This window comes from Halichoerus grypus, chromosome 14 (assembly GCF_964656455.1).
Source record: "Halichoerus grypus chromosome 14, mHalGry1.hap1.1, whole genome shotgun sequence".
In the NCBI taxonomy this organism is placed as follows: domain Eukaryota; kingdom Metazoa; phylum Chordata; class Mammalia; order Carnivora; family Phocidae; genus Halichoerus; species Halichoerus grypus.
The window spans coordinates 2037474-2142504 of NC_135725.1; the positions used below are offsets into that span (position 1 = coordinate 2037474).

General features: G+C 46.2%; 1 long non-coding RNA gene and 1 pseudogene across 4 annotated transcripts; both read right to left on the reverse strand.

Moving 5' to 3' along the window:
- Nucleotides 1–5260: 5260 nt before the first annotated feature.
- LOC118530389 (protein transport protein Sec61 subunit gamma pseudogene) lies at nt 5261–5468 on the reverse strand (annotated as a pseudogene).
- A 30741-nt stretch (nt 5469–36209) lies between these two features.
- LOC118519977 (uncharacterized) lies at nt 36210–103176 on the reverse strand. Of its 4 annotated transcripts, none has more exons than XR_013443678.1 (6): nt 102905–103176; nt 92320–92412; nt 72575–72711; nt 44837–45019; nt 37491–37602; nt 36210–36306 (listed from the first exon to the last, which is right to left on the reverse strand). It is a non-coding gene; the product is annotated as an uncharacterized LOC118519977 (long non-coding RNA). The 4 variants fall into 4 exon arrangements; XR_013443679.1 differs by lacking the exons at nt 36210–36306; nt 37491–37602; nt 44837–45019 and adding exons at nt 68695–72177; nt 93557–93673; nt 95930–96016; XR_004909459.2 differs by lacking the exons at nt 36210–36306; nt 37491–37602; nt 44837–45019 and adding exons at nt 68695–72177; nt 95930–96016.
- Between the last annotated feature and the right edge of the window lie 1855 nt (nt 103177–105031).

Genomic DNA, 105031 nt, shown 5'->3' on the forward strand with positions numbered 1-105031 from the left:
TTGAAAATGAAAAGGAAAAAATGCTTTAAAAAAAAAAAGTAGTTCACAGGAGCCAACCAAAAGAGCTCCCAAAGGCCACCGCTGTAACTGTTCGACCAACGAATTAAATAATGTGATATTGGATTATAGCCCCAAGTATAAAGTAAATGTCCATGGGTCCATAGTAATATAAATAAATGATTGAATAAATAAACAGATGGAGGATAATGGAAAGTACCTTACGCAGGAGAAAATAATTTAGGTAGATACTCTGATCTCGGAGGTATGGCATGACTCCCCACTCCTTAGTGTGGGTGGTACATTTTGTCTTCCTGGCAAAGAGGACAGTATGGAAAGGGAGTAAAAGGACTATGCAGGGGAGACACCTGACAGGAGACACTCTCAGCCAGGAGATCAAGGTCAACATCACTAGTGATAAGTTGTGCTGATGGTACGTATCACTGATAGGTGGAGAGAACAGAACTTTACCTCTGTGGTCTCTGCCCACCAACCCCCGCAACCCCATAACTTCCATGTAACCAAGAGAAAAACATCAGGAAAATCCCAACTAGGGGGTAAGCTACAAAAATACTTGACTAATACTCCTCGAAACTATCAAGGTCATCAAAAGCAAGGAAAGTCTGAGAAACTGTCACAGCTGAGAAGAGCCTAAGGATATGTAACAACTAAAAGTGACTTGGTATCTTGGATGGAAACCTGGAAGAGAAAAAACACAGTAAGTTAAAACTAAGGAAATCTGAATAAAATATGGACTTTAGCAATAACAGTGTATCAATATTGTTTATTAATTGTGATAGATGTACCATATTAATATAAAATGTTAATAGGAGAAACTGGGCTTTAGGCATATGCAAACTATGTATTATCTTTGCAGTTTTTTGGTAAATCTAAAACTATTCTGGGGCGCCTGGGTGGCTCAGTCGTTAAGCGTTTGCCTTCAGCTCAGGTCATGATCCCAGGGTCCTGGGATCGAGCCCCACATCGGGCTCCCCGGTCCGTGGGAAGCCTGCTTCTCCCCCTCCCACTCTCCCTGCTTGTGTTCCCTCTCTCGCTGTGTCTCTCTCTGTCAAATAAACAAAATCTTTTAAAAATAAAATAAAATAAAATAAAACTATTCTAAAATTTTCAAGTTTCCTTTAAAAAATAGATATATATATAAAACACTAATCCAAGACAGCCAGAGTGGTTATATTAAAATAAGGCAAAGTCAACTTCAGAACAAAGAAAGCTACCAGTGTCAAAGAGAAACATTATAATGATTAAAAAGTGTCAATTCATTGAGATATAATCTAAAATGTGTATGCACCAAGCAATAAAATTGACAGAACTGAAAAGAGAAATAGACGTATCTTCAATTATAGTTTGGGACTTTTACACTTTTCTATCACAGTAATTGATAGAACCACCAGACAGAAAATCAGCAGACATAGAAGAACTGAGCAAAACTATCAACCAAGTACCCCCAAGAGTGTGTAGACGTAGACAAGCTGATTATAAGGTTTATATGGGAAGGCAAAGAAACTAGAATAGCTATTTTTAAAGTTTATTTATTTGTTTTTAAGCAATATCTACACCCGTGTGGGGCTTGAGCTCACAACCCAGAGATCAAGAGTCACATGCCCTTCTGACTGAGCCAGCAGGTGCCCCAGAATAGCTTTTTTCAAAAGTGTTGAAAAGGAAGAATAAAGTTGGAGGGAGGAACCACCCTTCTCAATTGTAAGGAGTTGTATATAGCCACAGTAATCAAGACAGTGTGGTAATGGCAGGCAAAGCCATACATAAATCGATGGAACAGAATAGAGAGTCCAGGGATAGAGCTAAAAAGTATGGCCAAATTTTTTGTTTTGTTTTGCTTTCTAAATTGAAATATAATTCACATACCATAAAATTCCCCCCATTAAATTGTACTCTTAGGTGATGTTTGATATATTCACAAGATTTTTAAATATTCACAAGATTGCAACCATCACCAACCACTATCTAAACCAGAATATATTTTCATCACCCTCCAAAAAGACCCCCTCCCCATTAGCAGTCATTCCCCCTTCCCCTCTTCTCCCAACCCTGGACAACCACTAATCCACTTTCTAGCTCTATGAATTTGCCTAGTCTGGACATTTCTTATAATCATATGATATGTGACATTTTGTGTCTGACTTCCTTCACTTAGCATGTTTTCAAGGTTCATCCATGTTGTAACATGTATCAGTATCTCATTCCTTTTTTATGAATAAATCATATCCATCATATGGGCATACCTCATTTTGTTTATCCATTCCTTAGGTGATGGACATTTAGGTTGGCTCTGCTTTTTGGCTCTGTTAAATAGTGCTGCTATGAACATTTGTGTACAAGTTTTTGTGTGAAATTATGTTTTCGGTTCTCTTGGGTATACATGTAGGGGTAGAATTGCCTGGCCATATGGTAACTATGTTTAACTCTTTGAGTCACTGCCACGTGGCTATCCAAAGTGGCTGCACCTGTTTACATTCCCACCAGAGGTGTATGAGAGTTCTTATTTCCCACATCCTTGCCAACACGTTGACCATCTTTTTTATTTCAGTCACCCTAGTAAGCATAAAGTGGTTTGATTTATATTTCCCTAATAACTAATACTGTTGAGCATATATTTATGTGCTTATAGGCCATTTGTATATTTTCTCTGGAGAAATGTCTGTTCAAGTCCTTTCCCCATTATCTATTGGGATATTTGTCTTTATATTGTTGACTTGAAAGAGTTCTTTATGTGTTCTGGATGCTACATTCTTATTAAATATATGATTTGCAAATATTTTCTATTCTGGGAGTTATCTTTTTAACTTTCTTGATAGTATTCTTTGAAGCACAAATTTCATCTTTTTCACTTTCTTGATAGTGTTCTTTGAAGCACAAATTTCATTTCAAATTTCAAGCATAAATGAAAAAAAGACATGATGCTTTTGCTATAGGCATCATATTTAAGAAACCATTGACTAATCCAAGACCACAAAGACTTACATTTTCTTCTAAGTGTTTCATAGAGTTAGCTCTTACATTTAGGTCTTTGACCCATTTCGAGTTCATCTTTTGATGTGGTTTGAGACAGAGGTCCAACTTCATTATTTTGAATGTGGATATACAGTTGTCTTAGCAGTATCTGTTGAAAGGACCATTTCTTTCTTTTTGCATTGTCTTGGAACCTTTGTCAAAAATCAGTTGACCATAATATATAGGGTTTTTTTCTTGACTATCAATTCTATTCCACTAGTTTTTCTATCCTTATGCCAGTATCACCCAGTCTTGATTACTGCAACTTTGCCATAAATTTTGAAATCAGGAATGTGAATCTTTTAATTTTGTCCTTATTTTTCAGGATTGTTTTGGCTATTCTGGGTCCCTTGCATTTTCATATGAATTTTAGGATCAGCTCATTAATTTCTATAAAAATGTGAACTAGATTTTGTAGGGATTGTAGTGTATCTGTACATAATTTGTGGAGTTTTGCCATCTTAAAGATATTAAGTCTTCTAATCCATGAAGATAGGATGCCTTTCTACTTACTTAAATCTTCTTTAATTCCTTCAATGATGTTTTGTAGTTGTCAGTGTAACATTGCTGAACTCTTTTATTAGCTTTTACCATTTTCATGTGATCCCTTGGTGTTTTCTGTATACAAAATCATGTCCTCGATAAATGGAGAGAGTTTTACATCTGTCTTTTAATCTAGATGCCTTTTATTTCTTCTTATTTTCTAATTGCCCTGGCTAGAACCTCCAGTAAAATGCTAAGTAGAAATGGAGAAATCAGACATGGTTGTCCTGTTCCTGATATTAGGGAGAAAACTTTCAGTCTTCTACCATTAAGCATGATATTAATTGTGGGATTTCCATAGATGCCTTTATTAGGTTGAAGAAGTTCCCTTCTATTCTTATTTTGTTGGATATTTTTATCCTGTAAGGGTTTTGGATTTGTCAAATGTGGTGTGTTTTTTTTTTTCTGTGTCTATTGAGGTTAGCATGTGGTAAACAGACACAGAAAAAAATTCCACATGCTAACCTCAATATTCTTTATTAATATGGTATATTACATTGCTTGATTTTCTTATTTTGAACCCACTTTGCATTCCTTGGATAAATCTCACTTAGTCATATGTATAATCCCTTTTTAGAAAAGCATCCTTGGGCGCCTGGGTGGCTCAGTTGGTTAAGCAACTGCCTTCGGCTCGGGTCATGATCCCGGAGTCCCGGGATCGAGTCCCACATCGGGCTCCCTGCTTGGCGGGGAGTCTGCTTCTCCCTCTAACCCTACCCCCTCTTGCGCTCTCTCTCTCACTCTCTCTCTCTCTCAAATAAATAAATAAATAAAAATCTTTAAAAAAAAAAAATGTTTAAAAAAAAAAAAGAAAAGCATCCTTTATTTTTTAGAGCAGTTTTATATTGACAATGAAATTGAGGAGAAAATACAAAGTTCCCATATATTCCCTGTCCTTACAAACACACAGCTTCCTTCACCATCAACATCCTGCTCCAGAGTGGTACATTTATTAGAATCAATGAACCAACACTAATACTTCATTATTATTCAAAGTCCATAGTCTACAACTAACAACTACTTTTGGTGTTGTACATTCTATGGATTTTGACAAATGCATAATAACATGTACCCACCATTACACTATTATATAGAATAGTTTCATTGCCCTAGAAATCCCCCATGCTTATCCTATTCATACCCTTTCCACTAACCCCTGGCAGCCACCAAACTTTTTACTGTCTCCATAGTTTGAGCTTTTCCAGGATGCCATGGAGTTGGAATTGCACAGTATGTAGCCTTTTTAGATTGGCTTCTTTCACTTAGTATTATGCATTTAAGTTTCCTTTATGTCTTTTCATGGTTTGATAGCTCATTTATTTTTATTTTGAAATTGTTTTAATATACAAAACATCTTAGGGAAAAAAATGAAAGAAAAACACAAAAATTACAGGAAAATTTTTACTCCATGAGCTCAAATCCTCACTTGTTTGCCAATCCCCAAGATGAAAAACTCTTCTAAAAAAGTATTCAGGGGTTCCTGGGTGGCACAGTTGGTTGAGCGAACGACTCTTGGTTTTGGCTTAGACCCTGATCTCAGGATCTTGAGATCAAGCCCCACATTGGGCTCTGAGCTCAGTGAGGAGTCAGCTTGAATTTCTCTCTCTCTCCCTCTGCCCCTCCCTGCGCTTGCTCTCTCTCTCTCCCCCTCAAAAATGAATAAATAAATCTTAAAAAAATTAAAAGGTATTCAGTCACCAACAATGATGCTATTACTAGTGATATGGATCAATTTCACAAAACAGGCCAGTGAATCCCATTATAGCAAATCCTATTGCTGTTGCCATGGCAATCTTCTGGAATTCTTTTCTATCAGGTTTAGTGCATCTTTTAGCCAGCCAAACTGAGTCCTTCACAAACTGCTGACTTGGCTCAACGAACTGCATTACCTAATCCATGATGCCGGCCCACCGACACCTCAGATGCCCAGGACATGTAGCACAAAAGTGGACTAGCTCATTTCTTTTTAGCACTTAGTAATATTCCATTGTTTGGATGTACTAAGGCTTATTTATCCAATCACCTACTGAAGGATATCTTGGTTGCTTCCAAGTTCTGGCAATTATGGAATAAAGCTGCTATAAACATCCATCTACAGGTAGTTGTGTAGACATAAGCTTTCCACTCCTTTGGGTAGATACCAAAACAGGAGCACACTTGCTGAATTGAATGGTAAGAATATATTTAGTTTTGTAAGAAACTTCCAAACTTTTTTCCAAAGTGGCTCCACCATTTTTGCCTCCTCATGAGCAATAAATGAGCTTTTTTTCCTTGCTCTACATCATCACCAGCATTTGATGTTGTCAGTGTTTTCGATTTTTACCATTCTAATTGATGTGTAGTGGTATCTTATTGTTGCTTTGATTTGCAGTTCTTAATGACATATGACATGGAGCATCTTTTCACATGCTTATTGACCATTTATATATCTTATTTGTTGAATTATTTATTCTAATCATTTGCCCATTTTGGATCACAGTCCTTTATCAGATACGTCTTTTGCAAATATTTTCTCCTAGTATGTGACCTGTCTTCTCATTCTTCTGGTACTAGCTTCATTATGCTAGAATTTTTCAGGTAATTTTAAAAAATCCATATTCATAAAGGATATTGGTTTGTAGTTTTCTTGTGATATCTTTATTTAGTTTTGGTATCAGGGTACTACAGGCATCATAGAACATGCTGGAAAGTGTTCCCCCCTCTTCTATCTTTTGAAAGAGTTTGTAAGGATTAATGTTACTTCTTTAAACATTTGGTAGAATGAACCAGTGAAACTATCTGTTCCTGGGTTGTCTTTGTGGAAAGCTTTATGATTATTAATTACTTGCCATAGGTCTGTTCAAAATTTCTGTTTCTTATTGAGTCAGTTTTAAGAGTCCATGTGTTCTCACGAATTTGTCCATTTCATCTGGGTTATCTAATTTGTTGGTATACAATACTCCTCCCCTCCCCACCCCCAGAAATGAAAATGAAAACACAATGGCCCCAAATCTTTGGGATACAGCACAACCTGTTCTAAGAGGGAATTTTATAGCAATACAGGCCTACCCCAAGAAGCAAGAAAAATCTCAAATAAACAACCTACCTTACACCTAAAGGAGCTAGAAACAGAACAAACAAAACCCAAAACCAGCAGAAGGAAGGAAATGATAAAGATTAGAGCAGACAGAAAGATATAAAAACTAAATATATATATATATGTATATACATATATATATATATATATATGAACCAATGAGTTGGCTCATTGAAAAAAATGAACCAAATTGGTAAACCTTTAGCCAGATTCATCAAAAAAAAAAAAGAGTAAGAGAGAACTCAAAGTCAGAAATGAAAAAGGAGAAATAATAACCAACACCACAGTAATACAAACAACTGTACGAGAATATTATGAAAAACTATATGCCAACAAATTGGACAACCTAGAAGAAATGGATAAATTCCTACAAAGATATAACCTATCAAAACTGAAGCAGGAAGAAATAGAAAGTTTGAACAGACTGATTACCAGCAATGAAATTGAATCAGTAATTTAAAAACTTCCAATAAACGAAAGTCCAGGACCAGATGGCTTCACAGGCAAATTCTACCAAACATTTAAAGAAGAGTTAATCCCCATTCTTCTCAAATTATTCCCAAACATAGAAGAGGAGGGAAGGCTTCCAAATTCATTCTATGATGCCAGTATTACCCTGATACTATAACTAGATACAGACAGCACTAAAAAACGCCCAGAATACAGGCCAATACTTCTGATGAACATCGATGCAAAAATCCTCAACAAAATATTAGCAAACAGAATTCAACAATATATTTAAAAAATCATTCACCAAGATCAAGAGGGCTTTATTCCTGGGAGGCAAAGGTGGTTCAATATTTGCAAATCAATCAATAGACACACATGCACACACACAATAGACTATTACTCATCCATAAAAAAGAATGGAATCTTGCCAATTGCAACAACATAGATGGATCTAGAGGGTATAATCACAAGTGAAATATGTCAGAGAAAGACAAATACCATATGATTTCACTCATATGTGGAATTTAAGAAACAAAACAAATTAAAGAAAAAAAGGACAAACAAAAAAACAGACTTCTAACTATAGAGAACAAACTGATAGTTACCAGAGGGGAGGCTAGAACCTGAACAAAACCCCACAGGGCCAGGAAAACATGGGGTGATGGTTTCTCAAAAAATTAAACAGAATTACTATGTGATCCAGTAATAATCCCATTTCTTGGTATACACCCAAAAAGAATTGAAAGTGGGAGCTCAAACAGATTATGTGCACACCCATGTTCATAGTGGCCTTATTCATGAGAGCCAGGAGGTGGAAGCAGCCCAAGCGTCCATGGATGGTGAATGGATAAACAAAATATATATTGGTATATATGGTAGTATATAAATCCAATGGAATACAATTCAGCCTTAAAAATAAGGAAATTTTGACTCATGCTACAACATGGATGGACCTTGATGACATGCTTACCGCGATACTATGAATGTCAAGAGTTTCGCTCAGCTGCTCCGTGGTGTTGCTGCCTCTGTGTGTGACCAGGCAGCCTAGGGGCCTTGAACTGACCCTGACCCCTCCCTGGAGCACATACCCTAGGTGGCCCTCAGAGTCACAAGCAGACATAGGCTCTGGATATGACTCCTCAGTAGCCCTTCTGAGCAAGTGTTCCCCCACCAACCCCCACTCCTCAGGACCCTCCCTGTGTGCATCCCTTAGATAAGACCCCAAGAGGTTACCCAAGCCCCACTGTTTTCGAAGTGACCAGTCTGGCCTTAGTGGTGGAACCCAAAGCACTGCACCCAAGGACCCTAATAAAGGCATGAGCCCCAGGCCCTGCCTTTCTGCCTGCATCCTGCCTTGACCTCCGCATGTGACCCCTGGAGACGTGTACTTACCCAGAGGACCTGTGAATAATAAGCATCTCTATTTCAATTACCTTGTGGTGCTTGTTGTTGTTGTTGTAAACCAGACTCACCATATGGCACCCTGGGCTCTACTTAACAAATGCTAATTTAACAAAGTCACAACAATTATCTTCCTAAACAGGATGGGTTGAGTTGCTTGCAACTGACCTCAGGAAATGCCTTTTAGCTGCTAATGCTTCTCCCAGGGGATAATCTGAAAGGGGCCCACCATCTGCTGGCATTCAGTTACTGCTGTGGGCTATAGAATACTGCCTGTGCTGAGTACTTCCTGCCTGTGCAGAGTACTTACTCTGCAGTGTGTGTGGCCTATGCAGTGTGCTCCCACTCTTCTCTTCCCAAATTGCAAGCTCAGAGGAAGGCAGGCAGAGTCCCCTTGGACTCTTGGAACTTTGCTTGTTGTTGCTCATGGAGGTGCCATGGACATGTCTTCCACCCAGGAACACCCCATGGGAGTTAAGTCCTCCTGAGGTGTTATACTTCTAAGATGGGACCCAGCTGCTGGCCGTGAAGTGAATTGGCTAAGATTTTTGCAAGTTTGCAAGGTCCATTGCAGTAGTTAATGGTAGAGTGTCAATCCTGCCCACGTGTGGGCTACCAGATAAGGGTGGCAGGCATGCCCTTAGGACAAAGAGGCTCCCCTTCTGTGACTACTGTGTTTATGAGCAGTACCAGGACTCCACGCCCATCCTCACTGGGGAAGGCATGGCTCCTTGCAAAGGCAAGTGTGGCCATGGCCTGTGGTCCCTCTGTCACTACACACCTTCTGGCTGTCCCGCCTCGAGATTTGCATTTCCCTGATGAGGGATGTTGAGCATCTTTTCATGTGTCTGTTGGCCATCTGTAGTCTTCTTTGGAGAAATGTCTGTTTATGTCTTCCACCCATTTTTAAATTGGATTATTTGGTTTCTGGGTGTTGAGTTTTATAAGTTCTTTATATATTTTGGATATTAACCCTTTATCAGATATGTCATTTGCGAATATCTTCTCCTATTCAGTAGGCTGTCTTTTAGGTTTGTTGATTGTTTCCTTCCCCATGCAGAAGCTTTTTATCTTGATGTCGTCCCAATAGTTCATTTTTGTCTTTATTTTCCTTGCCTCAAGAGACACATCTAGGAAAAATGTTACTATGGCGAATGTCAGAGACATTACTGCCTGTGTTCTCCTCTAGGATTTTTATGGTTTCCTGTCTAACATTTAGGTCTTTAATCCATTTTGAATTTATTTATTTATTATTTATTTTTGTCACTGCATTATTTTGAATTTATCTTTGTGTATGGTGTAAGAAAGTGGTCCAATTTATTTCTTTTGCATGTGGCTGTCCAGTTTTCCCAACACAATTTGTTGAAGAGACTGTTTCTTTCCATTGCATATTTTTGCCTCCTTTGTTGTAAATTAATTGGCTATATAATCACAAGTTTATATCTGGGCTCTCTATTCTGTTCCATTGATCTATGTGTCTATTTTTGTGCTAGTACCATACTGTTTGGTTACTATAGCTTTGTAATATATCTTGAAATGTGGAATGGTTATACCCCCAGTTTTGTTCCTCTTTTTCAAGATTACTTGGCTATTCGGGGTTTTTTTGTGGTTCCATACAAATTTTAGGATGGTTTGTTCTCATTCTGTGAAAAATGCTTTGATATTTTGACAGGGATTGCATTGAATCTGTAGATTGTTTTGGGTACTATGGACATTTTAACAATATTTGTTCTCCCCATCCATGAGCATGGAATGTCTTTCCATTTGTGTCATCTTCAATTTCCTTCATCAGTGTTTTTATAGTTTTCAGAGTACAGGTCTTTCACCTCTTTGGTTAAGTTTATTCCTAGGTATGTTATTTTTTTTGGTGTAATTGTAATTGGGATTGTTTTCTTAATTTCTCTTTCTGCTACTTCATTATTGGTGTATAGAAATGCAACAGATGGGCGCCTGGGTGGCTCAGTTGGTTAAGTGACTGCCTTCGGCTCAGGTCATGATCCTGGAGTCCCTGGATCGAGTCCCGCATTGGGCTCCCTGCTCAGCAGGGAGTCTGCTTCTCTCTCTGACCCTCCCCCCTCTCATGTACTCGCTCTCTCTCATTCTCTCTCTCTCAAATAAATAAATAAAATCTTTAAAAACAAAAAACAAAAAACAAAAAAAAAAAAGAAATGCAACAGATTTCTGTATATTGATTTTTGTAGCCTGCCACTTTAATGAATTCATTTTTCAGTTCTGATAGGTTTTTTGTGGAGTCTTTAGGGTTCTATATATAGTATCACGTTATCTGCAAATAGTGAAAGTTTTACTTCTTCCTTGCCAATTTGGATATCTTTTATTTTTTTCTTGTTTGATTGTTGTGGCTATGATTTCCAGTACTGTGTTGAATAAAAGTGGTTAGAATAGACATCCCTGTCTTGTTCCTGACATAGAGGTAAAGTTCTCAGTTTTTTCCCATTTAGGATGTTAGCTGCGGATTTTTCATATATGGCTTTTTATTAAGTTGAGGTATGTTCTCTCTAAGCCTACTTTGTTAAGGGTTTTTATCATAAACAGATGTTGTACTTTGTCAAATTCTTTTTCTGCATCTATTGAAATGATCATATGGCTCTTATCCTTTCTCTTATTGATGTGATGTATCACATTGGTTTGTTTGTGAATATTGAACTATCCTTACAGCCCAGGAATAAATCTCACTTGATCATGGTGAATGGTTTTTAAATGTATTATTGGATTCAGTTTGCTAATATTTCATTGAGGATTTTTGCATCAGAGATATTGGCCCATAGTCCTGTTTTTTTTGTAGTGCCTTTATCTGGTTTTGGTATCAGGGTAATGCTGGCCTCATAGAATGAATTTGGAAGTTTTCCTTCCTCTTCTATTTTTTGGAATAGCTTGAGAAGAATGGGGATTAACTCTTCTTTAAATGTTTGGTAGAATTTACCTGTGAAGTCATCTGGTCCTTGACTTTTGTTTGCTGGGAGTTCTTTGATTACTGATTGAATTTCACTGCTGATAATCAGTCTGTTCAAATTTTCTATTTCTCCCTGCTTCAGTTTTGGTAGGTTACATCTTTGTAGGAATTTATCCATTTCTTCTAGGTTGTCTCATTTGTTGGCATGTAATTTTTCATAATATTCTCTTACAATTGTTTGTATTTCTTTGATGTTGGTTATTTCTCTTTCATTTCTGATTGTGTTTATTTGAGTCCTCTCTCTCTCTCTCTTTTTAACAAGCCTGGCTAAAGGTTCATCAATTTTGTTGATCTTTTCAAAGAACCAGCTCCTGGTTTCATTGATCTGTTCTATTGCTTTTTGTTGTTGTTGTTTATTAGTTTCTATATCATTTACTTCTGCTCTATATTATTTCCCTTCTTCTGCTGGCTTTAGACTTTGTTGTTCTTTTTCTAGCTCCTTTAGGTGTAAGGTAGATTATTTGAGATATTTCTTGCTTTTTGAGGTAGGCCCGTATTACTATAATCTTCCCTCTTAGAACAGGTTTTGCTGCATCCCAAAGATTTTGGACCATTTTGTTTTCATTTTCATTTGTCTCCAAGTATTTTTTTATTTCCTCTTTGATTTCTTGGTTGACCCATTCAATGTTTAGCAGCATGTTATTTAACGTCCATGTATGTGTGATCTTTCCAAATTTTTTCTTCTGGTTGATTTCTAGTTTCAAAGTGTTATGGTCAGAAAAGATCCGTGGTATGATTTTAATCTTTCTGAATTTCTTTTCATTTTCTGTTTTCATTTTCATTTCTTATTTCTTTTTTGACTTCAATCTCTTTGGATTTTTTGAGACTTGTTTTGTGGCCTAAGATGCAATCTATTCTGAAGAATGTTCCATGTGCACTTGAAAAGAATGTGTATTCTGATGTTTTGGGATGGAATGTTCTAAATATATGTTAAATCCATCTGGTCCAGTGTGTCATTCAAAGCCACCATTTCCTTGTTGATATTCTGTCTAGAGGATCTGTCCATTGATGTAAGGGGGTGTCAAAGTCCCCTAGTATTATTGTATTATTATCAATGTGTTCCTTTATGTTTATTATTAACTGTTTTACATATTTGAGTGCTCCCGTGTCGGGTGCATAAATATTTACAATTATTATATCTTCTTGTTGGATTGTACCCTTTATGACTATACAATGCCCTTTGTCTCTTTCTATAGTCTTTGTTTTTATTTATTTATTTTTAAAGATTTTATTTATTTATTTGACAGAGCAAGAGAGCACAAGCAGGGGGAGCAGTAGAGGGAGAGGGAGAAGAAGACTCCCTGCTGAGCAGGGAGCCCAACATGGGGCTCAATCCCAGGACCCTGGGATCATGACCTGAGCTGAAGGCAGACACTTAACTGAGCCACCCAGGCCCCCCTATAGTCTTTGTTTTAAAGTCTATTTTGTCCCATATTAGTAATGGTATCCTGGCTTTCTTTTGATATCCATTTGCATTATAAATGTTTCTCCATCCCTTCACTTTCAATCTTCATGTGTCTTTAGGTCTGAAATGAGTCCCTTGTAGGCAGCATGTAGATGGGTCTTGGTTTTTTATCCACTCTGTCACCCTATGTCTTTTCACTGGGGTGTGTAGTCCATTTACATTCAAAATAATTATTGATAGTTATGTATTTATTGCCATTTTGTTACTTGTTTTGTGGTTGTTTCTGAAGTTTTTCTCTCATCCTGTCTTCTCTTTATCTCTTAAAGGTTTGATGGTTTTATTTAGTGATATACTTGGATTCTTTCTTTTTTATTTTTTTCATATCTATTAGTGGTTTCTGATTTGTGGTCACCATTCAGTTTGTATATAACATCTTCTGCATACAGCAGTCTATATTAAGTTGATAGCTGTTTAATCGTGAACCCATTCTTTACTCTTCTCATTACATTTTAGCTATACGGTGTCATATTTTACATCCTTTTATTTTGTGGATCCCCTGACTGATTTTTACAGATATACTTATTTTTCATACTCTCATTTATGGTCTGTTCATTCCCCTCAAAGAGTCCCCTTTAATATTTCTTGCAGGGCTGGTTTAGTGGTCATGAACTCCTTTAGTTTTTGTCTGGGAAACTCTTTATTTCTCCTTCTACTCTGAATGATAGCCTTGCTGGATAGAGTATTCTTGGCTGCAGTTTTTTCCCTTTCAGCACCTTCAATATACCATGCTGTTTTCTTCTTGCCTGCAAAATTTCTGCTGAAAAATCCATTCATAGTCTTTTGTGGTTTCCTTTATTTGTAACTGTCTTCTTTTCTCTTGCTGCTTTAAAATTTTTTTCTTTATTGCCCTTTTTTGCCATTTTAATTACTATGTGTCTTAGTATAGACCTCCTTGGGTTGAATGTTGGGGAGATTTCTGTGCCTCCTAGATCTGTATTTCTGTTTCCTTCCCCAGATTAGGGAAGTTTTCAGCTAGTATTTCTTCAGATAGATTTTCTGTCCCCTTTTCTCTCTCTTCTTTTGAGATCCCTATAATGTGAATGTTATTACGCTTAAAGGTGTCTCTGAGTTCCCTAAAACTATTCTCAATTTGCATAATTTTCTTTCCTCTTCTTTGCTCAGCTTGGTTACTTTCTATTACTCTCTCTTCCAGGTCATTAATTCATTCCTCTGTTTCCTTTAGCCTGCTATTTATTCCATCAAGTTTATTTTTCATTTCACTTATTGTGTTCTTCATCTCTGATTGGTTCTTTTTAATCTCTATGTTAAAAGTCTCACTGATGTCCTCCAATCTTTTCTCAGGTCCAGTGAGTATCTTTATGATCATTACTTTAAATTGTCTATCAGGCATATTACTTTTCTCTGATTCACTTAGGTCTCTTGCTGTGGTTTGGTTCTGTTCTTTCATTTGGGACATAATTCTCTGTCTCCTCATTTTGTCAACTCTCTGTGTCTGTCTGTGTGTTAGGAAAGTCAGCTATGTCTCTTGCTCTTGACAGTAATGGCCATATGAAGAAGAGGTCCTGTAGTGCCCTGGAGTGTAGTGTCCATTCCCCAGGGCGTGGCACTTTAGGGAGTGTCTCCTATGTGTGTTGCATGTGCTCTGCTCTTAAGTCCTGGCTGCTTTTCCCATCAGTCCAGTTGTCTGCAGAGGCTCTCTTTGCCTGTTGTGGGCAGTGTTTGGTCCCCAGCAAGTAGGGCTCATTTTAACAAGGTGTGCAGCTGTCTGCTTGCAAAAGAGACCTGCTATTGCTCAAACTGAGGGCCAGCAAAATGTGCAGGTCAGATGTTAGTGGGGTTTGCTCTGGTCTTCTGCGGGAGGAGCCCGCAATGCTGGGACTGAGGAAAATGTGACTGGGAAGGGCAAATCCACCCAAGTGCAGGTGAGGATGAGGGTGGAAGATAGGGCTTGGTGTAAGCAAGTTAGTTAGTGAATGTTGGTGCTGGTTCCCGCAGGTGGCCGTGTGTTTATGCTGGGGGGCAGGGGAGGGAAAGGATGCCTGCCAGCTCCCTTCTAGCTAGGGGGAGGTCTCCCTATGATCCCTGTCTCTCTGGGCTCCACTCTGAAGATGAGTAAATCACTCTGCCTCCCATCTGCCCCCAGTGTTTTTCAAACTGCTGGCTCTGTGCTGTATCTGCATGGGCTCTTTGTTTTGCTTCTTTAAGGGTGGGTACTCCACTTCCTAATGTCCTCCAGGCTCTCCCAGACTGAGGCCACTGATTTTTAAAATTCTAGACTTTAAATCCTGCTGGTTGTAAGAACTTGCTTTCAAAGCCACATATTATGGGGATTCATCCTCCCCATTCATGGGCTTCCCTGTGTGAACGTTTGTTTTTCAACCTTCTCCACACTACCAGTTATTTACACTGACGTGAGTGTTATCTAGTTGTATCCACTGGAGGAAGCCAGCTTAAGGTCCTCCTACTCCACAGTCTTCCTAGCCTTCTATCACTTCTTTGAACATAGCATTCCAGACGACCTGGATTTCATCTTTAGTCCTGAAGAGGCCCCAGTCAACCCATCCTCTAGAGAATTCTTCTTACAGGGAGTAGCCCCCCCCCTAAATTACAGGGCAGCACTCCTGCACTTTTGGGGTACTTCCCATACTGTTAAGGAAGCCCTATGGAAATAGACACCAGAGGCCCACCACGAGGGAGATGCTCACTCGGACTCAGATTTTGCAGTACTCTAGTGGCCCACCACCCAAAGGCCAGCCCTCAGGTGCAGGTCCCCCATCCCACCTCCCAGAGCACCCTTCCCACCTGCAGGCCCTGAACTACATACCTCCCCCACTGGAGGCAATGCCCAGGACGATTCTAAACAGCAAGGGGCTTTATACCACAGCTCTGCCAATTGTGGGTCCCCAGTGAGCTCATAGCTGTGCAGCCCTGGTGGAAGATCCTCTCTCTTGACAAATGATCAACTCACAACAGAGCTCAATCTCAATGGCTGAGAGGCCTTCAGAGGGTCCTGAAGTCTACTCTTCTCCCCACCCCCCCCCAATCTTCTCTGACCTGGGAGCCTGGGAGCCCCCAGAGCCCTACCCTAAGGACTCAGCAGCTAGAAGCTTGTCCCACTTCCTGGGAACAACGACCCATTTGTGATTCTGGTGGTCCATTGGACAAAGGTAATAACCATATTCTTGGCTCTTATAGTCACAGGAGCCTGAGTCATGGTAATTCCAGGTAACTCTTCTAAATTCCCCAAGGGAGCCTCCGACAGCCTACCAGAGGGACTACAAGTCAAGCTGGATGTGTCTGTGGTGCCATATTTCCAAAATAGCTGCCAGTGCTGGTGGCCCCCTGGCTCTCTCTTCCTGTTACAGGTATAACACATTGCTGGGGAACGTCATCAAAAAGATGTGACTGCTGGTTGACCTGTGAGTTGGACCTGGGCACTTGGAGGCTCCTCACCCCCTCCCATCCTTGGAATGTGGGTTCCGCTTGGCTTTCCCACTCCTAGAGGCTGCTCCAAAGATGTAGCCTTGAGATGGTGATGTGGTGTGGAGAACACCTGTGCCATATATGTGACTGAACTCAGTGAGGGCCTCTTTATAAACTTTTAAGATATGGCAGACAGGTGCAGGGATCCATTCATCTTGCTGCTGCTCAAGATAAGCATCGTACGTAAGTTCCCTTTGCTTATTAAAACAGCCCCCTCCCAACCTGTAGTGGCCTGCCTCTTTCTACAGTCTCTCTCTCTGCCCTCTGATTACAAGGCCAGTTTCAGATTTCACCAGGGAAGCTCCAAGAAGGTTTGATTCAACACATGCCTACATTCCTGGTGTTTCTCATGGGAACTGCCAAATGGGAACCTGTGCAGCTGCTTCTCCAGTGTGAATAGGAAATGTTCCATAATATTGGCTGAAGCAAGGTACACAAGGCCTTTGGCCCATCATTACAGAGATGCTTGACCCTGGGGTCAGTAGCCCACCACCTCACCCTTGTAGTAGACCCATCTGGCCGGTGTTAAACTGGCCACCAAGGAGTGGAGACTACCAGCTGACTCTGGAAATGTAAATGCACAGGTTCCTGCCATTCAGGCTCCCATTTCCAGTAAGACAGAGATGATAGATGACATCAAAAAAGCTCAGGGCCCCTACTTTGCAGCTGGAGATCTAACCAATGTGTTTTACTCTATTCCCGTCAGTAAAGACTCACAACATCAATTTGCTTTCACTTTCAGACACCCGGGGCACCTTTACTCCGCTGCCGACAGGCTACCTACACAGCACTGTGTCTCATATAACCTATGCAGATGAGATCTAAATCCACTCACACTAACCTGCTGTGGCCGTTAGCATCACTTAGAGGACACTCTATGAGGGATCCTGAGATGCTGTCCGGGAAGACTTACACCTAACAGAACAACATTTACAGCAGAGAGGATGAGCCACTGCTCCAAATAAGATCCAAGGACCAGCTGCTCTGTCCAGTTTCTTGTCACACTGTGGTCAGCTGAGGGCCATGAGACTCCTCTCCCTGCAAACCTCAACTCCTCACAGTTGGCCCTCCCACTACACTACAGCAGGTGAACCCATGTTAGGTCTCTTCACCTTTTGTTTTGTTTTTTTTTTTAAAGATTTTATTTATTTATTTGAGAGAGAGAGTGAGAGAGAGAGAGAGCACAAGAGGGAGGAGTGGGAGAGGGAGAAGCAGACTCCCTGCTGAGCAGGTAGCCCGATGCAGGACTCGATCCCTGGACTCCAGGATCATGACCTGAGCCGAAGGCAGTCGCTTAACCAACTGAGCCACCCAGGCGCCCTCTCTTCACCTTTTGGAGGCTTAGCCCTACTTATGCCATTACTTGCAAATCGGCTTCCTTCCTTGGGGAGAACATCTGCAAACTGCCTTACAGCTGGCGCTGTCCTTTGTCCCTCTGGGCCCAGACTTCCAAGTTCAAGCACTGGCCACAACCAATTATGCCTCAGGGAATCTCCGGACTAAGCACGGCGCTACCTGGCTGCCCATGGGGTTCTTGACCAAACCTGCCCCAGACCACAGCCTGGTACATGCCACTCAAGTGCCAAATACTGGCAGCCTCCCAGGCTCTTTTAGAGACAGAGGCATTAATAGGTTCCTAGCCCATACTTTTTGGCACACAAGTTCCCATCCTGCCTTGGCCACCTCCCAGTGTACCAGACACAGCCTCAACACAACTCTTCCTCTAGAGATGGCGCACCTCTTCACAGAGTGGGCCCATGACACTGGGTCACAGGGCATGACAGCACTCACTGACTGGGCACACAGGCATGGCAGCCCCTCACCCCGGCTCTAGGCAAGGTGGTGGTACCTAATTGTCTCTTACTGGTACATGACTGGCTCCCAGGAGAGGACATGTGCCCCAGGGTGACAGACCCTATTTGTGAGCAGCCCTCTGCTGGAGATCATAGGCACACAGCCACTATCTGGGCACCTTCGCTGGATTCCTGCTGGCCACTCCTCCACAAACACTGCTGCCAATGTGCAACCTCCTTCACCAGGTCTGTGCTCATTCCCTTTGGCACACCAGACATCACAGATGGAGAGCAAGGTGTGCATCTCCTCCCAGGCTGTTCAGTCGTGAGTTCTAGAACATGGCATCTTGTGGAGTTTCCACCTTGCTCACTGGTCCCAGGTGGCCTGGCTTACAGGTGGCACAACGGTCTACTCAAAGACGTGCTCCTCAAGCTTTTAAACAAATAAGGTCCCCCAAATGGACAGAAACTTTGCCCTAAGCTCTAGTCTTGCTCATGTCCCAGCTCTTGGGACTCCAAAACTGCCATGCCAACTACCGGTTTCCCCCGAGGACTTCCTGTGAGTGCCGCAGGAAACCTCACCCCCAACACCAGGGAGGACATTATTCACATCTGTCACCAGATGATGTCACTGGAGGATGCTCCCCTCACCATTGCAATTTTTTTATTTTTTGGCTTTGATTTTGACTTTTTTGAACTGGTGATCTGGTTGAGGGCAGATTTTTTTTTTTTTTAAGATTTTATTTATTTATTTGACAGAGAGAGACACAGCGAGAGAGGGAACACAAGCAGGGGGAGTGGGAGAGGGAGAAGCAGGCTTCCTGCTGAGCAGGGAGCCCGATGTGGGGCTCGATCCCAGGACCCTGAGATCAGGACCTGAGCCGAAGGCAGACGCTTAAATACTGAGCCACCCAGGTGACGCGTGGGCAGATTGTATAATATGACCCTCTTATAATAGAAAGCCAAGGGGGAAACCCCACGAAATTGCTTGAAGGTCATGATTATATAGGTTTAATTGGTCCAGGTGGTGATGCCCAGGACCAGTTGCAAAGCTAAGGCCAATGGTGTTGCCTCACGTTTGTGTTATAATAGCTGGTCAATTTAAACAAATTCATCAAAACTTTTGCAGGAGATTGAAATTATAGCTCCAGGACCTAGTGGATCTCAGAGAGAGGAAAAGAGGTCTTCTGCCTAGCAGATGCCAGTCCCACTGGGAAATGGAATCAACGAAGGAGCCCGGCAATTTAGTGGTTGCTGTCGGCAGACGTGGGCCCAGCCCCCAGCCCACCACAGACGGAGGGGTGAATGGACTCAGGCTCCAAAGCAGTCACACTGTGCTTCTGGTCAGTATCCAGACTACTGGTCCCGAAGAGGCCCTCCCAGCTGGTCAAGTGTAAATGCTGTCCTTGTGGAGACTCTCTTATCTGCACAGCGTGGATGGCAGGGCTGCCAGCGGGTCCCTGGGGCCTAACCCGTCCTGGCAGATGTGCTGGGGCAGAAGCAGCCGGCTGCACAATGGTAGCACGGGTGGCTGAGCACCAGCTGCCGTAGGCCTGAAGGATGCTCCCCTGGTAGAAGGGCTTCGGCCACGGTGCCGCCCAGCATGGCTTCTGACCCAGAGCTCACCTCCCTCATATAATGGAGCCATGGAGGCTCGTCCTTATACCCTGCCTCCAATTATACCCCAGGCAGAATGTCCTTCCGCTGTGACCAAGTCAGCCCGTCTGGCTGGCAGCTGTGTGCTCTGATGATCTGCCATAGTTTAATGGGGCAGTCTTGGGATCCTGAAGCTGCCATCCACAAATGCCCTACAATTAGTCCATCAGTGTGTCCGGAATCTGTATGCACCATGGATAGAGTCTCCACAAAACTCGGTCATGGACACCTCGTGCTCCTTTGCAAGACGCACTCCCAACAGCCAGGTGGAACTCCCTGAGGTCCACTCACCTAGCCACAGAGCCCACACCACAGTGCCACCCTGACCTTAGCCCCTGGCAGGGAGACCAGGATTTAACACCAGCCAGCCACACCAGCCCTTCATGGGTCTCCTCCTGGGTGGGCCACCCACCGGGCTGGCCTCCACTACCCCAAGTACACCATTGCCTTGGACAACGTACCCCCAGCCTGAAAGAATGATGCGGACAACGTGCAGGAACCTCTTGGACATTGGGACTTTCCCTCCCAGGTGGCCTCTGCATGGGGGGACAGTGACTGTGGAGGCCGAGCTGTGCACGTGCCTCTTGCCGACCACCCTGACAACTGTACAGAGTACTATTTTTCTGGAGTAGCTAACTGCCTCGCACACCCTGCCCCTATCAAATGCTTGCAAAACTGGGCGTAAGTCCCCTGCCCACCGCCTCACACCACCAGGCAGTTTTCCACCTTTATGGCAGCCAAACAATGGATTCTAAACCACACCAACCACCAGAGGCATTTCTTGGGTCACCCCAGCTTGACCCGCCAGGACCCCATGGGGTAGGGCCCTTGCTGCCATCCTCACTGCCCCTACAACACGGCACATCCGTCACCCGCTCCCTTGTTCCCACCACGGCCTCCAGCTCTACCCCCTGGCTACTCACTGCCCCCAGGGGTCACGCCTCATGCAGACGCTATTGTGGATCTGACTCCCAGGCCAGGAGCAAGTCCACCAGAACTTGCCCACCCAGAAGCCATCGGCGGAAATGGCCCCTGCCATGGCAAATTGTGACCTTTACTGTTCCAGCCACTCTTTGCCCCCTGGGCGTCTCTCCACCGCAGCCAGCTGGTGCACTTACCAAAAGGACCGTCCTTATTCCCATCCTGTTGGGACTGGTCACCTCCACTTGCCCGGCAGGAATGGGATGCTAACAGCTTAGCCCAAAATCAAATATTAAAAAGCCACACAGCAATTCTCAGTTGCTCTCATCAACCGCATGCAGACACAGCACCACGCTCCGAGTCTGAATCAGCAGCAGCAGGGCCACTCACTAGATGGGTGGTGATGGGGAGTCCATGGCACTAGGTTCCTGAGGCAGAGGGGGCAGGGCCTGCTCATTACAGGGCACCTTTCCCTTCACTCATAACAACTCAGACAGTCCAAGTCAACCTCCAGAAGAGGCCTCAAGATATGGGGTCATGCAGCACATAACTGAAATACCCAACGATCTCCATCTCCCCGAGGTCTCAGGGCTCCCAACAGGCACCTGGGGGCAGCAGCAAGAACAGGACTGCAAACGGCAGCGAGCCTATTCATCCCAAGCTTTGTCATGATGGCCTTGGTTAAATGTGCATTTGGTGGCTTCAGAAATATGTCCTTTAACAGATTCGCTCCTCAAGCAATCACTACTGCTGATGGCCGGGCGACCCACCTCGACATCCGTGTTCTGAGTGAGAGCTCTTCCAGGTTCTGTAAAAAGGCAACATTGAGGGGCGCCTGGGTGGCACAGTCGGTTAAGCATCTGACTCTTGGCTTTGGCTCAGGTCATGATCTTAGGGTCATTGAGATGGAGCGCTGGGTGGGCTCTGTGCTCAGCAGGGAGTCTGCTTAAGTTTCTCCCTCCCTCCCCTCTGCCCCGCCCCCTCCCCCACACCCCCAAACACCTGGGCATGCTTTCTCTCTCTCTAAAAAAAAAAAAGAAAGAAAAAAGGCAACATTGAGAGTTGGCAGGTGGATCGCTTGCCCAAGCGGGAAGTGGGAACAACACAGAGCCCAGTGGGCTCCAAGCCTTACCCAGGACTTTGTAAAGATGCTTTAGGGCTTGGCTATAACTCAGCAACATATTCTGCTCTGAAAGTTCTCATTCTCTATCAGCTGAAGTTCCTACACAGGCAGTCCTTCTTTTCTGACAGTTTCACGCACCTCCTTCCTGACTATGGCTGCTGGGTCAACTAGACCCCTTCTGCCCTTGGGACGCTCAGCCTGTGCTTGGGCATCTTCCTCAGAGGCCAGGCCACCCTGGGTGCGGTGCTCCTGCCGGGCTGAGGCAGCGCGCCGTTCCCTCACCACTCACCGCCAGAGTCTTGTCAGCACTCATCCATCCCTGATGGATCCATCCCTGGAAGGACGTCCACTGGACCCCAAAATATTGGACAGGAACGTACATGTCCATGGGAGGAGGCAGGATGAGCCAACACAGAGTGAGTCTGGCCAACTGAAGTCCATCCACACGGCCGGTATGTCCTGCTGGGAAGTATGCATGAGGAGGAACCACCCGCGGCCCAACAGTTCAGCACGCTTAGGTTTTTGTAAAATAAATCCGATGTTATGTGTAGAAATGCAAGGAAACTGTGGCAAAACAATGTAAGCAGTTACCCCTGGGGTTGCCATTGGAGGGACAGGCATTAGGGGCCATGGATGTGGGGGAAGAGATGTTTTACTTTAATTTTATACCATTTTTAAAACTGTATGGGATTATTGCTGGTTTTGATTTTGTTTGTTCAGTGTATTTTCCTAATGGAACTAAGGACACAAACTTAAGATGTGGAGGAAGGGATTGTGCCCCTGTGTGTTGTGTGTCCTTACCCAGACCCTGGTTTTCAAGGCGTGTCCCCACATGGCGGAGCCTGCCGATCCACAGGGACCACGACCAGCGCCCCCGTGTCCAGGGTGGTGCAGGGCGCAGGCCCGCACCCAGAGTCTCAAGTTCAGGTTCTGTTGGGAGTAGTCCCCTTGGGGAAGTGATTTCCCATCCCCCAGCCTTCACCCCCAGCCCCAGCCCCAGCCCCAGCCCCAGGGTAAGTTATGGTAATTTTCTGACTCATGGTTATAACCTCTTAAGAAAAGAAACTTGGAGAAAAGGCACAGCGAAGTTGGGACTAGTGCAACCGTCCTGCCTGGAGCCATGAAACACTTGGGTGGTGCTGCAAAGTGGGCCTGGGCCAGTCTGTTTGCATTTCAAAGGCTTTTAGAGGTGATCTGTTGTAGTCACTGCGTTTCACTGATGCAAAAACTGAGGCTCCGAAAGCCAAGTGTCTCACCAAGGCCATACTCTGTCCTTAGGCAAGGCCGCTGGCTGGACAAAGACTGGGTGAGAGCCAACCCCCACCCCACCTAGGGAACAGTCCACAATCTCCAAAATGCATCTCCCTCTGGGAGCTACCTGTGCACCTGGGCAGCAATCAACTCTCCAGATGTTCTGGGTCTTCTGTCTCTTCTGCAGAGGTGGAGGGCGGGCAGAGGCCAAGACCTGTCAGCCGTCTCCACGGTGACTGGGGAAAAAGAGGAGGACATAAACATTTGCCCATGATTGTAGGAGGCTTGGCGTCCCTCCATGCGTCGCCAGGGAAATGTAGGAAGCCACTGTCCTGGGGCCTGAGCTGGCTCCCCTGCTTGGCTGCCCAGCGGTGAGGTCTGCTGGCAGCCTGAGGGCTCACCATTTGGGACTCCCATCTGGGGCAAAAGCAAACAGGTGACACTGATTTTACAATATGTCAAGAATGTCATCGTTTCGACCATGTAATGACTAGAAACATCACTGAGCTGCTTCACATCTGTTTTTTGTGTTGAGTGTTCGAAAGGCAGCGTGTGTAGGCACTCTCAGACTTGCCACGTGTGGGCGCCCAACGGCACGTGTGGCTCACGCACTGCGTCAGACAGAAATCCTCACGGCCTGTGTCAGGGGAGGAAACAGGCAGCAGGTCATGTCAAGACCGCTAGAATCCAGGGCTGTGTCTGCTGAGGGGCCTGGGCCTGACCTCTGCTCTGGCAGGAACAGAGATGAGAGTGGAGGTGAGGACCACCTAACTCACGGGCAGGGCTTGGCCAGGGCTCAGCCCCAAGCAGAGGTCCACGAGGGTCCTGGAGCTCTGGGCGCATCCCTCCCCGGGATGGCGCCCTCAGTCTCTGTTTTGATCCATTCTTTCCTACAACAATGCTTGAGTTTCTCCCCTCCCAAAACAAGCTTCCCCAGCACCCATATCCCCCCCTTCTCAGAGCTTCTCCTCCCGTGCAAACCTGCTGGGTCGTGTATACTGGCCCTCCTGGGCCTCCTGTTTCCCTCTCTCTCCACTTGTCCCTGCAAGGGCAGTGGGTCTCCTCAAACCCCAGAGCTCTTCAGTGGGACTCAGGGGCAAGAAAAAGAAGGGAGAGCTTTCAAGGATGGAAGCGTCGGTCGTGGCCGTTGGGGGACATGTGGGGTGCTGTGGGGCCTTGTATTGTCCTTGTAGGGTTGTTGTGGGGTTGTGAGGCCTGGGGGATCATTGTGGGGTGGTGCGTGGTGGTTTCAGGGTGGCATGGGGCAGTGTGGAGCTGGGGGTGGGGGGACTGAGCTAGCTTGTAGCCGGTGTATCTGTCCCCTAGGAGAGGAGTGGGGGGACTTGAGTATCCATCAGGCGGCTCCTTTGGCCCCAGGCAGGCTCTCTGATGCTGAATATGCTCAGGAAGAGACTCTGCACATGTCCTTCAAGGACATACAGCTTTGGGGACCATTTCTGACCAGAACTGGTGCCTTTTAGGAGTGGAAGCACTCTGGATTTGTGGATTTGTGGCCTGCTTCCCCCTTTACAGCAGGGGGCAGGCCGGCAGACGGGCCTGCAGAGCAGGAACCAGGTTTCCTGGGACTGTCCGGGAGATTGTCAGGACGGTTCATGTGGTACTTCGAGTGGTTCTAGGCAGCTCCCAAGGACGGTCCCACTCTGCTTCTCAGCCCCTCTATCTTTTCAAGGCTGCTCCTTTGGATATTTAAATCATTCCGTTCAGCACGGACTTTGGTGAAAATTTCTTTCTCCTTCTTTTTCTGAGTCAACCTCATGAGGCTGTCCCAAAACATTTCACTTGCAAATCAATTCAGCCAGAAACGAAACAAAGCAAAACTCTACATAGTTTGAAAGGGAGCATTTGATGCTCATTAAAATGTGGTTGTAATTAATGTCCTGCCCTGCTAATCGGCAAAGTGAGATAAGCCCGCAGACGTGCAGGTTTGCACTTGGGCCTCTGCTCTTCGCTGCCTCTCCTGGAACCTGCAGCTCGGGGCCCTGCTCAACCCGCTGTCCTATTCACAGGGGTTTTACACGCTACTGAAAACCCTGGGACTTGATCAATCCACCCAGATTCCAGAAAAGGGGGCTCAGATATTTGCATAAGCCTCGGCGCACCATGATCTGTATGCCAGGTGGGCATAGGGCAGCTGCTTTATGGAAAGCTCATTTTGTGGTCAAAATTTGCCCGTTATAATTCAGAGGGCACAGACGAGCAAGCAGCAGTGGAGGGTTCCATAGTAACTGAGGAAGGAGTGAGACTCGCAGCCCACGTCGGCTGCTGCACAGCACACACGGGCAGCAGGGGTGCATTTGGGGTGCAGAGGAGGTGCTCCTGTCCACTCTTTCCACTTAATTCGTTGGTGGCTGAGCCCTGCAGAATGGCACTCACGGGCGACGTGCGTGGTTGGCATGGGCTACACCTGGCAGCCTGTCTTAAGCCGCGATGTCGGCGCGCTCATCGGGTGGGCAGCCCTGCAGGGCCCCGGCAGCGGCCGAGAAGAGCCCACACTGAAGTGGAGCAGGGAGGGTGGTTCCGCACCACTCTAGGAAGCATCCTTTCCCGAGAAGATGGTATTAAGGGAGGTGGGTCTTGCGAAGTGCTAAAAAGGGGCTTGACTGGGTGGGTCCCTCTGCCTTTCTATAAGACTCTGGGCGGGGGAGAGGGACGCAGTTCCCAGCGGTCCCTCCTGGGCGCCTACGGTGTCGGCTTGGTCATGTCTTCAGACGGTGAGTCCTTCAGGGGGGCCCTGGAGGGTTGGCGGGCGAGTGGGGTCCAGCAGGTCTCAGCCATGTGGCTTGAGGGTTTGTGTTCACGGTGACATCTGTACTGAGACCCGGAAAGGGGGAGACGAACACCCCAAACAAGCCTCTGGAAGGCCGCCTGGAGGCGCTCAGGTGGTAGAAGGATGAAGGCGGTACAGTGCTCTTTCGACTCAGAAGTGTGCATGAGCTGCTTTGGCGGGATGCTTGGTGCTGCGGGGGTTCTGAGCAGGACGTCGCCTGGGCCTGGATTGTGCCCGCTTTTCTCCACCGGGTGAATTCCGTTTGGGCCTGACTCTTGTCAGTGGTGAGCCCCGCTCTGATGGACTCAGGGTGGGGGGGGAGGAGAGGTTAAAATTGAGGGCTGGGGGCTCCCCTGGGTCACACGGGAAAATGCTGATGTTCAGAAATTCCCTGATGCTTGGATTTCTCACATAAAACTTCCTTATCTTTTGGTTTTTGGCATCTTTTCCTACGTGTGTATTGTGGGTGCAAGCAGAGGCAGGGGACCCGGGTATGCTCATCTGATACCTGACAGGAATGTGAGATGTCCCTACAGGTCCCAGAGCAGCTGCTGGGGAGCTGTGTGGGGTGGCCGGCTGTGGCAGGACGGGCCTCTGGAGCCCCTGGCGTGGGAGCCGCAGGGGCTCACAAGTGGCTTCTGCCGAGGGCACCGGGCCAGGGGCAGCATCTCAGGAGAGACTGGGAGAATTTTTCAGAGGGGCCTGAGTCCTATGCCTGGAAGCAGATGCCTTGTCCTTGGGACGCTGCAGGCTGCTCACTGACCTGGACACGGGTGGGGCCAGACTAACGCCTCCTCTTTCCCTGCGGATCTGTCCCAGTGCCCCAAGGAGGTCGCAGACGCAGAAGGACCAAGTTCAGCAAAAGCCAGTACAAGGTGCTCATCGAGGCCTTTGAGAGGGACTCGTACCCTGATATTATCGCCAGAGAAGACCTGGCCAGACGAACCCAGATTCCTGAGCCCAGAATCCAGGTGACTATAGAGCTGCCCTCCCTCATGGGAGGGCAAGGTGGGGCCAGAGCCTGTTTTAACTCGGATTTAACCACCCGCTTTGCGTTAATCCTCTCAATACCCTGTGAGATGGGCGTTAATTATCCCCGTTCACTGGGCTGGGCAAATACAGATCGTGGTTTGGATCTGGCTGGGTTGTATCTGCCAAATATTTACCATGTTAGCAATTCGGACAAAATTTCAAATACACACTAATTCTTTTAAAAATAACCATAACAAACCCATTACACATTAACTGAAACTATTCATCAAGACAAGCAAATGTATTCTCACAGCCAGAAAATCTACTCTGAGAGAGGATGAGAGAGAGAAGGTGGGAAAAGCAGGGGTGCGGTCGCGCTCTGCGGGGGACTGCCCTCTGTGCTGCGGGCTTGGCGGCCTCTGGGGAATGGGGAGTGAATGTGGCAGAGGCAGATTACATCTGGGTTTTAACTTCACAGGGATCCCAAAAGGGTGTCAGGGATCCTGGGGTTCCAGGATCGTTGGATCCTCTGGGTCTCAGCATTTGGGACACTGGGTCCCACCTCCAGGAAGGCTGCTGTGATGAGCGTGGGTGCAGCCTGGGTTTGAGAGTGGAGCCCTGACAAAGGTTGTTTGGAAAGCCCCCCAGGTGATTCTGCTGTGTAGCCAGGATTGAAATGTCTGTCCCGGACTGGTGCTTTTCAATACGAGACCATCAGGGTCTCATCCCAAACTGTCTCAGGATGTCTGGGAGTGGCCCCCGGTGTGCAGAAGCATTTAAACCGCCAGGTGACTCCAGCATGCCGACCCCCGCCCCCTGCCTGCTCGTGGCCTGTCACCTCCGGAGAGCCTGCTGTCCACGGAGTCTGGGTTCAAGCTGGTCCTGGGAGTTCTGAAATCTCCCCAGGTGGTTCTTGGGGGCAGCCGAGTCAGAGTCACCCCACCGGGCTCCCGGGGCCCCCCACTTCTTACCTAGCCTCTTTGCGAGGTGCTTGATGAGGGTGGTGGCCCGGATCAGAGGCTACTGCCTGGGAATGAACATCCCTTGAGGGTTTGCTAATGTAAAAAAAAAATCTGCAGGATAATTAAACAAACCATAGCCCAGAGGGGAGATGGTTACCAGAAACACCCTACATGGGCTGATAAGCCCAGGTGGTGAGGGCCCTGAGGCTTCCTATTTTTAGAAATGTAACCTGAACCAAATTTTTCTAAATGAATTCCCATATCTGTCCTAGAAGCCCCCCTGCTGTTCCAAACCCTACAAAGAGAACCAGGACACAGAAAAGCTTAGTGAAAGGCCTAAGCCTGTGACATTTGATTTAGAGGCCTCTAAATGGTTTGATGTAGAGACCTTTTATCAGCCGGCCTGGAACCTCACTCACAGACGGGCAGGCAGCCCTTCAGGACTCGAGCACATTCCCAAGGGCTTGCCAGTCATGGTCTCCTCGAAGCCCAAACAACCCCACGTGCCAGGTGCGACCTGATGACCTTTCACAGATAGGAGAATTGGCCACAGAAGTTCAGTACTTGGGGTGGGGTGGGTGGGTTCTGGGTTCGAGCTCAAGAAGCTCCTGGAGCCAGGAAGAAAACCCTGACGTTGGTTCAGGCTGCCTTCCCCAGCTGCCAGTGTGAGTCCTTGGGGCCGAGAGTGTGGGCTGAAGGTCTGATGAGCATTTGCAGAGGCTCGGGGAGGAAGGCTAGCTTGGCTCTCACAGGCAGGACCAGCACCTGGGCCTAGCCCGGGGCCCAGGTGTGTGCGGGGAGGATACAGGGTTGGAGTTCTGGGAACGGCCCGCCTTTATCTTGCAGTTTGTCTGGATTTTTTTTTTTTTCCTAAGCAGAGAAAATGCTGGGAGTAGTTTGCCTCTTTGTGTCCCATTGTTCTGTGGGATCGTCAGGCCTTGCTTGGTGCCTGGGCCTATGTAAGGAGGTCACTGTTATGTTCTGGAAGAGCGAAGGGAGGCCTGGCTGAGCTCCACTGGGAGCCCATGGCGGGGGGGTGCCCCTGCAGGCCCTGGAACCACCTCTCAAGCTACACGGGGCGGGGGGCGGGGGGGGGGGAGATGCATGTGGACAGGGCGATTTTTGGCAGAAAGGGCTTTAATCAGAGAGGTGTCTGACTTATTCCCTGTTTGGTGGAAAAGAGACCACCCAGGCGGCTGGAGGGATGTGGCAGCGTGCAGGCCCATCACTGGGTTCAACGGAGCCTTGAAGGCAGGCGGGAAGCGGGGGGCTGCAGGTCCAGGCGCGCTCCGAGGGAGGCTGTGGGCACCAGGATGCCAGGGTGGTCGGCCAGAGGCGGCATCTTGTGTACTGGTCCGGGGAGCAGATTTGGCTGCTGGCTCTGAGCTGAGAGCAGGTGACGGGGTCCCGACTACCGAAGCTGCAGAGGCTGGGGGTCAGGGGGTCAGGGCTCCATGGCCGTAGGTGCTCTGGCCCATCTGTTTGCATGTTCAGCCCCTAACTGTTTTCCAGTACATTTAAAAAACATTTCATTATTTTGAATACCTGTTTAACGAATAATGAACGTACGTGTGAAAAAGAGGGCAAAGGTCCTCAGAGCTTTAAAAAATTCTATCTGAAGGTATTGGTTACCATCTCTTTGTGCAGAGAACATTTAGGATCAACTCTCTCAGCGACGTTCAAGTATATGAGACAGAATTATTAGCTATAGTCACCATGCTCTCCCTGAGAACGTGTGAATCTTGAGACTGGAAGTGTGTACCTTCAGCCCAGCACCCCGCATGTCCCCTACCTGTGGGGGAAGCCTACTTTGAAAAGTTATCAGATAATAGAGGATCAGCTGCGGTTGGCAGATAGAGAAGGTGCAGGAGCCAGAGTGCCAGTGTGGCCCGCTGGACTGGGGAGACCCCCGGGGCCCTGAGGCCTCCACCCAGCTGTCCCCGGGACGTCACCGGAGGCTCTGGGCTTGTCCCAAGAAAGAATGCAAGGCCGCACCAGACGCAGAGGCTGAGTGGTGCAAAAAGGAAAGTATGTATTAGAGCCAGCGCGGGTGAGCTCAAGGAGAGCCGCGCACTCGGTTTGGGTCTCTGTCTTTCATTGACAGTTGTTCACTAGGGAGTGGAATCTTTATTACGTGGGGAGGGGATTTTGGGGGGAGCAGGTTTTCGCGTCTTTTCTCCCTTACTGGGACGTGGTCTCCGGCCTTTGTCTGGGGCCGGTCTGGTTTGATCCAGCTTCCTGTGCCTGCCAGGATAGGTCCCTAACTCTCACCGGCTGAAGGGCTGTGACTCCCCCTTTGCTGACCTCTAGCCATCGTGTTAAAGCCGAGTAACTGCCTACTCTAACGTAACGGGAGAGCGCGGTGTTTCACCGCGAGTGTATGACAGTGTGTGCACACACACCCACGAACACGTGGGTACAAGGTGGGTGCTTCGGGGACATTTGCTGGGAAGGCAGGCTGGGCCAGGCCGTGAATGGTTTGGATCAGCCGAGCCAAGGATTTTGCTTTTATTCTAAACTCGAGAAGTTTTCATTTGATAACGGCTTAACCTCAGCTACTTGGTGATAATTATCGGACTGGGCTTCATTCGAAAGTGTCTCTTCTCTCTCTCTCCCCTTCTCGTGCCATCCTTGCCCCTCTAGGTCTGGTTTCAGAACCGGAGAGCCCGAATCCCAAAGCGCACCCAGAGGAGGCCAGGCGTGGAGGCAGACGCCCAGGTTCCAGGGCCCGTTCAGCATGGCAGCTGCGCCCCAGACTGCCCGTGTCAGCGAAACTTCATGGGGGCCCCGAGCCATGCTGGCCACTTCTCCGGGGAGTCAGGGGGTGCTTCTGCTCCAGCCCTTCCCTCCGGGCATGCTGATGTCCTGAACGCGAATGTGGCCTTGCCTGACCTGGAGACTCCAGTCAGCGCACTGGGCAAACCTTCCGGAGATTTCTATTACTCTCCCTTGACCTTCAGCTCTGAAGCTCCGTGTCCACTTCCACCTCCTCTACAGCCCCTCTTCCAGAAGGAAGCTGGCCGCAGTGGAGCTGAGCAGGGGGACCTAGGACAGCTCCTGTCCTACGGGGACTGCGCCCTGCCGGGGTGGGAGCAGCCTCCTCCCTCTGAACAGCTGTGGTGGGGCTGGCAGCCAGAGACAGCACCGCGGCAGCTGCTACCCCAGTGCCTGGGGGCCTGGGAGCAGCCACCGCTGCCCCCCCCACCCCAGGAGCCCTGGCCGCAGCCCTCACCAGCAGAGGAACTTGCGGGTATTGGGAGCAGTTTCCCCACCTCCCTTGGAGACAGGATGCTGGCGGGGGGCCCCGGAGTCCCGGAGCACCCCAGCCCTCGCCCCCACAGCTGTGGGGCAGCCCGTGAAGATTCTCCCAGAGCAAAACGTTGAAATGACTTAAGCAAGCTCGAGTGGATAGGAGAGAGAGTAAATCAGCTATGGTTCCTCTGTACACTTAAAACTACGCAAAATTAAAAAGGAGTGCAAAGGTTTGTGTCCTTTGCCACGGAGAGGCGCCCCAGACTGGCTCTCAGGGGGCGGGGTCTGTCATCAAGTGCAGAGGAATAGGCAGGTGGAGGACCCAAGGGGATTTCCTTACATGGGAGAAAAAGGGATTTTTTAAAAACCCATCTGCCCTGCCTTCTATTAATTGGTAAACGTGGAGCACTTACAATGTCCTATAAACTCTTAGAAGGGGCTTGGGGTCAGGGTGGGGGCTGCCTTGTAGACGTGCATCTGACAATAAAGCATGAGGACTCAGACTCTGGCTATTTCTACGCACCTGGAACAGATCGTCGCTCTTCTCTGTGTGCTCGGTGCTGCTTCCTTCCGCCTGGCCTTCACGGGTGGGGTCCCTCACCTGTTCTCCCCGCCTCTCCCCATGTCCAGCCAAGTGTGGCTTCTTTCTGGAGGCTGCAGACTGTGTGACACGAAAGGGATGGGTGTGAGTGGAGGGAGAAGCTGGGAGGGATTACACGCACCCTTCTCTCCAGTCCAGAGTGGAGCTGAGGCCCTCCCAACACCCACCTGTACCGAGAAGCAGGGGAGAGGGAGGGAGTGTGGGGAGTGAGCCAGAGCACATGATCACCACTGGCGGTGGTCTCTCAAGGTTGGGGAAATCACAAAGACCCCTCTCAGTCACAGGGAATCACTCCTTTGAGGTCACAGAGAAGTAAACATTAGCTTTACCCACCTTCCAGGCAGGGGCCAGGTGCAAGTCAGAGATGGACACTGGAGACCCATTGCCCTGCGGTCCTCGGGAATGCCAGGAGCCGAGCGCCTGCTGATGGTCACACACTTTACTTTCCGGGCTGCCTTGCCATTCTGGGAAATGAGAGGAAGGTGGACACATTCACAAACTGCCAGGACTTTCGTGAATGATGGTGCAGCGGTCTCTTGGTCACCAGGTCCACCTGCTTGTCCCCCTCTGTTGGCACCGTCCGTCTCGATCGAAGTCCACTCAGGTGTGTGGATCAGGACACGTCTTGCTAGCTACAGTCCCAGGGCTCCCCACCCACATTCTCCTGTCCCAGGTGACAGTGCCGCTGAAGGGGTGTGCAGGTAGGGCCCCAGGCTGCCAGGTGCGAAGCGGTCCTTGTCAGGGACCTGCCCCGTGTATCTGTTTATGAAGGCTGTTGTGGATTTCCCAGGGCCGGGGCCAGAAGCGACAGGAGCAGAGCTGCGTGGCAGGGGACCTGGCGGCTGTCCTGTTAAGATGCAACAGGGTGAGGGCTTGGCTGACTGCCGACCTGAGGGTGGGGTTCTCTCTGATTCCCCTTCTTTGTGTCTCTAAACACCTTACAAGGTGTGAGTCCACATTGGAAAGGATCAATAACTATCAGTGGCCCTTACTATGTGCCAGGTCAAGGTAGGGACTAGAGAGTGAGTGAGAGAGAGAAGATACCCGCCAACCATTTATTAAGCACCCAGGGTAATGCCGGGCCCAGGATCCGCCTGCGCTGAGACACTCAGTGAGCGATGTTCTTTCTCTGAAGTGAGACCCTGGCATCTCCAAGTTTCCTGTCGCTGCAAAGAATCCAAAGGAGCTGTCTCTTTCTCTGTCTTCTATCAGCAAGAAATTTGTCTTCACAGGATTTAGAGGACTGGTATTTGGTAGGAAATGCTCTGGGATATACAACGGGGAGCCAAGTTCACCGAGGTCCCAGGTCTTCTCGGGTCAGTGGCCGGCCTCCCTGTCCCCAGCTGCATGTGCCCATCCACCAGGCAGCTGACCAGAGAAAGTCTGAGGAGCAGGGGGAAGAGCCCGAGGTGGGATCGGGGTTCAGGTCCGCCCCCAACTCTTTCTAGGTGTAGGGTCTGGACAGTATTTCTTCTCTTACAACCTAGTTTCCTTAATTACAGGGCAGCACTGGAGTGCTCATTTGGGCTAAGACAACGGTTCAAGCATAAACCTAAACACATAAGAGAAAAGAGGTGGCTCTGCTATTAGTTGGGGAGAGAGAGTTACTGCCGACAAAACTCACCAGGCAAATGACAAACGGGGCAAAATGAGCTTTTATAATAGCAGAGAAACTAATAAATTAAGATAATGATGAATAGCACCTCTCAGGGACGCCTGGGTGGCTCAGTCAGTTAAACGTCTGCCTTCAACTGGGGTCATGATCTCAGGGTCCTGGGATCGAGCCCGGCATCAGGCTCCTGCTCAGCATAGAGTCTGTTTCTCCCCCTCCTTCTGCCCCTCCCCCGTTCATGCGCGTCTGGCAAATAAAATCTTAAAAAAAAAAAAAAAAAAGAATAACACCTCCCAAAATGAAAGTACAATGAAATGGGCAATAAACATTTTAAAAGTCATCATTCTAAAATTTAAAAAGCAAGGCAACTTAAAATAGTGCCATGCCATTTTTTTACCTATTATGTTGGATTGAAAATGAAAATATTCATCACACAGTGCAATATTTAAGGATATGCATAAGAGCTTTGTTTATAATAGTAAAAACTGGGAGAAATTTGCCAAATTTAAGGAATGTAGAATGGCTATAGGGATCTTCTAGAACATGAACTATTATGCACTCATTTCAAACAATGTCCTAAATGAATATTTAACGACACATAGTCTTGTTTCCAGCATCTGGGTGAGAACCATTCAGCTAATTAAATCTCTACCTTACAGGAAAGAAGCAGATAATTAGCCAGAGTCAACCTCCTTCCTTGTCCTTTTTATTAAATCTCTCCAGCTAATTATAAATGCCTTTGAAGGCACACCAGCACCGTTCAGATGAATCACTTGAAACTTCTGAAATGCTCCTGGTCCTGGTCCAGGTCTGGCCCATATTGGGGGTGGTCAAGCAGGAGTGGAGACCCAGGAGTAGAACCTGTCCATCCGAGCTCCGAGTGCCTGGGGCAGAGAGGGGCAAAGACATTTGCTAAGAAATGCTCTCTTTGGGTTCAGCGGGCCGAACATCAAGACCAAGGGAGTGTTCCCCGTTCAGGCCCTGCAAACGTGTCACAGTCCCCCGAACGCATTTCACTTCTGGGGGTCTCCCTTATCTGCGGCCTCACAGCAGTGAGCACTGCCTGGCAGTCCCTCTTCCTCTGCGTCGGACTTCAGGCTTGACCTCACAAGCCATGAGATGACCTGAACTGAAACCAAGAGTCAATGCTCAACCAACTGAGCCATCCACGCACCCCGATCAGTTATTACTCTCAATTTTTCCAGCTTCCATAGTTGATTTCTGTCTTCTGGTTTCCTATTGAGGACACATTTTATTTCTGAAAGATGGCAAGCGCAGTATCTCTGATCTCACGTGCTTCTCTTACAATGATTTTGACCCTGCGGTGGCTGAGCGTGTGTGGATGGACTGATGGGTCCAGCGTTCAGTCGACTGTAACACTGAGACGATGTTTGACTTTCGGTGACTCACTGGCCTGTGCTTTAGTTTCCTCACCTGAAACCCGAGGATAATGGTAAGGTTCTGTGGCACATCCCCCACCACGCACCTGGAGCGGTGCCCGCTGCACGGTAAGCACGCTGCGTTCACTGTCGGATGATGATTAAAGAACCTGTTGTCACTATTTTTGCCTCCTTCCTGACCCCTGTATGGTCAGAGTACAGGATCTTACCTCTCCTTGGTGAACACTCGTGCCGGAGGTTGGCTGCTGGGTTGTATTTATCCCTTGGTTCTCCCTTAAAGAACCAATTTTAGACTTTTTGGGGGCCCCTTTAGGTACATTTTGTTTCCTTTCTAATCCATTTCTGCTATTATTTTTATTATATTTTGCTTTCTGTTTTTTTTTTGGGAAGAATACATTCTTTTGTTGGATATTTACACCCATGTGGTGCTTTTAGTTTTTAGTTTGTGGCTCTAGCATACAATGGGATTCAGCATTAGTATTTCCCAACTTCTATCATGATTTCTTCTTTAATCCATGAGTTACTCAGAATTGTTGACTGATTAGTTTCTAAGCCTGTGGGCATTGTTTTCTTAATGCTATCTTCTTTTATTACTGTTTTCTCTTTTAATTGAGTTATGGTCAGAGAGTGTAGTCTAGATGGATACCAGTTCTTTGAAATTTGTTGAAACTAGCTGTATGGTCCAGGATATGGCCAGTGTCTGGGAAATAATGTGCATTTTCTTTTTTTTTTTTTTTTTTTTTAAAGATTTTATTTATTTGAGAGAGAGAATGAGACAGAGAGAGCATGAGAGGGTCAGAGGGGGAAGCAGACTCCCCGCCGAGCAGGGAGCCCGATGTGGGACTCGATCCCAGGACTCCAGGATCATGACCTGAGCTGAAGGCAGTCGCCTAACCAACTGAGCCACCCAGGCGCCCAATAATGTGCATTTTCTAACTTAAGGATGCAATGTTCTATATATGTGTATACAGAGATATTTACCAGTTTCTGTTATTTAATTGGTAAATCACTGACAAACATCTTACTATGATCACAGATTTTTTAAGTTTCTCCTTGGATTTCTATGAGTTTCTGCTTTATATTTTTTGAGATTTTATGTACTATTGTGCACATACCTTCTAAAATTGTTTTATTTTCCTGGTAATTTGGACTTTTACCTGTTCCCAATATTTTTGGCCTTAGAATCGCTATCGTGGCTGATTAAGAATGGTGGGGCCAGCTTTGTTGGGTGTGCTTGCCCACCCCTTCACTTTTTCTTCTCTCTGTGTGCTGCAGGCATTTCTCTAAACAACATACAACTCCACTTTGTGTCTTCAGGCCACCTAGTGACATATTTAGATTTGTTTCTGCTGTTGTATTTTGTGCTTCCGGCTGACTCTAACGTTCCCCCTCCTTCCCTTTTTCTGCCTTCCTTTCTATTGTCCAACTTTTCCTCAAAATTCCATCCTCCCTCCCCATGAATTCGGAAGTTACATACACAGAGAGTCCTTACTTTTCACAAACCTTAAAAGAGGATTCAGACGACAGAAGCTTTTCTGCAGGCTCTACTTTGTTCCAGTATGTGGATCATCTGCTCTTCTGCTCCTCTTCTCAGACCTCTTCACAGGAAGGCAATGTTCATCTGTTAAAACTTTTGCCCTTAAAGGGACATAAAATCTCCAAAGAAATATTGCAGGTTGTTCAAACTCAGGTTCCATACTTAGGGCCCCTGATCTCAGAACCAGGACTAGATTTGGATCCAGGGAGACTTCAAGGCATCCCGAACATCCCTAAACCTAAAACTAAGCACCAATGACGAGGTTTTCTTGGACTAGCTGACTACTGTCGAAATTGGATCCCAAACTCTCTCTTACGGCTCAACCTCTATATGCTTTACTGAAAATCAACAAACCTGACCCTATTATTTGGAAAGATCAGGATGACAGAGCTTTTGGGACTTTAAGGAAAGCCTAATAAGGCCCCTGCCTTTGGACATCTCAACTATCAACTTCCCTTTCTCCTCTTTGTCTGTGAGAGGGAAGGGAATGCCCTCGGAGCGCTCACCCCACCGGGGACCATCATCAGCCAGTAGGGCATTACAGCCAACAACCAGACCCTGAATATGGCTCAGGTATATCCCCCTTGCCTCACAGCCATTCCTGCCCCTGCCCTCTTAGTTAAGGCCCCTGCAGAAACAGTCACGGGCTCCCCTCTAACCATCCTCGTATTTTGGCCAAAGGGAAAACCGCAGACATTTATACAGATGGCTGGTGCATCTTCCAGGAGCTCATGACTTTGGAATATTACGGAACAGCGAGGTTTACCTCCGACGAAGATAAAATGAAAATGGCTCCTGCGTTCAACATTCATTACATGTCACACTGCTGTGGCTGCTCAGGCCATGACCAAGTTTCCTGGGTATTCCAGATGCGGCTCCCTGGAGGCCAAAGGAAATCACCTCACTGACATTTCTGCCCCAAATGCTGCTCTCAAGGAGGCCAATAGCCAGACCTCTGTCAGGTCCAAAGGGATGTTCTCCCAAATGATATTTGGAAAAATTGACCAGAGACCCCAAAAATTGGCCCCTGAAAAGGAAAAACAGTATTGGAAATCTAATAATTGTTGGTTTGACAAAAAGAGAGAACTCTGGTTTGGACCAAATAACAATCTGCCCACCGAAGTTCCAGAATTCCCAGTCCTTACCACTGTACTTGCTTTAAACCATTAGTCTCCTGACAGAGTGACAGCATTCACGAACCAATACTGGTGGGGGAAAGGTAACAGGGCCACAGAAAGTGCTTACCTTGCTTGTCCCACCTGTTCAAAGCATAGTCCGGGGAAAACTGCACGGCTCCCAGACTCTGGACTGCCCGCAGGGCCACTCCAGTTTGGCAAATGGATCTCCTGCAGCTTCCCTATCTCGGGGATAGAAACACATTTTAGTCGTGGTCTGTATGTTTGTCATTGGACCGAAGCTTTCCCTTGTAGACAGGCCACTGCTTCTTCTGTGGCTAAAATTCTGTGAGAAAGAGAATCCCTACCTGGGGACCCCTCTCCAACTTCACAGCGATCGGGGAACCCGTTTCACCGGTCAGGTGCTTCGACAAATCTGCACTGTTGGGCGGGTGTTAACAACACTTGCACGGTGCACACCATCCTCAGTCCTCAGAGTTAGTCACGCTCGCCGACGGCATCACGACGTCTCAATTGGCAACATCTGTGGAGATTGTTTGCACACCTTGGCCGAAAGCACTGCTGTGGATCCTTCTAAATCTCAGATCCACTCTCTTTGGAACTCCTCAACTCTCACCCCCCCCCAGAGAGTCCCAGGACATCTGGCCCGTGTGGCCCCTGCCTCCTCTGACCCACAGCTGAAAAAGGGAGATCCAGTTCGGTGGTCTCAAGGCCTAGCTGCTTCTATTAAAAATAACCATGGTTTGGCGGAGCGATCTTTCCACAGTGCGCTCCCAGGGGGACAATGACCTGCATCACCCCTTGCAACCTGGAGATTTCGTCTATTGGAAAATATGCCTCCAGAAGGACTCTCTTCAACCTCGCTGGAAAGTGCCGCCGAACTCCAGGGAATACGCTCTCAGATTCACGTAAGACATGCAAAGAAAGCACCAAACCCTGATGGGCCCTGCACGCCATCTGGTGACCCCAAAGTACAGATTTCCCAGAACTGAAGCAGACTGACATCTGACCATACAGCTTTCCCGCGATGTCCCCGCTCTTTGCACTTTTTTCCCCTATTTGTGTTGGTCTCTGTCTTTAATGTTACAGCCTTCTTTCAAATACTTGGTGAACCTCAATCATTCATTCAAGTTTAAGACTGAGGCAGTGAACATGTGACTGGAAGCCTGGGTAGGGGCTGGTGTGTGTGGGCTTCTGTGCTTCGGGTGCAGATGGACGCACACTGCCCATGTCTAAGTATTCTTCCTCTTCTGCTGGTCATTTTCCTGGAAAGTCTTCTGTGTCTCTGACCTTCAAAGCAAGTTTCAGTAGCGATATGGGAGGAACGTGAGAGATGCAGCACATGTGGGCTGGGGGGACACCCGCCTGGGGACAGGTAAGGGCCTGCTGTCAGTCACGTGGTGCAGCTGCAGGGGAGCAAAACTGCCACCCCAAAATGTGCCTCTCCGGCATGTGGGTGTTCTGGGCTGCTTATTTTTAAGAAACAGAAGGCCTGGGAAGAAATTTGGCCTCCCCTCTGCGTAAAGAATGTAGGTAGAGAACCTGCTCTGGGAGGCAGCTGTGGCCATCGGTACCCCAGTGGAGCATGAACTGGCTGTGCTGGACAGGGAGGCACCCCGCGAGGTCTGCTTGTTAAAGTTCCTCCGTGTCTCATGGTGTCTAAGTCAAACAGTATCAAACATTTACTCCTTTCATCTTCCTGTGAATTGTCTTCCTTCCCCTTGAAGGACCTAACACCAGTTATTGCTAGGTCCCTTAAATGGGAAAAGACACATAAATGGGGAATAGGAAATCATCTAATGGAGAGCTTTCACTTGAAGATCTAATTTGAATTAATTCACATTTGAAGAGAAAGAAAATTATTAAGATTCTCTTGCTTTCCTACACTCAGTCTGGCATCTGTTAGCTCATGACAGAAACACATACATGTCAGTTGAAGAAAGTAATTGTACTTCTTTTTCTCCATTTCCCAAGCAGAATGCAAATGCTCTGTAAGATACTATGAAAACAGAGCTGTGGGGCAGGAGGACACACACTCCGGGATCTCTTTTTTTTTTTTTTTAAAGATTTTATTTATTTATTTATTTGAGAGAGAGAATGAGAGACAGAGAGCACAAGAGGGAAGAGGGTCAGAGGGAGAAGCAGACCCCCCGCTGAGCAGGGAGCCCGATGTGGGACTCGATCCCGGGACTCCAGGATCATGACCTGAGCCGAAGGCAGTCGCTTAACCAACTGAGCCACCCAGGTGCCCCGGGATCTCTTAATGCATGGCCACCGTCCCCAAATCCTGGAGGTAACCAGCGCCACTGGGCACTTTTCATGCAGCATCCTTCAAGGACATCCAATGTTCCCCAACCTGGTGTCTCCCTCTTCACAGCTAGCTGTCTAGACCATCTCCTTCTGGAAACGGATTCTGAGTGAGAATTGCCTGCAGGGGCTTCTCAGGGAGTTCTCACGGGAGCCACACGTGGGAGGGAAGCTGGACCGGCTGGAGGAGAAGGCAGTTGCTATAGAGGCTTCATCTGGTCCCTTGGAGAGGTCTGAGGCTGGCGTGGTGCCCCAGAACCGCCCCTTTGCACCCCACATCTGACAGTCATCAGAGTCAGGCTGCCTCCAGGGAAGGGACAGAAGTTGGCAGAGGGCAGTTCCTGCGGAGGGCTCTGCTCCGCTCTGAGCCATCGGCAGACAGCACACCTGGCAGCTGGGGGAGAAGAAGCCGGTCCTGTGGGGTGGGGATGGGGCGCTGGCCGTGCACCTGCGATGGGCCAGCCCTCAGAGACCTGCAAACACCCGACTCTCCCAGGAGGCTGGTGCTGTTCTGTGTTGATGGTTCACGGTCACATTTACAATCTCATATCCTTTATCTATTTACTATGCAATTAAACCTAAGTGCTGGGACTGTCTCCATCGGCTGTTCCACCTGGGCTCGTGTGTCCACGTCGGTGGAAGCCTCACCGCCCCACAAGGACACCCCACCATCAGCCGTTCTGGAGAGCATGTTGCGAGCCACTCCGGGCTTACTACCGCCTGTGGCACCTCGCTCTGTGACCTGAGGAAGCGGGTCCTTCTCTCTTGCCCGAACCCTGACTTCGCTTGTACACACCTTCGGAATTGAGAGGCGCAAATGGACAGACGGACTTGCAGAAACCACTTGTTTGAAGCTGGTGCCCTCCGCCCCTGCCAACAAACTGCGTGCATCAGTTTATGCAGATACTTTGGCCTCACTATACATGAGGACAGAATAATGGACTCTCATTTAAAGCCACTATTTCATTTGTTGAGGACTGTTTGTGAGTGCATGTATTAGTCTGCTCGGGCTGTGTGGCAAAGGACCACAGACACAAAGGGCCACGTCTGGAAGCCTGAGACCCGGGTGTGGGCAGGCCTGTTTTCTCCTGAGGCCTCTCTCCTGGGCTTACAGATGGCCGCCTCCTCCCCGAGTCCCTCTGTGTGCATCTGTGTCCTCATCTCTTCTTATTAGGACACCAGTCACGCTGGATTAGGGTCCCCTTGTGACCTCATGTCAGCCCACACCAGTGTGGCACCCATTGTATTTCTCAGTGTAGGACCCACACTCCAAAGATTTGCTTTCAGACCTGTGTTCAGAATGTTTTTTTCCCTTAAAAAGACTAGCATAGTGTCCCTTATGGGTAGTGTGGATGTTGTGACTATCGTTATATGTATTCATTGTGCCTAAAGTTCAATTTTTGGCCCATGTTTCGCACACCAAGAGTCATCAGAATCACCCAGAGGGCTGTGTTAAAACAGATCACTGGGTTCCACCCCCAGAGTGTCTGACCCGGGGGGTCTCGTGGGGCCTGAGGTTTTGCATTTCTGACAAGTCCCCCAAGCCCCCCGGGGGTGCTCACCCACCTAGTCCAGACATGGCCCACCAGGTGGCACCGTGGGAGCGCCCCGGGACAGGGCATCACACCCTGCTGGTGCTCTGGGGGGAGGAGGGAGTGATAGGCACCTGGGCACTAGGGACCCTCCCCACAGCCTGTGGATCTCCTCACCCCTTGGGAGGACCTTTACCCTAAATTGTTGTGACCCAGCTTAGCTGTGGCATTTCAGATCTCAAAAGTAACAAAATTTTAGGGACACCTGGGTGGCTCAGTCGTTAAGCATCTGCCTTCAGCTCAGGTCATGATCCCAGGGTCCTGGGATCAAGCCCCGCATCGGGCTCCCTGCTCGGCGGGAAGCCTGCTTCTCCCTCTCCTACTCCCCCTGCTTGTGTTCCCTCTCTCGCTGTGTCTCTCTCTGTCAAATAAATAAATAAAATCTTAAAAAAAAAAAGGTAATACAATTTTAAATGACACAGACTGGTAACGAATAAAGCAGGGAGGAACTGTAAGTCTTTTTTCATATAGGACTTTTTGCGCCAGTGCAATCAGCAGACGCAAAATAGAGCTGAGAAGGACAACGGGTCTTCCTTCTGCTTTGACTTTTTTTGTTCTTACATTTTGTTTGTCAGAGTCAATAGGATCCACTTACCAGTGAAATTAATTTCCTAACCATCTGCTACCCTTCAACCTAACTCACGATGCAACATGAACTATTCCTGTTTAAACTGTGCTTGCCACTGACAGCAAGATAATCGTAAGGGTTTGTACGACTCAGATGGCTGATCAGAGAAAGTGATTAGTGTTTGGGGCGAAGGGAAGCTAGTTAAATATGCAACTAATTATGTGTATATAAGAGAAAAGTAATGTCGTGAAATTATAATTTTGAGTGGTACAAGTCAGTGTGATGATTGAAAGGAGAAGTCATGAATAAATAAAATTTTTTTATAGAAAAAAATAATCTCACTTTATTAATAGATGTGTTTCTCAGTGTATTAAATAAAATATTTATTAAGTATACGGGGATTCCAAGATCAGAAAGTTTGTGCTCAACCTGGTTACGTGCAAACCCTGTGGCTTTGTGTCCAAGGATCTGAAATGTTCAGGGCAAGCTATATAATTACACTGTGAATTAGGTCTATGATTTCTAGCAGTTTTCCAAGGGATGTGAGAAAGCAATTAACAAGAATGCACTGTTGTGGAGGGAAAAAACCCAAGCTGTATTAGAGGGAATAAAGGACATGCAAGAAATGTCAAGTTATTTTAGCACAAGCAGATTTCTGAACACTTGATTAACGGAGTGTGTCTGTCAGAAATCTTTTTTCTTTTTCTATATGTTTCATTGTAGTTCAAATTAGCAAAGAATATTGCCTTTTATCAAGGCCAAGATTTGCATGTTGCAAAGAAGAAGAAAAATAATGAAGAAGCAGATCATCTTTCAAGATGACTCTTGGCGCACTTAGAGCCTGAAGAAGCAGGAGGTAAGTTAGCGTGCGCACACTAAGTGCCCCGGGGCCCGGCCCTCAGCTCCGACGTGTGCATGTTTGCGGTCTCTGTTCGGGGGGCACAGAGGGATTGAAGGATAAGACGGTAAAATCTGCTGGGAGGAACAACGTGAGATCCTTAATCACAGGTTAATTCAAAGTGAATTTTAAATGGAATCCTACATTTTAATCATCACATCTGGGGTGTATGCATTGTCCATTCTTCTTTCTCAGAGAGGAATACCTGTGCTCATATGGTATGTCAGTCAGCTCGGCGGTCACAGCAAACACTAAGGCTGCAAGTCCGAGATCAGCGTGTCAGCACGGTTGGTTCTTTCTGAGGCCTCTCTCCTGGCCGGTAGACCCCGTCTTCCCCCTGTGTCCTCTCGTGGTCATCCCTCTGGGCGTGTCTGCGTCCTCATCTTTGTTTATAAGGACACAAGTCAGGCTGGATCAGAGGCCACCCTAATAACCTCATTTCACTTTCAAATGTAGAGGTCCTCTGCACGTGCACAGTCCCATTCTGAGGCCCTGGCTGTTAGAACACTACCATACGAATTTGGGGGCCCAGAGGGCAGAGTGTTACGGCAGCCACGGCAGTCGAAAACACACGGCTTCCGGACCCAAGTAACCTGGAGAAGCCTTTGTCAGGAATGAGTCTGGGGCTCAGCAATTGTACCAGGAGTGTCTGCCTCCGAAGGGGACAGATTCCACCGGTTACTAAGCACTCGTGTGGGGTGCCTTGGCTAATGAGGGTAATGGGAGTCTGGTGGGAGACGTTCTACTTCCAACGAACAAGATGTTGATAAATGTAACATGCTTAGCAAGAACTCGGTCACCTATGTTGACGGAGCACTAATGCCTCTCGTTGAAAAGCAGAAGGCATCCGGAGAGTGCTCTCGCACATGGCGCACGCAGAACTGTGTCTAACTGGCTACCACTCCATCGAGCCCCCCGCCTGCCTCATGCTTCCCGACTGAGCATTTCAGACAGAGCAGGCATGGACGGCCCAGGGCCCACATGAGAAAACGAGCATCGCTCCTTAGTTCACGGGAGCACATGATGCTTCTGCCTGACAGTGGAGGCCTGTGCGCCCCCCAGGGAGGCAGGACATGAAGTGGCAGAGGACGCACAGCTGATGTCCCCAGAGCATCCCTCCTGTGAGCAGGCCTCCAGAGAGATGCAGAACGGTCATCACACCAGGAGGGCTTTGGGGGCGGCGATTCTGGACCCCAAAGTGTATCCCCGGACCAGCAGCATCAGCATCACCAGGGAGTGGGTTGGAAATGCAGATTCTTGGACCCCACCCAGATCCACCAAACCCAGAAACCAGTGTTTGAACAGGCTCTCTAGGTAAGGTTGCCAGACAGAGTAAATACAATACAGGACACATAGTTTAATTTGAATTTTAGAGAAAGAGTGAATCATATTTTAGTATAAGTATGCTCCCATTTTTTGCATGGGACATACTTATACTAAAAATGATTCACTGTTTCTCTGACATTCACATTTGACTAGCATTCTGCCTTTTGTCTGGCAGCTCTCATTCCACAAGATTCTGGCGCATGTCAAAGTTTGGGAACCGCTGGCATAGAGGTTTGTCTAGGTCAGAAGCCCTGTTCTGGCTCTTTCCATGATGAACCCCAACCTTTTTTCATTAGATTTCCCTTCACTTTTATCTCTCTCTGCTCCTTTTATAACCAGTGACTCTGTGTTCTACACACTTCCTTTCATGAATCTGATGCTAGCTTATCCAAGCCACACAGACACCCAGAATGTGGCCGTATTTTGTATCTACCTCAAGGGATTCGGGGAGAAGGATGGTGATTCCGGCAGCAGTGCCAAGCTGAACTGCCCTCAGCTTCTCCTCATCTCTGTCCTTATGCTCCCTTAAAGGTTGCATTAAAATTTGTTCTGACATTTGCATTGTTACCCGAAAGCATCACCGTTTGCTCCCACTGAGGCAGACTTGAGAGCGGCCTTCCCCAGGCCCCCAGGTTCTCCAAAAAGATCAGGAACATCGGACACATAACCCTCTCCCAGATCACTCTTGTCAAAATGCACCAGACAGTCCATGAAACAGCACATTTATGGATTATGGGAATGGCTGCCAAGCATTATACACTCACCCCCTTTATGTCAAAGTGACATTCATCATCACAGAGGGACGAAGCTCTCTGACGAGCCGACGTGAATCTTGGTCCGAGAGCGCACGGGCGGACACCAGGGGCTGCGCTGATCTGTCCTGACCTCCATGTGGGAGTGGGGTCAGAAGGTTTGGGAACGGGGCTGCAATGCGTATTTGTGGAGTTCTGAAAGGCAGAGACATCCCAGTTACTGACCATAAAAGCCTTGTTTTCAAGATGGGTAGGTGATTCGGACAGCTGAAGGCAAGTCTGGATGCCATTTGTCGCCCTGTGTACCTGTCCCCCCTCCCTTCTTGTCTCTCTGTCCTCTCCCTCATTTCCTCTGACTTTTTGCATCAGTGGCTCCTTAGTTCTGTCAGGGATTATTTTAAAATGTCCCCCAAATAAGAATTGCATGGGCCTGCTACATATTTGTTCATGGCTCGTGGCTCACTGGAAAGGGGTTAGATCGTGCACATTCGGACCAGCACACAGCTCATTCCAGTTCACGGGTGCATTCGTAGGACCTTCAAAAGGCTCGTCCTTGTGCGTCAGGCTCATGCCTGCACATGTACACACATCAAACAGGTTACAGCCAGGAAACGCAAAGGAAAACAGAACTCCACTCTTAAAAACTGTTGTAGAATGAGCTCTTGCTTTGATTCCGGGTTGGATGCTGAGCTGTATGGAGCTATGGATGGTTTAAAGGCAAATCCTTTCATACGAAGAGCACAGCTGATGGTGTGCCCTACTGTTTATGAGAGACAGTAACTACCAACCAGGGCTGGTTGAATTAGTGATCGGGGTGTTCATCAGCTGAAAGCCTATGATGGTCATATAATATTTGGCAAACGTGTTAGAGAAAGGGAGGTAAATATGCTCTGCTCTTGGTGGTGGCACATCCGATTACAGACAGAAAATCGTGGCGCCTAGTGTTGAGGGAAGCTTTTTAACATTGGGTTTTCTTTTCCTTGAGCAGAATCTGGCCAAGGATTCAGTATAACAAGAAAACTGAATTTTATGCTTAAGAAGAGGGCATGCTGCAGTCAAGATATAGATTGTTCACATGGTTCTATCAGGTTTGAACTGGGACAGTGACATGTGGTCTGGACAGCTCAGGCTGGTGACTACGTGTGTGACCTTAACATTGATTGGGATTGGGGCACCTGGGTGGCTCAGTGGGTTAAGCATCTGCCTTCGGCTCAGGTCATGATCTCAGGGTCCTGGGATCGAGTCCCGAATTGGGCTCCCTGCTGAGCGGGGAGCCTGCTTCTCCCTCTTCTCCCCACTCTTGCTCTCTCTTTCTCTTAAATAAATAAATAAAATCTTTAAAAACAAAACAAAACAAAACAGTGATTGGGATTGCATTCATAAAAGATCATTCCAGGAGCAACTGAGATTTCAGCCCTGTTGCCAAATAGGGGGAGATGTCGCTATCATTGGACACTTGATGGTGCTCGCTCTGGGAAACGACTTCACTTGGGTTTACGAAGACCACTTCTTACAAGGCCAACACAATTGCTGTGTGCTGATTTCCGCCTTGGGATTCAGCATTTAGACGAACACACGGCAACCCCAATGTGGTTACAGATGTTGGGTCAGTGGCCCGCCCGAGCAAGGCTCAAGTCCAGGTGCTGCTGGAGGCGGGAGAGCAGGCAGCGGGTGAAGTTGACAAAAGAGGACAGAGAGCAGGGAAGGCGCTGATAGGGCTTGACAGCAGAGAGTAGCTCCAGTGGTTTACAAGGTTTTCATGTCATAATTATTAATGTATTAATGACTGATTAGAAGAGCTTCAATTATTCATGAGATAGCCCCTAATTCCAGTTCCCATGATCCCTGGCTCAAGTTCCCCAAAACAGTAATGTAGGAATTAGCTTCCAAATATTATGCTTTAAAATCATTACATCAGAGTGGATGCGGTTAGAAGAGCAGCACACATGTCGCCCACCATCCGCTCGGCAGGTGCTCTGTGCCCACACTGGGGGCTGCGCTGTGAACGCCCACCCAGGCCCCAGGCTGACGGAACCCTCCCTGCTCCTGCCCGGAGCTCACGCGTGCCGAGACCCGGGCCGCAGAAATCCCAAGAAGGACATCAGCAAAGCCCTCTGTGTGGACCACTGTCTTCAGATGAGGTGACCATGGAAAGCCGTATTAGTCAGGCTTCTCCAGAGAAAAAGAACCAACACTGTGTGTGTGTGGACACAAAACGAGAGAGAGGGTAGAAAGCAGGGAGAGCGTGAGTGGGAGAGATTTATTTGAGGAATTGGCTCACACAATTGTGGAGGCTGGTCTAAAACCTGCAGGGTGGGCCGGTGGGCTGAAGACCCAGGGAAGACTTAATGTTGCAGTTATGAGTCTGAAGGCTGTCTGGAGGCAGATCTCCCTCTTCCTTGGGGGAACTTTAGTCTTTTCTCAAGACCTAAAACTGATCGGACGAGGCCCACCCACATTACAGAGGATCATCTACATTAACGTCTGCTAATTTGAACTTTAACCTCATTTACCAAATATCTTCACAGAAACACCCGGAATAATGCTTAGCCAAAAATGGGGAACCACGGCCCAGCCAAGTCCACACAAGAAGTTAACCAGTGCACTGATGGAGAGTGAATAATGAAGTGTGGCCCAGCCACGGTAGCACACTCAGGGAGGGCTGGGAGGGCAGGAGGCCATGCAGGGCTGTGGGCCCCGCAGCGTTGGAGGAGAGAGGTGTGACGGAAGCTGGGACCATCAGGCAGGCACCTGGGGAACAAGGCCGGGCGGGGGGTGGGTGGGGGGGTGGGGTGTGAGGTCGTTCTGACCACGGGTGGGAAGCTGCTGAAGGAAGAGCAGGAGGTGTGAAGGGCCAGGGCTACTCCTGAGGTCTTCCAGGTCCGTGCGCTGTGTTCGCCTTGCTGAAGAGTGAAGGCCCGGACCTAGCCTCCAGGGGCAGAGTGCTGTCAAATGCGTAGGAGCCTCCTTACCCTTTCACTCCCGAAGGATGTGTTAGCCATGGCTAATTCCCTAATCACTACTTCTGAACATGTTTGTGTTACACGAACAGGCCTATTTTCCATCCTAGATGGCATTGCATCACGTTGTTCCATACCAGTGTGGAGACCCTAACAAAGGCAAGTTTCTGTCCAGAACACAACTGGAGCGCACTTCTAGCGTCTGGGAGGTCAGCCCCTCCTTCATACGACAATTGATGCAAATCTTTCCAGGAACTTCTACTGTGTTTTCTATAGAGCCAACTTGTAAGCGGTCACAATTCAGTGCTTGGAACAGCGCGAAACGGCTGACGTCTGGCTACCACAAAAAGCACGCAGCTTAGCAATGGGAGCCCAAAGCCAAAGGTTTACTGGGAGTGCCCTCAAGGATTCTAAAGTGGTCCTTTCAGGGTCCTTGAGAGAGAAGCCTCCGGAAGGGGGGTGAGCGTGAGAACCAGGCCTACCTGCTGGTGTGTACACATGGTCTGCAGTCTCTCGGCCTCTCTCACCAGGAATCCAGCGGGGTTTCTAAGAGGCTTCTATTTCTAGCTCCTTTGACAAAGTGCATCTCCAAGCAGCTGGATTAGGGAAGTACTTGAGAGAACAAAAGCACACAGTTCAGCAAGTGGATGAGAGCTGCTGCAGGCTCTTGGGCGCACTCCCGACCTTGAGCCTGCTCCTGGAGCTTCGCTGCTGGGGGAGGGGCGGGGCGGGGGACCTGCTGGGGCCTCTCCCTGGGGGGTTGCCAAGGGGCTGGGGCCACCTGCTGGGCACCGAGGGGACCAGACACAGGGCAAGAATGGCCTCTTCTCTGCTTCCGGAAAGGCCCGCCCAACGCCCTGACAGGCAACCTCCAAACAGCAAAAACAAGAGGACACCAACCTGTTGCTTCCCCGCGGTTCTGGTGGCATTCCCGTGCCCCTCCCCCACGCCCCCTCACTGTGGCTGGAGCCCCAGGTGAGGCCTTCCCTCTGCTGAGTCTGGCTGACGGGGGAGAGAAGGATGAGGCATCACAGGCCAAGATTAGGTCCCATCACACCCATGCCCTCCACGGTTTCCATGAAAGGCCGAGGATCACTGCTCAGGGCTATGCTTAAAATTCAGGAGAGGTTTGGGTTTTTTTCCCTCTATGAGCAGGCATTTTCTAGCAGAAGTTAGCTGTGTTGAGTGGGAAATTGAGGAACATGTTAGAATTTTCCTGTTTTAGGACATAGGAAGAAAGCTAAATGAACAGGAAAAGCCAGAGAAGTGGGCCCACATCCTGTGCGTAGGGTCATCTCATTGTGGACCTGATGGAAACAAATAATTTGCATTTCCTTAGAGATTTACTTTCTACAGAAATTCGGTTTGGGGAGCAAACTGAGTCCACGTGCCTCAGGACGTGGCTGCACCTGCTTGTGTCTGAGGACAGAAATGGGGGGACGCGGGAAGCCAGGAGGCAGGGCCCTGATGCGCGGGGCTCCCGAGCGTGTCGCCGCACACCCACTGCCTGTGTGGGGCCTGCGCTGCCTGCCTTCTTGGCCTGAGTGTGTGCAGGCCGGTGAGGAGCAGAACACAGGCCCGAGGAGCCCATGTGAGCAGAGGTGCGAGCACCGCCAAAGCCGAAACGGCCCTGGAGAAGGTGAAACAGGTAGGGATGCCTCTATGCAGAGCTACCGCAATGGGGTGGGGGGAGGCCAGAACTCAATCTGGCCCCAGCTCCTCTGAGAAAAAGGACGGGGTTCTTCAAGCGCTGGCTGACAGCGACCCAAGACTGCCTGTGTTTGCAAACTGGCTTTGCCCAAAGGGAAAGTAGACTTCCCCCGTCTTTGTGACGGCCGGTAGCTGTCCAGCTTGGAGACTGGGCCCCCACCCTCACACAGTGACTGGGAGATTACATGCCACCCTCCGTGGCACTACATTTCGGAGAGATGGCTCCCAGATCGTCGAGAAAGACATTCCTGTGTTGTTGGCAAGAGGCTTTAAAAAAGATTTATATACATCTCAAAGGGGCAGAAAAAGAATTGAAATGATCAGTTGTATGAAGAAAATGCTTGTGTTAGTCTGGGTTGTCCAGAGAAACAGAACCAATAGAATTTATAGAGAGAGATTTATTGGAGGAGCTGACTCACCCAGTTACGGAGGCTGACCGATATCAAGATTTGCACTCGGCAAGCCGGAGACCAGGAGAGCCCCAGGAAAGGCATGAGCCCCAGGTCATGCTGCTCTCTGCCTGCACCAGCCTTGACCTCCCCGTGGGGCCTCTCAAGGCAAGTGCCTCCTCCAGGTTCTGTGAGTAATAAACTTCTCTCTTTCAATTTCTCTGTAGTCTGTTTTGGAACCACACTCACTGTCCAGCACCGAGGGCTCCAGGTAACAGATGTTAATTTAACATGCATGACCTCTGTCCTGGGCATGGATACATTGTCTCCCCTGTGTCCTCACATGGTCATCCCTCTATGTGTGCCTGTGTTCTGATCCCTCTGCTTGTAGGGACACCAGTCGCACTGAATTAGGGCCCAGCCCGAGACTTCACTGTAACTCAGCCACCTCTGTAAAGAGTCCATCTCCAAGCACAGTCACACTCTGAGGTCCTAGAGCCAGGGCTTCAACATAAGGACTTGGGGGGGCAAAACTCAACCCATCGTACCCAGTCCTCAAGGGCACCAGGAACTCAATGCATTGGGGCTCCATATCACCTCATGTAGCTCTCATAGTCAGACAATGTAGGTGGTATTCGTATCTTAAAATAAAGGAACTGATAAGAAATGGGCAGAAGACATGAAGAGACAGTTTTCCAAAGAAGACATACAAATGGCCAACAGACACATGAAAAGGTGCTCAACATCACTCATCATCGGGGAAATGCAAATCAAAATTACCATGAGAGATCTAGTCAGAATGGCTAAAATCAACAACCCAAGAAAGCAGATGTTGGTGAGGATGTGGAAAAAGGGAAGCCCTCTTGCACTGTTGGTGGGAATGCAAACTGGTACAGCCACTCTGGAAAACAGTATGGAGGTTCCTCAAAAAGTTAAAAATAGGGGCGCCTGGGGGGCTCAGTCATAAAGCATCTGCCTTCGGCTCAGGTCATGATCCCAAGGTCCTGGGATCGAGCCCCGCATCAGGCTCCCTGCTCCATGGGGAGCCTGCTTCTCCCTCTCCCACTCCCCCTGCTTGTGTTCTCTCTCTCGCTGTGTCTCTGTCAAATAAATAAATAAAATCTTAAAAAAAAAAAAGTTACGGGCGCTTGGGTGGCTCAGTTGTTAAGCGTCTGCCTTCGGCTCAGGTCATGATCCCAGGGTCCTGGGATCGAGTCCCATATCGGGCTCCCTGCTCGGCGGGAAGCCTGCCTCTCCCTCTCCCACTCCCCCTGCTTGTGTTCCTGCTCTTGCTATCTCTCTCTCTGTCAAATAAATAAATAAAATCTTAAAAAAAAAAAAAAAAGTTAAAAATAGAGGTACCCTGTGATCCAGCAATTGCACTACTAGATATTTATCCAAAAGATACAAACATAGTGATTCAAAGAGGCACAAGCACTCCAATGTTTATAGCAGCAATGTCCAATAGCAAATTATGGAAAGAGCCCAGATATCCATTGACAGATGAATGGATAAAGAAGATATGAGATGAGGGTGCCTGGGTGGCTCAGATGGTTAAGTGTCTGCCTTCGGCTCAGGTCATGATCTCCAGGTCTTGGGATCGAGCCCTGCATCGGGCTCCCTGCTCCGTGGGGAGCCTGCTTCTCCCTCTCCCTCTGCTGGATTAAATAAAAATCTTTAAAAAAAAAAAAAAAAGAAAGAAAAGAAGATGTGAGATGTGTACACACACACACACACACACACACACACACACACACACACAATGGAATATTACTCAGCCATCAAAAAGAATGAAAGCTTGCCATTTGCAATGACATGGTTGGAACTAGAGGGTATTATGCTAAATGAAATGAGTCAGTCAGAGAAAGACAATTATCATAGGATCTCACTCATATGTGGGATTTAAGAAACAACACAGATAAACATAGGGGAAGAGAGGAAAAAATAAAATACGATTACAAAAAGAGAAAGAAGCAAACCATAAGAGACTCTTAACAACAGAGAACAAACTGAGAGTTGATGGGCTACCAGGTGTCTTTTGAAAAATGTCTCTTTCTACCTCAGGCGGCCAGTTGTTTTCTGAGATTCGCAAAACAGAATCCTGACTCCCACTTCCTGTAGCTGCAACAATGCACGTTTTTCTGTCTTCAGAGTGATCATTTGGAAATGAATTTCTCTTATGAAGGAAATTTATCCGACGTACAGAAACTCCTGAAATTGGCTCGTTCCATTTTCTTCTATTAAATTCCAGAAAACAAATTTGACAATTTTACTTAAAAATTGCATACATATTATAATCCCATGTTCGTGATTTTTTTCCTCTTCTTCTGTCTACATTTAGGCGTGCATAGGAAGTTATTCTCTGGGCGCTGCCTTGTGTTGCTTTGAGCTGATTAGTCAGGATGATATTTACATTCTTGGGGTCTTTTCTGTATCACTTTTTTTTAAAAAATAAGAATTACTTATTGTCTGAAAAACAATGTTTTAAAAAGCATACTCTCAAAAATGTGACAATTTGAAAAAAAGTGGATTACGAAGCTGCACGTCATGACATTGTGCAATGTTCCCTAGTGATTTTTGAGAATTGAGATTATAAGTGATTTTGTCATAGTTTTTTGTTATGCTAAGTATTTAAAATTAATATGGATCACTCCTCTGTATTAGTCAGGGTTCTCCACAGAAACAGGGTTGATAGGATATACAAGAGAGATTTATTACAAGGGATTGGCTCACATGACTGGAGGCTGGGAAGTCCCCTGACCCGCAGTGGGCACGCTGGAGACCGGGAGCTGGTGGTGTGGGTTCTGTCTGAGTCCACACCTGAAGGCAGCAGAAGGCCATGCTCAGCTCAGAGACAGTCAGGCAGAGGGAAGGCTCTCTTCCTTGGCTTTGTGCTCTCCTCAGGCCTCCATGGACTGGATGAGGCTCACCCACAGCGGGGAGGCGGTCTGCCTTACTCAGTCTATCGATTTAAATGTTTAACTCATGCAGAAAACACCCACAGTCATGTTTAACCAAGTATCCAGACACCCCAGTGGAGCTGACACATAAAATTAACCATCACACTCCTTATAATGAAAAAATAAATGATTAAGGCCATTGAAGGAAGAGACACAGGGTGATCTCTCAAAAGGAGCATCCAGGAAAATTGAGTGGCTGCTTACTGGCACAGTTCTACACGGGGCACCAGCCTGAGGAACCCCAACATGAGAACCTGATGTTGGTACCTTCTCCAGGACATTGGTAAATACTCTGGATGACCTCACTCCTTTGTGCTGCACGGAGGGTATTTGGTATCAGGGGTGAGAGCTCTGGGCCCCAGGAGTCACTGTTTCCATTACCATAGCTCTGCTCAGGGAGGGTCCTGTGAACCCGGTACTCCGCCAGTAGCTCTCTCCTCCTCACCACCCCTGCAAGGAGGGTGTTATTCCTCTTTACAGATGGGGAAGGTGAAGGGCAGAGAGGCCATGTAACCCATCTAACACCATGCAGCAAGCAAAGGAGAGGAGGGATTTGAACCCAAGAGGAAAATATGGATTGGCTGTGCGTTAGCTGAGTGCTTGCTTCCGGGTCTGGAATTCCATTCCTCTGCTTCTCATAGATGCTGGGCAAGAAGAAGCAGAATTATTTTTTTTTTTAATTGTGGCATATTTATTGCACCCACACATACATATACAATCACAATGCATTTATATATACTCGAATGGGCTTGAAATATTAATTCCCAGCTAATTAACATGAAATTGATAAAGAAGGCCCAGAAATTTGAGTTTAAGGTGTGACCAGGGGTGGAATGAATTACACAATCTGGGACCACTGTCTTACAGAAGGGCTGTCTCTGTTCCATAAGAGATTTCCAGGGTATCTGTTATTCCAGGGCACCGTGGCTGTCTTTGGCACAATTCACATTTTTGCACATTTCCTAGAAACAAATCAACTATTAGTTTTGTATCACTAGTTTCTTTCATACGGGGACCTTTGGGGATTCCCCATACTTAGAATTAAATTAAAACAATCTATCCTATCTCACCAGATGTTTTGCCATCATGTCTGGTCTCAGTAATATTTCGAGGACAACAGACATTTGGGCTGAGTGGGACGCATTTTAAACAGTGCAGCAACATGGGCTCTCATTTGCCCTGAGACTAGATATCTGTTATTCAGCCAATATGTTTTCAGGTTCCTAGACAAATGGAAAATTCAATATTTTTTCTTGAACACATCCTAACTCCTGGCCTTCACCTTATTTCTGGCTACACTGAGAAGGTCGTAAGCGCGTCTGTATGTGTAGCTGGCCCTACAAACATCTGGGGTTTAGTGGCCGTGCTGTATTTCCTATGACAACTTACTTCCTGGAAAGAGCCCACTGTCTTTCTGCTGGAAAAATCTGCTTGTGACAAATTGTTTATGACAAAGTTTCAAATTTTGGTGCTGAGGATGAATGGTTTTGAGATTCAAGTCTTTTTTCTTCCAAACAATTACTTCTGCTGGGACTTCAAAGTCCATTTTGAAACTATAGGCTAAGAAACAATGCTGCATCTCTGCAGGGCGGCCTCTGCTCTTCCAGGGCAGGAATCGAGGATGGAACAAATGGAAACAAATACATACTGGCCAATGTCACATGAGACAGCCACTTTGGCCGAAAGCGGTAATACACTGATTGATAAATCCTTGAAAGACTTTTGCCAATTTCAGTGGTATTCTCTTCTTAATTTCAGAAATATCCAAGGACTCAAGGTAACAGAAATGAGATGATTCAGTGCCCCAAAGGAAGGCCCTTATGGATATTGCGTTTTATTGGCTACACTTGGATATGACTTGATTAGTGACCATTTTAAAAGTCACATTTAAAAGTTTTAAATGTAATTTTTTTAAAGATTTTATTTATTTGTCAGAGAGAGAGAGAGAACAAGCGCACAAGCAGGGGGAGTGGCAGGCAGAGGGAGAAGCTCCCCACTGTGAGCAAGGAGCCCGACATGGGACTTGATTCCAGGACCCTGGGATCATGACCTAAGCCGAAGGCAGACGCTTAACCAACTGAGCCACCCAGGGGGCCCTTTAAATGTAATTTCTTTAAGACCTTTAGCAGCAGATTCAGCAATATAAAAGTCATAGAAATTTAGAGAGATACTTGAAATATAATAGGGTAATATAACCTGGATCAACTAGTTTGCTAAATGTAAACCATTCCATGTAATGAAATCTTAATATTTCTTTTAAAAATGAAAGAAAGAATGTTTCATGTCACTGGTCACTATAAATATATGAGGGGATTCTTTGGAATTTTTTATCGAGGCTAGTTTTCCTTTTGATGTTATGAATCTCTTAAAACATCAAACATATACATGGACACACGTGGGCAGTAAGAATATGATACATCATTTTCAACATCTTTTCTGCCACAAAAATACCACCTGTGGGAAATGTCCTAAAGGCAGGAATTTAACCATTACTGTTTTGAGTTTCCATGGTTGTTACTTCCAAAATTCCAAATTATAAATAAGTAATATACTTAACGAGTTTCTCCATTTTTCAACCTTGATTTGTTTTGTGATGACTTTCCATGAGGAAAAATGAAGGTTTGGCTAAGTTGTATTCCTCTTGATGCTGTGGATACATTATTATAGCCAGCTCTCCTGTGGGTTCACGATTTAGCTTTAAATGGTATGCTTGAACGTGAATTTCTTGTTGGGTCAACTTTAGACGGGAATAATTGCTGAGACAGGTAGGTCTCCAAACTCTGCCCTTCCATCTATCTTTTTCCCCACTTTATGCATCCCACATTCTTCCAGCTAGATACGCATTTATTTTTTCAATGACAGATTTTTTTTTTCATTTTTAACAGTTGGTACGGTTTATATACCATAACACTCTCCCACTGTCAGACTACAACTCATTGATGTTTATAAGTCTAGAGTTGTGTGAGCTCCCCCAGTTCAGTTTCAGGACATTCCCAACGCCCAGTGTGCACTTATTTTATATCATCAAAGTAAATGTCATTGAGTCTGGTCCCCTGGTCATATATGAATTTTCTGGGTTTCATCTAGAAATCAGGTCAATACACAGCATATAGACATGATTATGACAGTGTGAGAACAGACCCAGTGGAGACTCATAACTATTCACTTAATTCACTCAACAATAAATCATAACTGAGAGTCTCCCTGTGTCAGGTGCTGTTTTAAACACCAGCGACGAGATGGTGAGCAAAGTGCACCTGGCGCCTTTCTTCACAGAGCTGGAACTCAGGTGAGGCTATTGACATCATAAAGTACCGACCCAAATACATGCATACTCATTAGCTTCTGCCAGTGAATGGTGGCTTCAAACCACAACCACCTGACTTTTGCACATCTGATTACTGAGTCATCTGGGCTGGCCGTCCAGTCTGGCCAGCTTGGTTGGTCCCTGTAACTGTGGTCAGTTAAGAGGGTAGTGTGGAAGCTGGATGATGCAGGATGGCATCATGTCACACAGGGTCCCCTCCACTATATTCTGTTGGTCAAAGCAGCCAGAAGCCTGCCCAGATAGAAAGTGGGGGACACAGACCACACCACTGAATGGGAGGGCCCCCATGTAAGAAGCCTACCTGACCTGAAGCAGCCATGCTGGGAGGAAGCTCAAGCCTCAAAGAGAAGCCACGTGCAAGAGCTCAGGCCTGGGTGAGCCCAGCCTTTGGGTCATCCCAGGCCAGGTGCTGGATGAGTGAAGAAAGAAGCCCCTGCTGTTTTGGTCCTTTTAGCTGGGGTTCCAGACTCTGTGGGACAGATAAGCCACCCTCTTGGGGCTCTGTCTAAATTCCTAACTGTAGAATCCAAAGGGCATAATAAAGTGGATGTTGTTTTGTAATACTAATTTTTGCAGCAATCCATACCTGGGACAAGGGGAAAGATGGCGCAGGTATTGGGGTAACTCACAGAGAAGATGGTGTATGTTTGCGATGTTGTCTCTTTCCGTTAAAATTGTTTCCATGGAATGTCAAGAATGAAAGTGAGAAACCAGGAGCTCGTTCTGTGTTTTGCATTTGCATGGCACATGATTAGAGCATTATCCGAAGCCGTGAACGGAGTGACTCCACCAGCTAGTGATGAGTAGAAATGGTGGCCATGGAGCAGCTATGGGTGGGACCATCCCAGAGTGGTGGTGGTCTGAGGCCACTGGGCCCAGTCTGCCTTGGGGAGGATATTCATACTGGTTTCTAGATCAGAAAGCTCTGAGCTCAGGACAAAGAAAAGAGTCCTTTACAGAAAACTGTAGAACTTGATGGGGTTTTTTTTGGGAATATTTACCCTTCATTTGTCTTTCCAAATGAGTAAAGAAAAATTCTAAAGACTATTCACCGGATTTAGTTTTGTTCTTTGGAAATCCAGTGATGAGTTTCTAGGGGAATGAAAGGTACATGCCTGAAAGGGCTTTTCTCTTGTTAAAAAGTGTGATTAGAGGATTACCCAGGATGCTCTGTCTGTGCTTTCCCTGTGGCTTTCATTACAGCCATTCTTTCCTCAGCAGGCTCCATGATTATACAAATGTCTTAGCCTTTCAAGTGTTCCATTATTCATTTGTTACTCACTGGGAGCACCTACGGCCTGTTCAGCTACGGAGCCAGCTTGCTCAGTGAGCTGGCTGTGCATTCATTTTTGACTTGGGTTTTTTGTGTTTCTGGGAAAGATGAAGTGGAAGATCGTATTTATGCGGTGGTTCTCCTTGCTTGCAGACCGGGGTCTTATTCTTTATCGCCCACATGTGTGAACCCACAGGCTGTTCAATCCTTGATTCCCTGGTTGCACTTCCTTGCAAACTGTAGGCACCGTTACCGAAGCAATCTCGCCTACTTGAAATATCTCATTTACAGGTCATTGCTTTGTGGGCAATGGTCTCCCATCCTCTGAATCTCATTGCCCCCGGCACCATCTACTTCTATTTAGTCATTCCGTCATATGCAGTTCAGCAAAACCATCTCAGCATTCCCGTTTCCAATCATAAATGTTGCTTAGATAGAACTAAAAAAGATTATACAGAACTATTGGCTGTGTGCCCTCAGTGATATGGGTAAGGGGGAATGATTCAGTGACATGAAACAGATAAAAGAGACTCTTTTGACAAACAGCAGCTAATAACAACTTTCAAATGGAGAATTAATCATTTGGGCCACTTAACTGCCATTTAGAAGAGTTCAGAAATTCGAACGCCTATGAGGGTAAGGGGACAGTATACTTGTGTGTGTGGGTGGGCTGGGGTGTATAAGACATCTACAGTTACACCACGTCTTATTAAACTTTCATCTAGAGAAAACTGTACATTGACATGTAGTTGTAGGAAATAATACAGAGACATCTTGAGCACCTATCACCCAATTTCCCCGGAGGCTAATGTCTTCCAAAACTACAGGACGATGTCACAACCAGGACATTGACACTGACACAGTCAAGACACAGAACTTCCATCACCATAAGACCCCCTCAGGTGACCCCTGTCCTCCCCATGCCATCCCTAACCTGGGCAATCATTCCTCTTCACTAGTCTGTTCTCCATCTCCATAATTTTGACATTTCAAGAATGATATATAAATAGAATTGTATGGTATTGTTAAAAAGAGAAAACAGGGGTGCCTGGCTGGCTCAAGTCAGTAGAGCAGGTGACTCTTGATCTCGGGATCATGAGTTCGAGCCCCATAGAGATCGGGCATGGAGATTACTTAAAAAAAAAAGAGAGAGGGGGTGCCTGGGTGGCTCAGTTGGTTAAGCGACTGCCTTTGGCTCAGGTCATGATCCCGGAGTCCCTGGATCGAGTCCCACATCTGGCTCCCTGCTCAGCGGGGAGTCTGCTTCTCCCTCTGACCCTCTCTCCTTTCATGCTCTCACTCTCTCTCTCTAATAAATAAATAAAATCTTAAAAAAAAAATAAAAATAAAAATAAAAAAGAGAGAGAAAGAGAAAACAGGCCCAAAATGGAGTCACTTGAGATAAGTTCATGTCACCAAACCAAGACTTAGTATCTAACCTAATTACGGTTTCAGCCTCTCCCAGGAGTGTAATCTTAACCAGTCAGTCTGGGATTACGTGGTCAGCACTAGTGAGGTCATCTGCCTGTGGGACCCTCGGCCTTCCCCCAAAGGAAGGTGGCCTTGCCTAAAACAATCCACTCTTTGCTAGTAACTTCTTTGTCTTGCTCCCTTCTGCCTGTAAAAGTCTTCTGTTTTGTACCATGTGTGAAATGGGTCTCCTTCCTATCTGCTAGATGGGATGCTGCCCAATTCATGAATCATTGAATAAAGCCAATAAGATCTTTAAAATTTACTCAGGTGAATTGCTTTTTAACAGTAACCTTTTGGAATTGGATTTTTTCACTCAGTAGAACTCCCTTGTAATCTGTTGCATAAATAAATAGTCAGTTCTTTTGCTTGCTGAGTAGAATTCCATGATATGGAGATACCAGAGTCTGTGTGACCATTCACCCACAGAAGGACATCTGGGGTTTTTATAGTTTTCGGCTATTACGAATAAAGCTGCTCTGAACGTTTGCATGTAGGTTTTTGTGTGAACATAAGCCTCCATTTCTGTGGGATTAATGTCCAAGTTTTCCTTGCTTGGTCATACAGTGATTGTGTGTTTAGTTCTGTAAAAACTACCACACTGTTTTCCAGAGTGACTACACAAACTCACATTCCCTCCAGTGTGTCGGAATGATTCTGTTTCTCTGCATCTTCACAGGCATTTGGTGTTGTCGATATTTTTTATTTCAGCCATTCCGTTAGGTCTGTAGTGATATCCCACATGGTTTTAATTTGCACTTCCCTCATGGCTAATGGCCTTAGGCATCTTCTCATGGGCTTATTGGCCGTCTTGTTTTCATCTTCAGGACATGATTGCTCATGTTCTAATCACACCATATTTTAAAACACAGAACAGAGGAGTGCAGCAGGTCCTGGTTGGCAGAGAGCCTGCCACACAGATGATCGTCTCAGAGACTAAAAGCCATGCGGCTTCTCCCGTTTAAGAATTTCACGATGTCCCAGTGCACTCGCTTTAATAATTGCTGACACACACCCCAAGAGAAAAGTTGTTTTTGTTTGCCAACAGCAGGTGGACTCTGAAACCTAGGGTCAGGATCCCTCGTAGCCAAGAAACAGAAGAAGTATCTGCCCTGACCAAGGTGTCCCCGTGTCCTCCTTGCTATAAATGGACAAGGAGGCAGCTGGGAGCTGGAGGTGCAGAGGGATGTGGCGGGGAGGGCAGCACCTAGAACCCCAGGTTCCTTCCCTTCCTCCTTGGTACTGAAAAGTTCACTTCGATCCACAGTGGTTGCTAAAGCAAGATTTCCCTGCTTTGGGCCCCAAATCTGTATTTTCAGCAAGCATCCAGGTCATTCTTAATCCTCTCCTAAATTTGGGAAACAGCTCCTTCTATTGTTCCTCTGTCACAGGGTGGATTCCCAGGGAGATGGGTGACCTGGCCTCCAGCAAGGGTGTGACTTAGTGCCATTTAGTGCTCGCGGGCCGGGGTCCTCTGTGTCTGGTTAGTGGCAGCCAGCAGCAGGTCCGTCAGCACTGCCTCTGAGCATGTTCTGTTGAACTACTGATGAGCATTCACAGCACAGGGGACGTATGTGTATTCTTAGCTGTGCTTAGCCTATTTGTCTCACAGAATCTCACTTTCTGCTTCTTACTTCCTTACCAGCTTACACACATTTTATGAGCACAAATTCTTTGTGGGGAGGAATATAACAGGCTTTGTTAATACTAGGAATTGCAAGTTACCTAAGAAAGCAATTCTAAATTTTTTTTTTTAAAGATTTTATTTATTTATCTGACAGAGAGAGAGACAGCGAGAGAGGGAACACAAGCAGGGGGAGTGGGAGAGGGAGAAGCAGGCTCCCACTGAGGGGGCAGCCCGATGCAGGGCTCGATCCCAGGACCCCGGGATCATGACCTGAGCTGAAGGCAGATGCTCAACGACTGAGCCACCCAGGCGCCCCAAGAAAGCAATTCTAAAATAATTCTTGCGAGATATTCCCAAATATCCTAATCAGAAATACTTCAGTTCCCTACATTAGGAAAAGATTCTCCAAAGAAAGATAAACAGTTTCCTAAAGTCCTAACTGGCCAAAAGTGCCGATAAAACACGCTTCACCTAGATTAATGCTACACTGTTGTCCATTTCAATCAGCTTTAATCCTGTCCACTCAGCAAAAATTTCATTAAAATTGTCAATGTCAATTACATGTCAAAATAATAATATTTTGGTATATTGAGTTAAATAGAATATGGTATTAAGATTAAGCCCACCTGTTTCTTTGTAGTTTCATACTGTGGTAACTAGAAAATCTAGAATTGCAAATGTGATTTGCTCCCCTTCCCCTGGATGTGGGGTGGCCCCTCCTCACACAGCTCTCTGCCAGAGGTCACCTCCCCCTGACCCCGGGGCCCTCCTACCGGGCGGGATATTTCTGTTCACAGCTCTGCTCTTACCCGACTTCATGTTTGTCATTTTTTATCTCTTCTCAAGTGAAAATGCGGGGAAGGCAGGGACTGAGAGTAGGGTGTGGCCCCATGACACGCCCCACGAACAACTCTATCAGAGAAAACTCAGTTGCTGACCCAATGCTGTATTTTGTCAACAGTTACTTAAACAGAGATTAGTTTTTTTTTTTTTTAAAGATTTTATTTATTTATTTGAGAGAGAGAGAACGAGAGACAGAGAGCATGAGAGGGAGGAGGGTCAGAGGGAGAAGCAGACTCCCTGCCGAGCAGGGAGCCCGATGTGGGACTCGATCCCGGGACTCCAGGACCATGACCTGAGCCGAAGGCAGTCGCTTAACCAACTGAGCCACCCAGGCGCCCCCAGAGATTAGTTTTGAAATGCACATTTTTTCCTTCCTTTTTTCAAATCTCAGATGGTTTCACAGGCCCTTGAAGGCTTGTAGCTCTGACCCAAGGCCCTCGGGGCTAAAGATACATTTACATTTTAATGATCATTTTGCTGCTTGGGTTCTTTGTGACTTATGGATATAAGCAACCTGACCAATGGTCAAGGATGGAAATCAGGTCTATATTTTAAAACTATATATATATTTTTAAAGATTTATTTACTTGACAGAGAGGGACACAGCGAGAGAGGGAACACAAGCAGGGGGAGTGGGAGAGGGAGAAGCAGGCTCTCCTTTGAGCAGGGAGCCCGATGCGGGGCTCGATCCCAGGACCCTGGGATCATGACCTGAGCCGAAGGCAGACGCTTAACAACTGAGCCACCCAGGTGCCCTAAAACTATATTTTTAAACCCGAAAGGTAGCAGTGGGTGAGAACTTGGGGGTTTCTCTGCACCTTGGTGCACTGTGTGCCAAGAGGAACACTCCCAGCCTGGTGATGCCAATGTTCTCTTAAACGCTATGGATTCAAAGTTTTACTATGTCACATTGATTCTTTGGTTTGTTGGATGTAGCAAACATTCTAAAAGGCAAAAAACTAACCCCCCCTGCCAAAAAAATCCAAGAAACAAATGAATAGCAGTGTAATAGAAACCTGAGTCAGTAATTCCAACTCAGCCCTCTGGGATGGCGCTCACCTGGCACCCACCAGGGGCTACATCCCACACGTGGCACATGTCTCTAACACAATCGTTAGCTTCTCGTATCTTGAGGACACCCATTATAATGTCCACATCTGCTACTAGCTGTTGTCACTCTGGACCTCACCCCACTCCCAAGAAAACATTGCTTAGCGATCGGCCAAGTGGACAATCCCAACAGCGTTAATGTGATGTGAGTTGAAACCTGTCCATTCTAAAAACTTTGTTCCAGGTTTATTAAGCTATAATTGACATACAGCACAGTGACTTGACTTACAGATATTGTGAAATGGTCACCACCATCACTTTAGTGAGCATCCATCATCTCAAACAGATCCGCAGGAGATCTCATCCCTTCGAAGCTGTCTACTGTAACTACCTCCCTGTGCATCATGTGGTCGCGGCGGCTATGGTCTGTGCGCACCTCACACCCTACTTCCTGTCTTCTCACTGGGAGCTGGGACCTTTTGACCACTTTCCTCCAATCCCTTTCCCCTCTCCATCCCTGCCTCTGGGAACCATAAATCTGATCTCTTTTTCTATGACATTGGGTTTTTTTTTAATTCCACATACAAATGAGATCATGCAGTATTTGTCTCTCTCTGACTGATTTATTTCACTTGGCATCATGCCCTCCAGGTCCATCCATGTTGTGGTAAATCTCAGGATTCCTTTATGTATGTACACACCACACCTTCTGTGTCCGTTCCTCTATCGACGGGCATGGGTGTTGCTTCCCTATTCTCACTACGGTAAATAACGCTGCAGGGAACACGGGGGTGCAGGTGTCTCCTCCACATAGCATTTTCCAAACCTTTCCACTGTAATCGGGGTTTTGACGCTCCTGTGCAGTGTTGCTCTTCCATGCACACTGTGGATATGAGCCACCCTCTAAATCCCGGAGCACGTCTAAGAACTGCGAGGCCTTGCAGGCTGCAAAACTCAAATCCACCTTGGGAAGGTCCCCCTACCTTTTACTTCACAACTACCCATTTTGTGTGGTTCTGATTTCTCTCTCTTTTCCAAATATCTTTGATAAACTTATGCATGTCTTCATAGCCGGCCATCCACAATATTATGATAACAGGCAAGGGGTGACCTAAAGAAGAAAAGAATACTTTGTTCTGTCACAGGGCAGCACACCGTCCTTGGAGGGCCAGATGGCAAACATGTGCGGTGTGCAAGCCTCTGTCCCTGCTCCTCAGTCTGCCACGGGAACAAGAAAGCAGCCACAGGCCATGTGTAAATGGGAGAGTGTGGCTGTGTTCCAATAAAACTTTATTTTGGACATGTGTTACAGACACAATCTGAATTTCATTTAACTTTCACATGTCACTAAATAGTGGTCTTCTTTTCTCCCCCCAACCATTTAAAAATGTAAAAACTATTCTTAGTTCGCAGGCTGCCCAAAAGGGGGTTGTGGGCCGTAATTTGCTGCCTCCTGCTATAAACTGTCAATGACTATGGCCAATAATTATCACGAATAGTTTTGGTGCTGTTAACAGTTACCAAGCACTCACAGTAACTAAAAGACTTTTAAAAAGGGCTTCTGGGCACCTGGGTGGCTTAGTTGGTTGGGCCTCAGACTCTTGATTTTGATTTTGGCTCAGGTCATGATCTTGGGGTCGTGGGATCAAGCCTCATGTCAGGTTCCCTGCTCAGTGGGAGGGGGCCTCAACTCAGAAAATTTCCTCTCAAAAGCCAGACAAATGGAAAAATGGAAATTGGGTTTAAAAACCTATTTCCGCCTGTTCCAATTCTATCCGTCTGCTGCCTGCTTCCCTGTTTTGCTTCCACCAGCAGCCCTGGATCCGGCACCTCACTGTGAACGCCCAGAACGATCGGACACCCTTCCCTCTTCTGTGTCCCCACACTGCGCTGAGCTCACTCTTTCTCTGCACCAGCCCAGCTAGACCCCCTGAGCCCACCTTCCCCCCACAGGTGGCTGCTGCTGGCCTAACGAAGCATCTGTGCAGGACCCCCGATTTAATCCCGAACCCTGTGGGCTGCGTGTCCATCTCCTCTTCTTTCTCTTACTGTCAGGTGTCCAGGTAACTGATGTGTAGCCGATAAAAGGTGATTCTGAATCCTCCTGCACCTCTATTCCTACGTCTGTGAAACGGGGGTAACTGAGGGGTTAGCTGGGAAACCCTCACAGGCACCCTGAGGAAGGGTGAGGGGCGTTAGCCCCTTCTCTCAACTCTGCTCCCTGCTTCCAGCCTGAATCTTGAGGGTACAAGATGTGACTCATCTCAAACAATAAAAAGCAAATAGTTACTCTTTTCTTTTCTCAGATGTCATGGCTCCAGTTCCCAAGCTGTGGCTGCTCTCCGCTCAGGGCATCATCCCCTGTTCTCCCTCATGCAACTTAATTTCTCCCTTAATGCAACTTACTTTTCTAGTAAGACTTTCTTTACACATTTAGAATTGAGAGATTTATAGTCAGTTGGCATATTTTAAGAGAACTAAATGTGTAAGAAATTCATTTTGAAAGAAACAAATCTGGAAGAACTATTTTGTACCAATGTTAAGTGTTAATAATTCAATGGGGGGAAAAAAGCTCTTTAGACAAATAAAAGGTGGGAAGAGTTCATTATTCAAAATAAGTTCCTTATTTCTGGCATTATTACTGATACAGAAGTTTATCTTGATGAGCTTATAAGAGATGAATCCACGCTTTGTGTATACTCACTCACGCAGAATAGTTTTCAATATTGCGACCAGTGACTTGAAATGAATTAAATTATGATTCAGTTAATTTGCAGTGAAATATGTGACAGCTTTTTTCAAAGAGAATGAGGGCCTCCGTGTCATACTAAGTCTTCCCTCTGGGATATCTAGTTCTGAAGGAGACATTTGTGTTGGAGTGCAACCCAGAAAACAACACATCTAGGAACTTTCCTCCTTGGAGAAAATGTTTTCTGATGGAAACTGAAATAGAGAGAGGGTTCTGGGGGTATTGGTGGAGGGCTGATTCTGAATGTTCTGTCAGAAGCCTTGACCCCACTCTGATGCCAAAGAAGGCACCTGCTGGCTACTCAGACAGTGTTCTCCTGGGAACTGGCTCCCTGGTAGGGTCTTCACTCCAGGGTAGCATCCATAGTTAACCCAAGTTAACCAAACTCTCAAGAGACTGATGTATAAACCAAAATGCCAGTTTATTACTTTCCAGTGAGTAAAGCACAGAAGCTCAGTTCTTCTCTTCAACACATTCTCCCTTCCATACTGGAAGCCAATCATTCTTAGGAGACTGTTTTGGGTGGAAAATAGGTGTGCGTAAGATGCTTGGACGGCATCTTGCCAGGTGGAAGCCTTGGGACACAGCTCTGAATCAGAAGCTGAGCTCCTGTCCTGAGGTGGCTGATGCATCCATCATTCCTGGATGAGGGCCTCCAGTGCCGGCCAGCAGGACAGCCTCCCTCCGCACATGGCTGGAACGCTGGCAAGTCCGTACGTGTTGTGATTTCAGCTTCCCTGAGCGACAAGCACCTTTGAGTCCAAGCCATCTACTCCTCCGGGATTTATGCCACTTGATCACACCTGGACATTCCCAAATCCCTGCAGCTATATAGTGACAGGTGATGTTTTAGGGTGGTTTAGGCCACTTTTAGAAGGAGAACTCATTTCTAAGTTGTGTGGAAAATTGATCTTATTTAGTTGTATCTTCACTTGTATTTTAGAAGCCGGCTCTTGTCAGGGAATTTGTCAGTTTATTCTTGCTATACTGTTGGGGTTTTTGCAGTTTTGTTTTGGGGACATAATATTATCAGCTTAAAAATAAATCCTCAGAGGGAATGTCTGTATTGAGTTGGGGCTAAATTAGGGAGGGGACAAAAGTGGGAGCGGGAGAGAGAGGAAACCAGCATGTGCGTACCTGGCCATTGGCAAACTTAGGTAAAGTAGGTCACACATAATTGGAAACGTCTCTGGTCCAATCCACAGAATGTCCATGCCTGTTAGACTTAAGCTGATGCCCGGGGGCTGTTTAGCCAGGGTGAAGCCGTGCCGGCTTCCTGCAGTCCCTGCAATCCTGGATTCCCACTGGTGTCCATCCTGGTTCTCTCCATCAGCACCAGCAGGGCACAGCTTACTTTCTAATGCACATGAATTTTTATTTCAAGTATGCCTCCTGTAGGTGGCGAGATGCTGGATTTTCTCTTTTTATAAATACTGGCAATGGCCCTTCCTTCCTTCCTCCCTTCCTCCCTCCCTTCTTTTTTTAACAGGGGAGTTCTGCTGATTTGCACCGGTTGACATAATGGACGGTCTGCGTCCATCGCGGCTCCATCCCTGCCATTGATACGTTGGTTGCTTTCTGCCACGCGGCTTCTTTGGCCCAGCGTGAGCTGGTCGCATGGCTCTCACTGACCTGCTGGTAACTTTCTCCAAGAAGTTTGAGGTAAAGAAATGCAAAACTCCATGCCACATTCCTCAAGTACCCACATGCGCTGTTGGAAACCCCTTCTGTTGAACCCGCCTCCCTTTCTTTAGACTAGGGGAGGTCAGAAAGGTATCGGCCTGGAGAAGAAGCACCGTTCAGACCAGTGGTGCCCACTGCCTTTGCCTTTTGTGCAGCAGGTGCCACGCCTGGAAGGGAGGGCTCCCCACGCTGGGCCTACATTTCTCAGGGCCCCAGGGACACAGTTTGATAAGGGTGGGCAGCTCTGGGAGCCAGAAGAAATAGAAAATGCCTCATCTTGCACAGAATCACTTCACAAGATCATTCCCTCATCTTGCCTTTGGACCTTTAGTGACATTACTGTGAAATGGATTCTAAAGTGAGTGCTGCATGGAGGGCGTCGTCAGGTGTGGGTGGGGATGGGGCTACTTCGGCATCTGTCCCTCACCCCACTCCCTACCCGTGCCGCTCAGATGCACCCAGAATGCCTTGCCTCCAAAATCTGCTCAGAAGCAGCATGTTTTTATTCCAAATTCCATCTGAAAACTCGTAGAACATAGACTGGTTTTTGACAAGAACAACTCACAATGTGCCTGAAGGCAAGATTCCCCTTCATCGAGATTGTTCCAAGCGCACCTAGAAAGGGAAGCCCTGTTACGCTTTGTTAATTGATTGTTAAATTAAAGCAGCCCACTTGAATTTAATGGCCATAAATTTCAAGTAATTAAGTACCTGCCAAAAAAACAGATAATGCTTCAAAATAATTTTATAATTTTGGTCTCCACGAAATTGACTGCTTGACAGCTGTTTTGATGTCATATGACTTTTGTCACCATTGAACAAAAATAGCATTCCTTTGTCAATGTCAGTTAATACCACCCTCTAAGAGAAAATCTTGAGACCAGCGCATGACAATTTTATGACGGTTGGGACATTTTGATATATTTGCAACACTCCTATAAAAAAATGAAGTGGCAGAAGCCACACTATCGTTGGGATTCCCTAGAGAAGAGAGTCTGAAGGGAGATTTGTAGGCAGGATCTTTGAGGTGCCCTCTTGGGAGCCAGCAACCTTGTGAGGGCCTGAGGGCAGAAGGGCCGGCAGGCAGAGCTGGCAGTGATGCGGGTGTTGCAGCAGCCCCAGTGGGCTCAGTTCTGAGCAGAGATGGCCTTTCTCAGAGGACCTGCTCTGAGGTAAGGGGTCCAGGCCTTGCACCCTCCAGGGAGGGCAGGTGACCTTGGATGAGGCAGTGTTCTTTGCTGAGGGCAGTTCCTGAGGAGGGAGCCATCTGGGACCGTCGGCAACAGGTACTCCAGGCAGCAGGGGGGTGAGGGCCAGGTGCGGGGGGGTGAGGGCCAGGTGCGGGGGGGTGAGGGCCAGGTGCAGGGGGCTGAGGGCCAGGTGCAGGGGGCTGAGGGCCAGGTGCGGGGGGGTGAGGGCCAGGTGCGGGGGGGTGAGGGCCAGGTGCGGGGGGGTGAGGGCCAGGTGTGGAGGGAGATCCAGGCAGTACACCAGCGTCCTCAAAAGCAGTTATTTAATTTTATTTTTATTTATTGTTATTTTGGCGGGGGGGGGCAGAGGGAGAGAGAGAATCTTAAGCAGGCTCCACACCCAGTGCAAGCCCCACACAGGGCTCCATCTCAAGACCCTGAGATCATGACCTGAGCCGAAATCAAGAGTCAGACACTTAACGGACTGAGACAACCAGATGCCCCACCACCAAAGCAGTTATTAAATTGTTTATTTTCTCTTCTTCTTGAATATGGATCCTAACAAAAGGAAAGGGAAAGTGGGTAATCCCCCCAGACTAGGAGGTCCACGCAGGGTTCCACTGTCTTGCCGGTGAGGACTTGAGAAGCGTTTGTCATAACCACCAGATTTCTATGACCCCCCCATTCCCTGACAGAGGACCTCTTCTGAATTGCATCCTATGCTTACATTGATTCACCCGAACAGGTCCTCTTCCACATTTTCAAAACGGCAGTCTTATTTGTGGTCCTGCCGAGTCCAGATTAAGCAACTACGATTTTAGCAGTGTATTGCCATCTCTCTCTGATGTGCTCTGGGAGAGGCTTGAGTGCACTTTCTCTAGGCAAGATACTTCGCACAGACCAAATTACATCTCCTGGAAATAGTGTCTGCGAGGGAGAAAGCAAGTGGCGCTAGTGTTGGTGATTTGGAACTTCCACAGAGTACACTGCTACAATCGCACATGAAAGTGGGTCTTAGCAGCTACTTAATTACTTTTTAAATGCTTTTGGGGATTTTCTGGTTCTCAGAGGGTTTTTTGAAGGAAAAAGTTTTAAAATTTCAGCTTTATTGAGAACTGACAAAAGAAATTGTAAGATATTTAAAGTATACATTGTGGTGATCTGACCTATGTATGGTGAAAGGATTCACTCCATCTAGTTAAACATATGTAGCACCTCAAATCTTTCTTTTTTTTTTGTGAGCACATTTAAGTCCTACTATAGCAAATTTCAAGTGCACAATACACTATTAGCAACTATAGTCACTATGTTGTACCTTAGATTCTCAAACCTTATTCATCTTATAGCTGAAGTTTGTACCTTTTTACCAAACTCTCCCTATTTCCCCACTGCCCCCGCCCCAGACAACCACCATTCTACTCTGTTTCTGCAAGTTTGAACTTTTTTTTTTTTTTTAGATTCCATGTATAAGTGACACCAGACAGTATTTATCTTTCTCTGACTTATTTCATAATGCCATCAAGGTCCATCTATGTTGCAAATGACAGGATTTCCTTCTTTCTCATAGCTGAGTAATATTCCATTATAAATGTGTATCATACCTTCTTTATCCATTCATCCGTTGATGGACACTATACTTCCCTGTCTGGCTATTGTGAATAATCCTGCAATGAACGTGGGGGTGCAGACATCTCTTTGAGATACTGTTTCATTTCCTTTGGATATATTCCCAGGAATGGAATTACTGGTGGATCATATGGTAGTTATATTTTTAGTTTTTTGAGGAACCTCCACACTGTTTTCCACAGTGGCTGTACCAGTTTGCATTCCCACCAACAGTGCATGAGGGTTTTCTCCACATCCTTGCCAACACTTATTTCTTGTCTTTTTGTTAATGGCCATTCTGACAGGTGTGAGGTGATATCTCATTGTGATTTTGATTTGCATTTCCCTGATGATGAGTGATGCTGAGCATCTTTTCATGTACCTGTTGACCATCTGTATGTCTTACTTGGAAAAATGTTTATTCAGGTCCTCTGCTCATTTTTTAATTGGATTTTTTTTCTACTGGGTTATATGAGTTCTTCATATATTTTGTATATTAATTCCTTATATGATTTGCAAATATTTTCTCCCATTCCATAGGTTACCTTTTCATTTTACTGATGGTTTCCCTTCCTGTGCAGGAGCTTTGTAGTTTGCTATAGTCCCACTTTTTACTTATTTATTTATTCATTATTTTTATATTTTTTGAGAGAGGGAGGGGCAGAGGCAGAGGGAAAAAGAGAATCTTAGGCAGACACCACACCCAAGCATAGAGCCCGACAAGGGGCTCAATCTCACAACCCTGAGATTATGACCTGAGCCGAAATTAAGAGTCAGACATTTAACCAACTGAGCCACCCAGTTGCCCCACTATAGTCCCACTTTTAAAAAAATTTTGCTTTGCTTTTGGTGTCATGAAGGAAAAAAATCTTAATTAAGAACAAAACAGATTCAGTTCAAAAAGTGAATTGCTATTAACATTTGTCTTCTCTCTTTATGTCAACAGCAAAAATATATTGGTCTTAAATACTTTAATGTGCTGAATAAATCCTATGAAACAACATAATTTAATCAATGCCTCTAACATCTTTTTTAATGGTCATCATTTATATTACTTTGCACATAAGGAATAACTTTAATCTTAAATTCTTGAAATACTGAAGTCAGTTGCTCAATAAAAGAATAGTTTACAAGAAGCTATGCATTTCTTACTTTTTCCTAATGCTTAGCTGAAATGGTGTCAGTAAACAATGTATTTTCTCTAAATGTGCATGTCCCACTGAAAACTTACTGGAGAACTTTCTAGAAGCTGGCACCTGTTACCCCGGAGAGCATGGATCCAAATTTGTTGTATCCCATGTCCCAGGATCCCCATCACCTCTCTTTTTGCCATGCGTCCTTGGCAGTCTGATGTCAGCACCTTGGCTGGGCTTGCCTCTGGAGGAAATTCCTACAGCGACCTTGTAAATTAAAAAAATAATAGTGAGTCAAAGGCTCTATCTATGAAGCTAGGGGAATCATGGAGGAGGGAGAGCTGAACCCTCAGGCAGGGGAGTGCTCCAGGTTCTCCCTGAGGCTCTGGCATTGCTCTGAGGTCAAGGTCACTGTCATTTCTCTAAAGGAGGGTGGCCGGGCGCCTGGGTGGCTCAGTTGGTTAAGCGACTGCCTTCGGCTCGGGTCATGATCCTGGAGTCCCGGGATCGAGTCCCACATCGGGCTCCCTGCTCAGCAGGGAGTCTGCTTCTCCCTCTGACCCTCCTCCCTCTCATGCTCTCTGTCTCTCATTCTCTCTCTCGCAAATAAATAAAAAAAATCTTTAAAAAAAAAAAAGGAGGGTGGCCACCTGCCCGCCCCCGGGAGCTGAGTGGTAAGTGAATGGATGGGCCTGGAAGGGCCTGGGCACACAGAGAGCTCATGATCATCCTGCAAGGGCATCGTTTCTCAGCCCAGGCAGCTCCTGCCATGCTGGAGGGTTGGAGCTACTGATTTTTCTGGAGAAGCTAGAATCTAGACACTTTTAATGTGAACATTCTCAAATTTTACATGTTCGAACCATTTACATTTCCTTTGAAAGCACAGTGTGGGGAAAAAAAATAGGTATAAGACTGTTTTTGGCCCACGGGCTTCACTGTGCATGCTCTTCATAGCCGCTCGTTGGCATTGTGGTTGACGTGGCACAGAAGGGAGGGGACCCTTCCTGCGATGCACCACCTGTCTGCTGCACATGTCAGCAGGACACGGGACAGGCATCCAACCCTGGCGCGCCGGGAACCCATGACATAGAGAGGACTCGAGCTATGCTGCTGGCCAGACTCCTCACAGGATATATTTCTTTATGTGAATTCAGACAAACACACATGATTCATGCAGTGGAGTGGTTCGTGCAGAAGGTGCTCAGTGCCCCTCAGAGACTCTGCAGCCAGGACAGGCAGCTCCACCGAGGGCACCAACATCTGCTTGCTTGGCGGGTCCCCTGCATCTACCATTCCTTTCCTTGTGCTTCCACGGGCATTGGAGGCTCCTTTTGTGTGGTCCCACGAGGATGGAAGAAAGCCAGCAAGCATGCGGATGGCCTTCTGTTTATATGTGCACAAAAAGGGAAAGATTTTCATCATCTTTCCCCATCTGCTGTGCTGATGAGGACCTTCACATATGGGGAGCCTCAGAAACAGGGACCTCTCTTCCCAAGTAGGAACCAAGGAGCTGAGAGGGCCTGCTCAGCAGCCACACTTCCCGAAACGGGGCCTGCTGGCTGCCTCAGTGTGGGGGAAGGTCGGAAGGTAGAAACCAAGGGAACGAACTGAGGAAATGAATGCTCATCTCCTTGCACCCAGCAAAATCTACACTTTCTCAGCATTTCTGTGAACTGGAACCCTAATTATTCTAAGGATAACCTATTACAATGATGGCACAAAAAGCTGGAGTAGGCCATGGCTGTCTTATATCCTTTATCCCCCATAGAAACATGCTTACTTGTCAAGCACACGACGTGATCTTACTCTCGATCTGGAAGCGCTGCTGCACATCACCCCCACAGCAGCTCTGATTGCATCGTCTGTGCAGTGCTGAATCGGTGGAAGATTTCCCTGGGTGAGAGTCACATAGTTGGCCTGTCAGGAAATGAGCACATTCATACTTAATTGCCACATAAGTGCCTTCAGCTCTTTTACTCCAGAATTACCGAGCGAAAATCTTCAGATCGGACTAACTCTTTTCATGCCGCCTTGCTGTGAAGCCTTGTGTTACATGCACTTGAGGAGTCTCCCTTTATGAAGGTCACTTGCCACAAGCTAATGTATGGGCCTGGCTCTGGGGATGTATCCCATCAGCTGGGTCATCCACTGGAAGGGCCACAATGAGGCAGAAAACTCATCTTCACGTTGCCAAGCAAACTGGTAGCAGATGGATCCCTGAGTCCTGTTAGGGAAATCCATTTTAAAAGACCAGTGAGTTTAAATAGCCAAGGCATTAAAAATAATTAAAAATTCTTATTTTCTTCATCTCTTTACAATATTTCAGGTGCTACAACTATTGATTTTCTGCTCAAGCCTATGATTACACTGCTGTCACCATAAGCTGACATGGGCATTGTGCAAATGGCATTTTTGTTGCTGGAGCAGGTTTCAAAAGCCAGGCACATAGATTGTACCAGAGTGTTTTAATAGGTGCTTTTAAATGGAGTTGCAACAGAACTAAAACCATTTTCAAAGCCAAGAGCAAATCAATGTATAATATGATCCAGACAGTTCTCAGATACAGGCTTCCAAAGACTATGGGCCCCATACTCCTGCAGTGAAAGAATATAAACTATACACTTTTTATTGGAAGACTTGAATGTCAGTCAATAGAATCAAAGAAGGATCAACAGATGTAACAAGAGTGGACGATTTCAAGAACTGGTTCAAAAGATCATGGCCTGGTTTCTTCTGATTCTGCGGCTCTTCAAAATAGATCCTTTGGAAGTAAGTTTCTTTTTCTTTCTTTCTTTTTTTTTTTTACAGTCTTGAGGTCTTTTATTTTCTTTACATTTATCACGCCATGAATTCATAGGGAATGGGTTCCAGCAGTTTGGGCTCCTTTCCACTGGTTCTCACAAAGAGTGCTTCTCTGGGTGGGGGGAAGTAAGTTCCTTCTTACAGTATTTTCTTACTTAATTTGGCTTGTTTCTGATGGAAAAAAAATGTTTAAACATTTTTTTCTCTAGATTTTAATTTAAATGCATTGACAACTTTTCTTACTAAAATCACTGGAACCGATTTTTAGCCTCCCCAAAGACATATCTGTATCACCTTTCCATTGGCAAACTCCAAAACATGTGAATTTGGATTTGGTTTTTCAAGTGTCAGAACAGTGGCTTCTTGGTTTTGTTTGTTGTTGTTGTTTTTTTTAAGCTAGGAATATTACGAAAAATCATACTCTTTTGGAGGGGTATGAATTTCTAGAAGTTACACTGTTATTTTGCCTCGGTTTCAAGGGGATGCAAGAGTAGGCATGCCTGGGCTCTGGCCACCACTCACCTGCCTGGAAGAGCAGGTGCTCATCTGTTCCCCCAGCCTCTGGGGCCTCCCCTCCATCCTCAGTTGCTTTATGTTGCAGATTGCCTCCTAAGCAGTGCCTGGTGGACATCTGCATTGTCATTTACAAAATGCCAAGAAGATACTTCAGGAAAATATAACAGATTTCCCCCCAAAATGTTCATATTAAAATAACACTAGTTTATAAAAGGTATAAACTCCTGTTTTTGTGAATAATGGCATTTTCCTAGCTTTTATTCCATGATGAAAAGGAAAGCTGGTTTTCTCAGGCTGAGGAATAGCCATGGTGACAGTTTAAGGAACGCCTGATTGAGTGTAATAATGAAATAGAGAAACATGGAAGCCTGAGAGATGTGTGCTTAGGGACTGGAGGTCAGACTGGACTTTTAGGATGACCGTCCCAAATACCCAACAGCACCAGCTTTTCACTGAGACTTTATTTTTCAATTTAGTCCACTTGGTTGCTATTGTTGTTGTCGTGATTTCTGTGGCATGAGGAGGAAACATTTTTCTGGACGGGGTGTGTGGTGGGCCTGGTGGTGCCGAAGCCGCTGTGTGGACGCCTGGCGCCCTTCAGAGCAGCTGTGACGGAGGGCGCACCTCCTGCTCCATCCTCAGAACCGCGGGAGCGGCTTTTCCTCCGCACACATCCACTGCGGTTCAGGGAACTCCCGCACACATGAACCAGTTTAACTGTTCTTGCCCGCCTGTCCCCAGCGTTAGCTCACCACAACACCTCTCCATTTTTTGCCAAGCACATTTGAATATCTCACAGGACACTTATTAAAAAAAAAAATCAACCAACAGTGTAAAGTATAATTTACATAAACAAAATTCATCCCTTTTCCACAAGAGTGCACAGAGAACACTGCCATCCCCAAGACGTTTTCTGCGGCCTGCAGCCCGTCTGTCTCCACGCGTCCTCACTGGCGCCAGAGGGCCGCTAATCTGGTCTCCATGACTACGGAGCAGCTTCCCCCGCGTCCCAGAACCCCACGTAAATGGACTCCTGCAGCCCATGTGTGCTGCGTCTGGCTCCTCTTGAACCGCACAGTGTTTCTGAGATCTATCCATGTTGCTGTGTATCAGCCGCTGATCGAGGTTATTGTCGAGTAGTGTTTCATCATATGAATGTACCACCCTTGGTTTTCCCATTTTCCTGTTGGTGGACATTCAATTGTTTCCTAATTGGTGCTTTCCTGTTTGTAGTTTGGAAAATGCTGGTGTTGAGGAATGTTATGAGTAGAGTGTTACAGAATCACACACACTCGGAAGCCAGGACAGCCTGTGACAGGGTTCCCGGGGAAGCAACCAGAAAAGATGCTTCATCAGTATTTCAATCAATATTCACATACAACAAGGGTGGTCTGCAACAATTTTTGTAGTGATTGGTAACCTACACAGATATTTTATGCAAAAAAGTAGATACTCTTATGACACAATCTCAAAGGTGTATAGCTTATCAATTTTAGTCATTTTCTCTGAAGAATTAAAAATTTGTTTCCATAGACTTTTAAAAATACATAGATGGTTTATATTAAAACATATGCTGAATAATGTAGACAATTTTGAAGATACAAAATTGAACCAAGCAAAAGGAAAATGCAAATATGCCAACAGTAAAGGCCAACATAATTACTGGGATTGAGCTTAAAGTTTGTATTCTGGTAAGAATTCACACTAGAAGCATTATAAGCCATGCTGTTCTCCTTACTAAGTACAAAAAACGTGTAATTTCCCTCAGTAGAGATGAAGTTGTTGCCATAACTAAATTTTAAAATTTATGTGAAAAAAAAAGAAAAAATAAAATTTATGTGAAGAGACAACCAGTCAGTTGAACAAATAAATTTTTTTTTTAAGATTTTCTTTATTTATTTGACAGAGAGAGAGTGAGCACAAGCAGGGAGAAGGAGAGGGAGAAGCAGGCTCCCCACTGAGCAGGGAGCCCGATGCGGGGCTCGATCCCAGGACCCTGAGATCAGGACCTGAGCCGAAGGCAGACACTTAACCAACTGAGCCACCCAGGTGCCCCTGAACAAATAAATTTTAAAAGTTCAACCAGCCAACTGAGAAATTGGTTGGCTTTTATGACTACAGTAACCCAACTGTTGTATGAATGAGCTTACCTTGGTGTCTGTGTGTCTGATGGGGACACAGACTCTAGGCTCAGAGGCTTGGAATAGGGGGCTTAGGGGGCACTCAGGCCATTGTACACTGGGGCATATGTGGGACCAGTAAAATGTGGTGTAGAATTTCCCAGTGAAAATCTCATTCTTATGAGACCCAGAAAGAAACTGGATTTAAGATGATACACAAAGGGTCAAGAGTGAGAGTGTACTGTAAGGTCAAAACTGCATGGATTTTTAATTCTTACATTTCTTTGTGAATTTTAACTAGAACTCTGTTTGCTTTCTTGGGGACCACAAGGTTTTTACGGGTACATGGCAGCAGAAGTGCTGAGGTGGTAGGAGGTCTGGCAGCGGCTCTCTTCCCATCCGCAGGCCAAGAGCTTGGAGCGGCGGCCCGTGCTCACTTCACTACTGTTTTCCCCACTGTTCACAAAAAATGCTTCCTTAGGTTAAGAACATAGAAAATGAGAATTTAACTTTTTATTTGTATTTTTCACTTCAGACCAGTGGAAACATCATTGAAAATGTCTTCCATCTGTGGACTCAAAGGTTTTTATTGCTTTCTACTTTTTTTTTCCTCCAGAGGATTGGGTCACTTCATAGGTAACGTCCCTTGTCCACTAAGTAATCAGCCTGTACTGCACAGAATTTAGTTTGTCATGATAGAATCGGGTCATAGGACCCTTGATGGAAAAGATACAAACTGAACGAGGGAACTTTAATAGTTTCATCTCATATAATTGTTGATTTTAAAAATTATGTTTAGTAGTTTATCAACAAATATTACAAATGCCCTCATGATTTATCTATGTTAAATGTTATTTTTATCAAAACGAATCAGTTCGGGGCACCTGGGTGGCTCACTCCGTAAGTGTCCGTAAGGGTCCTGGAATCGAGCCCCGCATCAGGTTCTCTGCTCAGGCAGGAAGCCTGCTTCTCCCTCTCCCACTCCCCCTTGCTTGTGTTCCCTCTCTCGCTGTGTCTCTGGCAAATAAATAAAATCTTTAAAAAAAAAAACCCAAATGAATCAGTTAGAAATCTTCTGGTCACAAGTGACAGAAGCCTTAATCCACTGAGCAGGGGCCCATTCAGGGAGAGGTGGCGTCCCCCAGCTTGGGCTCCCCAGCCTCCTGGCCGCTTCCCTGGGAGCTGGCCTTTGCACCCTCTGCCAGAATGCAACCCTGCTGCGGTCCCAGGGAGACAAGGACATCTCAGGGCTCCTGCTGGAGGGGGCAAGGGAGCCCCGCTGGTCCTGAGGGCCAGCACATGTCCCCTAAGACCTTCCGCTGGAGATCAGCTTGACGATGTGCACCGGGGGGCCTAGTGTGGCCAGGGCCTGGGGCTGGGGCTTCCACAGTCCTGGGGGCCCCTTCAATTCCTCCCATCCCTTGGGGCCACTTTTTCATGGCTGAGCTCTTACTTACATTTTTTCATCTTTTTTTTATTATTTACATAATCAATTTTTTTTTTTTAATTTTATTTTATTGTGGTAAGAACACTTGAGATGTACCCTCTTAACAGACTTTCAAGGGCAGAGCACAGCACTGTTGGCCACAGGCAAAGGGTGGGTGCCCCTCTCCAGACTCGTTCATCCTGCACAACTGAAGCTTTCTTCCTTGAACAGCACCCACCCCCCCTTCCCCCAGCGCTGGCTCCCACCTTCCACTCTGCTTCCCTGCGCTGGACCACTCTAGGGCCCTCACGGCAGGGGAACCATGCGGCATTTGTCCTTCTGTGTCTGCCTTGTTCCATTTAGCACAGTGTCCTCTGGGTTCATCCATGCTGCGGTATATGGCAGGATTTCCTTATTTTTCAAGGCTGAATAATACCCCACTGCACGTAGACACCACATCTTCTCTATCTGTTCGTCTGTTGGTGGACATGACGTGCTATCCCATCCTGGCTCTTGGGGCTGAGCTTTTCTTCTCTGTTCTCTGTGGATGAAGCTGCATCCAGGCCGGTGTCACTGCTTCTGTGTATCACTGTAGCAACAGTGTGGTGAGTGTGGGAAGCTCTGGGATCTCAGCATTTCTGACCCCACTCCCGATCCTTCCAGGCCAGCGCCCGTGAAGCTAGGGCTCAGACGCATCCCAGATGTGCCCCATCCAATGTGGCACCTGGACCTCTGCTGCGACGGCGGCCATGCCTCTCATGTTGGAGTCTGCAGTGTGAGCCTGAACGTGCACATTGGGACTTTCCAAATTTGGAAACCTGATGGTTTTGTCACTTTAGGAAAAAGGGAATATAAATATTTTCTCTTGCCTCCTGGGAGGATTAAGAAAATAAAGTCTTTGCCATCATCAAGAAGAAAGGAACTGGATTTCACAGGTCATAGAAAACTCTTTTACAATTAGGGAGAATCAGAGTTTCAGATCGTGGGGTAGAGGAAGCCCCTAAGGGAACCAGGAAGGAAAGAAGCATTTTCCTGAAACAGAGACAGAGTCACCTGACCTGAACTTGGAACCCTGTGCTCTACTGACTATCCTGTGTGGTTCCCCATTTGTAAATGTCCCAGGATACCCACAAACCCAAGGAAAGAGAGGTGAGGCTGAGGATAGGTAGTGAGGGGATGGTGTGGAACCCCATGCTTCCTGTTCCTTCTAGAATAAAGCTGGGTCTCCCTTGAGGGAGCCTGGCATCCCCCCCAGACTCCTTCACCCAGGCCTCACTTACTGTCCTGTGCCTCTGCCTCAGGACCCTTGCATATGCTGTTCCCTCGGATCTGTCCCCATGGTCTCTGCATTTGCCAACATCAATAGGGCCCAATGCCTACACCAGCTTCAGAAATAAACTAACAGAAGGGTGCCTGGGTGGCTCAGTGGGTTAAACCTCCAACTCTTGGTTTCAGCTCAGGTCATGATTCCAGGGTCCTGGGATTGAGCCCCACATCGGGCTCCATGCTCAGTGTGGAGTCTGCTTGTCCTTCTCCCTCTGCTCATCCCCCCACTGGCACACGCTCTCTCTCAAATAAATAAAATCTAAATAAATAAATAAATAAACGAACAGAGAGGAGCCCTTCGTGACTGGCTGAGCCCCTCAGTCTCTGTCACTTTATTCTGCTCAATTTTTCTTTGACATCATCGCTGACGTAATTTATTATATATTATTAAATAAGAAATAATGTAAAAAAATAATTTTCTGTTTAAATTTGCTATTTCTGCAGTGTCTTAAAAGGTGCTTGATGTGGAGTAGAAGATCATGCTTAATTAATACTTGCTTTACCTAAAGAAGGGCTTTTCCTTTCCCACCTGCTACCCCAGCTAGGTGTGGACCCAGAGAGTAAGGATGCGGTAACTGGAGGCAGCAGCAGAGGGCGCTGTAAAGACAAGCTGTGTGAACCCAAAATGGCTCCTCTCAAAAAAATTAAGTTTATTAGTTAAAACAAAACCAAAAACAAACCAGAAAGGAGGAGCACTAAATTTTGGACACAATTGAGAGTCTGTAGGGACTGCTGTTTTATAAAAAGCAAGTACGGCTTGCTGTTAGACTGGCCCCCATCACCCGTCTGCCTCTGAGCCTGGACCTGCAGGGAGTCCTGGTGGAAGGTGGTACCAATGACCAGGGAGGCAGAGGGCCCGCTCCATACTCGTGGAGACAGAGGTGCTCAAAGCATCACCAGCCTTCTGGCCTGGGTGCTCTGTCGGGAGAGATCCAGAGCATGTGTGAGGGGGCTGCCTCGCAGGGGTCTCCTCCTGGGCACTTTGCAAAGCCTTTGGGGCGGTGGGTGCGGACCGTGGGCTTTTTCAGTGGCCGGTGCAGGCATTCTGACAGCTTAGTGCCTCAGAGTTCTTCTTAATGAGAAAGGTGTTTACACTTTTTTTTTTTTTAAAGATTTTATTTATTTGACAGAGACAGTGAGAGAGGGAACACAAGCAGGGGGAGTGGGAGAGGGAGAAGCAGGCTTCCCGCGGAGCAGGGAGCCCGATGCGGGGCTCGATCCCAGGACCGTGGGACCATGACCTGAGCCGAAGGCAGATGCTTAACGACTAAGCCACCCAGGCGCCCCAAGGTGTTTGCACTTTTAAAACTTCTCATTTTACCCCTGGCCTCTCTTGGGGATAAAGTAAAGGCATGTGTGCCTGGGACAAAGATCTTCTGTTTTGTAAGAGTATTGTTTTAGAGTATCTCAGGACAACTTTGTGTGTGTGTAAATGAAGGAGAATGATAGGGTGTGTGATCAGTCAGGGTCTTCCAGAGAAACAGGACCAACAGGATGTGTGTGTGAAGTCATTACAAGGACATGGTTCATCGGTTATAGAGTCTGACCAGTCCAAATATGCACTGGGGTCCGGCAGAATGGAGACCCAGGAGAGCTGGTGGTGCCAGTGACACAGAAGCCATCTGCTAGAAAATTCCCTCTTACTCAGGGAGACTGGTCTTTTTTTTTTTCCCCTCCCAGGCCTTCAACTGATTAGATGAGGCCCACCGACGTTTGGGAGGTTTTGTCTATTGATTTAAATGCTAATCTCAACTTTCCCTCCTTCATTCACTCTTCCCTCCTTCCTTCCTTCTTTCTTTTTGTCCCCACACAACTCTTTTGTGCTTTTATATCATAGTCTTTTCTCTACAAGTTGTACCCTGAATTTTATTCAATTTAAACCCATTCATAACAGAAAATGGATTGGTACCTGGATATTTGTTCTTAACAAATAATTTGAGGCAGGGAAGGCATATATTTAACTTGATTCCTTCACCAATTAAGTGGTACTGGAAAAAAGTCAGTTTTCCTTATCATCAGCGTGGAGGCTGTTTCAATGTTTATAATTATAATACTTAGAACTATAAGCCATCTGATTTTGGCTCATTTATTGATCAAAGTTAAACAAACATTTTTAATATCTCTGATGTAGTTTTTAATCTATATAATTGCATGATACTTCCCACATACTAAACTGTCTCAATCCATCTAATTTAGGTACATTTTGGAACTTTCCATATAAATATAGTATCACACTTGAATTTCATTTATGATTATGAATATAATGTTTAACTATATAATCTAGAGGATAAGGACTGGGCTATAAGTCTATGCTCATAAAAGTACAAATATTCAGTCATTTTTAGGAAATATTCTGCATGGAAAACAAGATAATAAAACCCCAAACAAAATACACGTGTGCAAAAACACACGTCTGCTGCCTCTGTTCTCTCGCCTCGGGAGTTGGCTAAAGCAGGACAGGAGATGCACACTCAGATGCCTCTGGCATCTAGATAGACAACCCAACTAGATCAAGTATCAGCAGGCAGTTATGGCGACTGTGGTGAGCTGCAGGGCACACGCTGCACCCAAAAATCTTTACCAATTGTATCATTCCTTCTGTGGTGGGAAGAGGCCCCAGCAAGTACAGTACAGGACACACAACATGTATAAAATTGAATGACTTCGGGAGTTGAGAGGGAATTATGAAAAGCATAAAAGATTTTAAAGACAAACGCTATCACTATTACACCAAACCAGAAGGCCACTTCACTTTAAGATGCATCTGATGGTCTCAGAAGATTTAGACATTACATAGTCTAATCAACAATAAGTAGCAGATGAATTAAAAATATATCTGCATTAAGTTCTTCACTACAAGGAAAAGCTAGGGCATATCTATTATCTCCAGCAATGCTGGGAGAAACCAAGCTTTGCAAATCCGTGTCTCTGGCTTTTTGCTCTAATCAAAGGTCAGCATCTTCTTCCACCCTCCTGACCCTCTCCCCCAGAGCACCTGCCAGCAGATTTAGTATCTGTCATTCTAGCTTCCATTTAATTTATTTCCAGAAAAGTCCAGACATGATTGTATCTAAAAATGGGGAGGAGAGGAGAAAGCATCATATGTCTTATATTATTCACAGAAACTAGACAGGTTTTATTTCAGGCCATAAGTCATTTGAGAACACAAAGAGAACTTTGACCTTAATCCATTTGGTCTGGTTAAGAGGAGGAGCATCTTGTGCTTACTTTGAAGGTGTTTTTAACTTCAGGCTTGGTCAAATGTGACATTTTGATCTAGAGAAAAGCTCATTTTAGAAGGCAGAATATTTATTTTATCTGGAGTAGAGAATAAGACATCCCTGGGCTTGAATCTCCATTTGACCACTTACTACTTCTATTACCTTGAGCTAGTGACTTCTCACCAAGCTTCTGCGTCTTCACCTATAAAATAAGTGTCTTGGCATCCCATTTTGGTTTCCTTAGCTTGCTTACATTTCCACAAGTAGTCTTTTCATTACTGTACTGATTTTTAACCTTCTCTGGCCATTGGAATTGACTGTAAAGCCTGGTCCCACCCCCAAGAATGGGGAATATGAAAGCTCCTGGATGACTCTAATGGATGGCCATGGTTGAGAGCCACTGTGTTCAATCTCTGGATTTGAACCATCTGATGTAAATTCTATTTTCTGCTGAGATCCTGGATAGATATTAATTCTTTTAATTCCTTACATTCATTCCCACTGAACACTCATTGAGTGCTTACCACTAACAGATTTTGTGGTAGGCCATAGGGATATATAAATTCAAAGAAATTCCCTGCTTTGGGGCACCTGGGTGGCTCAGTCATTAAGTGTCTGCCTTCGGCTCGGGTCATGATCCCAGGGTCCTGGGATCGAGCCCCGCATTGGGCTCCCTGCTCCGCGGGGAGTCTGCTTCTCCCTCTCCCACTCCCCCTGCTTGTGTTTCCTCTCTTGCTGTGTCTCTCTCTGTCAAATAAATAAATAAAATCTTCAAAAAAAAAAAAAAGAAATTCCCTGCTTTTAAGAATTTTAACTCATGTGTATTAGACATATTTAGAACTTAAACTCAAACAGCATAGACCTTGCCATAAAGGGTTAACACTGTTAGCTATAATCACATCTGTTGTTATATACTACTCTGAAAATATATTGTTGACAATAAGACAAGAAAAGGAAATAATAGGCACTCAGATTGGGAACGAAGAAATAAAACTGTCTCTGTTCACAGATGACATGATTGTCTATGTAGAAAGTTCCAAAGAATCAACAAAAATGGCAAAACTTCTGGAACTGAGGGGTGATTAGACAAGGCTGCAAATTTGCAGGATACAAGGATGATATGTAAGAGTCAATAGGTTTCCTATATACCAACAGTGAACAATAGAAATTTGAAATTAAGAACACAAAACCATTTTTAAAAAAGAAAATGGTAAATATGTGAGTGATGGATATATTATTTAGCTTGATTGTGCTGATTATTTCATAATGTAAACATGTCAAAATGTCAGGTTGTATACCTTAAATATATACAATTTTTATCTATTATACCTCAATAAAGCTAGGGGGGAGACCACACCACCATTAACATTAGCACCAAAAAAAAAAAAAAAAAAAAAGAGAGAGAAATACTTAGATATAAGTCTAACAAAGTTTGCACAAGATCTATGTGAGAAAACTACAAATCTCTGGTGGAAGAAGTCAAAAGAGATCTAAATAAATGGAAAGATAATCCATGTTCATGGATAGGAAAATTCACTATTGATGTCAGTTCCTCCCAACTTAATCTACAGATTCAATGCATTCTCAATAAAAATTCCAGCAAGTTAGTTTGTAGTCATCTATAAGTGATTCTAAAGTTTATATGGAGAGGCAAAAAGACCCAGAATAGCCAAAACAATATTAAAGAAGAAAAACAAAGAGGGCTGACTTCACTCCAACTTCAAGTCTTACTGTAAACTACAGGAATCAAGACAGTATGGTGTTTGTGACAGAATAGGCACATGGATCAAGGGAATAGAATAGAGAGCCCAGAAATAGACCCACACAGACATAATCAGCCAACCTTGGACAAGGGAGTAAAGGCAATTCAGTGGAGAAAAGGGAAGAACAGTCTTTTTAACAAATGGTGCTGGGACAAGTGGGCATCCACATGTAGCACAATAAATCTAGACACAAGTCTTACCCCTTTCACAAAAACTAACTCAAAATTGTTCGTAAACCTAAATGTAAAACAAAGAACTATAAGACTTGGAACACAAACCATGGGAGAAAATCTAGGGGAACATGGATTTGGTGATTAGTTTTAAGACATCAAAAGCATGGCTCATGAAGGCAAAAACTGGTAAGAGGGACTTCATTAAGAAAAAAAGAAAAACATTCTGATCTGTGAAAGACCCAGTTCAGAGGACATGGAAGAACCTTAAATGCACATCACTAAGTGAAAGAAGCAACTCTTAAAAAGCAACATACAGTAGGATTCCAGGTATATGACATTCTGGAAGAGGCACGGAGACGGTAAAAGGATCAGTGGTTGCAGGGGGTTTGGGGTGGGGATGAGTAGGTAGAGCACAGAGAATTTTTAGAGCAGCGACACTATTCTGTGATACATAATTGTAACATTATGCATTTGGCAAAACCCAAAGAACTGTACCATACAAAGAGTAAACCCTAATGTAAACTATAGACTTTAGCTAATAATAATGATCAATATCAGCTCATCAATTGTAATAAATGTACCATACCAGTGCAAGATATTAACTATAGGGAAACTGAGGGCAGGGAATAAAGGGAATATATAGGAACTCCCTGTACTCTCTGCTCAGTTTCTTCAGTAAACCTAAAACTGCCCTAAAAAATAATGTCCATTTAAATATATATGTTGTGTGTTTGCGTGGGTGTGCATGCATGTACACACGCTACAGAAATATCTCAGGCTCCGCTTAATGAAATTATTTCTCATGAGCATCTAAAATTTTGAAAAAAAATATTAATAACATCTGATTGATTAGAAATAGTAAAATGTCCAAATGAAGGTGGAGGGGCATCATTGTGTCTTTGGAGGAGGAAGCCACTGCATGCTACAGTGGACAGAATATTCACAGGCAAAGTCCCACTACATTGGGATGTATTTTAGCTCTCTCACTGACGACACGTTTTTCCAGTCCTAAGGCATTGGTGGAAACGTTGCCCTGAATTTCACTTGACAGGCTGTCTTGCAGGTTTGAAGCTGCATAAAAAGAAGGTAAAATCATTTTTGGGGGGGGGGTCTCATGAAAGTCTCTCCAAACTTTAGTTTCCTTAACTGCAAACAAGGATAAGAGAATTCAGTTGGTTGAATCTCTGATATTTTGAGCACAGTAGGAAAGATAATTTACATATGTTTAGGACATAATGGGTCTTGGACTTGGAGTTGCCACTCAGGAATGGAATTTTAAATTTCTCAGCTGATCCCTTAAAGGCAAAAGTAAACTTGTTCCAGAAGAGGTTAAACAGGAGGTGCCTTAGGCTGTGTGGCCATGCACCAGTCGCAACAGTTCAGCTCTGTGGCTCCAGCAGAAAGCGGCCACACCCCCTGCCACACATCGAGGACAGAGCATGAGCTAGACAGTCGTTGGTCAGCGGGATAGGGACAAAGAATTGCCCTTAACCAGAGAGGTCCCAGATTTTTCATGTCTCTGGCCTAACGTGTAAATTAGCTCAAACCCTTTCTTTAGAGATAAATGGAAGTTTGTCAGTTGTGGTTTGTTATAAGATCACAGGAAGGTGGTGCCTTAGAAAAAATTTTTTTGAATCCGTGTAGCTAAAATGAAGCAGAAACCCACAGTTACTTGGGTGAGGTTGATATGAACACCTCCCCTCACTGAATGACCCAGATGGACAGTCTCCTGTGTAGGACAGATGTGTTGGTAATTGCTAAACTCCCCTCCCACACTCCTTTTGGCTTTGACTTAGTGTTTTTAGCTTCAAAGTCTCCCTCTGAGGAGAACAATATGGCATCGGGAGATTAAAACTGAAGTGATAAATGCTTGGGATTTGAGACCTGTTCTCACGAGATAAACAGGTTCAATCCAACTTGCCCAGGAAGCACTAGGCAAGGACACACATTTCAGCATCTCTCTCCACACCTGCTCTTGCGCCCTGTATGCGAGGAAAGCTGTGCCTAACAAGATGTGGTTCTTCTTCCATCCCCTGCCTCCTCCCAGGGGAGATGGAATGAGATGGAGTGATGCTAGAAAATACACCAGGGAAAAACCCTGGCTCCGTGCCAGAACAGAGAAACTAACACGGAGGGGAAGAAAATCTGAAAACAGGCTGATATACATAGACACCCACCACATGATCTTTGAGCCAAATATGGAAATACAACGACGCGGTAAGAACATTATGGTAACATTAACACATAATGAGAAAATCATGGCAAAGATACGCCTCTCCTTGGAATATGGGACCAAGAAAAACCAAGGTGAAATTAAGGATTGTATATGCATCTGGGGGGACAATTGAGTCACAACAGATGGTTCTTGGTCCTGTAGTTAATTGCTGTACATGAATATAAGGGTTTTGTCCTTTAAAATTTTAAGTTCTGCCTTGTAACCACCATATGGTCCCCTGTCATTTGCATAGTTATCTGTCAGTTAAGCACTGACTTATTTCTTATACTCTAAAAAATATTTGCGGAACGAATAATGAATTGGTCCTAGTAAAAATAGTCATTAGAATCTTGTTTCTGAAAGTGATTGCTGAGTGTCTTGGAGCATCACCTTATGTTCTTGATACCCCAAAACTCACAAAATACAGATTTGCCATGCAGCAGACCCACTCTTACTTTTCAGCCTCACGTCTTGATGACACTCTGTGCTTATTCAGGCACACCTCCTTTTACTGCTTTGCTTTATCGTGCTTTGCAGAGTGTGTGCTTTTTACAAATTGAGGGTTTGTGGCAACCCTGCATCGAACAAGTCTGTTGGCACCACTTTTTCCAACAGCATCTGCTCGCTTCATGTCCCCGTGTCACATTTTGGTAATTCTCACAATATTCCAAAGTTTTTCATTATTGTTATATTTGTTATGATGACCTATGACCAGTGATCTTTGATGTTATCACTGTAATTGTTTTGGGGGCATCACAAACTATGCACACATAAGACAGCAAACCTAAACAGTAAATGTTGTGTGTGTTCTGACTGCAGATGTGGGGTAACCAGGATCAGCAGTGTGGCCTGAAGATGGGACTGAACTGCCACAATCTCATGATAAAACTTGAACAGATGAGGAGTTGCTTCTTATGGATGAGCAAAGAAAATGGATTCTTGAGATGGAAGCTACTCCTGGTGAAGATGCCGTGAAGACTGTTGAAATGACAACAAAGCGAGTAAGGAAAGGGTTAAGGTACAGGCAGGGAGAGATAGGGGATCCCTGGCTGGGCTCTGAGACTACTCTTGGCAGGCAAAAGTGCTAAGCCAAAGTGAGCAAGAGATAAGGGAACAAACCAGGCTACCTGGCCCTGAATGTTAGGGAGTATTTTTCTTTGGTGGCTACACTGTAATCAGAGAAAATGACCAAACCTCAAAGAAGTAAACCATTAAGGGGGTTATCCATAGTCCTTGCTCTGAGGAGATGGCAAAAATCCCTTGCTCTGAGGATGCTATGGCACCAGAATCTCAAGACCGCAAGCTTCCTGGTCAAGTTTTCAATAAAAGATTGGCCCTAAACACCCTCAGTGGCCACCCATTCGAGACCCCGCTCACTCTAGAGAGCTTTTTCTTTCCTTTCTGCTCTCACCTTCACTTAATAAACTTTCACTTCACTTCAGCCTTTTGTGTCCACGGGATTCATTCTTTGACCTGTAAGACAAGAACCCTGCAATCCTGCAAAAAAAGGATTTAGAATATCACATGAACTTAGTTGTAAAGCAGCAGCAGAGTTGGAGGATGGACTCCAGTTTTGAAAGAAGTTCTACTGTAGGTAAAATGCTACCAAACAGCATCACATACTACAGAGAAATTGTTCCTGAAAGAAGAGTCAATCCATGCGGCAAACTTCAGGGTTGTCTTACTTTCAGAAATGGCCACAGCCGCCACCACCCTGATGGGTCAGCAGCCTTAAACATCAGACAAGACCCTCCACCAGCAAAAAGATTATGGCTCCTGAAAGCTCAGATGATGGTTAGCATTTTTCAACAACAGAGTATTTTTAATTATGGTTTGAACATTGTTTTTTAGACACAGCTACTGCACACTTCATAGGCTGTAGTACCCTGTAAACATAACTTCCATGCGCACCAGGAAACCAAAGCGCTCATTTGACTCACTTCATTGCATATTCGCTTTATTGCTGTGATCTGGAACTAAATCCACAATATCTCCAAGGTATGCGTCTAATTTTTCCTAATTTTGTACACACTGAAAAAAAGCTTAGCATAAACTTATGTAATCTCCTCGCCATCAGCAGCCCTGCATACTTGTTCCTACTGGCGAATATTTGGTTGTTGTTCAGCTATTCACCTCGGCCCCATGGAGGAGTGCGTGGCTTGGCTCCAGAGAAATCATTCTGTTATCACAGCTCTACACCCACAGACTTGTTTTTGTTTTATTTCCTTCTTTGGAAAGGTAGTTTGTGAGAACAGAATCAGGGTCTTCCTTGATAAGACCCACAGCAAGGCTGTGCCTGTCCCCATGGGTCACTACATTGCGATTTTTGAAGTGATCCCTGAGGGGCGCCTGGGTAGCTCAGTCGTTAAGCATCTGCCTTCAGCTCAGGTCATGATCCCAGGGTCCTGGGATCCAGCCCCGCGTCTGGCTCCCTGCTCAGCGGGAGGCCTGCTTCTCCCTCTCCCTCTGCCTGCTGCTCTGCCTACTTGTGATTCCTCTCTCTCTCTCTGTCGAATAAATAAATAAAATCTTAAAAAAAAAAAAAGTGATCCCTGAGTTACCTAAAGATGCAAATAAAACCTGACCCAATTTGGACAGCGGAATGCTCACAAACATGACCCAGGCAGTTCCTTTGCTTCTGTGTTGAGGGGAGGGGTGACCACAGCGCATTCTCCTCCTGGAGGTTCTTACCTACCATGGTTTTATCCCCCTGAGGCAATGCTAACCTAACTTGCCTAGTCTCCTGTGTTGCATTTCTTTGCATCATGGAGCTTCTCTATTTTCCTTTGAGGAAGGGTAAGGAAGATGGGAGAATGGGAGGAGAGGTGAAGAAATCACCCAATGTTGCATCTTTCTCACATTGGGCATGAGAGATGATCCTTCTCAGGACATGGCTTATTTTAAGTTGTGCATGTGAGCGCCTCCTCCATGGGCTAGAATGCGACCATAGCACTTCTGGAAAAGAGAATAACCCCTTGAAAATATTATCTAGAAAATAATCTTTAGAACTTGCAGGGAAAGATGCTATGTCCAACCTCTGATGGCAAGAGAGAGAAACACAAGGGCAGAAATGGGCATCAGGCAGACAGTGAGGACAAAGGGACACTGAAAGCCATCATTTCTGAAAAGCGATGGTCAGAGAAAGAAACAGAAGCCAGGCTTGGTTTGGAGGAGCGTCTACCCTCAGAACACTCCCCCAAATAAGGGGGAAGCAGTGGGTGGACAAATCCTGAGCATCCTCTCAAGTGCCCCTCTCCCCATCATGTGCTGCTGAAAACAGGGGTGAGTGGAGAAAGATACAAAGAGAAGGGAGGGAGGAGAAGCCCCTCGCTCTGGCTGCAGGGGGAGGGCAGGAAGGGGCACCTGAGGCCTCCAGGCTCACTGTGTGTGTTTCTTCAAGCTGGGAAGAAAGTAGAGAAAGGGCAAAAATCCCATGAATTTTCATGAATGAGTAGACACTTAATGGAAAGGAAGAGAAAAGAGAAACAAAAACCATGCACTCCCTGGAAGAAGGAGAAATGGCGGAGGAGAAGAGATACTCACCAGGAGGAATGAGCCCCAGGAGCCAAGGCAGGTGGAAGTGAGGGCTCCCCAAGCAGGTGGAGGGCGCCACCCCCCAAACCCGGCATTCAATCAGCCCAGCTGAGCTGCCCCATCTTCACAGGGCCATAGCCCAGAAAGGCAAGGACACAGAGGTGGCCATGCCCCATGGTCGGGGGGACACTGGGACCCATTTCAGAGATTAGGGCTGCCTCAGGAAAGCAAGACTTTAAGATGGCAAAGTCGGGCCTTCTCAGACCTCTCTTTTCTCTTAACCCTTAAGAAAATAGTGGGGAAATTCAGAACAGAAAACGCAAATCCCATAGCACATATAACATAGGAGAACTCTAACGCCAAACCTTGGTATGAGGGAAGCAGGGCAGCCAGAGGTGGGGGGGCTCAGACTCCATGAGAACACCCCCCGGGGCAGGCCCCACATGCAGCTGGGAGAGCAGGGAAACAGGTTAGAACAAGCGGGCACTCCCCACAGTTATGTCAACCAGCAAGGCTGGTTGAGTTTCAGAGAACTTGATGAGAAAATCTTGGAGGAAATAGTTAGACTGATGTAAGTTCTCTGAAAATACAAGTGCTGTGATGGCTACCATGCGTGAGAGGAGAAATGAAGAAGAGCGGTTGCCATGGGAGCACGACCAGCAGAGAACAAGCCACAGGGCCTGGGCTCACACGCAGTTTAATTACAGTCTTCTCTTCAGTGTTTGCAGGAAGATCTCCCAGGTCAGTGGCTTTCAACCGATTTGTTCTGGACCACCAGTAAGAAACACACTTCTATCACACGTACGCATGGAGATACGTCTGTATTCCTAGCAAGATTTTCATTTAAAAGTAGATCCTCTTATTATATATGATGCATTCTGATGTTTTCTATAGAGTTCTGTTCTACTTTATTTTTCAAATGCAGCTATGGTGATAAGATGATCCCCAATAATCTCCACCTCCTGGCATCCACATTTTTGTATAATCCCCTCCCCCGACTGAGGGTAGGACCTGCAACTCAACATCACTAATCATTAGAAACACAAACCGATGGGGCGCCTGGGTGGCTCAGTTGGTTAAGTGACTGCCTTCAGCTCAGGTCATGATCCTGGAGTCCCAGGATCAAGTCCCACATCAGGCTCCCTGCTCAGCAGGGAGTCTGCTTCTCCCTCTGATCCTCCTCCCTCTCATGCTCTCTCTCTCTCATTCTTTCTATCTCAAATAAATAAATAAAATCTTTTATAAAAAAAAAAAAGAAAAAGAAACACAAACCAAAAGCACAATGAGATGCCACCTTACACCCATTAAGACGGCTACCATTAGCAAACCATAAAGTACCAAGTATTGGCGAGGATATAGAGAAATCGGGACCATTTGCACTGTTAATGGGAATGAAAAGGGTGCAGCTGCTGTGGAAACCAGTATAGTGGTTCCCCAAAACATTAAACATGGAATCCCTATATGATCCAACAATTCCATTTTTGGATATATACACCCCAAAATTAGAAGCAGATACTTGAAAGGATGTTTGTATACCCATGTGCATAGCAGCCAAAAGGTGGAAGCACCCCAAGTATCCATTAGTGGATGAATGGATAAATACAATGACCTATATACATACAGTAGAACATTATTCAGTCTTAAAAATGGATGGAATTCTGACACATACTACAAAATGGATGAAACTTGAAAACATTCTGCTAAATGAAATAAGACCAGTCACAAAAAGATAAATACTCAATGACTTCACCTAGATGAGGTACTCAGAATAAGCAAATTCATAGAGACAGAAAGTAGAAGGATAGGTACCAGAAGCTTGGGGAAGGGGACTGGGAGTTAGTGTTTAGTGGGGACAGAGTTTCAGCTTTATAAGATGAAGAGTTCTGAAGATAGATGACACAACACCATGAATGTACTTAACACTACCACACTGTGCTCTTAAAAATGGTTGAGAAAGGGGCGCCTGGGTGGCTCAGTCGTTAGGTGTCTGCCTTCGGCTCAGGTCATGATCCCAGGGTCCTGGGATCGAGCCCCGCATCGGGCTCCCTTCTCAGCGGGAAGCCTGCTTCTCCCTCTCCCACTCCCCCTGCTTGTGTTCCTGCTCTTACAATCTCTCTCTCTGTCAAATAAATAAATAAAATCTTTAAAAAAAAAAAAAAAAAAAAGGTCGAGATGGTTCATCTCTGGGTTTTCTATTCTGTTCTATTGATCTATGGGTCTATTTTTGTGCCAGGACCATACTGTTTAGATCACTACAGCTTTATAGTCAATAATCTTTAACAAAACAGCAAAGAATATGCAATGGGAAAAAGACAGTCTCTTCAACATATGGTGTTGGGAAAACTGGACAACTACACGCAGAAGAATGAAACTGGACCACTTTCTTACATCATATACAAAAATAAATTCAAAACGGATTAAAGACTTACATGTGACACAGGAAACCATCAAAATCCTAGAGAAGAACACAGGCAGTAACTTCTTGGACATTGGCCATAGCCACTTCTTACTAGACACGTCTCCTGAGGCAAGGGAAACAAAAGCAAAAATGAACTATTGGGACATCATCAAGATAAAAAGCTTCTGCACAGTGAAGGAAACAATCAACAAAACTCAAAGGCAAAATCTATAAAGAACTGATACAACTCAACACCCCAAAACAAATAATCCAGTTATAAAATGGGCAGAAAACATGAACAGACGTTTCTCCAAAGAAGACACCCAGATGGCCAACAGACACATGAAAAGATGCTCAACATCACTCATCATCAGGGAAATACAAATCAAAACTATAATGAGATACCATCTCACACCTGTCAGAATGGCTAAACTTAGCAACATAAGAAACAACAGATGTTGGCAAGGATGTGGAGAAAAGGGAACCCTCTTACACTGTTGGTAGGAATGCAAACTGGTACAGCCACTGTGGGAAACAGTATTACGATGTAATACTAAGCCTCAGAGGAGGCCGTAAAAAAGAATGAGATCTTGCCATTTACAAAGACACGGACAGAGGTGGAGAGTATTATGCTAAGCAAAATAAGTCAGTCAGACAAAGACAAATACCATATAATTTCATTCATATGTGGAATTTAAGGAATAAAACAAAAGAGCAAAGGGGAAAAGAGAAAGAGAGAGAAACCAAGAAACAGACTTTTAACTATAGAGAGCACACTGATGGCCACCAGTGGGGAGGTGGGTGGGGAGGGGGGATGGGTGAAATAGGTGATGGGGATGAAGGAGTGCCCTTGTGATGAGCCCTCGGTGTTATATGGAAGCTTTGAATCACTACACTGTATACCCAGGACTAATATTACACTGTATGTTAACTGGAACTTAAATAAAAACTTAAAATATATATACATTAAAAATCATTGAGATGGTAAAATTTATGTTTTATGTATTTAACCATCATTTAAAATAATTTTTAAAAACTCAGATGGAATCACAAAGCAAAACCCAATTTATATGTCACATAAAAGAGGTCTAAAATAAAGTAACTTAAATATTGCAGTAAAAGATGGGCAAAAACATGCCAGACAAATGAAAACAAGGAGAAAGCAGAGGTTACAGTGTCACCATCAGAGGAGGCTGCATTTAGGACAGAGTATTCAGTGTGATGAAGGAAGGCCATTTATAAACAACAAAAGGTACAGTCTAACATACCAAGTAGCCCAGCATCAGAAAACGTTATTTAAATGCTCTGAGGAATACAAGAAGCCATTGATAGAAACATTTTGGAATTACGAAGCTTTCATTCACTCCTACTGGTTCATGGTAAATCTGATAGGGAAAAATAATAATTACATCTAAAAGCCTGAAGGATATAAAAAATAAGGTAGACCTAATTGATTCATGTAAACCCTATTCATTGTTAACAAAGAATACATCTTTTTAAGTGCTTGTAAGACAGTCAAGCACATTAACCATATATTTGGCTAGTCCATCAATTAGAAACCTTTACTCGCAATTTATAACTACGTATTCATAAGCAAGATAGTTGTACTATTGACAGTTCTTAATTATTAAAGTAAATACAGGGGCACCTGGCTGACTCAGTTGGTGCAGCATGTGGCTCTTGGTCTCAAGGTCATGAATTCGAGCCTATGTTGGGTGTAGAGATTGCTTAAATAAATAAACTTAAAAAAAATGTAAAGTGGGGCACCTGGGTGGCTTAGTCGGTTAAGCGTCTGCCTTTGGGGCGCCTGGGTGGTTCAGATGGTTGAGTGTCTGCCTTCGGCTCAGGTCATGATCCCAGGGTCCTGGGATCAAGTCCCACAACGGGTTCCCTGCTCAGCGAGAAGACTGCTTCTCCCTCTGCTTCTCTCTCTCTCTCTGTCTCTCATTAATAAATAAATAAAATCTTAAAAAAAAAAAGCGTCTGCCTTTGGCTCAGGTCATGATCCCAGTGTCCTGGGATGTCTGGCTCCCTGCTCAGCAGGTAGTCTGTTTCTCCCTCTGAGCCTCCCCCCGCCCTGCCCCGCACCCCCAACTCCAGCTCACGTTCGTACTCTCTCTCTCTCAAATGAATAAAATCTTTAGAAAAAAATTTTTTTTTAAGTAAATACAAAAAGTTTTGGTACCTTCTTTTTAGTTCCCGAGAACACATCTTTTGCATTCTTCTGTGAACAGTTCTGCTTTTAACACAAAGATCGCCTCAGGGAAAAGACAAAAGCTACACATGACTTTCTCTGATCTCAGGTCAGGACAATTAGAATTAATTGTAAAATTTGGGGGGGGGGAGTGTTACCTGTATAATTTTCTAAAATCTCAACACATTTGGGTCAAAGAAAAAATTATGATACCTGATAGCAATAGCACCAATACTAAAGCTAAAGCATTGCTTAGAAAGATTCATAGTCAAGTATTATTTTTAAAAAGCAAAAAATAATGAAAAATAGTTTAAGCATTCAACTCTAGATGTTAGAAAAAGAACAATATTTTTAAACTAAAGAAACAAGGGAGCACCTGGCTGGCTTTGGTAGAATGTGCGACTCTTGATCTCAAGGTTGTGAATTCCAGTCCCATATTGGGTATAGAGGATTACTTAAAAATAAAATCTTTAAAAAAAAATTAAAACAAAAAAAACTAGAAGGAATAAATTAATACATATAGAAAAGAGAAAATGGTAAAACTAATAAATCTAATATCAGCTAAGATATATAAAAGAATACTAGTAAATAAAATAGATAATTCTAAAAATGAAAAGCCCCATCTTTCCCTCCTGCTGTAGGGAAAAGCCTCAGTTCTGGGTCCTGGGCGTTTGTGCTCTGGGGACCTCCTGACTCTCACACAGAACACTTCACTTCTCACACTGCCAGTCATCAGATGTGTGGAAGTTGCCCCACACCAACAAGCAATTCTCAGACACCAGCAGGGTGTCCTGCAACTCAACTCAGTTCTGTCACCATCTACCTGGAGACAGCATCAGATCCTGAAGGCTAAGGGCTCAGTCCCACCAGACACCCCTCCCCCACCTCCAAGGCCAGAGCAGGTTCAGGGTGTCACCTGAGCTTCTGACCAACAGGATATAAATCAGAGGTTCCCACGATCCCCTCCTCGGGTTCCATTCATTTGCTAAAGGAGCTCACAGAACTCAGGGAAACACCTCCATTCACTGGCTTATTAAAGGCTATGATAAAGGATACAGATGAACAGCCAGATGAAGAGATGCATAGGGCGAGATCTGGGAGGGCCCTGAGCATGGGAGCCTCAGTGTTGTGCTCACCAGCCTGGGAACTCTCTGAACCCCGTTCCACTGGGATCTTATGTAGGCTTCCTGACATAGACGTCACGGATCCTAACTCCTTTTTTAGCCCTTTCCCCTTCTCAAGAGAATGGAAGGCAGGGCTGAAAATCCCAAGCCTCTGATCATGGTAACCAACCCAGGAGACACCCAGGAGCCCACCCAAAGTCACCTCATTAGAACCAAAGATGCTCCTACCACCCAGGAAATTGCAAGCATTTCAGGTGCCCTGCATCAGGAAACCCCAGTCAAAGACCAAACACTAGAACAGAAGATGCTCCTACTAGTCTTACCACTTAGGAAGTTACAAGGGTTTAGGAACTCTGGGCCAGGAACCAGGGGCAGAGACCAGTATATATTTTCCATTATCTTTCAGTTTCCTAGGAAAAAAAAAAGGAAACTATTTAGAAAATATGAACTATTCGAGTGTCAAGAAATAATGAGATAATGGTTTCAAAGGGCTCTCCCATGGGGAGGAAAGGGCACAGACAGTTCACAAGTGAAGTCTACAGACCTAAGAACGAACAGATAAACCCAAGATATGTAAATGGTTCCCCAAGCATGGGGGTTGGAAAGGAAACATTTTAATGTTTTTATGTAGTCAGCATACTGCAGACACCGAAACCTGAGGTGGATGGCACCAAGAACTATCACAGGCGATCTCAAGTGCAATTACTAATGCAGAAATCCAAAGTAAAACACTAGCAAATGGAATCAAGCAGCACTTGATATCATCATCAACTGTTTTCAAAACCGGAACGCAAGGATGACTCAATATTGGAAAACCTATTAACAAAATTAATCAAATGTATGGATAAAATTGGAAAAACTTGATCATCTCCATAGATGTTGGAATGAGATTTGATAAAATTTCAAAATCTATTCCTTAAAACCCTTTAATAAAACATGGAAAGAAGAATTTACCTAAAACCCAATACCATAGTCAATGGAGAAATACCGACAGCTTGTTAATAAGGTAGAAAGAAGCCAAGGATGTCCACCATATTTCAACATTGTCCTGAAATATTTGAATATGAAAGAATTCTCAGCATGGAGGATAGGAGATACAGATTTAAGATAGCAGTTAAATGAGAACCTTAATGCCCCAAATCTGAACTATAAATAGAAACTAGTGATTTATATTTTTTAAGGAACAAGAACAATTAAACTTATCTCCTAGATCTGTCCACTGATAAATGTGGAAGCAAAGACCAATCCAGAAGTGAGGAGCTCCCCTAGCCCCCAGGGGTGCACTCTATCACACAGTGCGTCTCTATCACTATTTCTCACTTCGATGAACCAGGGCTCCTTGCGGAGAGCAGATCCCTGGTCAGGGGTGGGATGACCTCAAACATCTTGTCACACCAGATAGCAAAGAAGGGAGGGTGTGTCAAAAGGATTCAGAAGCCAACCTGAGGAAGGTCTCACTGGCCAAGAAGAGGGCAATCTGATCATCAATAACACAGCAGATTGAAGCACACCAAACCCATTTAAGCACATTGGTTCATAATAATGCTAAATAATACTAAACACACTGAACATCACCCCACACCCCAAAAAGAGAAGAAATACAGAAAGCACATGGGTTACCTCTGGAAGATGCTAAGGGGAAAAAAATCAGACTTTCAAGCTATTATCTCACCTTTTCTTTATAAACTGTAGTAGATGAGAAGCTGGTATTCCAGCTAATAAATGAAGATAAAGGCTGGCAGAACGCCACTATTCTGCAATCCCTAATGAATTAAAAGAGAGATAACCAGAGATATTGGGCCTTCCATTGGAGGAACACAGCCCCTGTGAGACAAGCCTACCCAAATAAGCCAGAATCCGATTAAGTCCCTAGATCCTACTACTCATCTACTGGAAATAAAGAGTTGAGGAAGGTGTTGAACATGATCAAGAGAACTACAGACTGATCCCACTTATAAATATTAATGCAAAAGTCGTAGTTTTAGTTAACAGTTCATCAGCGCATTATAAAATCATAAACCATAGCCAAGTAAGGGATCAACTCATTCATTCGAGGATGGTTCAATATCAGGAAATCTACCAGTATAAATAATCATATTAAAAGTCAAAGAGAAAAACTGTATGATCATTTCAAAATTCATTCTTGATTGAAGTCATAAGTGCAATAGGAATGGAAGAATATATCAATTACTCAGTAAGAAATGTATGAATATATAGCACTTAATGGTGAAATATGATATTAAAATAAGGCACATGTGTATGCACTATCTCCATTATGTAATATTTTATTATTATTAATAATTATTAGACAAAAAAGAAATAAAATGTAATTATAGGAAAAGAAGAAAAATATTATTATTTATAGATAATAGGATTATATGCCTGGAAACCTAAAAGAATACAGATTTTATTATAAGGAAAAAGAAGTCAGCAAGATGGCTGGATCATCACTGTCATCGTAATGGTTAACGGTGTGCCAGGCACTGTGCTGAGTGTTTCTTACATAGGAACTTGTTTCATTGTCATAACAATTCTATCAAGTAGACACTGATATTAATCCCAGCTTAACAGAAGAGGAAACTGGGGCACAGAGAAGTTAATAATTTGCCCACAGGTAGTAAGTGGTGGAGCCAAAATACAGAATTGTTGATGTCCATATCTGCCAGCAATACCCACTTTTGAAAATGTCCCATTTATTATAAAAACCTAATTAAAAATACCTAGAAATGTGCTTATCAAGAAATAAAGACCTGTATGAATAAAACTTTAAAAGGAGGAAAGATGATGAAGAGCAGGGCAGTTGAATTTTTGGGAACCTCTAACCTGACTGGTTGTCTAAACCATTGGTCTCCAAAGTCATGTGTGAACCCCAGACCTCCCCATCGGGATGAGTGTTTATGTGCATCACTGTCACGATAAGGCAGTGGGCATGTCCGAAAAATAAAGAGGCTCCATAAGGAGAGCATTGCCCCTGCTTCACTCACTCACTTGCTTTCAGCTCATTGTAGCACATTAAAGTTTGCCTACATCCAAGTAAGTAAACATATGGGTTCTATTACTAAATTGGAAACCAATTTTATTGTAATGATATGGAGAACAACCAGGAAAGTCTTATGCCATTCATGGTAATTTTCAGATGATCTCATAATAAAATATTTATTTTTTAAAGATTTATTTATTTGAGAGACAGAGACAGAGGTGTACAAGCATGGGTGGGGGGAGGGGCAGAGGGAGAGAATCCCCAAGCAAAGTGCAGAGCCCAAGGGAGGGGGTAGTAGCTAGATCCCAGGACCCTGAGATCATGACCTGAGCTGAAACCAAGAGGCGGGTGCTCAATCGACTGAGCCACCCAAGCGCTACCCTCCCCCCACGTTTTTAAAGATTTATTTATTTTAGAGAGAAAGAATCATAGTAAAATATTTAAATGAGGTTTTTAGCTTAGACATTACAACACAAAGTCTAAAATGTTGCTAAATTTTTCAATGCCTAGAAGTATCCCTGAGCAGTGTCACCTACAAGATACTTTCAAAAATGATCAGGCATTATCTACTCCTCCTGGTAAATTTCAGGATTTAACACCAGGATAAAGATAACCTCCTTTTCCAAAGAAAAGTGTTGGGATGAGAGCACTTTTTGCTGCTATAATTTTGTGTTGTTGTGAGAATTCTTACAGCATGCTTAAAAATTGGGGAATGGAGTGTTTTTTAACTTGTTTTGAAATCCTCCAAAAGAAGAACCCACTTGATAAAAATATAAAAAGTAAAATATCTTCTAATTAATATGCAAAACCTCCTGACCCCTATCAGGAAAGATAAAACTGACTCCCTTAAAATCTTTCTAGAATGAGTGGAAATGCTTGAATTACTGGAGGCACAACCCAGGGAGGGCAGCCAGGGCCCCACATCCTCCACCTGGATTCATGGGTATTCCAGAGAATCCTTTTCACAAATGATGGAACTGAAAACCAAGTGTCAAAATAAATGGAATCTAGAGCCAGACCTCATATTTCTGCATCAAAAGCTGCAAACCAAATTTAAAAAAAAAGATGCACAATCGATCAAACTGCTCTATTATTTTTCTAGTAAGATATTTTTGTATCATTAAATAACATGAAAAAAATTTTTAAAGATTTTATTGATTTATTTGACACAGAGAGAGAGAGACAGCTAGAGAGGGAACACAAGCAGGGGGACTGGGAGAAGCAAGCTCTCAGCTGAGCAGGTAGCCCGATGCGGGGCTCGATCCCAGGACCCTGGGATCATGACCTGAGCCGAAGGCAGACGCTTAACGACTGAGCCACCCAGGCGCCCCAAATAACATTAAAATATTTTAAAATAGTGCTTATTTCACCTTCTATTTATCCTTTTCACTTCTATTTTTACATATAATATACACATTATATTAATGCAGTTCTAAATACTTTAAAGATAAATATATATAAACCTACAATTAAGAGAAATAAATATATCGGGGCACATGCTAGCCCCCTTTTTTTAAGCGCCTAAGGTACGTGTTATAACTTGGAGACTCCTATATTGACTTTCCAAAATTGTAATTATTTGATCATTGAATAACTGCCTTTTGGGGCTACTTAGCATCCATGTGACTGATGTTCTTAAGTTTGCCCTGGTGAGACTTTAAAAAGTGCTGTTGGTTCACTTGATAAAAGCAAAGTGAGGTCTTAAACACACACAACACAGGCTGTGCTATTTGCATTTGATAACAGGAAAAAAAGATCTAACTGATCTAATGTCAGTTTTTCCAATTAAGATTCTTTTACATTCATATTTAATGATTTAAAAAAATCAATTTCTTAATAGTTTTTTTATTTTTATTTTTTTACTTATTACCAATATGGAAAATAACTGGGTTCCTATTTTCTCCATCTGACATTACTGTTATTATTATCATTATTATTTTAAAATTTTATTTATTTTAGAGAGAGAAAGCACACAAGCGGGCAGAGGTAGGGGGAGAGCAGAGGCAGAGGGAAAGAGAGAATCTCAAGTAGACTCCCTGCTGAGCACAGAGCCCAATGCGGGGCTTGATCTCATGAACCTGAGATCATGACCTGAGCTGAAATCACTAGTCAGACACTTAACCAACTGAGCCACCCATGTGCCCCCCCTACCCCGACATTACCGTTATCATTGTTGTCATTTACATTTGCCTCTTTGCCTTTGCAGTAGGGCAGTAAAATGGCAGCTCCCTAAAACACCAAGTTTCCAATTTCTCTGTCAGAAGTTACTATTCACCAGCAGGAGAGCAACAACAGGTCAATCACATAATCAGTAATAACCTTCTGTGAAGGAACAGTTTAAATCATGGCTCTGCACCTCCGCTGCATGTTACAATCACTGGGGGTCTTCAGGAAGCTCTGAGGCCCCAGGCCACCCCACCCCTGGGGGTCTGAGGTCACTGGTGTGGGAATTAGCCTTTTGGGGTCCTCAGCTAAAGGGATAGGAGCCATCGCCCAAGAGCCTGGTCATTGCTGCTGGGGTCGTGGAAGCACAAGCTGCAATGGCCTAAGGCCAAAACATGTCTTTCTGTGTGGAGCTGAAGCCCCACCCCTGCCACTGGCTTGGGGTCCCTGGCACCGGGTGACACTTCTACCACCATTTTCAGTTGTTATTTTTTATTTTGATGCTAAGCTCTTCTCAGAGTTTACAACAGTTGTGCAGTTTTTGCCTTTAAAAAAATAAAGTGGTCAAAATATCATGAGATGCTTCCAGAAGGCAGAAGTCATAAAAATGGAATTGTACATGAGACACACAGAGATCCTTGTCAATGGAAAAAGAACAAAAGATCTATTACCTCCATCTCCCTAAAAATAGTAAGCAGTGAAGACTTTGGAAATCAGATAGAAGCAAAAAGGAAAACCTGGCCAGGGAGCACAGGTGCCTTGAATCATGTTAATTTTGGAAGAGAAATGAGCAGGATTGCAAGAAGGCGCAAAAGGGAGTCGAGAAGGTGCCAGCTGTGATTGACCACTTTTACGTTTGTAGCTAATAAAGCAAACGCTTTACAAGACAGTCACATCTTGAAGTCTCATAATCGGACATTCCTTTAAGCTGGCCTTGCAGAACGGGGTGCTGCTGCTACCGGTCCGGGCAGCACACACGTGGAAGCACTGAGCTAGAGTCTTGCAACAGTCCCGGGGAGAGCGTTACGGAACCTGGACTGGATCGCCGGGGGGAAGAACCAAGCGGCACCCGGACATCTTGGAGGACAGCAGGTTTATTTAACGCCTGCGGGCTCAGGGGAGGGTGAGCTCCACAGCTCTGAGCCCCGAGCACCAACAAACGGGGCAATTTATACCCTTCTACTTCCGCCTACTTGGCACTTTTGGCGCGTGCGCAAAGCGGGGCAGGGAGAAGAACCGGATTGGTGCCGCGGGAAGCAGAGCGGGGAGGAGAACCCGGAAGAGCCCCGGGGCAAGGACGGGGCCTCTCTCGCTGCTCGGGAGGCCAGCCCAGGACACAGATGTTCCTGGTCAAGAGAAGAGGAGTCCAAAGAAGGCCATGGTGACAGAGCGGGGACACACGGCTGCGTGATGGAGCGGAGACTGGGGAGCTGGCCCCCAGGGCTGCGGCTGGAAATGCCCAGAGCGGGGACCCCGGACGCACAGAGGAGGTCTGGGGACAAGACAGGCGTCCCGCTCGGGGCCTACGGGGTGCAGGCGCTAGCGCGGCGCTCAGGCGGCGGCCTGCGCACCGGGACTGGAGTGTGCGCGACATCCGCGGACGGGAGGCTGGGGGCCGGCCCGGGAGGGCGAGCGGCCCCCGCAAGGCGCGCCCCGAGGGCCGGGGGAAGGCCAGCGCTGCCCCGGAGCCAGCGGGCGCGGGACGGAGCGGCACGGCCGCGGCGCCCGCAGGAACGCGACGCCAGGACGGGATGCGGCCCCTGCAGACGGGCTCCGGGGCTCGGGGCCGCCCACGCAGGGAGGCGCGCGAGCCAGGTCGCGGGCTGGGTGAGCCCGGAGGGAGCGCTCTCCCAGGGCGACGCGGACCAGCTCCCCTGACTCCGCGGGAGCATGACGCCCTCGTGCCCACCGCCCGCCGGGAAGAGGCTGCCGGGGAGGCCGTCCCGCTCCATCCACAGGGCGCGGCTGCCGCCGGGGTCCCCGGGGCTGGGCCTGGACACACGGGACCGGGAGGGGCCCCGGGCGAGGCGGGAGCACGTGCGGGAGCACGCCGGCCGGGGACACAGAGGGACGCGGGCAGGGTGTACCCGAGCACGGGGAAGGGGGCGGCCGGGTGGGCGAGCACCCTAAGACTGGGGACGGTGAGTGACATTACCTCATCCTCCCGGAGAAGGGCCGGACTGCAGCCCGTGACGTCAGAGAGGCTCCGTGTGGAGAATCCAGGAGGAGAGACGGGGGGGTGGGGGGGCGGGGCGGACAGAATGTGCGAGCTGCGGGGGAGAGGCCGTGCCTCCAGGAGCAGCGCGCTGAGGCTCAGGGCGGCCTCCGGGTGTCTCAGGAGCGCATGCGCGGGGAGCACGTGCCGCGGAGCACGTGGAGCACGTAGAGCACGTAGAGCCGTGTGCAGACAGGAGGGACCCGGGGCAGGGGAGAGGCGGCTGCGGTGCCGAGGCGCTGGGGTGGGTCGGGGTTCGGATATAGGACCGGGCCGGGGCCTGCCTTCGGCCTGTCCCCACGGGAGGGCGCGTGGTGGGGCAGCGGGGGCTGCTGGGCACGAGAGCGGGCTCAGGCTGTGTCGGGGCTCTCGGTCCGTGATGGCACGTCCCTCACGTCCGCAGGAGCTCCCGCCGGAGAAGTAGAGGAGTGACGCTGCTTGGAGTGTGGAGAGTCCTGTGCGCAGCCGCCGGGCCGCTGGGACACTTGCAGAACCAGGGCAGCCCGCTGCGGGGACGGGCGGAGGCGTCCTTCCCGCACCTGTACAGCAGCCACCGCCCAGCGGTCGGCGAGCCCGCCCCCGGGAGCCCACGGAGCGCCAGCAGCGTCCCCGCACGCGGGGTGTGAGGAAGCCGGCAGGTCGCTAGCACTCTTGCCCACTTGTCCCTGCGGTGCTTGCTTACAGCTCGCAGACATGAGGGGCCGGCAGCCGTGGTGGCGGCCGGCGGGGTGCCCTGCAGAGCCCGCTCTCCGCCGTCGGGGCCGCGACGCACCTCAGAGGCCTCGGGCGCACTTTCGTTTTGGCTGTGGCGCTGAAGACGTGTCTGCCCCTCGCCGCCGGACCGTGTTTCCAGCCAGAACGGGAGGGACAGCGGCAGCAGGACCACGAAGACGCGCAAACACTACTGCGCGTGGCTGCGAGTCCCCGCCGCCCCGGTGGCCACAGCCGAGGGCCGACGGGGGTGATCACACCCTAGCCGTGTGTGGGAGTGAGTGAGAAGGGGGTGCGGTGGGCAGGGGGAGGCGGGGGGCCGCGGACGCCCACCAGCCGGCTCGGGGGCTCTGGGACCGGGCGCCCGGAAGTCCCACGTGTGCAGAAGTGCCGCGGCGTGCGAGACCAGAGGCCAGGGCACAACCAGGCCCCCAGCCCCGGGTGGTGGGGGTGTGTCTTCACGGCAGCTACACTGTGACCACGGAAAGTGACCAGACCTCGGACAAGTAAGCCCGTGAGGGTGTTTCAGTAGCCCGTGGTCCCGAGGCCACAGGCTTCCCCGTCAGTCCTCAGCGAGACCGCCCGTGACACCCTGAGTGGCCACCCATTCGGGCCCGCTCGCTCCAGAGAGCTGCTTCTCTCCTTTCTGCTCTCACCTTCACTTGATAAACTTTCACTTCACTTCACCCTTTTGTGTCCGCGAGATTCATCCTTCGGCTCCGTGAGACCAGAACCCCGCAGCGCTGTAACAGCGGAGCTCGGTGCGCACCAGGTCTGACTCACCAGCGGGGCCTGGAGCTGCTCGCAAACGCAAGGCCTGGGCCCTCGAGGCTGGAGGAAGGTGCAGGAGGGAAGCAGGAAAGTCCGTGTGACATTTGCCAGGCCCCCCAGAGCTGCGTTTGCGCCAGAGGGAAGCCACGCACCCTCCCTTGGTGGTAGGTCGTTGCCAGAAGACTGAAATCATTTCCCAAGCCAGGCCCGGCCTGGAGACTTACTTTAATGGGTTGAATGTGGAAGAGATGACGTGGTGCCAAGTCTGGGCTCAGGGCCTGAGCCTCCTTTAGTGTCTGCTCACTCACTCTCTGGGAACCCCGCCGGGCTGCCCCTGGATCAGGGCGATAGAGGCTGCCCCCGCCCCACCACAGCCTGCCAGCCCTCAGAACAAACCAGCTCCAACCGCAGATTCACGAGCGAGCTGGACAAACTGCCCAGCGGAGCCTGTCCTAGACTGCTGACCCTTAGGATCTTAGGCTAAATTAACGGTTCTGTTTCTTTAAAACCACTATGTTTTGGGGTGGTTTTTCTCCCCCCCCCCTTTTTTTAATGCAGCAAAAGTTGACAGATTCACCTCCGTGG